This window comes from Coptis chinensis, chromosome 3 (genome assembly GCF_015680905.1).
Source record: "Coptis chinensis isolate HL-2020 chromosome 3, ASM1568090v1, whole genome shotgun sequence".
Lineage (NCBI taxonomy): Eukaryota > Viridiplantae > Streptophyta > Magnoliopsida > Ranunculales > Ranunculaceae > Coptis > Coptis chinensis.
Window position 1 is genome coordinate 57,164,985 of NC_141458.1, and position 105,951 is coordinate 57,270,935.

General features: G+C 36.4%; 9 protein-coding genes, 1 long non-coding RNA gene and 1 pseudogene across 22 annotated transcripts in view; 5 read left to right on the forward strand and 6 right to left on the reverse strand.

The window, feature by feature from the left end:
* Positions 1-27,926: 27,926 nt before the first annotated feature.
* On the forward strand, positions 27,927-36,953 carry LOC147510126 (Calcineurin-like metallo-phosphoesterase superfamily protein). Of its 4 annotated transcripts, none has more exons than XM_086602167.1 (10): positions 27,927-28,138; positions 28,208-28,258; positions 29,848-29,869; positions 29,973-30,087; positions 30,447-30,479; positions 30,606-30,731; positions 35,793-35,870; positions 36,006-36,112; positions 36,206-36,277; positions 36,360-36,953. In XM_086602167.1, exons 1-10 carry the CDS (start codon positions 27,995-27,997, stop codon positions 36,743-36,745), a joined length of 1,134 nt encoding a protein of 377 aa, XP_086458293.1. In that variant the 5' UTR covers positions 27,927-27,994; the 3' UTR covers positions 36,746-36,953. The 4 variants fall into 4 exon arrangements, with proteins under 4 accessions (XP_086458293.1, XP_086458294.1, XP_086458296.1 ...); XM_086602170.1 differs by lacking the exon at positions 35,793-35,870 and adding an exon at positions 29,310-29,494 and having other exon boundaries at positions 28,048-28,138; XM_086602168.1 differs by lacking the exon at positions 35,793-35,870.
* Positions 36,954-39,751: 2,798 nt separating this feature from the next.
* On the reverse strand, positions 39,752-40,627 carry LOC147510127 (uncharacterized). Its single transcript, XM_086598020.1, has one exon. The coding sequence runs from the start codon at positions 40,625-40,627 to the stop codon at positions 39,752-39,754; it is 876 nt and encodes a 291-aa protein (XP_086454146.1).
* Positions 40,628-43,824: 3,197 nt separating this feature from the next.
* LOC147510128 (protein VAC14 homolog) lies at positions 43,825-50,032 on the reverse strand. 4 transcript variants are annotated; one of them, XM_086602172.1, is made up of 9 exons: positions 49,900-50,032; positions 49,062-49,127; positions 48,121-48,296; positions 47,348-47,462; positions 47,119-47,239; positions 46,981-47,019; positions 46,344-46,472; positions 45,211-45,279; positions 43,825-44,147 (listed from the first exon to the last, which is right to left on the reverse strand). In XM_086602172.1, exons 4-9 carry the CDS (start codon positions 47,431-47,433, stop codon positions 44,055-44,057), a joined length of 537 nt encoding a protein of 178 aa, XP_086458298.1. In that variant the 5' UTR covers positions 47,434-47,462; positions 48,121-48,296; positions 49,062-49,127; positions 49,900-50,032; the 3' UTR covers positions 43,825-44,054. The 4 variants fall into 4 exon arrangements, with proteins under 4 accessions (XP_086458298.1, XP_086458297.1, XP_086458299.1 ...); XM_086602171.1 differs by lacking the exon at positions 48,121-48,296; XM_086602174.1 differs by lacking the exon at positions 48,121-48,296 and having other exon boundaries at positions 43,884-44,137.
* A 755-nt stretch (positions 50,033-50,787) lies between these two features.
* LOC147510129 (uncharacterized) lies at positions 50,788-55,767 on the reverse strand. The gene is made up of 4 exons (XR_015216723.1): positions 55,656-55,767; positions 53,715-53,868; positions 52,975-53,037; positions 50,788-51,128 (listed from the first exon to the last, which is right to left on the reverse strand). It is a non-coding gene; the product is annotated as an uncharacterized LOC147510129 (long non-coding RNA).
* A 5,279-nt stretch (positions 55,768-61,046) lies between these two features.
* LOC147510130 (exportin-2-like) lies at positions 61,047-63,778 on the forward strand (annotated as a pseudogene).
* A 4,242-nt stretch (positions 63,779-68,020) lies between these two features.
* LOC147510131 (homogentisate phytyltransferase 1, chloroplastic-like) lies at positions 68,021-74,789 on the forward strand. Of its 3 annotated transcripts, XM_086602178.1 has the most exons (12): positions 68,021-68,181; positions 69,375-69,670; positions 69,745-69,828; positions 69,916-69,990; positions 70,113-70,196; positions 70,389-70,478; positions 70,847-70,948; positions 71,071-71,166; positions 71,717-71,788; positions 71,919-72,014; positions 72,134-72,241; positions 72,560-74,789. In XM_086602178.1, the coding sequence occupies exons 1-12, from the start codon at positions 68,127-68,129 to the stop codon at positions 72,599-72,601; spliced, it is 1,200 nt and encodes a 399-aa protein (XP_086458304.1). In that variant the 5' UTR covers positions 68,021-68,126; the 3' UTR covers positions 72,602-74,789. The 3 variants fall into 3 exon arrangements, with proteins under 3 accessions (XP_086458304.1, XP_086458301.1, XP_086458303.1); XM_086602175.1 differs by lacking the exon at positions 68,021-68,181 and having other exon boundaries at positions 69,250-69,670; XM_086602177.1 differs by lacking the exon at positions 68,021-68,181 and having other exon boundaries at positions 69,251-69,670; positions 72,137-72,241.
* Positions 74,790-76,911: 2,122 nt separating this feature from the next.
* On the reverse strand, positions 76,912-80,937 carry LOC147510132 (putative receptor-like protein kinase At1g80640). Its single transcript, XM_086602179.1, has 10 exons — positions 80,550-80,937; positions 80,204-80,368; positions 79,842-80,104; positions 79,623-79,755; positions 79,473-79,536; positions 79,271-79,367; positions 79,055-79,157; positions 77,783-77,901; positions 77,606-77,695; positions 76,912-77,513 (listed from the first exon to the last, which is right to left on the reverse strand). Exons 1-10 carry the CDS (start codon positions 80,734-80,736, stop codon positions 77,355-77,357), a joined length of 1,380 nt encoding a protein of 459 aa, XP_086458305.1. The 5' UTR covers positions 80,737-80,937; the 3' UTR covers positions 76,912-77,354.
* A 1,319-nt stretch (positions 80,938-82,256) lies between these two features.
* On the forward strand, positions 82,257-82,688 carry LOC147510133 (PKS-NRPS hybrid synthetase cheA-like). The gene has a single exon (XM_086598022.1). The coding sequence runs from the start codon at positions 82,257-82,259 to the stop codon at positions 82,686-82,688; it is 432 nt and encodes a 143-aa protein (XP_086454148.1).
* Positions 82,689-82,898: 210 nt separating this feature from the next.
* LOC147510134 (uncharacterized) lies at positions 82,899-84,119 on the forward strand. Its single transcript, XM_086598023.1, has one exon. The coding sequence runs from the start codon at positions 82,899-82,901 to the stop codon at positions 84,117-84,119; it is 1,221 nt and encodes a 406-aa protein (XP_086454149.1).
* Positions 84,120-86,702: 2,583 nt separating this feature from the next.
* LOC147510135 (uncharacterized) lies at positions 86,703-88,712 on the reverse strand. Of its 5 annotated transcripts, none has more exons than XR_015216726.1 (4): positions 88,538-88,712; positions 88,346-88,413; positions 87,195-87,290; positions 86,703-87,071 (listed from the first exon to the last, which is right to left on the reverse strand). XR_015216726.1 is itself a non-coding variant. In XM_086599284.1 (3 exons), the coding sequence occupies exons 1-3, from the start codon at positions 88,597-88,599 to the stop codon at positions 86,782-86,784; spliced, it is 420 nt and encodes a 139-aa protein (XP_086455410.1). In that variant the 5' UTR covers positions 88,600-88,712; the 3' UTR covers positions 86,703-86,781. The 5 variants fall into 5 exon arrangements, 1 of the variants encoding a protein (XP_086455410.1); XR_015216724.1 differs by having other exon boundaries at positions 88,490-88,712; XR_015216725.1 differs by having other exon boundaries at positions 87,195-87,305; positions 88,490-88,712.
* Positions 88,713-105,461: 16,749 nt separating this feature from the next.
* The window catches only part of LOC147510136 (uncharacterized), a 498-nt gene continuing 8 nt past the window's right edge, over positions 105,462-105,951 (reverse strand). Inside the window, exon 1 of the mRNA XM_086598024.1 lies at positions 105,462-105,951. This exon is cut by the window's right edge and continues 8 nt beyond it. Coding sequence (XP_086454150.1) covers positions 105,462-105,951 — 490 coding nt within the window.

Genomic DNA, 105,951 nt, shown 5'->3' on the forward strand with positions numbered 1-105,951 from the left:
TACAATGGATAATCACATTAGCATCCAATATCCACATTCTAAATTTATAGGCAAAAACTAACTAAAGCAATCGAATGACCCCCGAAAAGATATGCAGCTTTCAAAGAACAAACACAAAAATGGATCACCACTTTAGTTCCCACATTCCAAATCATTTTTGGCTAGATGATATAGCAACCATTCCCTACGCCTCTCCAAAATTTTTAACACCATGAACACCCTTTGCTTTTTGTCATCATCAAGGAGCTCTAAAGCTTTAATGAAAGTAATGCTATCTAGGTCGCACATTTTCTAATTCAAAGAATGATCTTTGCTTCTTCAGATGTTCAACACTAGAACCAAGTAATTTGTTTCTTCATATTACGACCCTTTTTCAAAACCAACAATTTCCATGCCATGAATTGCCTCTTCCATACCCTCTCCAAAGTGATTTTTCGCAGTTTCCTAGCATTGGATTGATTGCTTGATCGCTTGATCGATTCCTCTTAGCATTAGTTGATGGACTTGAACATTGTTCATCACCTTTTGCCTTCGCTCTAAATAAAAGACATATTTACTTTTAATCGATCGCTTGATAACCTTAATACCCGACAACAAGAGTACGACATAGAAAATGACGCCAACAATACATGTGTTTACCAAGTTACCAACTAAGTCCGTGTATAGTTCATTTATCCTATTCATAATCCATAAACCAAAATGACAACCGAAAAGGACTCCACCATTTTGATCCTTACCATGGCCCAAAGCAGCCTAATTCTTCATCTACTAAGTTGATCATCGCTGCATTTGGGGAGGAGTCACAAGGGCTTCTCGCTTCAGCTCGGGCCGCCTTTGTCATCTATCCGATATATTGATTCAAGAAGAATCATACCTGCATCTAGACTGCCTAGAACGACGATGATAATGATGATACGCTGATTTCTTTCTTGAAAGTTCGCACCATTTCCACTTTGATTTGTCCGAGCCATATTAAACCCGAAATAAAAGTTTTTATAACTCCCCGAGGTACCAATCAACCAATTCTACCTCTACTAAAGATCTAGGTAAGAAATCGCTACTCGCTTGAAGAGCTTAGTAGTGAGTAGGTGTAATCGGTCGGGATTAATTGATGATTTTTCATAACACTACATTTCTTTACAAATAATTATTAAATATATTTAACTTTGAAATACCAACATAATGAAGCCAATTAAGAACCCAATCAATCAATAAACAATTAAAACACTCAATCAACTAAAATAAATATGATTAAAGTGTAGAACTTTACGAATCGAGGGTTGGTCGAATCAGCAAAATGTTGAGTTCAATGTTTAACATTGAAATAGTGAACACAATTACTTGTTAATCGGGCCTAATCGGCCGAAAGTACTTGAGGAGTTTTGAGCCCGACAGATCGGGATTAAATTGTTAGTCGGTCGGCTAAGCAGCGAAGTAGCGAGTACTCACCGATTACTCGGGAGTACTCAACGATTTAATAGCCCGCACTAAAGCTCTATAAAGATGTACAAATGCTCCAAAATAAAATGATTTCCAAAATGATATATTACTTAAGTTTGGTGACGGGTGGAGACCGAGAGAGAGAGAGGAGGAAATTTCAGTGATTTCGTGGGGAAGGAAATTTTTGGCGAAATTATCACGGTCGAGGGGTCAGGGGGGGGAAATCTGCGCTGGTTAATGGAAGAAAATTTACCCGAATTTTTGATTCTTGATTTAATCCCGTGAGTTCGAAGATCTAAAATTATTGTGAATATACCGGCCGTTCCTCCTCGTAGGATGAGGACTTGCCCGATTAGTACCAATGGCAAAGACGATGAAGCCTCACCTCCACTACTTAACCCTAACATCTTCATCACTCAAAGTTCTCTCAATCCATCGATCAACATAAACTTCCCCACTCAAACTATCACGGGTCATTGACATTGCAAAATAAAAAGAAGAAGAAAGATCAAATTTTTATTAAAAGCACGCACTGATAGCAAAGGATGGAAAAATTTCTTTCTTTCTAGCCTCGCCTTTCCTTTGATTGAAGAATGAAGGGACGAAAACCTTTCACAAACCGAAAAGGCAAAACCCTTACCCGCACAAACCCTCAAAACTCGACAAAACCTTTCGTGATTCCCATGACAAAGAATGATAACTCGCCCACAAACCTCGTCCAACACGGTTCCAAAACTTTATTTTGGCTTTATTTTAGGCTAAATCTATCAGGCGCGATGATGTATCGCGGCTCCTCACATCTGGGCCACTCACACACAAGGGTGAGCGTGTATTGCATCAATGGCAAGTACGATCTATGGTCTCTAAGATGTATCGTATGCCAGATGTGAGGGCCTTTGATCAAGATTTCGGATGCAATACACACACAACCCCTCGTGGATGAGTGGCCCGTGATGTGAGGGCATACCATACATCTCTCAAGCATTAGATTTAGCCCTAAAATAAAGGGAGCTTGTGTAAGTACTCTCCGCTCTACACCCAAAGATTAACGGTCCACACATCAGTCGGTTCCACCAAGACATCAAGTCATCGTGTCGTTGTCCCCCAAACACCAAACCTGCATAAATTGATTAGGCTATTTCATTATGATCGCTATTTGATTAGGACTGCTACAAAACAAACAAATTGATTATGTTCTCGCTTAATTGCAAGATAACCGCATTACATTGGCGATAACGGGCTACATTGTTTATTTAAAGAACAAGCATAAGAAACCGTAATCGATAATAAACTAGAAAGATTGATGTCCGACATGAATGGGAGAATGGAGTGATTGCCGATGGTTGGGATTCTTTTGACAAATAACAACTTCTCTTCACCGAAATCGCACCCAAGGATACCGTCCGCTGCATTCAAAAACTGCAATATTTTTGTGGGAAGGTCAACGAAAAATGGGTGACGGTAATGTAGTGAATAGTGAATACAATTTGTCCAACTAATACGCCCCCTCGGTTCACTCCACAACCTGTTGTCGAATCATGTAAAACCCTAAATTCTAATTTCTCAGTAGCATTGTTCTCCTCACCCCAGAACCTGAACATAATAGCAATAGTACCATTAAACTGAAACAGTTTGTATAACTTTGGTGGGGATTTAGTCTATGGTAGCCCAATCCTCGTCCAAGATTCGAGGGCAATGTTAAATACCAATATGCCTTCCTCATAAAGAGACCAGTGAAGATATCCTTTGCAGCCACCGGTCGCTGCTTCCCGATGCTGCTCATCATAAAATGCCAAGTCCAAGTCGCTCAACCTTCCCATTCCAAACTTCGAATCAAACAATTCAACATACTTGATGCAGATAGCTTTCGCTTTTATCTGCTCGGGTAGGCCTTACAGAGTTGAATTTGGGATCCGACAAATAAAACATAATGGTTCCATTGAATTCACCAACATTCCATGGGATTTTGTAAAGAATCTAACCCTAGGAGTATGATTTGATACTCATGACATACTTTCTTGATATGACTATTCATATGACATACTATCATGTATGTCAAACATATTGATATAGACAATTATTTGTATATACTAATTTTTAGTGAAGCGCTTTTAATGGCATACTTTTACTACGATAATGCTTTGTGAGTTTTGAGTGTTAATGAAGTGAGCTAGGATTTTGCAGCTTCCATGGAGCCTTGAGGAATGAATGTTGCACACAAAGACACATAATGAATGGTACGAAGTTAGAAAATTTTCTAGTAGGGTGGAGTCCAATAGCTACACAATAGCATTTTGATAGTGATGGACAAATATGATGATCTATTTTAGATGATACTTAGGCACCAAGCTTTTGATAAGTGTGTAACTTCGAACATAAATAATTCCAAAATATAGTATTTGGTTGAATATGGATTTTGTTAGTTGGTTCAAATTTTCGCTTCATATGATTCTTAGGAAATTCAAGAAAATAGTGGAATCCAAAAAGAGAAGCAATGAAATCCCAAGTAATGGCATCTAATCTCGAGTCCAAGTAAACAATTAGTAGTTAATCTTACTTATCGATTTTGTTTACAATCATTATCTCACTGTTTTATTGCTCTACCTATCACTAGTCTGCAACGCTTTGCAACATATTAATTCTTGAACATGAACTAAGTAAAATACTTTTACTCCGTAACTAATTGAAGTCATAACCATGGAAATTCTCCTCAAGAGTCTTGAGCTAGACCTAATGCCCTAGTAGGTCTACGGTTTAGCTTAATCAACATTTAGAAGAACATATGAAATGTGCATGTTTAGAATCAATAGTAAGAGCTCACCAACACCGATGCAAAGACAATAGTGTTAAGGTATTACAAATCTAAAGGCTACATTCTATTGACTTGTTCAATAACCCTAGAAACCTAATACAAATATATACATACCCCAAATATATGCCCCGCAGCTTGATTACAATACCCCTTACAGAATGACCTAAATATCCTTATTATCGTAATAAAGGTAATGCAAGGAAAGATGCAAGCAATAAGCATTTCAAGTTTTTCCTGATTCCATAGAGATGGAGGTAATCAAGACAATGCTATGATGCAAAGAACACTCGCAAGCAATTAAATTACGCTTGAGAGCGTAAATGGGAAAGGCTTAGTCAAATGCAAAGTGTTAAGAGATCCGACCTCTTATTTTCTTATAGTTAACTAAACTGCAAGAAATCTGAAAGCACCACAGAAGCTCCAACAGCTTGTTTAAGAAGTGTGAATGCAGTAAATGTAATGTTTTTGTTCTTTTTGTTATGAAAAGGTTAGGGGTTCAGTGCACCCAAACCTCGCATTCAATGAGTTGTATCCCAAGACAGTTTTTTCCACAATACAATCAGAAGGCTTTCATTCAAGGGAGAGTAGAGTACAAAATTGCATCCCCAGTGCATACTACAAAAATACATTAAGAAATTGAAAAAGAGATGAAAAACCAACTATGGAAGATAATATTTATAAGCAATATTGAGTATTTGATAGTTTAGTACGATGACAATAGAGCATTAAAGCTTATTGTTTTAATACCCATTTTCTACCAATGTAGAATCACTTGCCTTTAGTTAGAGCTATACCAAGCAAAAGCCCCGACCTAGCATTGTTCCCAAAACACTATCCTCCAATATCATCAATTTACCTTTTAAGTCCTGCTTTGAAACCCTAACTACTCTAGTAAGTTAGCCACATATCCCAAATGATGGGTATGAGATACTAGGAACTGCCCAAGGATTAAAAAGAAAAGAAAAAGGTAACTTAAGTTAAAGAGAATGTACATCAAAATCAAGAAATTTAGATACAATTCAAACAAATGGGGATATTATATCCAACCATAATTGGGTCAACCATCCCAGTCCGCCTCAATTGTCTGCCTCCCACATTCTTTCTTTCTCAAAAGAGACAACTCACTAACAAGACAAGTAAACAAACCTAATCTCACCTTCACAAACTTGAGACGCGGCTATATGCAATGCAACACATCCCGCGCACCTAGTATAAAATGTTTGGTGCGAGAGTGGTATTGTATCCCCGACATGGATATAACACCATGACATAACCGATGTGTACCAGTCCGTCAACATATGGGGATTGGGTCACCAGTAGCAATGAAATCACATAACATGGAACAATCTATTTATTTTCCATGACTCTTAAGCCTAAGCAATTTATGCATCATTTATATAGAAAAGTTATCGTGGTCCCTTTGGGGCATACCGGGTTGTGGAACGCACTGCGGTGACTCGATGACGCCGAGTCCTCCTCAACAAGCCAAGTTGCCCCACCCACAACACAAAAAGATAACACAAGTGCGAAAAGCTTTGTAACAAAACTAAACACCACCGCTTCATCGTGGTGGTGCCATTTACACAAGTTAATATATATAACAAACTTAAAGAAACTACAAATTGTCCAAAATACATGATGAACAACAACAAAAAATTATACACCCATTGAATATTTAATGTAGTCCTACTCTAATTACGATAAGTATGGTCGGACACAGAATGAACACCTAAGTGTAAACACACTAAGCAAACATAGATGACCAAGTGAAGTAGTCCTAGTCTGATCGGACTCGTCCCCGCATATATATAGCATTTTTTAATTATTGGCTAAATATTGTAGATATTTTTGGTAGTACTTCATGGGGTTGCATATTTATTTTGCTATGTATACTTTGGACAAATTTATCTAGTTTTCTTGGAATTTAAACCTTTGTACCATATATGTAGAATGTATATGACATGATTTGGTCGATGGTGAATTTTAACTAACTTAAATACCCCGACACATTTTAATATAGCTATACATTTTCTTTACCATGGGTTGCAAGTGAATAAGTATTTGGTTCTACTATCTTGAGGCCTCGCTCTTGTGAGTGAATAGGTCCGCTCCAAAGCATTCAATGCTCCAAAGTGGGACGCTTTGAGGACGCATTTAAACCAACCAAACTCCCTTTGTCCCATGATAACCCCCCAAATTTAGATCGCTTTGTCCGCTCACTTGAAAATACGCCCAATTTACTCAAGAAACAAGACTTTTTTTTTTCGCTTCTATTATTTTTAGAGTTTATGAAAATTGAAACACCCCCATAATTTCAAACGAAATAAAATCATTATGAAGTAAACACCCTTGAACCAACCAAAATTATAACAATATGAAAGATACTAATTTCAAACAAATAAGATAAAAATAAAGTATCTTCAAACCAAGCAAAACCGAACAAGATCGATATATTAAATTCACATCAATAACTAACAAAATATAAAACATCCTCGTAAAACATACCTTTGAAGCAAGAAAATCAAAGCGTAATCAATGCAAGCAAAATCTAAGCAAATGTAAAACGAAAACCATAAATTAAGAGAGAGATGAAAACAATTTGTTAACAATTAATGGAGAGATGAGTGGAGTATTCTACTTACCCTAGCTAGTTTAGAATATCGCACGCCAGCAGCTAGAAAGAGTGTGTACTAGCCGCTGAGGCAATGAGGGAGAGAGGAGAGAAAGGGAGGTTTTGTTTCCTCATATACGAGCAATTGAGCCGGGATATTGAGGTTTCCAAAAGGATTCAAAATAATGATAGAGCGGATTTTTGGTTTCCAAATTTCACCAAATTTTCGGGTTGCTTTGGTTTCCTTTTCACAAAATTTTGAAATTTGTATTAACCAAGATGACCCTATGAAATTTGAGTATCGAAGTCGAAACCGATGGAAATTTGACTAAATTTCATCAACCTTACCCGATTTTTGGTCAAAGTCGAACCGGGTTTTTGACCGATCAGGTTAGACCACTAGTTCAAATAAAACCAGAGCGGTTCTTTGTTAGAGAAAAAAAAGCCATTAGTTTTGGTACAGTGTTCCGCACACATTAAAGACATCGTAGATTTAGCTTATATATGATTATATAACCTGTAATTATAATGGCTCAATTATAATTGAGGCAACTAAAGGAAGTATTTGGTTGAATCAACACGCCGTGTTAATTGAAAACTCCAAAGTTAAACACGCTTTTTAACATTTGAACAACCGAGTTGACCGTTCACCGGGCCATAACTTGAATCGGGCGCCTCAAACTTCAAACCATAGTACAAAATATCGATATGAGTGTTTATCGATACTCAATTTCTTGATATGTATCGTGGATATATCCCCATCTTTGGGGACATTTTACATTGTTTGATGGAGGGGTTCAAGGTACATATCTTATCTTAACACTTAAACAAACTCAAAATTGTTAGGGCATTTATAAGTTTTGATTAGGCTAATTTTTGTGGATATGATTTTCTAACTATTTTAAACATTGTCACAAATATTTAAAAAATATATATATATTATAAACTTGCTAAATACAGTATCAACAATGGTGAAAATGAACGGTCTACAATTAGCCAAATTTTGTAAATTGGTAACTACATTAAACAAGTTTTGATCAAATAGTTATTATTTGTGAGAATGTTTAGAATAGTTAGGAGATCATATCAACAAAAAATTAGCCTAATTCAAAACTTATAAATGCCCTAACGATTTTGAGTTTGTTTTACGCAGTTAAGCTAAAATATGTCCCTAGAACCCTCCCTTGTTTGATATGCAAATATCGTAGATATATCTAAAGCAATCTACTATCTATATACTAAAGCAGAGACCTATTGTATTTTCTATCCTACAATCCCATGACATGGGATCTCTTTGAAGGTTTGAGTATATTTCCAATTCTTATATTTGAGAGTTTGAGTGTATTTCCAATTCTTATCTATTTGATTAAATAAAAAAAAATACTAGAAAATATGTGATTTGTAGAAGGTAATTTCCTATTTAATCAAACACTTTTAGTGTTCCAATTCTTATATATTTGATCAAATAAAAAATACTATAAATTAGGTGATTTGTAGAAACTAATTCCCTATTACAAATCATACAATTTTAATGTCTATGATAAAGCACCTACATATTTTGAATATATCCTTAACATGGCCTCAAAACATAGTTATTATACAAAAAATAACATCACAAAATAACAAAGAAAACAATAATGACAAATATTTTAAAATATGTATTCTAAATGAAACTAACGCCAAAAACAATTAATGGGGAATCAAAAACTGATGCAAATGTATCGAACTAACCTCAAATAATATTTAACAAGAATTGAAACTAGATGCAAAATGCAAGCATTAAACTAATCTTAAAAATAATTAATATAAAATCGAATATGGATACAACTACATTAAACTAACCTCAAAGAATAATTAACAGAAATCAAAACTTGGATGGAAATACATCAAACTAACATGAAAAAATAATTGTTGAAAATCGAAAATTGGATGCAAATGCATTGAGCTAACTACGCTAACCCTCAAGATTAAATTAACGGAAATCGAAACCGGTTGCAACTGCATTGAACTAACCTCAAAGAAAAATTAATTATAAATTGGAAACATATAATGCAAATGTGTGGAACTAATCTTATAAAATAAGAGTTAGTCTTCGCATGCGCATGCCGTATGGTATGCATGCAAGATGGGCCTTTGATCAAGATTTCTTTGATGAAATACACCCACCCTCTCCGGTGGTCGAGGATCGATCGAAGATGTATCTCGCATATATACATCTCACACTATAGATTTAGCCATAAAATAATTAACGGAAATCAGAAACCGGATGCAACGTGCACCTAACTAATCTAAAAATACATTAGATGCAAAACCTCAAGAAGTAATTAATGGGAAATCGAAACCGGTTGCAAATTAATTGAACTAACCTCAAACAATAACTAACCTCAAATAATAATTTACATTTATTGAATTTGATTAATACAATAATTATCCGATGCAAATGCATGGAACTCCGAATTCCTCAAGAACAATTAACATGAAATTGAAAATTGGATGCAAATGTATTAAACTAACCAAAAAAGAATAATTAACGAGAAATCATAAATTTGATGCAACTGCATTGAACTGCTTCAAAAATAAATAACGGAATTTGAAATTGATGCAACTGCATTGAACTAACATCAAAATATAAATAATGGAAAATCAGAAACTGGATGCAAATACATTGAACTAACCTCAAAACATAGTTTTAAGTTATATGTTGTGGGAATATCTCGATAAGTATAGTTTTGCATTTAAAATGGTGTTTATCTTATCTCTTTCCGTATGATTGATATCCTTGCTATTCAAGTAGCTTCAATATATATGAACTTCACTTTATTAGGTAATCTCACAAAACTTCAATCAAACTTCTATTATTAAACAACAAAATGAAGTTGAGGGGTTTTATCAAAGGTGAGTTATTTTTTTAATGGAGAGTGAGATTTTCACGCTATAAGAAATTTGGTTGAGTAATCAATATAATATTAATATATAATAGTTATGCATATTTACAAATATTTTTAGAATAATTAATATAACAACAATCCGCTTTGTAGATAATATTTGAAGATTCCACATAGCTTGTTTCATGCATAATTTAAAGAATAATTAACGGAAAATCGAACCGGATAATCTTCGATGATCCCACATAGTAAATTAAGCATAATTTAATTTTTATGTCATGTTTTGTAAGGGCATGCACTACAAATGGATTAGTAGAAGTTGGTATTACACACCACATTGATAATTATAAGAAAATCGAAACTCGATTCAAATACATAACTAAGCTCAAAGAGTAATTAACGGAAATCGAAACTTTATGCAAATGCAATAAACTAAACTCAAAAAATAATTAACTAGAAATCGAAACCTGATGCAATTGCATTAAACTAACGCCGAGAATAACTAACGGAAATCATAAATTGATGCAAATCCTTGAAAAAATATTTAACGGGAAATCGAAACGTATGCAAATACATCAAACAAACTTCAAATAATAATTAATGGAAAACGAAATTGATACAAATGTATTAAACTTAACTCAAAAAATAATTAATAGAAAATTAAAACCAAATGGTAACCGGCATTGAACTAACCTCATAGAATAATTAGTGGGGAATCGAAACTAAATGCAAATGCATTTAAATAACCTCAAAGAATAGTTAACGGGAAATAAAACCGGATATAATTGTATCGAACTAACCTCAAATCATAAATAATCGTAAACTAGATGCATCTATTGAACTAACCTTAAAAAGTTGAGCATGTCTTTAGTGCAGGTCGTATGGGCCTTTGATCAAGATTTCTTTTGCATTGCAATACACACTCCATCCCAGCCTGTATGAGAAGGGGCCTGGATGTGATGGCACACCATACATCACGTAATTTAGCCTAAAAAGTTATTAACGGAAATCGAAACCGGATCTAAATGCAAATGAACTAATCTCAAAGACTAATTAATAAACATTGAAAAATGGATGAAACTGCATTGAACTAACCTAAATGAATAATTAACGGAAATTATAAATTTGATGTAACTACATTGAACTAACCTCAAAAATAATTAACGGAATCGAAACTTGATGCAAATGCATTAAACTAACATCAAAGAACAATTAACATTAAATCGAAATTGGATGCAACCGCATTGAACTAGCCTCAAAGAATAATTAACGTAAAATAAAAAACTGATGCAACTTGTATTAAACTAAAACGAGATTAACTAATGGGAAATCAGAAATTGGATGCAAATGCATTGAAATAACCTCAAAAAATAGTTAAGTAGAAATCGAAGTCGGTGTAATCTGCATCGCACCGACCTCAAACATAAATGTCCACCTTTTTAGCTCTCACATGAGTAATGGAACCCAAAATGTGAGTGTTTTAATTGTTTATGGATTGATTGGGTTCTTAATTGGCTTCATTATGTTGGTATTTCAAAGTTAAATATATTTAATAATTATTTGTAAAGAAATGTAGTGTTATGAAAAATCATCTAATTAATCCTCGATCGATTACATCACTACTCGCTTCTTCGCTTTAGAAAGCAGCGATTTAACCTACCTTTTTAGTAGAGGTAGGGTGGTTGATTGGTACCTCGTAGAGTTATAAAAACTTTTATTTCAGTTTAATATGGCTCGCACAAATCGAGCGGGAAATGGTCCGAACTTTCAAGAAAGAAATCAACGTGATTACGCGATTCACGCCGCTCTAGGCAAATTTAGGTAATGAGGCGCTAGATTCTTCTTTGAATCAATATATCGATAGAGAAAAGAAAGAGCTGCCCGAAGCGGGCAGGAGCCATCGTGACTTCTCCCCAAATGCAAAGCAGTTGATCAACTTAGTAGATGAAGAATTAGCCGCTTTGGGCCATGGTAAGGATCAAAATAGTCGGGTCCTTTTCAGCTTGTCATTTTGGTTTATGGATTATGAATAGGATAAATGAACTATACACGACTTAGTTGGTAACTTGGTAAACATTATGTATTGTTAGCGCCATTTTCTATGTCGTACTACCGCCGTGTATTAAGGTTATCAACCCATCGATTAAGTAAATATGTCTTTTATTTAGAATGAAGGCAAAAGGTGATGAACAATGTTCAAGTCCCATCAACTAATGCTAAGAGGAATCGATCAACGCGATCAAGCAATCAATCCAATGCTAGGAAACCGCGTAAAAATCAATCGGGAGAGGTATGGAAGAGGTAATTCATGGCATGGAAATCGTCATTCTTTAAAAGGTCGAATATGAAGAAACAAATTACCGGGTTCTAGTGTTGAACATACAAAAGAATAAAAGATCATTCTTTAATTAGAAAATGTGCCCTCGACCTAGATAGCATTACTTCATTAAAGCTTTAGAGAGCCCTTGATGATGACAAAAAGCAAAGGGTGTTCATGGTGTTAAGGCCGAGAGGCGTAGGAATGGTTGCTATATCATCTAGCCAAAAATGATTCGAATGTGGGAACTAAAGTGGTGATCCATTTTGTGTTTGTTCTTAAACCGCATATCTTTTCGTGGGTCATTCGGTGCTTTAGTTAGTTTTTGCCTATAAATTTAGAATGTGGATACCGGATGCTAATGTGATTATCCATTGTATATGGTGCTGAAAATGTATATTTTGTTCGATCATTAGTTGCTTTGGTTGTTTATGAGTCCCATTTAGATGATCACTTGATTCCAATTTGTGTTATAGATTCCCACAAAAACAATTATTACAAGTGTGCCATTGGTTTCAAAAATCTAAAAAAAAAACAATTATTACAAGTATGCCATTGGTCCCCAAAAATTGAATTCAAACCCCAAACTTAAAACGACCCGGCCACACCGGTTGTAAGAGCCCAAAAAAGGAACTTTATATTTTTTCAAAGTTCAAATCCCAAATGACATGGCCACATCGTTTTTGGACTAAGTCCAAATGGTGTGGCCATATCGTTGAGACTTAGTCCAAACGGTGTGGCCATATCGTTGGGGATTTTTCTAAGTCCCAATGGTGGGCTATTTTTTTCTAAGTCCAAATCTGAAACAACATGGCCACATCATTTTGGACTCAAATTCGCACGGTATGGCCATGTCGTTTTGGGATTTGAACTTTGAAAAAATTTAAAGTTCTCGTTTTGGGTTCTTGACGACCGGTGGTCGCTTTGACTAAGTACCAAACGGTGTGACCAAGTCGTTTGGGACTTAGTCCAAACGACCTAGGGTCGCTTGTACTAAGTCCCAAACGACTTGGCCAAGTTGTTTGTATTTTAAGTCCCAAACCACTCTAGCCGGTGTCGCTTAAGTTTAGGGATTTCGAATTCAACTTTTTTGTGACCAATGGCATACTTGTAATAATTGTTTTTTTTTTTAGATTTTTTGAGACCAATGGCACACTTGTAATAATAGTTTTTTTTTGTGGGAGTTTGCCCAACACAAATTGGGGTCCGTAAGTAACAAATACTTTAGATTTTAGAATGTGGGGACAAGAGTGATGATCCATTTTGTCCATGTTGCTGAAAATGTCAATTTTGTTAAGGATAATTTCATGAGGATTTCATTACTCGATTAGGTGCTTTGGTTTTATGACTATGTAATTATTGGGAGATACTCATGACTTAATGAAGTTAGAATTTATTTTGGATTTGGTACTTCTTGTTGTTATGTTCTCTCTCAAAAACCTCAAAAAACCATCTAAAAGTTTTTCTAACTCTTTCACAAAGGAAAGAAAATGTCATATCTAACTCTCTCACAAATAAAAGTCATTTTTTCTCTCTCTCTCTCTCTCTCTCTCTTTTCTCTCTCTCTCTTAAATTAGATGCCATTACATGAGATTTCATCTCTCTCTCTTTTCGATTCCATTACATGAGATTTCATTTTCCTAAGAATCATATGAAAACTAAAATTTGAACCAACTAACAAAATCCATATTCAACCAAATACTATATTTTGGAATTATTTATAGTTATTTATAAGTTCTGAAGTTACACACTTATCTGAAAAAGCTAGGTGCCTAAGTATCATCCAAAATAGATCATCATATTTATCCATCACTATCCAAAATGCTATTGTGTTAGCTATTGTATTGACTCCACCCTACTAGAAAATTTTCCTAACTCGCACTACCATTCATTGATCGTGCAACATTCATTCCTCCAAGGCTCCAAGGGAGCTGCAAAATCTCAAAACTCACAAAGCATTATAATGTAGTAAAGTATGTGATTAAAATTCACTAAAAATTAGTATAGACAAATGTATATATATCATTCTCGCTTTGACATACATGATAGTATGTCATCCTAATAGTCATCCAAGAAAGTATGTCATAAGTAACACCTTTCAAAGGTACTATGTTTCATAACGCTATATGTGATTATAAAGAACATACATAGTATAGTATGTCATGAAAAATATCATAGCGAGGGCCATACATAACAAACTACATACCCAACGCTGTACCTAATATATTATGTAAAAATAATTAATGGAGCGATAATTAAGAGGATAATTAATTGTTAGATCTTAATTGTTTGTAGTTTATATGGGCTTATAAATAAGAGTAATACTTTCACACTCTAACTATGATCAATCATCGCTCATAGTCCAATTGGATGATATGAACAAAGAATGTTCATAGCTCATAATATGATTAACTCAAAATGATTAACTCTTAATATCATCGCTCATAGTCCAATTGTGGTAACTCTTAATATGATTAACTCAAAATCAAAACTAAAAACTCTAATACAAACTACCAGCCTTTTATATAGGCTTAAATACCCCCGATTACCACAAAACTTGAAAATTTTCAAAATGGAAAGTTTTGGGATAACCACATATTAAGAAACTACTAATCAAAATATAACTAACACAAATTGGCCAAATAAAAACGGACTCTCCTATCAAAAGATATAGCAAAACAAAACTTTCCTAAAACGCAAAAACGTGATTTTGAATGCCTAAACGATGGATTTAAGGCCCGGAGGGTGGTGCCCAATGCAAAGCAATGGGTTATGCTTATTTTGACGCGTTTTCGATCAAATATGGTCGCCCATGTCTTTCCGACTTTGTTGCCCGCTTTTTCAGTTCATTGACATATGACATATGTATTGACATATGTATTGGCAACCCTCAGATCGTGATCACATATGCCAAGTTCAATGACATATGCATTGGCTAATGCATCATCAATGGTTGTTCACATGAACAATGAGTGTTCATAGTCATGTTAAGATATGAACAATGAGTGTTCATAGCTCATATAGGGTTTGAATAGTTGATTGTTCATACCCCAAATAGGTATGAACAACCACAAAGATAATCACTTTCATATATCAAGTAGAGGGTCGAAAAATACCAAAATGCACAAGGCATGTGCACCCTTCTAACATATCATAGATTATGTATTAACCTACAAACCAAGCAACCTAGCAACCAAAAATACTTACATTTCACAAATTACGCCTTTATTTTTCTCTTGGACAATTTCTCGAGTCTTATTTTCCACAGTTTCTACACATTCTTCCCCGGATTGTTTAGGGCTATTCCTCCGAGGGATTTCCATCTCTGCTTCTTCTTCCTCCCTTTTGTTTGAGAAATGTTGGGATTCAAAATCAATATCTGAAATAAAGATTTGGAAGTCAAAATATATATTATATATATATTTTATCAAATTAAACATTATAATAAATCAAATAACATTAAACACTAAACCTATATCAAATTAAACATTAATATCACAATCATAACCTCGCGGAGGTATCAAAGAAAGACTCTTCAACTTCATTATCTTCGCGTCTCCTTCGCTCAAGCTATATTCAACGTTGAGACATGCTTAGCCATTTCATCCATCTTTTCTATAAAATATGAATAAGCCTCAACACTACTCCCCGCATCGTAAGCCACTTGAGAAGCAACCTTGATACAATGAGCCACTCTCAAAAGTTCATGGTTTTCATGGCCGGCCACTAATCCAGTATGAAACTCCGCTCTATACATGTTTGCCTTTTGCATCCACCGCTTCAAAAGAAAATGCCTTGGAATCTCTTCGATTTCGTAACGCTGAAAAATCTTTAACATGTGACCACAAAGTAACCCCATAAACTGAAAATACTTACATTCACAGTCTCCCTCTAAGGTTCCTCTATTGAAACTCACTTTCCAAACGGACTTCTTCTCAAGGGTCTCAATTTCACCATGTAGCTTCCGGTTCCATTGTTGACAATCTCGCCCCCATCAATTTTGTACTCCATCTTTGCCTTCTAATTGCTCCTTAAATATATTGAATGCATTAATCGTGATAGACCTTCGCAAAGATGCATAAGGAGGAAAGCATCTTTAGCCACAATTCGTGAACTATGCATGCAGTCAAGGTAATCAAAGATCTCTTTCATTCCTAGCAATCAAAGCCAAAGATCTCTTATTACCATGTACAAACTCCATCAAAGATAGTGCTCGAATTTACTTAATTGGTGGTAACGAGAATTCATCGATTCACTCCTCCCAACCATGATGCATACCAAAGAAAAAATGTGTCACCGAGATAACAAGGAACCCATTTCTCCCCAAGATATTATACATTTCACAACCAAGGATTTGCAGACAACTTATTCTTTCTATTATTGTACACCATCTTCTTTCAAAACCAGCAATCTTATAATGAGGAGAGACCCTAGCAAAAGGCCAAAAGCAATGGTGGGAGAATAGACCCAATTTTGTTTATAGGTTAGAGAATCAACACTCTACTTATTTCAGATTTATTTCTTAAAAATTTAGGAAATGTATGTTGGAGTGGTCTACCTGTGGCCCTCACAAAATGTATACTATTTTTCTTTGCTATCTAATACAATTACCCTTTAGCAAAAAAAATACGTGGAGAGAAATAGTGTTATTCAGTCGGGTTACTGTCTCAATTTTAGTAAAGGATAGCTTCTCTTGAAATTTCTCGATAATATGTCAAAGACAAGAACGATGACGAAAGTATCAGGGAACACTTTTGCAATGGCTGCTGTCATCGCCTATCCCCGGTAAGGGATTATTGCAGTTGGCGACGACCACCCATGGCTGCAAGCCAGGCCTTAAACAACCATATGAATGTATCTTCTCGTCGCGATCAAGTAACAGTACAAGAACCAAATAACTGAATCGACCGTGATGCCGATTGACTCGGTAAAAGGGCAAAAGGCATAGAGTATGCATTCATGACGCTATGTGGTATCAAAAGAGACAACATCCCCGAAATACTCATATACTGCACTCGAGACCTCCCATCAACCAGTAAAAGTTTACTACAATCCCATTTTGATCTAGATCAATAGCGTAGTAAAACGGGGATTCTCGCACTCTTCTCAAGATAAAATATTTAAGCACGGCAGTTGCATCACCTTCTTTAGGCATCTTTCTAGTCAAACCATAATGATGGTTCCAAAGAATCCTTATTTGTAATGCTAACCCAACTTCTTCCCCACTAAAAACAGCGCGAACTTTACCGACAGTAAACCGTGGTTCACCAAAAATCCTAGCTCATAATGTAGTAAAGTATGTCATTAAAATGCTTCACTAAAAATTAGTATAAACAAATAATTGTCTATATCATCATGTTGATGATAGTATGTCATCCTAATAGTCCATAGCCAAGAAAGTATGTCATAAGTAACACCTACTTAAGGTACTATAAAAAAATAACGATGTATGTGATTATAAATAAGATACATAGTATAGTATGTCATGGAAAATATCATAGCATACCGTCATACATAACAAAGTACATACCCAACGCGGTACGAATGTATTATGTAAAAATAATTGTAAATCTGCTTTTAATTAACATACATAGTAGTATGTTATGCAAAATTTCATAGAGTACAGAGTACGTGGTCTACCACCCGGTACATAAAAATTAAGGATAGTTTTATAAACAGAAAGTATATCATACTTTTATGCCAAATAAATGCAACTAGAAATGGCATTGTGGAAGCATACATATGCAAATGAGATGTCAACGATTGAGTTTTACTTTATAAAGTATGTCACTTAAAGTAAGTGACATACCCGGCCGGGCTTTTGTAAGAAGTGACATAACATATAAGTATGACAGTTATAGTGTCATATCTACTCAAGCAGAGCTTATATACCGACATTATATGGACGACACTAAATAAGTTATGCACAACACTATATAACAAAGAAAGTTTATATAATGACAATGTATAAGTCGTCCAACAAGAGTATGAACATTCGTTGTTCATAGTCCGACAAGAGTATGAACATTCATTGTTCATAGTCCAACAAGAGTATGAACATTCATCGCTCATAATTCAATGGTATGAACACTGAATGTTCATAGTCCAACAAGAGTATGAACATTCAGTGTTCATAGTCCACTAGAGTATGAACACCGAATGTTCATGGGTCAATTTGAGATATCGCCACGTTTGAGCCACTAGGAGTATGAACACTTAAAGTCCACTATGTAGTATGGAGGACAATAGAGTAGCATTGAAGATAAGATAAGGGTATAAAATATATTTTGACCAGTTATAAAATTTTGGCAGAGAACAACAAATTCTAAGAACATTCAACTAGTATACCGCATGGCAAGTGGGGAGTGAGCTTTTGAGTCGCGGGGAGAGAGAGTTGGGTGAAGGAGAAAGGGTATCGGGGGCTTAAGAAAAATGAGAGAGAGAAGTTGAGGATGAGAGACGTAAACCAACCAACTTGGTTTTGTCCGCGATACCCCCTCGCTAAGATCAGACGGCCCGCCACTCGACAAGCATGAAAAATGTCATAACTAAATCAAAATGAAAGAGAGATGAACTTACTCTAAGCCTACGATGGTTGGCAATGAAATTTCTAGTGGAGGAGTTGTCAACAATGGAATTGGTGGCACTTCGCTACATTTTCTTTTTCGGTTTGGGTGCTTGATCCTTCTTGTGTCGTGGAGGCATGTTTAAAATGACGGTTTAGAACATTGATAGTTAGGGTTTAATGATAATTGTAATCTCCATGAAGTCATTGCTACATATGATATCCCAAACTTTATAAAAATGTTATAAGAGTATGTTTGAAAAACAAAAGTTTGTGCAAAACGTGATTAAGAAACATTTGTCGAGATTAAGATGTGTATTGACTCGGGTTGCTTTCGCTCCATTGCCAATTCACTAAATTAATGCAAGTTCAAACAAGTGCCAAAATTAGCTATAAAACAGATTCAGAGTAGTAACCGCAGAGCATCATAAACATACTCGACTTATGTTTACAAGAGAAAAAAAATCTCTTTGCATTTCATCAGATGACAGAATATCCTTGCTAGTTCGCCAAATCCCTGAATTCTTACTTAATTAAGATAGCTTGTTCTAGAACCCATCACCCCTCGCTCACTTTGTGTTGTAGAAAGGCAACCGGTGTTCTTTTGTCACAACACAAGTGATAAAGCTCACCCAAGCTCGACGCCTTTGGTTCCTACTTTAAACCAACAAAGCACTTACCATATTCTTGCATTTTAATGCTATTTACAGAGCACTTAACAAAAACTAGTTAATACCATTTCTAACATATTCTAATACATTCTGCAATTTATGATAGTATATACACATACACAAAATAGATATTAAAGCCAAAAACCCCTCACAAGACAAGGATAGTTACTTAAAGGTCTAAATCCATAACATTTTTGGAACCCTTTTATTCCACTTCACGCATCCTTGGTTCCATTATAGTTGCCCAATCCCAAGCTTTCGTCCATGCAAATGACTCCACCCCGGAGCAAGTGGCGGAATAGGACTATCATCTTCAAGCACGAAGTTTCACAAAATGTGTGCCTCCTCCAATGTGGCCTATTGCCGCTTATCCGACACGAAGTTGGATCAGAGCAGATCCACAAAGGAAAGTATGACATACATTCTTTCTCTCCAATGACGACAAGGACACACCGAAAAGTATTAGCGGCTAAAAATCCCATTGAAGGAAGTTCAAACCATTCTTTAGGGTTCATCGATATGGAACTGCAGACATCGTAGATTTGTCTTGATCGCTTTTTCGTTCTTTTCCACCCATCATTGAAGTATAATCTGCCTCATGGGAAATCAACTCACAACATAAGAGCCCCTCACAAGAATCCATGAATCACCTCCATTACACCCTAAGCATCGTGCAATCGCTTAAATCCACAATGTCCATTCGGTTCAACATCTTACCAATCCACAATGAAGTCTCAGATCAATGGTTTTAAGTCACGAGCCCATCATCCCAATTAGACCCAATTTCGTAAATCTACAAACACTTGAATACGAGTTCTTCTTGGTTTTCTTTTGCATGGTACCAACTTCTTGGCTTTTACTATTCTTGCTTTCTTTGAGTTACAATTTGTTCCTCAACCTGCTTGTGCATACTTCGGAAGCTAAAGGCTCTCTTTGTGTCCCTTTTATCTTTACAAGTCTTCACACCAATTTTTATTCCGTGGCCTACCCTCACATTGGTGTTGACTCGAGGCTCTCACCGAAAGTTACCTTTGGATCACCTAGTTCTACACACTTTTTTCAAGATCAAAACCTTTTGTTCATCCGGAGATTTAATCAAACTTCTTCCTCGAATCAGGCAAGCTCGGGTGAATATCAAAGGACCCATTAGGAAGATCAATCGGAGTGCTACTAAGTCGTCTCCACCTAGGGTGTATCAAAGATAAGGGGATGCTTCTCCTACCAATTAGAACAATTTCACATAACTCATGCGACAAGGAAGCCCATACATACTTTGTAAACACAATGACAACTAATTTCATCCGTCCCAACTCTAATGGACCTTATTAGCTCTTTTGCTATCAAATCCAATGCATCTCTAGAAATGTACCCTCTAAGTTGCACATATGTGTTTTGTTTGTAACGATGATCCCGTAGATTCAAGCTCCTATTAAAAGAACTTTCAATTTCTGTCACTTGGTTTGTCGAGATTATTAATCAAATTAAAGTTTCGCGAAAGTTACCATTATTGCTAGAACGCAAATGCCTCTTCAAAGAGGAATGCATACTTTCAATTCGGTTACTGCTTGAAGTACCAAAATGCATATGGAGATCTATCCAAGCCGAGACAAACCTTTCTTTGTACTTCGAAAGCCATTGGTCTTCTATGTATTCCACAACACCATAATGATCTCCGTGACTCAAGTTTAAAACAACGAGGTGTTCCAAGTACTCAACTTCAAGACGAAGCCGTTATCACTGTTTCAACATAAACATAAATTGTTCATACTCAACAAATTTCTCAAATGTTTTTGGCCTTTGTCTCGATGTTCCACCCTGATGTGAACTCGACACAAGAAGTGTGCGCTTCAGAAACACTATAGCTATATCGATTCATAAGTGCCAACTCACAATCGGTCGTAATTATCTTTACGTAATAGCTTTGTAGTCCGTAATATCACGCAACCTCTTCAAAACCCATAGGTAAGAACCTTCTTTCTCAATCTCCAAATACCCAAAAGCAATACAAAATGTCTTCATCGTGGATGTGAACCCAACAACTTCAAACAATGGCATCTTGAAGACATTCGCCTTTGTAATGCAATCCATGACAATGACCTCGGGGAAAACACTTTGCCAAATGAATTGATTGGGGATGTGCAAACAACAAATCTCTACATTAACCTCATTCATCGATTATCCCTATGAAACTCGTGGTACCCAAATTCTTCTAAATTTCTTAGAAATTCTTGCATTTGGTTTCTTCCACTCAACCGAACCAACTGATTCTTGTGACGATAATTGTATAAAGTGCTTTTGTTTGACAAATTATTGTCATCTCTCTGTTTCAAGAGGGGTAAAATTTCACGCGGTTTAACACCACTCAAAGACAAATCCTGAACAATCAATTTTTCTTCAACTTTTAACCTTCCGACGAATGCACGACCTATAAGATGCTCCCCAATAGTATGATTATGAGTTCCACACATAACACTCAGTATCCATCCACCTTCGTTTCGTAATTCCCCTTTCAACACAAATGGACAGCCACATTTCTTCGAACTGGATTGCCTATATTCTTTGGTTTTTTTGTTCAATATTTTCGGCTTTACGGATGGTCTAAATTTTCCACTCCTTTCGCAACTCAAGAAAACTCTAGGTCTTCGCCCAAGTCCCGAATTATCAGACCTTGATATCACAACCACAACTCTAACAGTCATACCAACTGTCGAACACCATCGGATCAACGAAAGTGACGATCTTCAAGACTGCAAAACCCTTGATCTTAGATACTATTGACAAAAATTGTTTTTTGCTAAGTTATTGATAAAATAAATAAAAAATACAAGCTTTCAAATTACATTATTACCTCAATTGTTGTAAATGATTCGGTCATATCGGGATAGCTAATTTCAACATTGTTGTAAAGTTCATCATCGGAATAATAATTTGATTGCAAGTAGTGTTAAAGCTGACTCCATGTCACTTTTAACACTAATCAAAGTTATCATTTTGATTTTGGCGGAGAATTTATCTTGAATGTTGCTTCCAAAGACATTAGTCCATTCTTAAAGTGAAAATTTGGTGGGAATAACAACAATTTTGTGGGTAACTCAAGACTAACCTAAGAGAACAACAGGAGGGAGGGGAGAAATTTTCAGAGAGCATGAGTGGTAGGAATGTTCGTGGAGTAGTAAGTAAATACGATGAAGAGCTCGCTTTGAATTACAATGGGGTGTGGAGAGAGTTATTTAAGGTTATAATGGTCATATTAACAAAAAAATGGGGTGTGGAGAGAGTTGAGAGTTATTTAAGGTTATAATGGTCATATTAACAAAAAAATGGGTGGGAGAGAGCAAAGACCAGTTTTTTTTTTGGAATAAATTTGCCGTGTGTAGAGAGACAACAATCGGGTGTGACGAAAGTATTACTCATAAGTTAATATTTCATAGAGTATAGAGTAACGGACCTACTACCGGTATTGCATTGTAAAAAGCATGGATATATGTTATAAAAAATGTCATATAGGATGTAGTATATCATACTTTTTATGGTATATCGTACTCATGTTCTATAAACAGAAAGTATATCATACTTTATGGATGGTACAATAAAATAATTGTTTAAGAGGATAGTATATCAATAAGAGTTTTATACGTTTGGTAGTAGTATGTCATAAGCGTTACAATCACTGATATATATGACTATATGTCATACTCAAATGTTATGTCACTTTTTATAAGCTATGTCAATAAGAGTTTTATACGTTGGGTCTCATAAGTGTAGCAATCACAATTAGATATATGTCATACTCGAATATTATGTTACTTTTTATAATATATGCTAGTATGAGTTTTATACAGTTGGTAGTATGTCATAAGCGCTACAATCATTGATATATATGATACTATATGTCATACTCAAATGTTATGTGAATCGCTGATAGATATGACACTATATATGTCATACTCGAATTGTATGTCACCTTTTATAATATATTCGTTTGGTAGTATATCATAAGAATCACAGATAAATATAACACTATATTTGTCATACTAGAATGTTATGTTAACATATGACATATTCCTCGCAAGCTCCAACCTTCTATTATGTTCATAGTCCATTGTGGTATGAACAAAGAATGTTCATAGTTTCATGACTATGAACAATCATTGTTCATAGTCAATTGTGGTATGAACACTCATTGTTCATAGCTCAACACTCATTGTTCATAGCATTGAGTGTTCATAGTTACCTAACTATGAACAATCATCGTTCATATTACCTAACTATGAACAATCATTGTTCATAGTCGAATTGTGGTATGAACAAAGAATATTCATAGCTCATGACTATGAACATTGATTGTTCGTAGTACGTATAGTATACAGAAACATACCGGAAAGTAGAATTATTCATAGTTCGGTAGCTATGAATAATGAGATGTTCATAGTCCCTTTCTCCCCACACATTACAATCAAGAATTGGTTTCTTAATCTCATTACTGTAATTAGTACTAATCAGGCAAGTCCTCATCATACGAGGAGGAACCAGCAGGTATATTCACAATAATTTTAGATCTTCCGACCTCCTAGGAGTTATGTCATATAATTTTAGATACTCACTGATAGATATGACACTATATATGTCATACTCGAATGTTATGTAACCTTTTATAATATATATATGTTTGGTAGTATACTATAATCACAGATAGATATGACACTATATTTGTCATACCAGAATGTTATGTTACTTTTTATGGCATATTCCTCCTGCTCTTTACCAGAAGAACAAAATGATCCATTTATGAATCGACATATGTCTGCTGATGGTCTTGTCTCATGGTGAGGGACAACCCCAACATCCCAACAATAAGAAACAACAGAATATACAAACAATGCTTGTCAATATAGCGTATAGAATATTGCTCTATTTCATTGATTAAACCAAAGAAAATAAGAAAATAACACCATAGATACCGCTACAAAATAATTTAGAAGCCAATCTTGAAATCTTCACCATTGTGTGATATTACAAAAATGCTTACAAAAATCTTGTTAGAAGATTAGCAACAACTGCTCTAAAGCTTAGCAGATTGTACTCCTCTTTCCTAACGCCAACCATCCGTAATAATGGAAAAAGACTCTCCCCGCCGCCACTATAAAACTTTCCAACATTGAATTTCTGTCAAACCTTCCTCCCAACCTCATCCACGGAAACGCTATAAGTTCAACAGAGAAAAATAGTCACTCTAATGGTACAATCTAAGTTTAGTTTACTCCCTACTAGAAAAATTACGCCGGTAAAATTTGTGTCATACCTTCCAAATCAGACACCTACACTTTGTGTGCTCCGTAGATCGACACTTGCTACATTGCTTGGTCTTTCGAGATCCTCCCGCTTCATTACCAACTTCCACTACGCCACCAAACAAGCAACATTACTTTGAACCCCATGAAAATAACAAACAAGAAACATTTTTTTGCGTTTATAAAAAAAGATAACGCCAAAAAATTATCACTTACATCCAAGATTCTATTTAACCCGCCATCATCCTCACTCACATCGGCAACTCCTGCAGCAGACGCCGACATAGTTGCGCTTTAGCACTTGGACCTCAGAAACAAAGGCACCACAAGAAAGATATTGATTTAATACAAATCGAATCAACAAACTTTTGTAACTATTTAATGTTAACCGACAAGTGAAATATGGCAACGGTATAAGAAACTTACCCCCATCGCTTGATGCAAAAGTGGACATGTGGGCCTTGTGTGCCCGACGATACCATACCAAAGAGCCACACTTCTTTTTTCTTGTCTCATTTCGACCTTTCAATCTACTACGTTTACGCGGCATACCCTTCGATTTTACGTGGTGGTGGATCATTAACAAATGGACGATGGGCGGTTTTAGGTGGGGTGAAAGGGCATCTCTACCGGCGGTGCCTTTAGAAGACAGAATGCCATCCATTGTACCACTTTTCTCGGTGGAATATAAGGCATTTCAAAGGGAACTTGTGGACCGCCCTTAAGCTCTAGAAAAAGATGATAACATGGATTTAAAAACTTCATCGCTTTTTTGTCTGTTTGAGAGGCCCACAAACATATCTTCTTGCATTTTCCTATAAGCTCACCGCGGATTTAATAATAGAAGCAACCGCGAAGAAAAAACTTGGATCGTTATTTGGAATGACAGATTTAGCAACTCGTGGTCCATCTCCTTAAAAAACAGCTCGGGGTATTTCACGAAGGTCCTCGTGTTTGTAAACTGAAATGATATGTCTACATGGAAATCCAAACGATGAAATAGCCCACATGAACATCTAGCATCCCGCTTCTAAAAGGTTGTATTCCACACTCGCCTTTTTTTGCCTGTTCAGATGACGGCTAATGGTGTATACACGAATATTGTCACCCACATCACGTTTATCTTCTGCAGTGTACATCGATTCCTCCTATAACTGCTTCATAAAAGCAAGAAAAGCAACTCGAGTATAGATGTATTCTGCCTGCTTTGCATATTCAATCAAGTGGCTACCAATGAAAGGCTTCGTCGTTGCAGTCCTTACCTCTTCTTCGTGCTCTCGGTGACAGATATTTGCAACTGCCAATTCCATTTTCCCAAATAGCTCAAAACACCGCGATCCGGGCTTAACATGATGTCTTATAACAGAGTTAATAAACTCGCAACGTTGGTTGCTTCTGCAACCGCCAAAGAACTCACCATGAAGATACGATTCTGCCCACCTTGCCCGTTTCTTCTGTACCTTCATCACTCATGTGTTATGACTAACTTTGTATTTTTCCACTAGCCGTCTCCACCTTTCTTGAACTCCCCGAGAACATTTCATAAACATAATAGAGTGAACTCATTTGCAAATCCAGGGATTTTGACATTGGTGATACAATTTTTCAATACGTGCAAGAGCAACGGTGTTTCGAACCGGAAGAATAGATTTCAAAGCTTTACTTAATCGCCGCGTACCACCATCAAGAATGATCGATTTAGGGTGTTCACCACACATCGTCAATAAATGATTTCAATACCCACTTATAAGTGTCGCCGCGACTCACTTATGATCAAAGAAAACCAAAACTATAGTCCCGTAGGTGGTTGTTGATTCCAAAGAAACACAACGACGGCATCCGGTAATCGATTGCTCCCTCAGACGTTGAATCAAACAACAACACATCACCAAAGCTACAAGAATCCAGCGAGAGGTGGAATCCGCCCAAAATAGCCCAAATTAACCTGCCTACCGTGATTTAACTCATAGTTGTAATGAAATAAAGGATCTAACTTCACCTTGTCCTCTAAATTGGCAAGTAAGGTGTGTCAAGGCCGCCATCAATACAAATGCGACTTCTCCTCTCTTTTCCCATTTTGTTATACAAGTCTTTTTTCGTAAAACCAACATTAAAAAACCTCCATTATATGTGCATAGTGACCCATCACTTGGCATTTACTTAACACCGACATCATTTAGGCACGAGCAAATTCCAACGCTTCTCGACTCACATTTCTATGTGACCAAGAAATATTGAACTCGGATACCGCATAAGTGGATGTGTGTGTTCCCCAATAAACTCTTTTCACAGTCCAAAACTTTGCTTTATAATAAAAAAAACAACAACAATGGGCTTTTACAATTGAACCTAGTGGCCCGTCGGGTGTTCTTTGGGTGTCATCGATTGAGTTTATCCGCATGTCGTTGACCTTGGGATGAACACACAAATCTTCGCTTAATAGCAACTCCATTTGGATGAATTCTATAAACATCCTTATGAACACCGGCCAACCGATTTGGCATACTCATTATAAATAGTGTAGGCCTCGTCCGAGGTCTTGAAACCGTGATAGATAAAAATGTTGCTTTGTCTTCTATATAAGCCCTATATGTATCGGACTCTTCAAAGATCGCTATCACTCATCGGCCAATATTTTCATTCTCCATCGTGGAAACAGCTTTGATTCCACATCCAGAGAATCACTTTCATCATACCCAAAACTTTCAAACATAGACTTCTAAGAAACTCTTCGTCATCATCGAGCCTTATTCGATTCGGCCATAGAGATTTCTACCTAAATAAAGAAAACTTTTTTTAGTACAAACGACCTAAATATGAAAAATTCTAATGTACCTTAAAGAGAAGAGGAAAGATTAAATCGACTTCAATGATTGGATGATAAACTAACGCCAATGTTCGAACGTATTCAAGCCCGTAGTGTTGTTGTTGGTTGTCCGCCACTTTTTTGCTCTACTTCCTTGCTGTAAACTTTAGAGAGTGAAAAAAGTAAATGATTGACCATGAATTTAAGAAGAGGTGAAAGGGGTGAGAAGATTTGGGCGCGCAATCTAATTGAGAAGAATAGAAAATACGATAAATTTGGGATAAATGAAAATATGTGAAATGCGAACGCTACCCTTAGGTGGGCACTTCGGCTACCGGTTACGGATTGGAAAATATGTGGTCAGGAATTGTGCGTAGCCATACATCACGCGCACTGAAGACATGCTCAACAATGAAAGGGGTTCACAATTAATTGCAGCATCAATTACAGTGAAATTGTTCTAATTCAAATGTGTCATGTGTACGAGAGGAAGTTAAAAACAGATTGGGCTTGGGACAATAAAGGGGGAGAGTGGTTGAATAGTGGGCTTCTTTATTAGGCAATTACTTGGGACAACAAGTCCACCGAGCACGAGAATGCAGGCGTTGACGAGCTGTTGTGGTCTCGCGGCTAGCACTATTTCACCCTCCCACTCTTCCTCATTAACCAATAATAATAATAATAATCAGAATCGTTTATGCATGGCTTCCTCCGTTAGAACTGCGATTGTTGGTGACGTTGTAAGTTTACTACACTCAAATGGTTAGAATCTTTTCTTTTCATTCTGTTAAACTTGCTTTGGTTTGAAGCATGACGAGTGGGATTTTCAAGAAGATTCAAAGGCCCTTCACTTCTTGCAGGTACTCCTACTCTCTCTGTTTCTATTCATATATGTTGTAAGTTCGTAATTCTATGTGCACATCTATGATATCCAAATTGAGGATTTTAGCCCATATTTGATACTTGTAACTCGTTTTTTATTATCCATTTTTTTCAACCATAATCTGTGTATCAACCAAGGAATAGTTGTACATTCTATGCTCATCATGTAGGTACCATATAAGGAAAAGAAAGTTTGAAAGAGATAATTACTTTTTATTGCTTAAAGCAGGGGCGGATCCAGGATTGTCACTCAAGGGGACGCCCCCCCCTGGATCCGCCCCTGGCTTAAAGCGAGTGGGATACAAGTATACAAGGCGTGCCTGTAAGGACATATGGACATGAAACATGCGAACATGTGTCAAATTTTTTTACACTAGTGAATGTGGGTAACAACTTTGTTTCCATGCACAAATACTAGTTTATGGGTATATGTATCAAATAAAATAAAAAAAAAAATTGCAGGTGCCGACTAACAAAGTCGGTAAAACCTTTGGGTGATGATACTAGAGGTCTGGGGCTCGAACCCAGCCAGCATCAAAGAGTTACTAATCTCATTTAAAACAGGCTTGCCAATAAAAAAAAAATTATATATGTATCAAAACATTTCTAGGGGATATATATATTTTTTTTTTCTTGGAATTACCCACAGTTTATAGTCTGGTCTGCTTTGGATGAAACACTTGTTTAGTCTGAGGTTGGGAGTTGCTCTTCCACCCAAAATGGAGATCATGAAAGATAATCCAAATGAAAGAAAACGAAATCCTTCAATACGCTCTCAGTTTTATGCGTACATGAAAAATATAGGACTCTTCAGTGCTAACTTAAATTTATCCTGGCTGCATAGAACATAACTCTTCATCAAAGTCAATTTTAATAAATCTGATCATTCTTTTGAGAAGTTATTGTTGAGTGCTTTCAAGTAAAGTCAACGACAATAATGAAATTTTACGAAGAAAAACGCATTTGTGAATGTTAAATTAGTTTGAAGACCGTAGAGGGCACAGGTAATCTCTGAAGTTTCACGTGCAGCGTGGGACATGTGGGATGCATGCGAAACTATGAAGTGGGAGACTGGGAGGCATACTGGAATCTTTAAGAGCCATGCCGACTGTGTCTCGCTAGGATACTGACAACTGCGTATTATTTTGGTGATATGAGGAATGATGTACAACGTTACACAAGGTCCTAGTGACCTAATATTATATATTATGAAGGTAATGTCTAAAATATTCTTATGGATATGCATACCAGGATAACCATCAACTACTTTTAACTGCGTCAAACCTACTTCATTTTGAACTTTTGATTGTCGATCCTACTCTTCATTTGAACATTCGAATTACGAAATACTTGCTGCAATTAATATGGGTTTGGCTTGATCCTCACTGCAAATCATAATAGCTCAAGTCTTCTTGTTTGACTACGTTTGGAGATAATACTCTTCAAAGTAATTTTGACTGATCCATAATTTTATTCAGTTGCATTCTTTTTCTAGAGTATCTTAGTTTTGTTCTGTTGCACTTAAACATTCTACTTAAATCTGACACAACTTTATATTGGAATGCAGCCGGATTTAGTACTATTTACAGGCATGTTTTTCTTCTCTACTTGCCATGTATCTGGATGTAATTGGAAGAGCAAATTGGGTTTATTTTCTCAATCTTCTTCTCTTGTATTTATTTTCTCAATTAGGTGATTTTGGTAATGAGAATGTAGAACTTGTGAGCAGCATTGCGAAACTTGAAATTACAAAAGCAGTTATTCTAGGGAACCATGACTGCTGGAGCACTTCACAGTTTTCGGGAAAGTAAGTTTTCTTTGTATACAAGTTACACTTTTGTACCTTAGTTCATGGCTAGATGTTATGCATTACGATAACTATGAAAACCCTTACCTTCTATGCAGCAGTTTGACTAGTAACCAACTAACCATGTATTGATGTATAGGCATGCATTCTATCATTATGCTTTCCTTAATGAAATTCTGTTTTATCAACGGAATAAATTATTAGATATTAAAAAATTTCAGATGTTTATAAATCATTTGCCCTTATATTGTAAGAAAATAATTATGTAGTTTAAGAGTCTCTTTTACCAAATATTCACCAGACTCACTGTTTAAAAGTCAAGAATGTGGCCTGATTAATATACTTGGTCTGAACATCAGGAAGAAAGATCGTGTCCAACTTCAGCTTGAAAGGTAAGTTTCTCTCTTACGTACTTATTATGAATACACCTTTCCTCTCTACCAGAAATAAATCATCTGATGTTTAGCTTGGAGCTGTTTGTAAGATGAACTGTTGTGCAATTCCTTTTTCGATGTTAGTCTTGGTGAGGAGCATGTTGGATATCGTAGGATGGACTTTCCTAAATTGAATCTGAGCATTGTGGGTGGCCGTCCATTTTCTCATGGGGGTGACAAATTGTTCCGGGAAAGGCTTTTATCTGCAAGGTCAGTATCATGTACCAAAGAAATGCTTTCAGTACCAAAGAAGTTCCTCTAATGTCGCTCTTATTCTACTTTTTTGGCTTGAGCTTTTTATTCCTTGTCATTATACTTGTATGAGGTATATACATGCTTTTTTATTCTAACTTGACTCTTGGAGTAATTTTTATCATGTCTAGCAGGCTGACTCAGCATATTTGTTACAAGCTTCTAAACTTCCACTAATTGCAACTTTCTGCACTTTAAAGCTGTGAACTCCATATGAGTTCCACCAGCTCTTTAATTACAAAACATACACTCTCATCCCCTTGATGGCCTGTTCTCCATGTAAGGTGTGTGGAATGAATGGCTTAGCCCCACATAGAGTAGCTATAGAGGAATGCTTAAATTTGGAGAGTGGGCTGTCACCCTTTTATAAATTTTAGTCATTTGAAGTTAAAGACCTGCACCATGTAGTTAAGGCCAGGGATTGTATTAGGCTAAGCTGAGATCTGTCGACACAATCCGTATGCCCAATGTTTGGCAAGTCTGAGAAACGGTATCAAATTCAACAATTTGGCTGGACTGTGTTCAGACTAAGGGAGAGTTGTTAGCTGTGTGGACCGAACTGTTTAGGGAGAGTAGCTGCAAAGGGATGCTTGTAGGTAAATAGAAAGCTCTCATTCCTTTGTAATGCTTAGGCCTTTTCAGTTAAAACCCTCCACCGTGGAGGCCAACTGCGCTTGGGGCCTTTTGGTGGATAGTGTCAGGGTCTGAATCAGGTTAAGAAGAGATCTGTGGGCACCATGCATGGTTGGCCAAGGTTTGGCTGCGTGTTCAGCCTGAGACGCCAAAGTTATTTACTTCCTTTCTCAGTTAACATGATTTTTCTCTGAGACCTTCCGGGTTTAGTCCAAAGTCCCAAGAGAAATATGTTGTTTCAAATGGTTTTACTTTTTTTTATAGTTTTGAGGTCATATTTTCAAACTCAGCTAAATATTACACTTTTCTTTTCTTTAATTTGAAAACAGATATACTAGAGCCCATGAATATGTTTCAATAGGTTTATAGTATAAAATAATAGAGTCCTTATTAGAGTTACCATTATTAGCAAATTCACTTTACCGATTTCCTGAATATATTTCTTATTTTTATTTTCATTAAAAAAAAAGAATAAAACCATATTTGTGTTATTTGTAAACATATTTTGTGGATTTCTTTATTTTTTTTTTTTTTTTTCAAGGAATTCCTATCATTTATGCTAATGTGATCTATAAATCATCATATTTGGTAAATTTATCACCTATTTTTTGTTGGAAAGTGTAATATTGATGGTCACGCACACAGAGTGCGAGGGTAGTTTAGTATTTTTATTATTATTTGTTTTAGGCCATGTTGGCCCAGGTCCAGCCCATGTAAGTTTTAAGAGCTTTTGGTTTCGGTATAAATAGATAGTGTGCCTCCATTAGTTGGGAGTTCAGTTGTTGTTCAGATTATTTTGAAAGATTATTGATTCACGAGTGATTTTTATAGAGTAAGAATGTTTTATAATCTGTAGATTTTGTTAGGTAAGAATGTTTTATAACATTTAGATTAGTTAGAAGAGATAATCTTAACCCTTCATTCTACCCTCCTTCAACTATAAAAGAGAGTGTAGAGATCATTAGTAAAGGCATTAGTTGTAGGCATAAATTAGTTGTAGTAGTAGAATCCATTTTTAGTTGTTTGTAGAATTAGAAATCTTTTTCCTCGATTAAATTTTAAGTCTTTCTTCTTCTCAATTTTCTTATTTTATTTCATGTTTTTCATCCTTATTAATTAATTGTAGTTATCTCAGCATGAGCTAACCCGTCTTTTGTGGAGGGTTGGTAAATCCATGTGAGGATGTGAGGATGACTCTAATAGTGAAGATGTAGATCAATTGCTTCAATTTTAACAAGTTTAATCTCTTCTTCCAACTACAAAATAATTTGAAGTGGAGAACAAAATAGAGACAGAAGAAGTGCTCTTAGAGATAGGGTGTTAATTTAGTCTCTCATGCTAGTAGAATCTCTTTAGAGATTTATAAATTCTAGTAGGGATCAAAGTTTGAATCTTTACCCTGTCTATGAATCAAGTAAAGATGAGAACTTGCAATTGAACTATGTTTCATTAATAGTAGTTTGATTCATATGGTAAATCATTTCGCCACACTTTTCTCTCCACCATAATCTTCATATTAATTGAAGTACTTTTATAATTCGTTATCTTTAAATCAAATGAATAATCAAAAAGCCACAAACAAGATAAACATCTTTTTTCTCCTCATCCTCAATGATCTAATTCCAAGATCTTTAAACATGAGTTCCCTTGCTTTTGAGGTGAGAATAATACCTTGACTCCAATTATATTCCAATGTTGAGAGTAAGGACTTGATGGACATATGGACCATTGGACTTGTACCTAAAAATACAATCCATAAAATAAACCAAACTTTAATTGCCTAAAAATGTAAAGATCAAATAGCGCCACTACCGGAGATCGCAAATCTTGGGACACTAAAGAAACACTTGGATAATGTGATGCACTATAATGATGCAGTATGTAATGTGATCAGCTCTATCACATTACCTTAGTAATCAAGTAACCATCCACGGATAAAATGTAAAAGAAAAAGAAGAAATGAAAAAGGTCCTGGCGAAATATGTTTTGAGACTTGTGTTAACAATCCTTGAGATATTACTTATCAGGGTTGAAGCTATACGATTAGTGGTTTTTTTAGAGGTTTGATTTTATCCGAGGCATGAGCTTTGATTAATTAATTAATTAATAAAAAGTTTATTAGTAGTTTCTATTTTCTTTGATTCTTAGTTCTTTAGGAAATGGTTTCCTATTTGGATTCCAACTAGATTTAGTAGTTGAATATTATTTAGGATGGTTTCGTTAGGTGGTTGTTATTCAGTATTATTTATTTCTTCATGCTAAAGATATAATCCCTAGTTTTAGGTGTTTCTTTCATTAAATATAGTTGATGTGTAACCGTTGTTGAAGTTTTTTCCAACAAGTTACATCAAATTTGGTATCATAGCTAATAAAAAAATACTGTTACTCAGTATTTTTCATCGTGGTACTATTCATTGCAAAAAAATTTTGCCCAATTTGCGTGGTAAATTTTTGTGGAATACCGTAAGAGAAATATGAGAGTCATCTCCACAGCCCAATTATTTGAACTTCTATGGGTCGTAGCATCATATTGTTCACAACTATGGGAGAACTTACAAAGAGTTTTATTCCATCAAGAAGGTATGAACTTGTGCAGAAATTTGGAGCATGTGGAATCAAATTTAAGGACGAATTCTTTTAAGTTAATGAGTGTGATGCTAGAGCATAGATATGGAATTAGCATATTACTTATTATTATTAATCCGTAATATGTTATTATTGTTTGTTTCCTATTTCGTTAAAACTTATGTAACACACTATATTTCAAAAAAAAATCGTGTCGGATACGTTTCTACGTGTCCGTGTCATACACATATTGGATGCCACGTGTCCGTGTGTCATACACATATCAGACGCATATTGAATGTACTATACCCCAATTTTTGATATTTCACTCAAAAACTTTGTATCCATGTCCATGTCGGATATGGACACACCTAACACCTATCCGTGTCAATGTAACTTAGGTTAGTACTACGTTAAATAGTAAGGTTTCTAATTTTGAGCCCAACTTAGGAATGTGGTTTATTATATAAAGGCGTCTAGGCCATTTTTTTTTATTGGCAAGCCTGTTTTAAATGAGATCAGTAACTCTTTCAACCCCAGACCTCTGGTATCACCACCCAAAGGTTTTACCGACTTTGCTAGTCGGCACCTGCAATCTATCTAGGCCATTATTGTTGGTTTTCATTGAATATTATATTAAAATGATTTTTGGAAACGTTGTAAACAATCATACTGTCTTTGACAACGACCTGGTTACGACATTGGAGTAAAATCAAAAGCATCTCTTTGATCTCGATAACGGTTTTGACAACAACCTGGTTACGACGTTGGAGTAAAATCAAAAGCTTCTCTTTGATCTCGATAACCGTTTTGTCAAGTGATTCTTCCAATTGTAAAAGTATAGTGTTCAATGACGGGGCCGATCTCTTCTTCGAATCTCCATGAAAAAAAATTCACCAAGATTTTGTTGGCTCCAATACAAAATTTGATGTAACTTGTTGGAGAAAGCTTTAGCAATGGTTAAACATCAATTGAGTTTAGTAAAACAAACACCTAAAACTTGGGTTTAAAGCTTCAAACAAGCGAACAATTGTCCGAAAATAATATTCAATAAAAACCAACTAACAATGAAGACCTAGATGCCTTTATATGAACCACATTCCTAATTCTAGTTGAACTCAAAACAAGAAACCTTCCTAATTAACTTAGTTCTAACTAAATAGTAAACTACTAATAATAACATATTACTAATTAATAAAAATAAGCAATATGCTAATTCCATATTTGCTCCTGCATCCTTATCGGTTCCAAGTAGTTGCTATAACGTTGACCGATTATGGCCAATCAATCACTTATAGCTGATATGGGAAATGCCCAATTAATCGGTGAAAGCAACAACAATGGCTTGAGGAAGAAGACTGGAGAGTTATCGAACGGTCGAGGTATATATTTGTTACTGAAAAAAACAAGATGCCTCAAGATGGTTTGCCTCTGCGAGGCTTGTGGAAAGCGGCTTAGACCTCAATCACGCCTCAATAGCAAATTTGATTCAATTTTATGAAATTGAGCAATTTTTCACGGGAATAAGGTTATTATGTCCTTTGAATGAACATTGAGGGTGGTTGTGATGGGAAAAAGTAGCCTCGGTGTGTTTTTGTTAACACTGCAGCCTTAATTGATTTTGAGTCCTCTCTCACACGTATATATATAAGATAATGGCATTTTCATCCAGAAAAATCATGTCAGGGCATTGTGCAGGTCTTTGGACACCATTGGGAATGTCCCATAAGTAAAAAGAACTCTAAGAAGTTATTTTCCTCTTCGACATTCTTAAATGTGCGAGCTTGTTGATATTGGGGTCTGGTTGGAACTCATCTCCAGGTACAGCTGCAGTGAAGATGATGAATTGCAAAGGGTAAGAGATGACGGGCATACGAGAGAGAAATTTTCGGTGATTAAGTTCAGTTCTAAAGATGAGAGATCAAGTTTCCTGCTTAGCATATTCAGTATTTGTTTTTCGTATATATATGTACGTAATTCTAGAACTGATTTTAAGCACAATTGCAACTAAATCAATTGAAACTGTTTTTTCAGATATGGAGTCCGTGACATGGAAGGAAGTGCAAAAAGAATATACAGTGCTGCTGTAAGGACACCTGAGGGTCATTCTGTTGTACTTCTTGCACACAATGGACCTACAGGTGATTAAGCTGTCAAGTGTACTTTCTTGTTTTTGTTCACTCTTACAAAAAGGTTGTAATTTTTATTTAGACTCAATTACCAAAATTACACAGGCTTAGGTTCTAAGAGGAATGACATTTGTGGAAGAGATTGGGGAGATGGAGGGGGCGACCATGGTGATCCAGGTTAGACTATTTTGCCGTGGAATAAGTTTCTGGCTCCCTTGATGCATGTATATCCTGCTTAGAATGTCTTTCACTTGTACAGATCTGGCACAAGCCATACTTGACTTGAAAAAAAACAGTCAGTTATGTGTTCCTTTGGTTGTGTTTGGTCATATGCATAAAGAGCTTGCATATGGAAAAGGTGTTAGGAAGATGATCGTGGTTGGAGAGGACAACACTATCTACCTAAATGGAGCAATTGTTCCGAGAGTAGAACGATTGAGCTGTGAGAAAAAGACCAGTAGCAAAAGATTCAATGACGAAATACCATCTGCTTCTTTTGCTGACTCTAATGGCACAGTGCGAGCATTCACTGTAGTTGACATGTTGGATGGAAAAGTTGACAAGATAGCAGAGTCCTGGGTTTTGGTTATTGGAGATGAAATCAGACTTAAAGAGGAGCACATATTATTCAAAAATGGTATCTAGACGTTTTAAATCGATACAAATTTCTTTTTGCTGTCTTTGCGGTTGTTGCAATCTTGACAGTTCCTTCATAGTGTTCCCTCATGGTGTTCCTGTATTTACACGTTTGTCTTTTTTTTACTGACAAGATTTATACGTTCATCCATTGTGTTCGACTCTGAAACATTTTTGTCTTCATATCAAGTAAAATATCAAGTATTGGATTTTCCTATTTTTTTTTTTTTTTTGGTGCAAATCATACTATTTTATATATATCAATCTTAAGCAACCCACCCTCACACCCATAAAGGAACACAATTTGTATCAACCATACAATTCGGAAGATCAGAGTTACCTAGCTGCTGATAGGCCCAAGCAGCTAGGGAGTCTGCATCCCCATTGAAAGCCCTACTAATCCATTTAAACTCTACAGAGCTACTAACAGGTACTAGAGAGGTAATATAGTTTGTCATGGCTTCCCATTCCCATCGACATAGGTGACCTTGTAGTGATCTGATCACCTCCTTGTTATCGCCTATACACACAAAATGTGGCTTCCCAAGCCTCCTTGCCAGCAAAACCGCAACTTTTTGCTTTTCCATTTCAAAGATCACCGCCCTCAGTAGTTCTAAAATCTTCCGACTGCCCTAATGACGATCCTTCATCGTCCGATATCTCGCTTGACTCTCATCCCAATTCCCTGTGAAAAGATGCATCAAAGCTTATTATAATACTATCATTTGGAATAAGGGGAAAAAGTTCCTCAAAACTATGTTTAAGTATAGCTGAGCTAAGATTAGGGGTGAGATGTTCTTCTCTGAAGGCCTTGTAGCACTTGTCTGCCTGTCTGCTGCTTTCCCTGAGAATTCTTTCTCTGTTGGCTTTTCTGTTCTCAAATTTGAGCTCATTTCTGGAAGTCCATATGTGATATAGAATAAAAGCCATGTGTATCCCAAAACCGCTTGATCTTTTGGCCTTCTTGCGACTCCACAAGATCGGATATCCAATCTGTCTTAGAGGAAGATCTTTGTGGTATCCTCGACCCTAGTATAGAGCTATACCACCACAGTTCTTGTCCATTCACAAGTGAATAGCGGATGTTAATTTGTTTCCAACTCCCCTTAAGCAAATGGATGGACATGATAAATCCCCTTTTATCTTTCTTTCTGCCAGAATGTCTCCCATTGGAAGCATATGCATGTATAGCTTCCATAGGAACATCTGAATAAAAGCTGGTAGTGGGGATTTCCACACCTGGGTGAGGGAGTGGGAGTTGCAGCTTGAACTTTGTCCCAACTCATCCTCTGGTTTAAGGAACCTATATGCTGATTTAGCAGTTAGGTGCCCATACTTGTCCCCATTCCACTTCATCTTGTCAGCCAAGGCTTGCTCAGGTCTAACTTTGATAGTCAGGATGTGGTTGCTCAGGTAAGGATCAAAATGATTCCTTATCTTAGTTTCATCCCACCCACTTTTATCACTCAAGAACAAACTCGAGACTACCTTGTTTACGCAAACTAGGGTTTTCCCTGATTCTTCCGTGGTTTCTTGGTTTATTCTTACATTTTAGCCATGGGTCTTTGAGCAGAGAAGTTGTTTCCCCATTCCCAATCCCCATATTAAGCCCCCACTAATGGCATTGAAGGCTTTTGTGTATGCTTTTTCAAAAGTAGGAGGCTTTGTCGGGGGTTTGTCTACATCTCCGATCCAGTTCTTCCCATATATGCTGAACAAGGTTCTTGTCCATAAGGAAGAAACATCAGTGGCAGCCTTCCATGGTAGCTTTGCAAGGATAGCCATATTCATGTCCCTAGCCTTCCTTAACCCCAAACCTCCAACTTGTTTTGGTTGACAGATAGAGTCCCACCCTTTGGTATGGACACTTTTTGTTTGTTCCTTCCCAGACCACCAGAAATCTCTACATGCTCTGTCAATCTTATTGCAAGTAGCCACAGGGAGCAGATAAGTTGACATAGCATATAGGGGTATGGTCTGAGCCACTGCTTGGATAAGAGTTGTTCTCCCAGCTTGGGATAACACCTTTGCTTTCCAACCTTTTATCTTAGTATGAATCTTGTCTACCAGGTAGTCAAAGTCCTCAGACTTTTTTCTTGATAGCATAATAGGCACTCCCAGATATTTCTCTTTTGGAGAGAAATTTCTGATTTTCCAATACCTCTTGAGTTTCATCTTTTGTCTATAGTTGACATTCCTACTGAAGAAGACACTAGACTTTTCATAATTTATTTTTGCCCCGAAAAAGAGGTAATCATCCAGAATTTTCTTCAGATTTCCACTCTCTACCACATTTGCTTTAGTGAAGAGGATCAAGTCATCTGCATATAGCAGATGAGTGAGAGCAGGAGAATGTCTTTTGATTTTAATCCCATGAACCCTTTCCTCTTGTTTGCCTTGGCCACCATAACGAGACCAAAATGAACAAATATGGGGATATGGGATCCCCTTGCCTAACTCCCCTTTCGGGGGTGAACTTCTCCAGAGGGGACCCATTGAGCATGACTTTGAATGAGACAGTAGATACACACTGGTATATCATATGTCTCCATTTCTCATTGAATCCAAGTTTTTCAAAGATTTTGTCTACAAAGCCCCATTCCACCCTGTCATAGGCCTTGGCCATGTCAAGCTTAAGAGCAATCCAACCCTCTCTTAGATTTCATGTTTTTCATGTTGTGAAAAACCTCACAAGAGCCAACATTATCCCCAATCTCGCGCCCTTGATAAAAGCCCTTTGGAATGGGGATATGATGTTGTTAATCGGACTTTTTCGGTCTGTTGGCCAGAATTTTGGAGATAATCTTGTACCCAAAGTTCTGAGAGGCTAATAAGCCCTGAATTTAGAAGCATGGTGCGGGTTAGCAACCTTTGGGATCAAAGCTATAAAGGTCTCATTTACCTCGGGTTCGGGGATCCCGGGTTAAAGAAATCTGAACAAAATCAACCACGGTTGGCCCTATGGTATCCCAAAGACCGATAAAAATGCCTTGGAACCCATCAGGTCCAGGGGACTTAAGGCTCCCCATCTTTTTGACCACAGTACCCAAATCTCCTCAGAAGTAGGAATAGCAGTGAGCCTTTCATTTTCAGTAGGGGTAACACAAGGTTGAAACAAATTAAGGATATCCTCATTTGTCTCAGGTTGATCAGAGGTGAAAATCTCCTTAAAGTATTGATTAAGAGAGGTTCCCACCTCTGCTCTTCCTTTCTGCCATTCCCCTCATTATTCCTTATCTTTTCGATATTATTTTTCCTTCTTCTGTATATGGTGGATAAGTGAAAAAACTTTGTGTTTCTCCCACCATCTTTAAGCCAGGTATTAGATGACTTTTGTTTCCAAAAGTCTTCTTCTTTAATATACCAGTCCTGGAGCTCCTCTTTAAGCTTCTTAGCCTTGGTATAGTTTCCTATACTGAAAGGCTTGGACAGAACAGAATTGAGCTTAGCTTGGGTAGCCTTTATATTAGTGAAGATATTCCCAAACACATGCTTATTCCAAAGGCTGAGGTCCTTCCTAGTCTTACTCATCTTATTTATAAAAGTTCTATCAGGAAGATCAGCCTTTATCGAATTCCAAGCTTTCTCAATAACAGCCAAGCATCCCTCATTTTTGAGCCACATATCAAAAAACTTAAAAGGTCTAGGCAGCTTTTCAGCTTTATTAGCCAGATTTATAAACAGAGAAATATGGTCAGAGGTAGCATTAGCCCAGGTCCTGATCTGGGCATTAGGGAAAGCAGCTAGCCACTCAGGTGTAGCCAAGGCTCGATCAAGCCTTTCCAAGATATGATCTTGAATCCTCCTATTGTTGCTCCAAGTGTATTTAGGGCCCTTGAACCCTAAATCCACCAGCCCCAGATCAGTAATAAGGCCATTGAACTCCTCCATACTTTTTGTGATTTTACTTCTTCCCCCTATTTTCTCATCTAGACTAGCAATGGCATTAAAATCCCCAAACAGAATCCAAGGTCCTGGGATCAAAGGGGCTAATCCCCTTAGCTCATTCCAAACTTTATTCCTATTATGAGCAATAGGTTCTCCATACACAAAAGAAAAAAACCAAGGCTCCTTATGGAAATAATTGACAATTTTACCTGTAACTTGGTGTCGTGAAGCTCCAAGAATTTCTAGATCGACTCCCTTCTCTCCACAAGATTTGCCCGGACCTCCACTCCTTCCTAGCGCGAGAACAAAGAAAAGACCCACTCATCTTAGGTTGTTTACTTTCGGTTTCTTTATTCCTTCTTGACTTGCTTTAGTTTCAGACAAACACATAATATCAACTTCGAACTTCCCCAACAGGTCCTTTAGTTGTTGAACCGCCGTGGTGGTACCTATCCCCCGGCAGTTCCAGGCTTGGATCGTCATGGAGATAGAGGCGGCTGTGAGGGGACAGCCACCGCGAGCCCTGAGGGAGAAAGTAACAGACCCTCACTGTTTATGTTATCCTCACTTCCTTTCTTGCTGTAGTCTTGCGTATTGCTGCTCCCCTCCATAACTAGAGCCTTCCCACCTTGTTCTGATGCTGCGCTTTCTTTATCTTGAATCTGTCTGATCACTGTAGAATCATCCATAGCCAGAGGTATGGGTTGGTCATCAAACCCTTCACAGTCGTCCTCTAGGCCAGCCATATCATGGGCCTCATAATTGATAACTTCTTGATCTGGGTGATCTAGTCCAGCCTCAAACCGCAAATCATCCTTCATGTCTTCAGAATCTTCTGTATCCACCTCTTCATCCGAGTCTGACTCCAGGTCTTCTTCATTTGTTGTAGACGGTTCTGAGGAGGTATTCATGCCCTCCTCCTCAGTCCCCCCTTGTTCACTTTGGGATTCACTCGACCCACTGGATATTGGAACAATTGGCGTTCCTATTGGGATAAGTCTATCTCCTTCCCCTCTATTTCTCATTTCATCTGCTTGTATCTTTGCCCTTTTTGATCTCTTCACAGCCTCTAGAATGCTCCTTCTCCGCCATTTATACTCGCCCTCACCAGCCATGGGTTGATAAATTTCTACTGCTAGACTTCCTTTTCTTTTTTTTCCAGTATTCCTTACTCCATTAGACTCCTCTTCCTTTTCTTCCAGCTCTGTTATTGCATTTAAACCGATCCGCGGGCCTCCTCTTTTGCTTTATGCCTCGAGATACCTTTGTCTTGAATCCTCGTCCACGCGTCGCTTTGCTTTGGAATAGGAACTCTGCTTTCTGCTCTCGCACGCTGGATATCTCCTCTTTCTCATACTGGATCTCCTTGGTTTTGGTTTTGAGCTTTTCCTTGGAAATCTGATTGTAGGTGTTGTGGTGGGTTTTGGGGGCGATCCTACTACCTTCATCATGCTTGATTTGACTATATTGTGCTCGGGTTGGACACATTGATACTTGGTCTCGATCTTATCTTGTATTGCATCCTCTCCCACCTTCTTCCCTATTTAAAGCATCGTTATTGCGTCCCGCCCATTACGCTTTTTTGTTCATGTAGCCCATGTTATTTTGTTGCCTTTCAAACACCACCGGTGGCCTTTGCCTTTTTCTTGCCCAGCCCCAACACCCTATCTCGCCTTTCTCGGCCCATGTCCTTTGGGCCTAGCTATCCTTTCTATCGAGGGGGGAGGTGGGGGTCCGAATCTTGAATTCTATCCGTTGTAATTACGCCCAAATTGTGTGCTAGCCGTTGTGATTTCAAAGTGTTCAATGCACTTGAGTATTGGCCGCTTTTTGTCTCTATTAGTTTTGGATTTTTTCCGACGTGGCGTTGTTCCATCTGTCTTGTCTAGCTCGGCCATTACCCAAAGCGGAGACGCCGGCATTTCTTCCACTCTTAGCCTGCGGCTCTCCTACTATGGCGACCCTTTGTTTCCCAGTAAATGCTATGCCATTGAAGAATTGTGGGGCTTTCAGTTGGTATGAGAAAAAAGGTTTGATGACTGCTGGGGTTCCTCCGGTTTTTGATATATCATATCTATATTGTGCCCTAATGCGACAGTTATATTGGTCGTGTCCTATGAAAAATGTAAGATTTCAAGCTTCTCATACTTGAATCGACTACCCGGTGTTTCGGTTTGATGTTACTTCCTTTGTTAGGCGTTCTTTAATGTCCATTTCTATCTTCACTCTAGCAACAGGTTGGTTAAATTCTGGAGGGCATGAGAGATCGACTTCACATACTTCCCCAAGTTCTGCTCCAATCTTCCGTACATTAGCTTGATTTATGCGTACCTTTGGAAGGTCCCATATTTGTACCCAAAACTTAACAAAATCAAAATTATAATCCTCCATCCGGTGACTTCCCCTCCACTCCTTAATTGATAGGATGTACCCATATATGTTCCATGGCCCGTTTTCCAGTACATGTGCTCGTTCTTTTTCCTCTTCAAACGTAATTTGGATATGATCTCTATCCACCATTTCCAAGCAGATTTCATTCTTTGTTTGCCATAGTCTATGCATACAGAGGTCTTCTAATTTTGTAGTTTGTGCCCTCCATATATCTTACCCAAAAAGAGTGAGCGGTCCATTTACTTGGTGCGGACCATTTATACAATCCAGTTCAATCACCCGTTGTGCTTTCTTCCTGAAGAATAGATTAAACAGGTTCTGTTGAAGCTCCTCTATTCTCTTGTTTCCTTCCAGTATCATGTCTGTATCTTGGTGTTGTTCCACGCTAGATTCCATAGATGCTTTCCCAAGCTGATAAAGTTAGATGTAGAAAAAGGATCAGGGGTTCTCCTGCTTCCTATATGAGAAGTGAACTTAGGACGGCTAAGAGGTTACACGCTGTAGGATAGATGAAAGAGAAGAGTTTAAGAGAGAAGCTCTTTTTTTGTTTTGTTTTAAACTTTTCTAAGCTTGATGTATACACCATCTGTTGAAAAAAAACGTGACAGATGCGTGTTTTTCCAATAAAAAAATAAAACACTTTTGGGTGTCGTATGGTGACTTTTTTTTTTTGCAGTCGTTTTTTTTTTTCTACAACACTTGACAAGCGTCGTTTTTTATTTTTAATTTTTTTAAAAAATGCAATCAGGGCAAAAAAAAACTACCTAGCCCAAAATCTACTAAATCATGGCCGAAAGAAGCCCACCCAGTACAAGGTAATTGGATCCATTCTTTCCTGACCCAAAATTCTCTTTAGAAGCACAGCCCATATCCAAATATACCTTCCATAAAAAAAATAAAGAAACTTCTCAAGTGAATAATGGGTCCTTGCTCCCACAGCACTTGACAAGCCCAAAAGCTGACAATAGTTCCAAAAAATAGTGTTACAGAATATTAAGTTCTGAACCTTCAAAAAGTATTTCTGGGCGTGACTTCTTATCTACATATGCACACAACACCAACCCCACTCATTCACAGTTCCATCAAGCTCTTGCACCATGTAATTGTCAATAATAGTCTGTTCTGTTGGATCCTGGATAAAGAAGTATAAGTGGCAGCGTAGGAAAAATATTCATACACCAAATAGGAAATCAACATAATTATTTTATGTCCAAAGGGTAACAAATTAAATATCCAGAAGACAAAATCAAGATAAGTTGACTGCATTATTGATCAGGGGAGACTTTGGTGTCCAATATTTCCTGATAAAGAGCCTGTAGATTATTTTTTTCAAACATGGTTTGGGCGAATGTAAATATTTAAATAAACATGGGGCCTTACTCCTTAGCCAGCATTCCATTTGACCTCTGCTGTTTATTTATTTTTTCGTCAACTATGTCACTTCTAATTAAGATATTCTACAGGTTAAGGACTGTCTTAGTACTTAGGCACTTAAGTACACCTGCCAAACAGAAGATAGAGCATGGTTGAACATTCAACAAACCTATTTCAACAAAAAGAGAGCTGCGCCAAGAAGGGCTGCCCAAGACAAGTCTCTGAGTTTGGAATTACACCTCGAGTGCTAGACACCCACCATACGTGCCTTAGTTCCTAGACCCAAGGTCTCACGTACCAAAGACGAGAAAGAAGAAGAATCAGAGGTTATTTTCATTGATGACTTCACGTTTGACAACAGTGATACTGCAGGGTTCGAAGTGTACATTGCCAGACCAGAAGAATGCTTAGTTTCTTTACTGATCAATAATTATTTTATATTCTTTACTGATTTACTCCTGACTGCAAATCAGAATTCATGGTCTCAAAAGACCATGACCTAGGAAAGACAACGGCTAGCAATCCTAAGGCATTCTATCACTCTCCAGTGAGGCAATCATCAGGAGACCACAACACTAATTCTAACCTGATTCACAGCTATTCAGCACATATTAGAACTCCGATACACTGTTAACGTAAAGAGCTAAAATCAGGTTTCCAGTAGACAGTAGTTCTTCGGAATGTCAAATTTACTGCTCCTCCAGCCCAAAAACTCCATTTATGCCGACAAAAAAACTTACATTTTTTCTTACGTGCATAATACACACACAAGAAGCAGAAACATAAAATAATTATAACTGTGTTTAGCTCTTCAAACTTACCTGAGGCAACAACATCAGAAGACCGTACAGTGCTTTCAACAACCATATATATCTTCCAGGTTCAAGACGCTGCAAGACCCACAAACTTATCAACAAGGAAATCAGAGGTAAAAGAAAAAGCTGATGTACACGAGACGAAAAGTATCTCATAAAAGTTTTAACAATATATACCTCACCTAAAAGTACAACTACCTACTACAACAATATTGTCATTATGATTGTTTTTGCTTGGTAGTATGGAGTACTTACCTCTTTGACCTAAATACACAAACACTGCTTTGGATATTCACAAAGTTCCACCCAGCACAACATAACTGAAATTAGCATATCTTTCCTACGACAATATACTCATCTCCACCATCCCGCTCTCTTTTTTTTTTCTTTTTTTTTGCCCAACACGTGGAGAGATGGCTTTGGACCTCTAATGTTACAAAGCTCCATTAACTTTGTTGCCTTTAATTCTTTGGTTTAGCTTTAATACCCCCCACCCCCACCACAAGCTGCCCACCAACCCACGCCCCGCTCCCCCAAATATATCCTGAATTGACATCCCTACCAAACGTAAAACTACACAATGAGTTAAGGGATGAATTTTGGGGCAGATTATCTTCCTAACATGGATCTTATGTCCACAAACAATCACCTCATTTCAAGATACCTAGGTTACATGGACACGCCATATTTTGAAAAAAATCTGTGTCGGATACGTATCTACATGTCCGTGTCGGACACATATTGTATTTAATTTACCTCGAATTTCTGATTTACCATCTAATTTAATAAATTTATAATTATTAAAAAATTAATTAATTATTCCTATCCGTGTCCCCGTGTCGATCTTCAACTGCTCGCTGTATCCAACACCCCGTATCCGTGTCGGACACCGACACGCGTGCCCGTGTCAATGTAACCTAGCAAGATACATATATAATATCGGTCAAGCTAGGTTGACACCCCTACCAAAAAGTGCACTTTGGCTGATTTTTAGTAGTGATGATCCCCCTACTCTGTTGATCACGTCCAGAAAAATCAGCTCATTTTAGTATCTCTAGCCTTGTCGAATGTGGTTTACAAAACTGAAATAATATAGACCATTACAAAAAATTGCATATGAAATGAACTGAGTTGTGCACCTGCAGTCTAAGGTAAGAAAAGATTGGAGTCTCGAGCAAGCGGATCAACTTGTCCAACTGGACCAAGAACTTAACATTAATATCTTCCTCCACCAGTGACTGAATCACGGAACTTGCATGCTGGTAAACCTGTCAAGAAAAACAAGTATGCCGCTTACGTAAAGCTTCACAAGGGATTTAATTGCCTGCCTGATGCACATGACAAGTTACCCACCTGAGTTAATAAGCAAAGACTTATTGTTGCTGTTGGTGAATGGCACATATGTCAAATCCATGACATATTTTTATTAGAAACAACACAAATTTTTATTACTTTCTTAGAAGCATCAACTTTAAACCATACCTATTCAAGGTTTGATGTCTTAGCTATTTTCAAGACCCGTACTTTTCTTGCAGCATTCTATTATTATTTTTCCATTCATTAGGTCTTTTTATGGTCTTGATATTGCAGTATATCATGGATGAAAGTGCTTCAATTGAAAATTCTAAGATGCAAATAGCATATGAAGGACAGAGTAGCAGCGAGATTGGTGATAAAATTAGCAATTTACCTGATAATATTCTTCATTACATTCTCTCTTGTCTTCCTACAAAATATGTTGTTGGTACTAGTGTGTTATCGACTAGATGGACGTACCTTTGGACTGGAATCCACAATCTTGAATTTTGTGAACAACTGTCATATGCCAAATCAGCAGACAACACATATGTCAAAAATTGTAATAAATTCTCTCCCTGGCATCGCTGTGGATGTTCTCACATAATATTACAGAACCTGAACCATGATGGATGCAAAATCCAAGTCAGCTTCTCCCTCAAAAATTGTGGAGAGTTCCAAGTACACACGCTCAGCATCCAAAAGAACACATAGCTGATGGATTATCAAAGCACCACACCTGAAAAAAAATGAAAGACTTACATTAGAAACATAAACATGTTTAAACTCATAAAGGGAAACAACGTTATCCAAACTGATTGGTAAACATAAAAGGAAATTAACTCACTTCTCGAGAAGTGAGTGGTCAACCGGGAATTTATGCACTAGGAAAACAACAAGTTGGCAGATTGAGGTGCATCCCTCGCTATGCATGCATGCACATCAAGCACCAGGAGAACTACCTGTGAATGATAATCTCATTTTAATTTACTCCTTAATTCAATAGGGAAGTAAGCCTTAAAGGCGCAAATAACACATAAAAATTCAAACACAAAAAGAACCTTATCAATAATAATAAGATGAAAGACATGAAACCTATAAAACAAATAAAAAATTTCAGACATGCGTATATATATACAGTCTGCAGTAGCATTATTTGTCAATTCAATTATCAGTGCTAGATACTGAGTCAAAGACATACACACTCATATATTCCCGACATAAAAGGGTTCCTTCTTCGTTTCCATATTGAATAGAAAGGGCATGGAAAGACAAAAAAAAATAATCATTTCTCAGGAAGATAAGTAATGTCATTTCATATTATAACACTATCTACTGGTTTCAGAATCTAAAGAACTTGCAATTTCAACCAAAGAATACCTGGGCAGGTTTTTTATAAACAAATAATATCCCTACACCATCTTTACAAGCAATCACAATCCCTGAGCTCAAATTGATGGCTACAATCTTACTTTTACAAAGAAGAAAACTGTATAGGACCTCCCCAACTCCTCGCAAGTTATATATCAGGCTAACTTACACAGTCCAGAGAGATTAAACTAAATTTTCGTCTCTAACAAAGAAGGAGGTCATGCTATCCATTTCTTAAAACAGTCATACCAAACTTAAACTAGATATATCAATATCCCTCGGAACAGCGCAATTGGCCATAGGCGAGGTATGCTTCGATGTTGTTCATGCTTGCAGTTCTAACACATGAATGGAACATATTAATTGCACCTAGGCGCAAACCAAAAGAATCAACGGCAGGCACAAAATGTATAAACTCAAGTAACCTGAAGAATTAAAGAAAATAATTAGTACAATAAGTACCTAATCTTCGTGAATCTCCATAATTAGTAAAACTTTAAAGCCTTGGCAAATAGAGTTCAAAGAAAAGGACATATAATGTTTTTAGCTTATAAACATCTTACCATAACTGTCTGTCTTAAATACACAATTTAAGTCGAAGTTATAACAAAATCATAGAAAAAAAAGTCAGTCAATCGTGTATCTTATCTTATGACACACCATATAATACATACAGTATGGTAAAGATATCTATTAATCATCAAAATCTCTTCTCCTTTTCCCCTTTTTAAAGGTCCCATGGACCTCTTGTGAAGTTTTGGTAGAATATAGACCATTCAGAAGGAACTACTACAATTACAGAAGTTTATACTTCTTGACAGTATTTGGAACTCTAAAGAGATTTTTACATCTTTTTCTTTCTCTTAAGAGACACATGATCCAATATTGTTCCTTTAATTGTCTATGGGTTTCCACTTTCCACTTGTTATAAGAATTTGATACGGTTAAGAATCCTTAAAAGTAGTATGTAAAAAAATTAGCCCAATTATAGTATCTTATTTTCAAGATAAACGGACATCTCACAAAACTTTAATTCTACATAGAGTAACTAAATAAATCACATGGTACAAAAATTAAACATTACAAAAAACACAATATTTACAAGTAACTCATTGGCATTTCTATTCACGGTGGGTAAATAGCACTCAAGGACCATCAATAAAATAAAGTATAATAGTAAGGGTGCTTACCTCGTCAGATGGATCTGATAGTGCTTTAAGAAGAGTGTCAAATATGTCATCCAAGACAGATAAGACCTAATCCAAGAGAACATACATATATAAAAAAAAAAAAAAACTACTATGTAAGGCTGTCCAGATGAAAACTAAAAAATCATGCATCCAACCAATGTAGTATGTAAAAATCTAACAAAGATATATGATGCAATAGGCCACAAAATAATGCAGAATTTGCGACATCTCTCGCATTTTCACATATTGATATCAAATATATTGTGATGATTTTTTTGCTCTAGAAATCTCAGTAGCATCCCTTAATCCGTATTTCCCTTTGGAAATTTTATCTGCCAACACAACCATCAATAACTTGGCGATATATGTCAAGATTTTACAAGTCTGTAATTTGACTGATGACAGGATTTTGAACTATAGTTGTTATTCAAGGGTGATAAAGACTTTAGAAAAATAAAAGAGATGAGCAAGAATAGAGGTCTGGCTTGGGAAGGTGAAGCGCCAAGAAGTGTAAACCGGAATTCTGGGAAAAATGAATCTGATCTTCGGTGAGAAAAAGTCATGGGATTAAGGGTCGGGTGAAAACAGTTGGAAAAGTCCCAAACCAACTCTTAGCCAAGCGGATCCCAACATATGTAGAGTCAATTAGGTATTTTTGCTGCTCGTTAAACCACTACTCCTACCCGCTCAAAGAAAGAATGTCATCCTCGATTGGAGGGAAAACATGACTTCCATAAAAAGCACATTGAAATAACGATGGACCATCAATTTTACGAGGGAAATCTACAAATTCATCGCAAACACTATGAATGTGGGATATAAAGAAGAAAACACTTACATAACGGTCAATGAGCTGTGGAAAAGAGAAATACAATTTGGGCATTTGGGGCATACTACATTTTGAAGTAATAAAGTTGGGACTTCTTGAAGGCTATTCTAGAACATTAATTATAAAAGTATTAATTGCAGTTGAAATACCCACATACCTAATGGACCTGCCTTTTTCGAGAAAAATAAACATATATTAAGAGAATATCTTCACAACAAAATTTAAGTGCATACTAGTAAAGGGCACGTGCTCTGCACGTGGATGACAAAAGAAATCTTATTGAATCATGTGAATATATTTGTGGTTTAACCAAGATAGGCTACTTTCCAAAAAAAAAAAATGAGTGAAAAAAAGATAGGCTACTTTCATCTCGTTAACCATCCCAACCAATAATTTTCTAACTCAGCACACAAACTTGATGACAAACATTTTTTTTCATTTTGTATGAATTCAAAAGTAGTTAATGGCAAATTGAGTATATGGAATTCTCAATAACCTTGGAAAAATGGCGATATCATCTTGGAAAAATGGCGATATCTCAGTATTTTTATTTAGGTAACATAATATGTATCACGATCATACGCTTTGATTACAGATGCTATCACAATTTGTTAATTATATATCTTTGTTTGTGTAGACTGGCTCGAAATGTTCTTGATTTTTCTTTCTTTGCACTGACGTTAATTAGAAACTAAAAACAGTAGTTCGTTATAATCATGTTCAATGATATAGTTTTCACTAACACACTGTCAATCTCTTAGTTGGAAATTAATTAATTCAAATCTAAGAAATCTAGAAAAGAACATAAAGAAAGAAAGAAAGTTCATTGACAAATTCATTTAATTAAAATTAGTATATGGTATACATAAATCGACCAAACGTCTATACCATGCCAGCTTGTTTCATACAGACCTGCGGCTTTGGTATTTTGTATCTACCTCCAAACCATATGTCCCAGGGAACAATAATGTGGATAAGTTTATATTTAAGGAAACCAAAAATATATACTAACAAACAATTCAAACAAAACGATTATAAAAACTAAAGATGGTAATTCTCGTGATAAAGGCTCTAATGTCGGCGTCTTGTATCTTGGCGTGTATTTGGCATTACCTCTATACATTCGTGGAATGGTAGATAGCTCCTCAACGCCCATGAACACAGTTCCGCCAAATTTTTTGGCATCACCTTCTTTGTTTTACTGACATTATTCGAACATCTTAGATCAAGCTTTAAACCTATAAGGATAAAATCCAACTCAGTCGAACAAATTCGTACCAATTATGTCAGACAACCAATTTTAACACTTAAATCCAATCCAAAACAGTAATTACATACATAACTCATAAATATTACAACTTAATTACCAACTAATTGGAACAGTCTAGTAAACATATTGAGATTTTTCTCTAAAAACTATCACACACAAATTAATAATAATACTTTAGAGTTCAAAGTGGCACAATAAAAAGCAAACCAGGTAACCAACTAATTTAATTGAATGGGATAACAATGGAACAAACAACGTTAGTGTGGTTATAATCTACTTGGGTCTGCGGCTGAATACTCACTTTAAAATTTTCCGCAATTACCCAATTATTTTGCCTAAAACTGCTCTACAAACTATTAGCTTTCATAGTTCATCTTATATATAACCCAAATTCTGATCCAACACATTCAAGTATCGAACACTCTCATATAGCTAAAGCTATATAATTTTGAAGTAAAACTCTTTGTTTATCAATATGTGACCCCAATGAAAGTACCCACTAACATTGAAACTTAGATTACCAAACTGTTCTTTTACCAGACTTATATATATATATATATATTTCCAAACTGAATCCAACATAGAGAGGAAGGACCATCTTATAGGTTTTTTGGGTATAACACCATTATACAGTAGGTAAAATTGTATCTTGGCTGTGTCTCAATTCCAACCGGCAATTGCTTGTATCAAGTCATATAAGGTGGGTCATATCTAAAACACTTGTCCTCTGGAAGTCACTGGAAATTATATCTGAAGAGTAAAATGAAAGGAACCAATTATTTTGTACATAGAAAGATAAAGGTTTTTTAACCACTAAGAAAAGCTAAGAAATCTAAAATTGACTTTCTGTATGATTAAACAAATCTAAAATATGTAAATAATATATATCTAAGTATCTAACCACTTTATAGTTTTTTCTATTGCATCAGTAGTAAATCCACTCTCAGAAGTCACCACCCATCATCTCTATGACCTTACACTACTATCTTCGAAAGTACTGGTTTAGGCAGGAAACACGTTGAAAGGGAGCGAAAATAACTCATTTGGGGGATCAATTTGCAACTAAACAATTAGAGTTTAAAGGGCAAATTTGATAGCCAACATTTAAAAAATATGTGATAAAGAAAGTAGAAGTGAAAGCATGTAATGAAAGTCTTTTGAGGCATATTTCTAATGTGTCTAGGTAGTGGCTCATAGCATAATGACTCCCCTGCGTATACTTACCTTCAATTAAACTACACTTCTTTCAATTGGTACTGGTAGGGTATCCACAGCCACTCATGACACCCAAATCATGAATTTGTTTATTTTTTGGGGGAAAAAAATACTCATTTGTGCTAGGTGGTTCCAGAGAGTGGAGAAACCAAAGGCTTAAACTATGCTCCCTACAAAAGACTTAAATTGTGGCCCCTTTGACAAATCCCATTGAAATTGAGCTCAACGGTTCTATTCCTAGGGAAAAAATCAAACAATAATTTAAAACAAAAAAAATGGAAAAAAAAAAATGAAACATGGGCTTAACTTTAAAAACGGCATCTAATCTATAGCAGTAACCGCACCTAAATATAATGATGGTACCATTGAAGCACCATGGTACCAAATTAAAACCCTAAAGGAAACAAGATATTTCATAGTAAGATACTAATAATAAAATAAATAACAAAAAACCATTTAACGACCAAGCATTCCCATAAGGTGAAATCTATAATTCTGAAGCTTTAAAAACAACTATCAAATGTCTTGAAGAATTAAAATGATTTTGATAAGAATAAAAAGAGCATATTTATCTACAAAAGAGAATAGAACATGCATACCAAGTATTGGCCATATTTCTTGGAATAAAGATTTCCGAGAACAGACGACTTTAGTAGGCAATCCTAACATCAAAAAATAAATGAAATTAGAGAAACGCAATCAATAAAACATAAAACGGAAAAGCTCTTATCAAATGTTTATTATCAAAAAAAAAAAAAAAAAAAAAACTCCTCTTATCAAATGTCTATCTCTAATGGCAGAGTTTGTTGTGCATATAATGGGGCGACATTTTGTGTACATTTTTTTTTCAATGCTTGTGATTAGGGGTGGCTCAAGATCATTTGGGGTACCACGCAAAAACAAAAAATTAAGGAGTAAGGAATTATAAACTAATTATTATACTATTTTATTAATTTGCTTTCTTGATATCATTATCTATCTAAAGCATATTCTTGTTCTTGATCAGGGTATTTAAGGCTGTAAAGTGATCCTTTTGAATTAAACATTATGCAAATGAATAAAACCGTTTTGTCAAAAGGAAATTTTTTGACTTGTTAAACCTTCTTTATAAGCTGCAACCCTATCACTTTAGGCGCTTCTATTAGAATTTATTTTTCTTATCGGCTAAAAATCTCAGTGTGATGAGCAACTGAGATCCTATGCTAGATTGCTAGCGTGTGTCGCTAGGTTCACACTACTCCTACCACTTGTTGGTTTCTCTTAATGCTAACAATGAAACTAAACAAATAGCATAAAAAGAGTAATATCTAACCATTACACAGTTGGTTCTAAACAATACCTGACATCACTTGGATAGTATGCACTTCGCGACGGTGGAGCACATAAGATCACATACGGAAACTTCTGTATTGCTTCACTTCCATTGAATGATGAATTAATCCTAACTTGAATCAATTCTTCAAGATGATCTGTAGTCACAATCTGCCCACTTCCTACTCAACACCATTACATTAGTATATGGTTATTGTACTTGTAAACATTCGGTCAGTACGACATAGTCAAGAGTTTTTATAATAGTCCAACGTTTCACTAAACATCCTGGCCATTCTGGAAAAAGCATATAAACTAACACTTTACTAAACACTATTGGGGCACTACTTATCACCATCTAGTTAGTACGTTTTAATAATAGTTCAATATTTGACAAAGAATCTTTGATTCCTGAAAAAAGACATGAAGCAAAATATGCCTACAATATATAAGCGTACTAACAATACATAGTCAAAAGCATAACCCACCCTTATTGGCCTTAAGCAGGATTAAACTATATTCACTATAAGCTTGAAGTACTTCTCATATACAATGGTGCCCAGCTCACCTAATTCAGATATGTTTACCAACTGCATATCAAATTTTGAAATTGTACTAACGACCTCGAGGTTCAAGGAAGACACATATCATATGGTCTTGACATAATACATATATCATCATGTAATATTGTTGTTGATTAGTGTATATTTTAACTCACATTTCATAGAAAGTCAATGAAGAGGATGGGTACACATAAAAACAAATAACGGAATATTTGTTAGTACTCGTATTATTTCATTATTAACATACCAAGCAAGTACAAAGGGGTGGTTGAGGATGATAAAGACTTACCATCATCATCAGCAAGTAATACAACAACTCGATTACTTAAAAAATCGTGTCTGCAGTGGTATGTGCCACTTTCTTTTTGACCAAGTATCTTTGGAAAAACCTACAATAAAACAAAACACAGATGATTCTTTTTACAATGATTTACAATAAAGTAAAGGTACACAAATAGAACATGTGCTATAGTCATTACATTGAAGAATCAAAGTAGGGTAGGGTTCCTTAATTTCTCACTCACCTTCTCTCATTGGTATCAATGTCTTTAGAGTATAACTTATGGGTATACGATATTTGTGATAATAGTAGACATACTCGAAATAAATAGTGTAAATAAATAGGCGACCAAAGAAAAACTTACTCTTCTTCCACACCAAGATCTTTTCTATAATGTTAAAAAGAAGTACAACATCACTTAAAAGGTGACAGTGGTGGTTGTAAAATATCACTTATGCACTCATAGCTTCATAAAGCCACCAATACCACATTCTATAGACGTAAAATAATAATAATAATAATAAAACATAAAATAATTATTATTATTATTATTAAAATTTTAAAAATATGTAAGTCTCTTTTGTCAATGAAATTGATATTGAGAGTTCCTTAATATTTAACGACCACTCTTCTACAATATTGGAGCAATGTAATTAACATAATTCAACATTGAAAAACATATAAAATAGATCAAAGAAACACATATATCCATTGGATATCATATCAACCAGGTGTAAATAGGTACACATACGTGCCGTCAGCCCAAAATACCCTTAATGAAGTTCCATTGCTCGTGCAAAATTTCATTAGCCTTCTGGCCGTCCACTCCTCATTTAGACAACAAATTCTACGTTAAGACTTAATATTCTCATACATACTTTATTCAAATTGTGTCACTGCACAATGTATACACTATTGATTTTTCCCTAGCACAAATAAAGTACACAGACTAACGGGGTTTCATTCTTAAATATATAGTTCCTTGATCTTTAGCAACTTCAATTGCCTTCGTTGTTGTTCGGGTAATATAATGCCACAACGCTCACTATCTAATATAATACTATCAAGTGATTATCAATTATGAGTGAAGATTTGTTATAAACTTAACTTTAGAAAAATTTATTACCTCCGTCCAAGGTCGATTTGGATCAACATGTACATACTTGGAAGCTTATTCTACAGTCCAAGTAGAAGAACAAAAAACTTTGAAGCGCCACAGAGACGATCCAAAGGAACCTGCAATATTGTCAAGTGTTATATATTTGCAGTAAATTGCAAATGCTAATTGCTTCGAATACAAAACCAGTTTCCTTCATATTAGGAAAAAATGACTATCCCAGGAAAAAAAAAGATTAATTCCTCATGTCTAAATTCCTTGGCTGCACATCTCCTCATGTCTCTCCCTTTTAAATTTTCTTTTCCACATTGGCATCCAAATCAAACGCTTAATCTGGTATGAGTGGAATTCGATATAAGGAGAAGTACTCATCAACAAGAAATGGGGTATGTTGAAAAACCTTGTACAGATTATTGATATAAAGAGTCGCACCATGTTTTTAGAGCAGACTAATCATGTCAAGTGACCATGTATTAGCAATTAACATTGGTTTAAGATTAGTTAGAAGAATCTCAACTCACAATAGAGGGAAACTAATGTCTGCTTTAAGATAACATACAGTAAATGTCTACATCTTGGAAACTAAATTTCTTGCAGTTTGTTTATTTTTTTTTATATTTTCTTCTCGTAAGCTTTTTATATTTTTAAGTTGCTTTTAGTTTTAAACACCTTTCCCGCCTTGCAAAAGTGTTGCTTGGTAAGTCATGGGCATACTTTGAAGCAGGCAAAATGCATAGGAGTTAATTTGACAAACTACTAACAGTAAATATAAATAACAGAGAATAACATATATCACTAAATGCTGCTAACCAAAAATGGGCATTCTCAAAACTTAATCTTGCAATGCATACTAATAACAACAATCCTATCTCAAGAATTCAAACCTAATCATATTAATACTATGGCACTAATATTTCAATTATGTTAAATTAAAGAAAAGCCGATACCAAACAATAAAATAGAAATAGAGAAAAATGAAAACTACCTCGATTCTTCAGGTCGAAAGCATAGAAGTTTAATGCATGAATAAGTTCAGGGCTAAGGTTGAGTTGAGAAGAAATAATCTTGGTCATAAACTCTTGAGCTTTATTAACCAAAACATCTTCTTCAGTTTCAACTTTCTGTTCTTCTTCTTCTGGGTATGGTATTGCTACTTCTTCTTCCCCTTGATTTTCATCTTCTATTATTATAGCAGCTATAATAATAGTTAAATAATAGTTAGGAGCAATTCCAAATTCCTTTGGTAACATTCCGAAATTGATTGTGATTAGATAACAAAATCAGAACATTAGTTCAAAATAAGAATATTGATTTTCACCACCATTTAATAAAAAAACGTACAAAAACAATTTGGGTTTTTGAAAAACGATATCACAAACATCGACATAATGAAACAAAGAAGAACAAAAGAATAAGAAATTACTTGTAGCTGTTGTTAATTTCTGTTTTGCTTCTTTGGGGTTTGTTTGTTTGGATGTGTTGAGACGAAAAACCAACTAAGGACGAATTTTGTGGATCTGGAAGGTTTTATTTGTTTTTGGATCTGTTGTACAACAACACCGCGATTTATGGCGGCCATTCAACCACCATATAGATCGACTGCTGAGGAGGAAATGAGTTGGATGTCAAGTATGTGGTCTAAAGAATATTATGATTTCTTTGACAAATTCATCAAGTTAGCTAACAAAATCAAAAAATTGGTTTGATCCAATTAAAAAAAATGACGATTGAATGAATTGATTTCATTTGATAAGAACGATTTTGTTTGAGAGAGTCTTGTTTTGATTGGGTGAAGCAGGCGCTGGAATGGCTCGGAGGAGAAGGTAGGTGTTGAATGCTGTTTGGAGGAAAAACCGGGACGGACGCCAGATAGAGTTAGGCAGCTAAAAAGGACAGATAGCGAATGGGCTGAGGAGAAAAAGTGCGGTGCATGGCTAGCTCGCCCACGCCTCTATGTACTGGCAGCTCAAACTACATCGGCTAAGTCGGGCACGCTCTCTTACAGGTGTTTAGATTAGATATAACATGTTAGTGGTTGAGTGGACCAACCCCCACCATCTAATCCTAATGCGGCCGAACATAATCCAGAAGCTACAAGTGTTGCTGGGACTGAGGAGAATCCACCAGTATAACGTTTTAGAGCATGTGGATTTCTCGTTGTTCTATTAGGGCATCTCCAATGGAGAGTGTAAAAATCCACCTCCACATAGAGGCCATTAGGATTATACACTATCTAAATCTCAAATACATAAAGTGTATATTTACTATTTGTGGCTATTCCAATAGTAGGTAGAGGTAAATGTGTAAAAATGGATAACAACAGACTTAAACTGTCACAGCCTATTCAAAATAATGAAAAATGACAGGTTTGGTCCGTCGCAAAAGCTTAAAACAAATAGTGGTCAACTTTTATACGTTATTCAAAGTAACGGCGGTATTTTAGTTGTAAATCACTGAGCGACGGACTTAGACCGTCGCAAACATAAAAATAAAACTTCACAACGTGAGTTGAAGTGATGTCTGAGTTTTTCAGTTAAACAAACGTTACTATAAGTGACGTCCGAGCTTTTTTTATTAACTAATAGCAGGATGGAAAATTCCCCACCACATCTATTGACTAATAACTTATTACCTACGATATACAACCCCCATTGGAAGGAGTTTTTTAGCATTTGAAGTGTAAATTTTACACTTTATACTGTTTACACCCCCCATTGGAGATGCCCTTATACAGTTAGGTTTCATAAATGTTAGCACACCAAAAACAATAACTCTAGCAAAATGAGCATTCAATGCTATAATTGTCCAATCAAACGCGTGTTTCATTATACCCTGATGCCATCACTATCTAACAACACATCAAATCATATATTCAAATTTTCAACAACATTAAACTCAAATTACATAGAATAACAAGATATTAAGCCTGTTTTACCAGGCTACAAGCTTTCTCTCTTGAATATTCGATAATCGATATTCTACTGTGAGCTTCAACTTAGTATGTGTATTAATTCTTCTAGGTCTTATATAAAAACTTGAAAAATTGATTTCATTGAGTTCCCTTCAATCACAAAATTTGATTTGCAATTCTGAAAATAAGACAAATAAATTCAATCCAAACTAAAGGTTATAATTAGGATATATTATGCGATTCTTCATTCTAAATAATATTTTAACTAATATTACTTGAACAAATAGGTGAATTGACGAAATTGATTGAAAGAAAAACAACCGTGGAAAGAAGAACACTTACCAAAAAGTAGCAATCGAAGTTCTTCAATGCAGTTCAGAGAGAAAGAGATTGGGAGTTTGGGGAGAGAAGATGAAGAATTGAGTAGAGGGAAAATAAGTGAATCAAAACCCTAGGGTTTTCGCCATTTAAATCTCAGAGAAACTTGGAAGATGAAAATGAGGAGAAAGAAGTCGTATTTCCTATTTTTTACTACTTTTGAGTAAATTCCAAACATATCTTCTAGATGTACGTATCGACGGTTTTAGACAAGACACGACGCTTATTTGTGTTGGAACCGCTCGATAGATGACAAGTGTCGTTTGGGTTAAAAAGATTTTGTCGTATTTTAACAGTTCTGGTGTAGTGTATAATCTCGATTGTAACATAAATTTTTTGTGAAATGTGCTGTAAATTGATAATGAAATTTCTTTTATTGGATTTAGCATTTGCATGCTGCACTGTGAATTTGAACACTTACCTAGTTACCTGCACTACACCATAACAAGGAATTTCTAACAAATGCAATTTCTGGTTTGTAACACATACTCATCCGTTAGTAAATTAATAACAGTTAGAGTTCCGTTGCAAAGTTACTTAATCGTTAGTAAATTATCCGAATTATTTTGTGACGTTTATCGAGATATTAACTAACGGATGCATAAGTGTGACCAATGTTAAAAAGTAAACTGAAAAATTGAGATCAATTAAGAAAAGCACAAAATAAAAGAGTATGCTACCCTTCTGTGTAAGGAAAGAGTAAACAAATTAAAACGAGAAAAAAGGGTGAAGTGTCAATATTTGGTGGTTCTCACGCCAATCGCCGGATGAGGTCTTTTCTTCTTTTTTTTTTTCTCTTTTCCTCTCTATCAATCTCATCAGTTATGAAATAGAATTTTTTTTTTTGGTCGATCTCTTTGGTTGTTTTGAAGTTAGTTGGTTTTGTACCCGAAAGGACAAACCTTTATCAATTACTGCTCGATCTATGGAAGAAAAACTTGCTTTAACCAAGGTAACAAATAATCCGGGTTTCGATTTTTTGGCTAAGCACAAAAGTGTGTGTTATGTTCATTCAATTGTTGTTTGTTGTGCTTGTTTAACCGGCCTTAATTTCGGTTATTTATTATAATTTTAAGATTATATTAACTTCGAATTAGTGTGCTAACAGATAAGGTCTTCACTTTTACTTCAAATATCAACTTTTTTTTATTGTTTCATGATCTTGGGCTTGTGTGAATCAATGAAACAAGATAAAAAATATACTCTTTTTATCAAAATATACTGTTTTGGATTGATTTGTGATCTGGGTTTTGTTCATTATTGCTTAAGTTGTTCTTTAGATGCATTTTGACGACTTTGGGTACGTATTGGTTAACTGTTGTTAGCTAGTTTTCTGTTATCTGTTGTTGTAACCTTGTCGGTTGTGGTAGGTGAGTTTTCTGGATTTGGGTGGATCTCTGTTTCCATATTTAGTGTAAATAAATTGAGATTCATTCAATAATATTGAAGATTTTGTACTCTCTTTTGAGATATTTTCTGATTCTCTCAAGAGATTTGTGCTTGTGTTAAACATACAAACAATTGTTCACAAACAAAAAATAATAAAAAATATTGGAGTAGATTTCTTCTAGGTGAAACTTTACGTTATCCTGAATTTGATTTGATGATGATAAGGTGATTGTATGAAGTGATTAATATTGATATAGAACTTGTAAGGAATGTTAGCCTTTCTTTTCAAGCTAAACAAATTAATTTCTTAACGTGATGTTATGTATAATATCGAAGTCTGACGACACTCCCTAGGCAATAGGCATTATATTTACCTATTATGTCTGCCTCATAGATGGGAAGGACTACGGACTACCTATATTAGAAATCATGTGTTGACACCTTGAAATAACTCATTAAGGCCACCACAGAGATGTCTAAGTTTAACAGTTTAACTCATGCTCTATGTCTGAGAGATGAGCCTAGCTAAGTCGATGTTCCATGTAGCATCAATACTGTGTAAGGTAATGGGCAAACATGTAGCCTAATTCATGAGTAGCGTCTGTAAATTCGAAATAATTTCATATTAGAATGGTCGTTGTTTTAACCAAATGGATGCTGGTTTTGGATATGATATTTGACTTGCGTGCAAGCTTCCAAGTGATAAGTTCATTAAGACGTACATGTCAACTTACAAGGCAAGCCCTTCGAAATGGATTGCTTTGAAGTCTGATTCTATGGGTCAGTTCAACATAACCAACTGATACTTAATGTGTTTCTTACAGAGGTTAACTTATAAAGACGTTTATTGATTATTTTGGGAGCTATTATTAAGTATTGGCATATGGTTGCACTACCAAATATAGTGTCAAAAGATGATGCCACCAGCCCCACTTACTGATTGTGTTTCGCACAGAGGCTAACTTATAAAGATTTGTCAAACCATTTATATTGTAAACTGGAGAAGGTTCTTTACTGCTAGCATATTTTTATCATTGGTAAGTGAATCGGTGCATTTGAAGTTGAAGATTAGACATGGATTAAGAGAAAGATGAATCACTTAGATTGTTCCTATTTATGATATAAGATGGTAGGATTTGTTTTCCATGCGTGTACATATTAGATAATGAAGATGCTAGGTGTCCTTGGACTAAAGCTTTATTTCTCAAGTGCCCCATACAGTTGACCTGTTCAAATATTTTGGTAAGTTTGGAATAGTGAACAACAGCTTACACCCCACACGTGGTTAGTTGTTGAGCTTAATACAAGTTGAATTATCTTGCAACTTTTGTTTTCCATGTTCAAGTAAGTATAAGCTTAAACGTGAGTGTTGTAGCCAATGAAATTTTGGAGGAAGGTTTACCCCAATCGAAGCACGATAATCTCCATTTCTTATTCTCAGAGGTATGAGCCGATCAATGCTTGTCGATATTACTGTTTCTATCAAGTGTTATCTTTGCTCGATTCCGTCTTTAAATTCCAATTTTTTAAATTGTTTCCTAATTTCAAGTTATGATGCATGTATGAGCTTAATTTAAGCTTCAACATTTGAAAATCTATTCTTTGATTCTTTTAATGCATGTATTGTTATCAATCTACATTTAAGAAGCTCTTTTATTAAATTAGATTGTCTCTTATCGAAATGTTGGACATTTTAGGAATTTTTCAGATTATTTGGGTAAAACAAGTGCTTGAGATAGATCACCAATGGTTTATCATGTTTTGTACATCTCAGGTATAGTAGTGTTGAAGTCTTATTGATGCAACAATTGTTGCACGCATTACATTCTCGTGTCCTACATCGAGCTCTTAGAGTCTAAATGCTCATTAAGGAAATCAAAAGGATAACTTGGTTATGTTTGGACATCAACGTTTTTCTCTCTCTCTCTCTTTTTTTTTTTTTTTTTTTTTTTTTTGTGGAGATGAAATCTGAAATATATAAAGCTCATAATATTGTTCATTACCTTTTCAAACTATGGAAACAATTATGGATACATATTATTTTTGAGGTTCGTATAACTTTTAGTTATATATTGGGATTTATGGAAATTTTCAGGTCACAAAACTCGAGGAAGATATGGACACAGGTATCAATCAAGCTGAAGAATTGGAATCAATAACAACGACAGTTGAGCCTCTTACCTCTTCTGCTGAACATAACTATTATTTAGATATATGGGAAAGAAACTGTTAGTATGGCATCTTTAGTTGTTCTCTTTTGGGTTTGCTTGATTGACAAAGAGATATTGCAAAGTCAAGATGTGAATGGTTTCCCCATGCTCAAGGCTGGGGCTCTTAAATTCTTCACAATGTTTTGGAACTAGATCCCTAAACATTTTGCCATTACTTTGATCCCGTCTTCAACCATTATCTGTTTGAAGCGTGGCAGGCCTCGTCAGGCGGGCATGTGAGAAGGACGTCTCTCTGATATCGGCTTTTGAGGCAAGCCTTTTCCCCATCATCCAGGATATCTTGGCAAAGGAGGTAACCGAGTTTTGGCCATATGCATTCCAGCTCCTAGCCCAGCTTGTTGAGCTCAGTAGACCACCCATTCATCTGAACTACATGCACTCTTTACATGACTACATGCACTCTTTACATCCAAACTACATGCACTCTTTATACGACTACAAAATCACCGCACAATGAAGTTTCATAACTCTTTTGTGATATTTATTTCACTTTTTCTCATCAAGCACGGGCCAACTAGGCTTGTGGATTCCATTAATTCAGTTCATCCAAATTGTAATTTGTTTGTTACCATTCTTGAGACTTTCTGGATACCTACTCTTAGGGTGATCCACGGGATCCATCGAGTTGAAGTTGACTTCGGTTGCTTCAACCAAACTTATTTGTGAGTCCCACTTCTCTTGGATGCTTCAGCTGCAACTATTTGTGGTCGAATCTTTGGATAGTATTGTCACTCTTCTTTCAGGGCGAGAACAAGAAGTTGCTTGTTGAGGAGCCGAGAAATGCCGGATATAGGGGAGGCTATGGGGTATCTTATCGCCACTTTTGTCCCGCTTCACAATCTTTGGAAAAAAAAAAGATGAGGATCCTGTTAAGGAAATTAAAGATCCAAAAGAGTTCTTGGTGAAATCATCGGCAAGACTTGCATGCACATCTCACGGGAGGTATCCAAAGCAATCATCCAAGAGTATCTTGACCCGACTAATCAAGCGGCGTTGATCCAGCTTTTTGCCAAGTACAATTGCTCCATTGTTTAAGTAAGAGACTCTATCCCCGACATTTATTATTTATTATGAGTATGTGTAGTATTTCACTGGGCTTACGGTTCACTCATTGAATATTTCGTACTTTTGTTTTGCTACTTTTTACTACACTCAAATTATTACAATGGATTAGGGCCTGTTTTAGGTTCATTCAGTATAGAACGTCCTCTGTTTCTTTACTAGATGGGTCTGTCCTCTTTCTAGGCTTGGAAGTTATCTACATATGAATCTGTAGAAGAAATATGCAACTTTCTTTGACAAGTCATCTTTAGTTGCATAGTAGTAAGGCTGTTGGGGTGAGCCTAGAGCTTGAGAAAAGGCTAAGGCGCATTTTTTGACTGCTTAGTTTACTTTAGGTGTGTCAATCACGCCATCTACTATCCGAAAGCGGACTTCGAGAGCAGATTAGATGCAAGGAGGGAGCAGCCTAAGGTATGTGACATAACGCTTAGTCTAGAATAGATACACTTAGTCTAGAATGGTGTAATGCCAAATTTGTGAATCTGAAAAATATTTTAATTTCTTTATGTTGGGTAATATTAGATGCCCCTATGGTGCACCAACCAAAGATCACATGAAATATAACGTTGTTTTGGTAATAGGTATGGGAATTGGTGCTACCCCAAAGATCACCATTGTGAAGGACACATGAAGAGGGGGGGAGCTAATACAACTACAGCTTGTTTACGGTTTTTTCAGAAGTCTTCAATATTTCAACTCCTATCAAGCGCTCTTATGCTTATTGGATATTTTAGAAGTGTGATTTGATAATACTAATCTAGAGAAGCAATCAAGTTCTACAACAACTGGTGATTCGTGAAATCTTGATGGAAGTCCCTTGTATTGCTAAGCAGTGTTCAATGTGAACTTAAAACAAAAGCTGCCTAGTTGATTGCCATGGGGATGATGGCCATTTTGGGTTACATTGCAGGTGTTGCCTCGGATGCCTTGATCAAGAAAGGTCATCAACCGATCACTTTTGTGCGGACAATCATGCAGGTAACTTCCTATGCAAGTATTTAATTACTTTAGCAAACAAACATGTCTAGATCAGTTCCTTCCAACTGTAGGTTACTAGGTGTATTGAAGTCTGGGTCTATGAAGGAAGTTAAACTTGAAGTCTCAACAATCGATATCTGATAAAAAGCGAGTCTATTGGAACTAAATACTTATAAGCAATGAGTTTAAAGTCAGGTACAACACAACAATGTTTTTTGCTTCACCTTGTGTTTCATGACTTTCACCCCTATATTTAACATAATTAAACTTAACAAACTTTCTATATTTGGCAGTCAATTGGTTTCATTGGACCTAGACTCGACCTTCGCTTTGCTTAAATTATGTGAAGACACCTGCCTGGGCAGCTGTGCTTTATACTGCAGCCCTGAGTTTTAGCTCATTCAACCAGGCTGGTTTTCTCCTCAGCATGCAAGTAAGTTATCATCTTCATCTACTTAGTTTTGTACAACACGGTATTCGACCGTGTGTAATGTGTTCTTGACCACGTCCACTTTCTGACTTCCTTGATACACCTTGCATTTTACTTAATTATCATAAAGTTGGTGTGTGTTTTTTTGAGACAAATGGCTTGAAGTCTGTACTAGCTACTATTATATGTTGGCTTTCTTATTATCAGGATATAGCTCCTCAGTGTGTTGGATTTCTTCATTGTCTGTTTATTTAAACATTCCACCAAACTTTATACTTTAGAACATACATGCTTACAATTGTAGGATAATATACTAAAACAAATTTTGCAATTCTTGGCTGTTCTCATGGCAACAGGAATCACAAATATAGTTGGTACATTTGTTGCAATATGGTTAGATTCAATTAATGCCTTCTTTGCTATGTTGCTTGTTAGCCTTTTGTTTTGTCTATTATGTCTTTGATCTTGGATTCATTGTTTCTGGCTTTAATTTGGCTTGGCATTTTGACCCTTGCAATATATATATATATATATATAAATATCTTTGGAAGCATTGATGTTAAAAGAGTATCTTGATTTAAGGAAGAACAAAAGAAAGGAGTTGACGTTAAAGAGTGGTGAGTATGAAGGAAATAAAGTTGTCGGTTTTTATTTGTTACTTTGATTGAATTAGTACTTTTTTTTTTTTTTTGGTTTTCCCATTCTTGACACTCCTCGGTTCATTAAAAGAGGTTGTCTGAGTGGATTTATGATCACTTGCTTTGTTTACCACCTACCAACTCAGCTTTCAAGGGGAATTACTGTCATCAATCAATACCTCTTACTTTGTTTTATAGATCTTATGGGAAAAACTCCTCCATCTCGAACTGAATTGAAAAGAGAAAAAAGTAAGTAACAAGAGAGCTTAAAAGCCTATCATAAGAGAGAGGATGAGAGACTAAGAGAGAGGGGTGGGAGCTTAAAATAAGTAACAAGAGAGCTTAAGTTGTTTTGTAAGAATTTATTATTTCTTTATTGTCTATTTGTTAGAAATGATGATGTTTTAATAATAAATCCACATTAGAATGCATCTATTTGTTTTTAGAATCTAACTTACACAAAAATGATGATGTTGATTAAGCGTTAGGGGTGAAATACCGATCTTGGGTAAGAGATCGGTTTTGGGGAGCTACAACCTATTATGCATATTTTATAGTTTCTTAACGTCTTGTTTTTATGAATCTAACTTACACAAATTTTACTTACTATTGATTCTCTCTATTTTCTTAATTTCGTTTTGGTGCCATTGGTCTGGTTGCAGGTGTCGATGACTTTTATGATTGCTAGAGGAAGGACAATATGAGAGATCAAAAGGTTTCGTTTTAGAGCTATTATGACTTATTCTATCTATGTATTTTGTTTACAAAAGACTTAATGAGTTTATTGATTGTTATTGTATTTTTGGTTATTATCTCATTGTTGAATACAATGTAATCAAAGTTACGACTTGCGACTTATGAATGAATTATGGAGTATGTTTGGTTTAAGTGTTTTCTTTCTCGCTATTGTACCCAAGTGTATGTTTAAGTTTTTAGTGGGATGGATAGGTTGTGTATAATATGTGGGATATATGTATTCTAGAAGCAGGTGGCAGGAACGATTGGGGCTAGAATATTTAATTTTTTTTTCCAGATGTTTCCAAATTTAGCTTAACGGTTATTATCCGTTCTTAATGGAATCATAAGTAACGGTTACGTATCCGTTAGAAATGAAAATTGCTAACACTTTTATTTGTTGGAAATGAATTAAGAACAAAATTAATAATTGTTACTAATAATTTACTAACGGTTGATAAGTGTTGCTGAAATTAATTTTAGTAACATTTGTTAACCGTTGGTAAATTTGCTTACACTTTATAACCGTTACTAATATTTGTCACGCTTTTGTGTCGATGGAAAATAACCGTTACTAATATTTTTAGTAACGGATGTACATCCGTTACAAATAAGCTATTATGGTGTAGTGCTGAATAATGTAAATCAAGATCCAAAATATCAATGTGATTTTTGAAATATCACCGATATATTTTGTTTTTTGGGTACACGAGATGGAAATATTCGATATATCTCCACCAAATATTCAATCTATTTTTTCCGATATATATCGCAATTTCTAATATACCGACTGATATATACGATATAAATTATTGATTTTGACCAATTTTGACCGATTTTTATTAATATATCAACGATATTTCCAATATATCAATATACAAAACAAAATTTTCACCGGTCAACAAAAGAATATATATCCACCGATATATCCGATATATTTCAATTTTTGGAGTACACGATATATTGTTGGAATGCTTGATCATTGGTGTAAATAACCAATTCCAACATTATTAATTCTCTTTATTAAACATTATTAATAGCCCTATTTGGAGTTTCCCTTCTTTATTTAGCAGGCGATCAAAATCATGAAATACATTTATTTATTTGCCTATTTTTATTCCATAAAAAAATCAAGACAAAAAACAGGCGTTGGAGAATAGTGGTTTAGTGTGGAGAATGGTATTATCGAAAAAAAAGAGTGGGGAATGTTTAATTTGTTTTTTCCAGATTTCCACATTATTTCATCAGGTTACCAGTAAAGTTTGCAAAATGGCTGCGTGTATTGGATCTGTTTGCTAATTTCTGATATGGTAAACCGTCAAAGTCACGGAGAAAGTGAGAGCATACATTGAAAGGCCGTCTTGTAAAATGTAAACGTAATGCAAGTGTCATAGGGTCTCACTGCATATATGCCCATTAGGAGTTTCTGCATGGAGAGAGATGCTAGCTGTAAACTAAAACGTACATCTTTACTGCCATTGCTTTTGCTGCACATTCCTATAATTGAAGGGCGAGGCATTGCTATTTGACGTGTATCTCGAGAAACAATATCAAAAGTTTGATATGTAGACAGTTGTCCTTTTAAGGAATGATAGCTAATTAAGGTAGGCAAGACTGTACATTAACATTGTGCTTTTTTCGTTTCTGTTTCCAAAGAGAGAAAAACATGCAAAGCTAAAACCTCTACTCATTCTTTGAAAAGACAAACCAAGAAGAAGAAGAAGAAGAATGCTAGCGAGTCATGCAGGTTCAACTCTTTGGGCCCCAAGATATGCTTATCAAGGTCAAGGCATGTCTTGTGTTCTTTATACATACACTTCTCCTTTTCAACTTTCAATCTACATTTCTCTTATTTATTTTGATTGATGATTCTATTAGTTTTTCATATGTGATTCTTTGTTGATCTAAGGGTACATCATTTCCTATTTCCTTTTCTTTTTTTTTGAAGATGGCTCGATTAGGGGAAAAAAATATTTGTATAGCCAATCAAGAGCAGGTAAAAAAAAAGGATAGTAAAAGAATTTAAAAAGGCTGATCACTTCTCTTTTGATCTTTTTCTCTGTAGAAAATGTTTCTAAATTTATTTTTCTGTTAATCTCTCCGATTATTTCTGCATGGTATGTTATGATGGAGACCTTAAGGAGTTCACCACTGGTACTTCTCTTCTGTGTTTGTTAAGCCGAATAGAGTGTTCCAGCACTGTGATGCATCGAACTAAATCACACCTATTAGAGTGAAAATCTGCTCATGGGTATTATTACCAGTATAGGTATCACATGGTCATCCGCACCAGCCACCACTCAATATAACTTGTCTGAGTATCTCGAGGATCGTAGGAAGACCAATCTTTGGATTAATAGGAACAATCCTTATTTATGTATTTTTAATTAAAAAGGAGAAACAGCATTAGCCCTCTGTACTAGGCAACTTTTTCAACTTTTCCCCCCAAAACTTTTTTTTAAGCAATTTTATCCCTGAACTTGGCAATGGAACTGAGCTGGTTGCGAATTGCCGATTGCTAAGTTCAGGCTAAACACACAAAATAAATAAATTGAGGGGCATAGTGGAGAGGTGTTTGTTTCTTCTTCACTAAAACGTGTTTGCTTATAAAAAATAAATAACAAAAATAAGGTTGTTGCTTATTAATAATAGAAGTTGGAATATAAATAGTTTATTGGCGCAAACCCTGTTCAATGCCTGGATTGCGGTTAGAGAGAAGAAAATTTAAATAACTTGAGCTATCTAGAGTATATTAAAATATCAGTCAATGCATTTTAAACTAGATAACTAACGACTTTTGGGAAATATGTACTGTATTGATACCATTTTTATGAATTTTTGATAATTGCTTTTTCTCTACATGTTAAACAGAAATGCTTATATATGCTTGATCTTGGATGATGTAGAAGATGTTGCTTCTATTTTTTATCTTTATTTTATTTTTAATTGTTTTTCTTTATTGTTTTTGTATTATAGGTTTTCACAGACAATCTGAAGTTCCAGTAAATCTTGTGTGTCATACTGTTTACCAATGCAACCTTGAGAGGCTCTTCCAATGTCATTTGCAACGATTCTCAGCTATAACTAGTTATCATGGTAGCATTGAGAAACCTCTGTCCAACCATTTTAGATCATTTAGTAGACGTCTCCGTTCGGCACTAGAACATGAGTATATATCACATTCTGAGGCCATTGATACATCAAAGACTAGCATTATACAACAACTGAATGCATTCTATAGGTTTTCTCGTCCTCATACTATAATTGGCACTGTAAGTTTCACCTGTGCAATCACCTGTGCACTTCTTCTTTTATTTGTGTTTCTAATTGGTTCTTTATTTTTTAGGTTGTAGGAATAATATCGGTATCTCTTCTTCCAGTAGAAACGGTGAGAGATCTTAGTCTCACATTTTTCGTGGGACTACTAAAGGTAATGGGGTAAAGGAATGTAACGTGAATTTCCAGTGAATTTTAAATATTTAAAGTTGGTTATGTGGGCACACCGATGTTATTGCAGGCATTAGTACCGGCATTATTGATGAACGTTTATGTGGTGGGACTAAATCAGTTGTACGATGTTAATATTGACAAGGTATATACATTTTGCCATATAACTTTCAAGATAGGGTGCACTTTTAGTCCACTGTCACTGCAACAACAACAATTTCGATCTGTCTACTAATGTTTCTTCCTTTTGGTTTTCTATGTACTAAGGTAAACAAGCCTGATCTTCCACTCGCTTCTGGTGAATTTTCAATGGAAGTTGGGGCAACAATTGTAGCCACTTTTTCCTTCTTGGTAAGTGTTTTTATAAGGTACAATACTGCTATCTGTAAATATAATGTTGAACTTTAACCATAAGTAGGCTCCTTCAGGCCTGATTAGCTTCATAAGAAGTGTTAGAATGAGGAGCTCAAATCTCATTTTGAAGCTAATGTGATAAGTATACTGACAGTTTGGATTCTTTTTATCCATCTTTATGTTCTACAGAGCTTTGCTATGGGATTGTCCTTTCAGTCCCCACCGCTGTTATATGCCCTACTCATTAGTTTTCTGCTTGGTAGTGCATATTCAGTCGATGTAAGTACTTCAAGTTCTTGACATTTGAATTCAGATGGTTTTGTACGTGTTTTTTTAGATCAGTAGCAGATCCAGCAATTTTCCTAGGGTCGGCAATGTGTCAAAAAGAAAAGCTTTCGAAACATCTAAACGTTCAGAATATATTTAATCATGCAGAATTGTAGATAACATGTATTGTTAAATTCATGACCGGTACATCATACATCTATTACTTTCCTGCTCCATTCGTAAACTTTCCACAAATACCTTGATATTACATTTAGGATTTGATGTATTAAGTTTCAATTGAAGAAGCTAAATTTTTGGAATGGTGTTTATCGAAAAAAAGAAGAAGAAGCTAAATTTTTGCCTAATGCAATTCATGGTAGCTTCCCTTTCTCCGGTGGAAAAAAAATGCATTTCTTGCTGCAACATGCATCATGTCTGTCAGGGCTTTGGTTGTTCAACTCGCTTTTTTCATTCACATTCAGGTATCAGAAATTGACCACTCCGTTGATTTCTTCAAGTACGATTCCATGTTTCTAAATTTCTGATTCTTATCTTCTTCTTTTTTCCCTTGATGGTAAAACTTATGCTACTAAAACTACTGCAGAAATATGTACTTGGGAAGCCCATAGTGTTTACAAGGTCTCTGGTATTTGCAACAGTTTTCATGTGCTTCTTTTCAGCTGTAATTGCATTGTTCAAGGTAAGTGTCCAATCATATAGCAAACAAAGTTGATACACATGTATATGATTTATCTGAAGTTGTCAACAACTTATCTGCAATATTGTGATAAATAACAATAAGATTTTCCCCAGTTTACTCTGTTAGGCTGTTAGCCTGTTACAAATATTATTTTGAGTGAGGTCTGGTCTTGTTACCAGAATTTGAAACTATTGGCCCTTCACCACCTTAAGGCTGCATCAGTATACAAGAAAAGTCACCTAGCAATTGATGGCCAAAAGCTCAAAACAGAACACAGACTCGAGTGTTTATGGGGTATGATGGACTTGATAGATGCTCCCGTTACTTGAATCTCCAACAAAGAGGATACAGATTCAATCAAATCTTTGTTGTCACTTGGAAAGTACAAAATTTTATTGGATATGTTATCCATGGAATAACGTTTATTACAATAAATTTCTATCGACATATGTAATAAAATTATGGCGAATCTATAATACTTATACAGATAAGTGCTTTGATTTATTTATAACATTACTGATATGATTTATACCACCATACCATTGCACAGGATATACCTGATGTGGACGGGGATCAACATTTTGGTATTCAGTCCTTCAGTGTGCAGCTAGGCCAGGAAACTGTGAGTTGAATTTCTATGCTGTTATAACGTATCATGCAACGCCTTCCATCTGCTCAACTCCTCTGAGCTAGTGGTTGCTAGAATCTTCTAAATAGAATATTAAGGTATCTTCATCAATTCTTTGGAACAGGTATTCAGGCTATGCATAAATTTGTTATTGATGGCGTATGGTATTGCAGTAGTCATTGGAGCTTCTTCACCATACACATTCAACAAGTTTGTCACTGTAAGTGATACACTGTAGTACATACATATGTATCTCAACTATGGATGTGATATTTGATTATATAGTCTTTGTCTCGTGTAGTATATGATTTGGACATCAAGGTATAACTTTGTTGGTAGCAGGTGTTAGGTCACTGTACGCTTGCTTCAATGCTTTGGCTCCGTGCTCGATCGACCGATCTTACAAATAAAGCATCTATAACAGCTTTTTACATGTTTATCTGGAAAGTAAGTCTCAAGGCTTTCTTCGTTTACTAGCTAAATAAACAAATAGTGGGTTCTGATCGAAATATTTTAAGTGGACCTTTTAAATTGGATACTCTGACTTTGTAGACTTGTAGTTGCTTATCGTAATGATATAACAAGGAAGAAGGCTAGAAGCACTTCGTGGATGTTTTTGCAACCGTTACTGTTTAATTACCATTTCGTTTTCCACTAGCAATAAGTTCAACCACACATGTATCAATTTCAGCGTGGATGAAAACCAAATTTCTATATTTTATATTTTTTTCCGGATTGATACTGATTACAAACTGTCATTTGTAGCTTTTCTATGCGGAGTACCTTCTAATCCCGTTTGTGCGTTGAGGGTAGTCAAACTCCTATAGAGAGACCGGAGCTTGGAACTTGAATACCAACAAATCAACAATGAAAATTTTGAGTTGTTAGGTTTGTGGATTGCAATTTCCATGTTCTTGCAGAGTTGCAGCATGCTGACAAACGCTGAAGCCTTAAGGTTAGAAACAGCGTGCATATCTAGATACCTTCACTTCTACATTTCCCAAAGTTGTAACTGTTGAGTGGGTTGATTTTATCACCTTTCAGACCTTTGATTGTAGAATATTACTTGTTTGTTGTTATTAAATTAAAACGCAATTAGTGTCATTAGCATTGATACAAGTGCATGCGATTGCAAGTTGTAAGCATGCATATAGCAATGTTCGTCAGGTATAAGAACATGTTTCAAAGTAGCAAAGTCGGTGTAGTGCAGCAGCATTAAAGATAGAAATGTATTCCATTATAGCTCAAATCATTTATATGAACCACATCAGCAGTGTCATTAAGTATCACTGTATAATTACCTTAGGAATGTATTTTTTGCTTTGTTCTTGGAGTGTTCTTTGAACTCCGAATTTTGAACAACCCTGAGAACTGGTCTTTAGTTTTCATCAATCTCTTCGTGATCCTAGTGCTATAATCCAATTTGCAAGAACTAAGTTCATTTCCAAGAACTTTGCTTCCTCCAAAGAATACAATGTTCGCTGCACCATCAAATAAATCTAATAAAAGTTTTGTTGGTAGTAAGATTGTTTATCTGATAGTAACAAACAGTTTGCAATAATCTTGGATTCAATTCTCGGTGATTTTACTACTAGAAAAATAAACAATGAAAATGAAAATGAGATTCTGAACATTTTCTTAAAGTCATCAAATCAGTAAAGTTTTACAGTTCATCGATCTTGTAATGAAAGGTTCATATTTGAGTCACGGGAGTTAGGGAAGTTTACTGAGCCAAAGGTTGATATAGCTACAGTTGGCTCTGTGTCCATACATTGCGTATCCAGTTTTACTTGAGCCTCCGCACCATAATTGGTCTCCACACCAATGCCCTCCGCTAACTAAAACTGTAGATAAACAACACTGGTTCGGTTTTACCTGCTATCCTGCTATTCTGAAGTTTCACAACGTGTATTGCAAAACCCAACCAAAAAGATTTGGGAGCTATAACAGTTAGAAGTATCAGTTATGGATCTTTCAATTATATAGTAACTAGCTACCGGGACAACATGATTGACTATCCTTGTGACAAGCAACATGCAGAATATATATCCATGATCACATTTCTGGTTACAAATTGATCTGAAGTACCATCCTAGTTTACTGTTAGAGGATGCACATACCAGAAATGCGATATTGGATATGTTCTAGCCAAGAGTAAATACATAATTAAGGTACTTCAGATCAATCTTGTTGAGCTTTTTTACATGCTTGAATTTCTTGTGGATCTATTACATACAGAAGAAGATCACTAACAACAGACCAAAGTGTAAAAGGGTAATACATTTATTCTTCATCAATACTAGCAAGGCTAGGTTGCCAGTTATCAAAGGATGAATGCCTCTTTGGTGATCCTCTTGGCCCCTTCCTTAGGTGAGAATCCCTTGATCTTTTCCTATTAAGTTCTCTTGTTTCAGATGATGATCGAGATGTATTGTTAGATGGAGTATCATCGCTTGAAGCCTCCCTATCCTCCTTCAACTTAATTCCTGTAAGCAAGCATGTGAAGCAGTTATCACCCGAGAACCACCCTTCTTCATCCTCCTTGGTTGTCGTCCTTCCATCTGTTGAACTTGTATTTTGTTTGTATCCAGTGTGTGGAGAATTTTGGTTCACAAACATCCAACAAGTAGACCTCATCCCTGCCTCTTCATCCTCTTGATCTTGGTGTCTTTGGCAGGAGCTAATTACCTGATCTTGAGAGGGAGAACTATTACTTTTTAGGGAGAGTTTTTGGAGTTTTCTTATGGTACTGATGGGTACTACATAAAATTTTTGGCCTAACCTGAGCATAGTCTCTGGAGAAACTATAGCCCAGGGTTGTTTGAACACATGAGGATATGCAACACAACATCTTGGATTACGAAGCATGATCTCACCTGCAAGCAAAGGACGATCGTGTAGCTCAACGTGACCACCAGGATGAACTATCTTGACAAGCATGCTCTTACTGCTATTGGTGCAAAGCCAGGATGAGATGGCCATGCTCCTTTCCTCTAGAGCACATGGAATGTGGGAGATGTAATATTAATTAAGCAAAACCTAGCTGTTTACGTAGTTGTCTATTATGGACGATAAGATCCATGAGTAACGTTGTCTCATTCAATTCTGGATTTCACACAAGACGTGCCTTCTACTTTGTTTTTTTTTGCTCTTTCTCTATCGACATTTTCCTTGTAACACTATGTACAGTACAACTCTTGCATGAAACAGATGTAGTCTTTTACAAATTAATTAATAAGCAAATGAGTGTGGACTCATGGGACCAATGATCAACTCACGAACTCATCTAAACACAAGAAATTGTACATATAGCATTCAAGAAATTGGGCCTAACACTCAATTTTTGAGAAAATGAAGTCTAGAGGACATACTTTTTGGTGAATAACTCACAAGGACAAATTTTAGAAATTAGTAACTCACGAACCCACGATTTCAAATTTTGTAACCCTCAAGGACAAAATAAGTTGGCCCGACCATTTTACTTTTTTTAAATACCAGTTATACCTTTTCGTGAAAATAACTCTAATTACCTGGATTTAAAATAAATATTTTCCAATTTTACCCTTTCTGTCATTTTACTATGAACAATGAGTGTTCATACATTCTGCTGGTGTATGAACAGTGATTGTTCATATCCAAATAGGTGAATGTACCTTATACAATATATTAATGTATGAACATTGAATGTTCATAGTAAACATTGAATGTTCATACCAAAAGGACTATAAACATTCAATGTTCATACCCAAAGGACCAAGGACTATGAATATCGAATGTTCATACCCAAAGGACTATGAACATTGAATGTTCATACTCAATCAATGTTCATACCCAAGGACTATGAACATTGAATGTTTCATTATGAACATCGAATGTTCATACCCAAAAGGCTATGAACATTGAATGTTCATACACAATCAATATTCATACCCAAGGACTGTGAACATTGAATATTCATACCCAAAAGACTATGAACATTGAATGTTCATACCCAATCAATATTCATACCCAAGAATTGTGAACGTGAATATTGAATGTTCATACCCAATCAATATTCATACCTAAGAACTATGAATATTGAATGTTCACTATGAATATTGAATGTTCATATCCAAGGACTATGAACATCGAATGTTCATACCCAATCAATATTCATACCCAATGACTATAAACATTCCATGTTCATGTATGAACATTTAATGTTCATACTAAATACATGCACCAGGTCGTTTCATCTGGGCTGGGACGTTAATTATTTCGCGTCAGGAGTTACTTAATATTTCATTTACCCAATCTGTTTTTTATTTCGCGTCAAGGGTATACTTGACCTTTCATCTACCCGGTATTTGAGAGTTACAAAAATAAAAAGGTGTCCTTGAGAGTTACTCCCATTATAGCATTATTGCATTACGCCCATAGTCGCATACAGACTACAGACCAATAATTTCCACGGTCAACAATGATCTAGCAAGTACCTACGATGGATTTCATTCACTTGGGCCAAGTGGCTAACAACAACGGCCAACTACTCTTTATGGAAATCCGTAAGTACAACTAACCTAGTAGGTTCACTTTGTTCTACAACAAGAAGTCCCTAGATATCTTTCTTGATCAGATCGGTTGTTGAACTATCTCTCTCTTCAAAGGTCCAGACAGCGCTATTGATGTATACCCCCCATACTTGCAATATCATAATTACACGCCATTGCTCACAAAATAAAAGAAAATAATAATAATAATAATTACACGCCATTCCTCCCATACTTGCAAAATCATAAGTAGACACCATTAATTTCTCCAGTTGAAGTTGCAAAATCATAAGTAGACACCATTAATTTCTCCAGTTGAAGTATACACGAGTCGCAACGAACTTTAATTTCAGTCAACATATTAACTCTAAGGAAACTTCATCCTTTGGGTTGTCATCACAGATTTTAGAATGGTCGGTGCTGTGTTTTCTTACCATTCGAAAGGCTTTGTAGAAATGGCAGCCAGAATCATTGAATCAGTCAACTTCTAGTACTAGATTATCCTTGTGAAAAAAACATGGGAAATGTACGTCTTACATCTCTCGCAAGTTGCAAGAAAACAAGTAGGGTGCAAAAAACACATGGATGTCTTGTGAACTTTTAAACATCCACCTAGTATTTTACTTCTGGGTAAATAAATTCAATCATTAAAGCTGATATATTCAGCTTAAAATGTAAAACTAGTTAAGGTATTCATATAATCTTGGACATGATCATCTTCCAAATGTACATTCAATGCTATTTGACCCGAACACGTTTTCAGAATGCTAGGCACGAGTGATATTCAATATGTTCCTATATACAACTGTAATGATCAATACAAGACTTCTATGTGCCATGATCAACCCCTCTTCTCCAGAACTTCTGAATGATAATCATCCAATCAATAAGTGGAAACAAGGGGAAGGGTGCTCTATGCCAACTTTAAATGCTGACCTGTACTTTGAAAAATGGAAGATTGAAACACATTGTACTCAGTTCAGTTTTATAATTCTTCAAACAGTTGCAGGAGCAGACAGTGTGATCCATCACTAAGCTGGTTTTGGACCTGTAACAGGTGTTGCGTCTGTAACTCTTAGGGTCCCTCCAAGCTCAACAGGAACAAGGGGAACTAGAGAGTGAAGGACATCTGTAATTAACGGTCGGTAACTTGGCTCTGGTTGTACACATAGTACCGCTACAGCAGCAACCTAGAAAACCATGTAGTCAGATAAGTCAAAAACTGCAAAACAGGAAGAGTACTTGAAACAAGAGATCTTCTGAAGCTTCAAAGCTGACATACTTGGTACAAGTGTTTCAAATCCATTGTGTTTCTGATGACAGGATCAACAATGTTTGGGAGCTTTGATCTATCAGTGAGTTGAGGCATGGCCTGTGAATGTACACGAGGGAGATAGTACCATTACAAAACTCGAATAGACTTGATAGGATATTTGACAAGGATTAGAAGCAAGCGTACCCAGGTAACAATTGATTGACACTGAGATGGTGTCATTTTCTCCACAGGCTTTCTTCCCATTAAGAGCTCCAAAAGGATTACGCCAAATGCATAGACATCACTTTTGTCAGTCAGTCTACCTGAATACATCATGCATAAGTTTCTCCACTTACTGTCTTTAAGTCTTTAACACTAAATTTAACTTCCAATTACATTTTGGCAAGGGGCTACATATCAAATTAAAGCAACACCATTATTATTCGTAGACATATTAAACTAATAAGGGTTAGTTAGACTTACCCCCCCATTAATAGTTGCAATTAGTGTTACCCCCCATTTTCAAAAATATTAGTGATACCCCCCAATTACAAGATCCAACGGCTACGAGATGATTTTTTTTTTCAGATGAAGAAATCTGATCGTTGGATCTTACAAATGGGGGGGTATCACTAATATTTTTGAAAATGGGGGGGTAACACTAATTGGTAACTAGTAATGAAGGTGGGCACCAACATCATAATCATTTGACAGGCTACACCAAAATGATAACCGATGTGTCATCTAACATCAAGATATTCCATCAAAGGAACGAAAGTTAGTAATAATACTCAGAGCCAGCTAGCTTAGTCCTTAAAACCTTTGGGTGATGATACTAGAGGTCTGGGGTTCAAACCTGCCAGCATCCAAGTAGCCTGAGTTACTGATCTCATGTACAACAGGCATGCCAATAAAACAAATATGAAAATACAAAATAAGTATCAATAGGGGTCATGCAAATCATTCTGCTTGAAACGTCATCTTGCCCTTAACATCATTATAATCATTTGTAACAACGACACTGTGTTTTCAAACAAATTCATGTCAGACACACTAACACTCGTGTTTGATGCATGGAGACATGCTGATGCAGTAGGTTTGGTTTTTTCACCCTAATAGGAGAAGAAAAAGAAGATGGAGAAAGAAGAAGTGAGATCAAGGAGAGAGGAGAGAAAAATCCGATTCCTTCATCTAGTGGCATTCAGAAGTGAGAATAAGAAAGAATCATGAGTTGCCAATGGACTTGAGCAGTTAGGGTTAGAATAAAGATAGTTTAGGATTATCTGGCCTTGAAAACAAAATATAGCACATGCTAAAATAGAAGAATATGGAGTTAGGGTCAACTTGTCTGAACACAGTGATCAATCAAGTCTTGTCCTCATATCCAAGTGCTTTTAAGATGCCGTATCAGACACTTTGAACTGTGATAATGTCACTAAGACTTGTAAGATGTAATGGAATGGAAAAAAGCCATACCATCTAAAAGATATTCCGGAGCAACATAACCAAGAGTGCCTGAAAGCTTGATGTTGTTCTTGTTCTGGGTGCCATTGATTACAGCGAGACCAAAATCTGAAAGCTGCACCGAAGTCCCAAAATGTAGATAACAATAGGATTTAATAAGATTAGATAAAGGTTTTCAAACAAAAGAGTGCATAAAGAAACAAAATAGCTAAAATCAGGTTCTCTTACCTTGGCATTGAAATTAGAATCTAGAAGAATATTGGAAGATTTAAGGTCCCTATGTATGACAGGAGGGTTGCAGTTCTCGTGAAGGTATTCTAATCCTCTGGTCAACATCATTTTACAGAATTCATAAACACGAAAAGCAATGTGGTTTACAAAGTAATATCAAAGAGGAACACATGAGTTATATTCAGATTGGTAAACACACCTTGCTGCATCCAAGGCAATTTTCATACGGATATCCCAAGTTAAAGCTGATCCATGAGAAGGTCCTACACAAAACAATAATAAGAATAACGGATGAGATTTCCATTTTTTCTAATTTCAACTTAAATGGCAATAAGAGAAAAATCAATACCATGCAATTGAGTTTCCAGAGATCCATTCTGCATCAATTCAGTAACGATAAACCTTGTCTCACCATGAATGCAGTAGCCTAAAAGGGAAAGTATATTTGGATGGCGAATTTTACTCAATAAGTCCACCTCATTCTGCAATTTCAGCTCAGAAGTCAAATAAAATTACAAAAAATAAGTAAGGGGCAAGGTATATGCAAATGTAAAAAAATTAAGCTTACCTCGAATTCTCTTTCTACATCCTGTCCACCACAATTCATTTTCTTAACAGCAGCAAGAAAGTTGTTATTGAAGCAGCCTTTGTAAACACACCCAAATCCACCTTGTCCCAAAATATTGTTGTCCCAGAAATTGTTGGTTGCCGCTTCCAATAATGGATATTCAATCATCGAAACAGATCCCTTCCTACTAATACTACTGCCAATCATCCTCATCGAATTGAACTTACCCAGAATTGGAGCTAAGGAAATCCCTCTTCCACCATCTTCATTCAGATCAAAATTTCAGCACACAAAAAACAATCATATCATTAATATAAAGACAATGGTATGTATATATTGATAATAACAGATTACCAGGTTACCTGATCTTATTGAATCCGATTTTTGCGAGTTCTTGGACCAACAAATCCAAAAGCAGACTAAAAAAGACAGTATAACAAAAAGGGCAGATGACACAAGAACTAGTGCTATAAGCATCCTCTTGTTCAAATGGTGGCTGTTACTGTTCTTCACTTGTTCCTTGACCCCTAGTCATAGTTTCAAAACAAGACATTATAACCAACATTACATTAGACTCAATGTCCACATCAGTACATAGAGACTGGAATTTCAACCTTGGGAACAAAAAGCAACCAAGCCCATTGTGGATCCAAGAAAGTAAAACATTATACTAGTTGTACTGCTAGCTAATAATGAAGAAGAAAATACCTGGAGAAACAGCATACATTGTTGCTGAGAGAGGTGGTTGCTGTGTCTGAGGGGACAAAATAGGTGCAGCAGAAATGGAGGAGAGCTGCAATGATAGTGGGTCTGGTCTAGCACCAATATGAGTAACTGATGAAAACATTGTGAAGCAGCAAAACACCAAAATGAGTAAAAGAACAAGACCATCCATATCTATCTCACTCAAGTATCTAAGACAAAGTGAATGAGAGAGAGTTTTGTGTAGGATAAAACAATTTGCAATCTAGAGCTTTGAACTAGTTTTGGATCTTTCTAATATCTAGAAAAGAGTTGAGGACTTTTCTTTTTAAAAAAGAGACAAAGACAGCTGAGAACGGCAAATAGGAGGGGGGCGCATAATCATGTGGCAGTTAGCTAAAGTGGAGTCCAAAAGCTGAAGTAGTTGTAGAAGCTGGAAAGTTGTGAGTGAGAAAACTAGGGGGGTAGTGGGTCTGTTTCTCAGGTACTACTACTCACTTGGTCATAGGGATATTTTTAATAAAATGGCTAAAGTACCCTTTTGTTTGTCACGTGTTCACACTTTCATTAATCATTATATCATTGTGTTACGTGGTTAGTTTAGCAAATTTAGTTTGGATAATCTTGGACATAACCAACAAAACACTCCGGTAATCCAACTTTAAAATAAATAAAAATAATAATTTTAGACACATTTAGCTTCCTAAATTATCATTTTTTTTATTAGATGTACCTAAGATATTTATTGACTAAAATAAGTCATTTACTCTACGCGATTCAGAAGAAAAATACCGTTTTTTTTCCCTTCTCTAATAACCTCTTATTCTTTTATCTCATTAATAAACATACAAACACCCACTTTTGATTTGAATCAATCATACCAAAGTAATGAGGATGAATACCAATCGAATGAGGATGAAAAAAAAAAATTCAAAATCAAATTTTGACGAATGGGAGAACGCAGAAGACTATTATACTTTGGATTACTATAATGAACAGATACAAACACCAAACAAAAATGTGAGTTTGTTTGCAATATTAAACAAAGTGTTATTTTTTTTGGGTGCATACTGACTACTGAGTATAAGAAACCTAAACCATTTTTTTTTGTTGATAAAATTTTACTTTGAACAGCCTCAACCTATTGGTAGTGCATCTCCAAATTTTGAATTATGAGTCAGAAAATGATGAGCAAGAAAGTTCGACAGAAAACTCTAATTTTGTTTGTCCGGATACGACCGACGCATTTACAACTGCAATAGTAAGAACTTGAAGACACTTTTATAAATTTAGTATATCGTTTTTCTGAATGGTGATGTAATACAATCTATAACAAAATGATTATAGGCATTTGAGAATTGAAAAGACCTTGTTGATTGGTGCAGAGAGGTAGGGAGATAAATTGGTTTTGTGGTTATCATTGCAAAGTCGGATAGCGTTGAAAGTGGCTGAAGACCTAGGGTGCTTTTAACTTGTGAGAGAGGTGGTGTTGTTAAACCTCAAAAACCAAAGAAGACAGATCGATACAAGCTATCCATGAAACTCCCTCGATAGACAGGAACGAAAAAGTGCAAGTGTTCATTTAAGTTGAAGGGTTATCAACGTAATCAATGGGGATGAGAAGTGGTAATAGTTTGCGGAACTCATAATCACCATCTTGCTGAAAATCTTACATGCCATTCTTTTATGGGAAGGCTAACACGAGATGAAGAAATGATTGTGATCGAGATGTCTGAGGTTGGCGTTAAACCAAGAGAAATTTTGAATGGTTTGAAAAAGAAAGACGGCCTAGAGAATTTGTCAACCCTAAGTACCATCTACAATTTTCGAGCGAAACATCGTCTTACAAAATTGCAAGGGAGATCACAGATGCAACAATTATTGAAGATGTTGGACGATCACGATTACTATGAGTCTCATAGAGAGAACCTGATTACAGGAGAATGCAAGGATCGTTTTTTGGCTTATTCGAGATCAATTAAGTTGGCCAAGTGTTTTTCGGAAGTGTTGATTATTGATTGTACCTATAGGACTAATCTTCACAATCTGCCATTGTTAGAAATTGTTGGGTTTACGTCTACAATGAAGACGTTTGCTATTGCTTTTGCATATTTAGATTCAGAGAAGGAAGATAACTTTGTTTAGGCTTTAGAAATATTATACAGTGTTTTGGAAGGCAAGGCATCTAGTGTGAAAGTCATTATGACTAACATAGACTTGGCATTGATGAATGCTGTGGCGCGTGTATTTCCCATGGCTAAACAACTCCTTTGTCATTAGCACATTCAGACTAATGTGATTACTAACTGTAAAAAATCTTTTGAAGAAAACAATGAGTTTCGGAAGTTCTACGAAATGGTTTGTGATTTATTTAGTTCACCTACTGAAAATGTCTATAATGAAAATTTGGTTGTGTTTAGAAATGAATATGCACATATGACACGTGTGGTACAATACGTCGAAGAGTTGTTGAACAAGTATAAGGAACAGTTTGTGGCGGCTTGGGTTGATTTAGTGATGCACTTCGGCACTCACACCAGCAATAGAGTAGAATCCCAACATTCATCTTTGAAGAGAAATTTGAGGAGTTCACGCGGCAATTTGTACCAAATTTGGGATGTGATTGATAACCTCCTTGAAAATCAGCTCAATGGTATACAAGCTTCATTTAATATTAGTCGCAACATTATGCGTCATTATAGTCGAGACAAGGCATATAGTGAGATTAGAGGATTTATCTCTAGGGAGGCAATTGATATGTTGTCGAAAGAACTTGTACGTTCAAACAAAGTGGGCATTTATGAAAAAGAATGTGGGTGTGTTTTGAGGCGTACTTGTGGTCTTCCATGTGCTCATGAGTTGGTACATATGGTAAAACTTGGTGATGGTTACATACCCTTGAGGTCCATAGATCGTCGTTGGTGGCAACTTGATTTTGAGCCAATAGAACTTTCAAGAGGGTCGTTGGTCATTTCACCTGAGGTGGAAGGAATTAAGAAGAAGTTCAACTACTTACCAGAACACCAAAAACTAATGTTGATGAAGAAATGTTTAGAGCTTGCTGATCCAAAGACTACACACATGCAAGAGCCTCAAGAAAAACTCAATGTCAAAGGTAGACCATCAATTTCAAAGAAACATGTGAAAGTATCAACTCAAGATCAGAATCACACAAGAAGAGAACCATCTACTTTTAAGTATGCCCAAACGCAAGAGGAGAAAAAAGCAAGTGAACAAGTTCCGAAGAAGAGAGGCAGACCACGTAAGAACCAAGGAGAAATGCAAGCAATTGAAAAAGTACCTAAAAAAATAGGCAGACCACCTAAGAAGCCAGCTCAAACATCTTTGCTAGAAGATTTGAATCCATTGCTTAACAACTTTATTGTTTCATGTGAGGTTGTCCTTGGGGATGGACACTGTGGATACAGGTCCATAACAAGATTATTAAACTATGGTGATGAGACTGGATGGTTTACCGTGAGGAAGAGGTTGTTGGTCGAGTTGATGGAATATACAGAAGAGCACATTGAATGGTCTGGATTCACAATTTTCGAACACTTAATTCAAAATTTATAATGTACAAAGTCGATGACGATGAACTCGACTGAGTGGTTTGAACTTCCTGACATGGGTTGGTTAACTCCTTGTGCTTATAATTGTGTGTTTGTCACCCTAGCACCAAAGCAGTCGTTAACTTACCTTCCTTTGAGAACTCCACCAGACTTGGAGCATACTCTCATTATCTCAGTTGCTCATATAAATAACGGCATACATTATGTGCCACTTAGACTTAGTGATGATGCTCCCTTGCTACCAGTTATATCAGGTTACCACAATCTAGCCTACCCAGGCATCGCTGACTTGTGGATAGCAAAGGTTTAAGAAAAACTTGCCGACTGGGATAGGAAGGTAAATCCAAAAAAAAAAAAAAAAAAAAATTATAGGCTGGACTTGGGTGGAAGCATTTTTGGTTCTTGATTTGAGTTTGTTAAATTATGTTGAGCTTGTTGAATTAATTTTAGTAAGATGTTGAGCAGGTTGTACAGGAGCAAACTAAAAAGAAGCGCACAAGCACAACACAGGAGACTTCAAAAAAGAGAAACAGAAACAAGAAAGGTTTGTCATATATGTATATATACTTGTGCGATTGCATATTAAACTGTTTTTAGGTAAGTTGATTATTTGTTGGTAATAGGCATCGATTATTTGTTGTTTTTGAGTATGTAGTTTAGTTTAAGAGTTCTGTAGTAATATTGTATATCTCGGTTTGTTTGTTTTTTCGGTTGGCTTGGTCTTATTTCACTTTTGCGTAACATTTTAACTTGTCTCATACTCATTTCTTTTTTGAGGAACAAGGTGATACAAATATTGCTCAAGGCACAAGCAACAACCAAAATGTTCATTCTAACATTGGTGAAGCAGATGCATGTCCCAATTCTTTAACCAACATATGTGGACTACCTGATTTAAATGAAGATGTTAATCTTGAAGTGAGTGGATCGTCTGACCTTGACTCATTTAGCTTTCAAGAACTCATTAATAAGGCCAAAGAGAACATGAAGAGAAGAAAAAAAAAAAAAAATACTAGGTCAGAGATAATTCTAAAAGATGAAGAAATCAAGCATCAGTGGGAAAATATTTTACGTGACTTTAATCCTTTGATCTGCGATATGATTAAAGATTTGGTTGAGGTAACCCCGGATGGGCATTGTGGTTATAGATCCATAACTATACTGCTAGGATATACAGATGATTTAGCATGGCGGACAGTAAGGGGTCTTATGCTGGAAGAGTTGATGCAGTATGCAGATTACTATATAGAGTTGTACGGTAATGACGGGTTTGAAAATCACAAAAGAAACTTAGAGTGTACCAACTCTTCTACAATGAATGAGAAAGAATGGCTTGATCTCTCGGACATGGGTTTCTTAGTTGTAAGTGCTTTTAATTTTGTTTTTGTCACCATAACACCGCAACAATTAGGTGTCACGTACTTTTCGTTGAGGACAGGTCTAGAAGAAATGTTCCTGATAATCGCCATTTTCCACATAAACAAAGGACAATTTGTGCCAGTTGTGCTAAAGGATATTGCTCCTCTACCTCCGATTTGGCGAGATTGGCAGTCTGTTAGATGGCCAGAAGCAGTAGTGTGGGAAACTGTTCTGAAAGGAAAATTGGACAGGTGGGCCGGATCGGTTCCGACCAATATACAGAACCTACAATATGTTTATCCAGATTAATTTTAGTTGTTGGATAGAAAAATAAAATAGTTAGTTGTAATTTCTCAAGAATTATTCTGTGCTTATTTCACTATAGAACATGGCTTATGGCAATATTGAGGTTTAGTTGTTGGCAATATGTATGACTTATGGCAATATTTCATTTAGTTGTTGGCAATATGAGGTTTTGCTGTTTCACCATTTTGTTGTTTCTGTTGATGCCCCTTTAATTTTTTTTCCATCGTCTATGATGGGAAGTGAAGTGAAGTGTTGATTCTTTGAAATATAAGGAAGACTGGATGGTGATTCTGAGGTGAAGGCAGTCGCTTATGAGAGAACAAATAGTCGACAAAAAGAGAAGTGGAGGTTGGAGATCATTTGCCACTGACATAACTTGGGTTTCATAATTGAGCTAATTTAGTGGTTGCATGGATTTCTTTTTCTGTTGCCCTCTTTTATCTGTTCTGTAATAGTCTACTGATACCTGAAAATACAAGGAAAAACTGAAGGAAAAGAATTTTGAGACCCTTGATGATATAAGCGCTTTATTTATCATTAATTCTGCTCAATTGTTTTCAGAAGCACATCATCTTTGCTGTGAGGTTTGTATTTGATTTCCTCTAGTTTTGAAATTTAGATAGAAAACAGGCAAAAAAGTGCACTAAAGAGAAAACAGAACCACTTACAACTCTTATCAAGCAAGGAAATGCATTAAAGAGAAAACAAAACCACTTACAATTCAACGTGAGCTATCAAGAACCACAGTCTCTAGCTCCACGCCTTGGCTAGTTAGATGATATTTTTACAAATCATTGAAGGATCTTGGTGGACTTGAACCACCATCTCTTGAGATACATTGGAGACATGGTCCAATTCTCAAGCGCTTTTTCCATTTAAGCTAAAGATCCATTACACATAGTAAAAGTGAAGTCATATGACAAAATGTAAATGAATCACATTCATATTTATCATAGAGAAATGAATTCATGCAACAGTTGAAAGAGTGCACAATAGACTGGTTAAAGAGTACATTCAATCAAGTCCTCCAATGCTGAAAGCATGATTAAATTCTTATGAACTGGAAGGAGGAAACAATAGACTACCTCAGAAATCAATGAATTAATGCTTCCAATCATTCTCAATTGATCAGGTGGGATGGCAGCAGATACAACAGGAAAATGCAACTGATTATTTCCAGGACTAGTAATAGAGGACAAAAATGCATCATTTTGCATTTCATGACTAGAAGTGTTTTCCACTGTATCAACATCACTACTCATGGCGTGCACCAACTCAGAATCTTCAAAACCTGGAGACAAGAAATACAGATAAACTTTTGGACCAAAATCCTCTCCAAACCAGTGATATAAACCAAAGACCTACAAAGGGAAAAAGCTATAATAACTACAAAGGGTAAAGCTACAATAAATACCCAAGTCCTCTGTAGATGTTGACACATTTTTCACAACCGATGTGGTCTTCACAACTCAATAGATTTCGAACTTCCAACTGCTTTCCGTAGTTTGGACTGCAAAAGTTTTTTCTTTGAAAAAAGATAACTAATATAAACAAAACAAGTATAAAGGTGTAAAAGAAAAAAATCTGACACAGGGACTAGTCACATCTACATAAAATGTATTCCTATCGTTGCTTGCGAATAAGTAACTAAATATTAATACATACATTCCAACCCTTTTGCAGTTAAAGGTGCAAGGTAATACCAAGATGAGAAGGCCCTATGTGGTCTTCTTGCCCAGACGCAATTTTGTTCATCATATTTAGAAGCTAAAATGGCAGAGTTAACTTGTAGGCGAATGGCTAGCAACTCCCCCTTTTTTTAAACCTAGAGACTTGAGGGAGGAGTTGAAAATGTATAATAAAATTTCAATGCAATGCACGCCTTAAAGTCAACTTGCTATTTGCAACTTGTAATGGAAACCATGGCAATGTAGCTCATATTTCTAATTAAAGGCAAAGAAAAATAAAATGATGCTAATCTGCTATATGTGATGCACAATATCACAACCACCCCAAAAAGATTAAAATAGCAGGAAAGTAAGTATGGAGAAGATGAGATCTTATAGCCCAAAGATCAAATTAAGAAGCTAGAAATGAAAAGAAACATGGATGAACAACAATCTTGACATCTGGGTCAATTCCCCTAATACACAAACACAAAGATCATTTAAAACCACAAATTTATCGCTCAACCTAAGCAAATACTACCTTTGAAACCAAATTCTACTGAAAATTAGAATGGATTAGGTTGAAAAGGGCCCTCTACCTCAAGGATTTGACGTCAAACGGAATTTCCAAATATAAATGCCTTGATCCTAAACATTTTGAAATATAAAGAGAAAAAAAATTCGCATGTAATTAAGGAGAAATGAAAATTATAAGTGATGAATAATGAAAACTGTTTGAGTTCAATAAGCTCCAACTGAGGAAACAACAATGTTATTCGGTATAATATCAAATGACTTGCATCAATGGAACTTACATACAGACATGGATATTTCAAAATGAAATTAAGAATTTGAATACCAAGGGGCAGCAAGAGATAATATGATATGAAATTATTACCTTCTTGTAGAGCATCAATCGTTAATTGCAAATCCTGACGCTCCTTCTGCAGGCTAGATACTTTCTTCCTGTATCATTATAAATTAAATTTTGCTTATAACCTGTGGGTATGACGGAGATCAAATTTCAAAAAAAAAAAATTACCGGTTGGAGAAAATGGATATCTTATTGAAGACAAAACAACTAAATTACATTGACACAAATACTGCTCTCTGTTCGAGACTTCGAGTTTTATTGTTCTTCACGATCAGCATAACACACTAAAGAAATTAAAGAAGAGGAGTTACTAATTCATTTGCTTTGAATTAACTATGTACTATAGAAATTAAAAATAGTATAACACACTAACCACTCATTCTTGGCTCTGCAGAGTCATTTCCTTTGGTTTGTGAATAAGCATATATGATTCAGTCCTAGTAATTTCTGATTCAGGAATACTGTTTCGACCCCCACCTACGTGGCAAACATCCATTAGTAGGGGTCTCTATTTTATTCATTTAATCAACAATTTAAAAGCCCACCAGCGAATATCGTGGATCAACGTATAAAGCGAATTTAACTCGTGTGCAAAGGTCAACCTTAGCCACATGACTTGCCACTAATGTACATTGATTTACGCCCCGATTCATTCATTATCTTATCAAAGAGATAATTATCACCGACAATTATATTCTATCACAATTACTCAAGCAACAAGATTACTTGAGCTACAAGGACTCTCTACTCTACCTATATAAATACCACATTATTTTTCATAAGGAACTACGTGGAAACTTGATCCCTGAGAATAGATCTTGGACGTGCGTAGGCGACCATTATTTGGTTGGGCCATCTCCCCAACATCAAAATCCTCTCGTTTCTTAGATGCGTTCGTCACCATTGCCACCATTGTGTTTGAAGTAGTTTTTCTTGCAGAAACATAATTGGCTGGCCGTCGTGGGGAATAGAGAATTCATTATCACGTGAAACAATCAAGATGGTAAGCACAAGAAGGCACCAAATAGTCAACATATTCCTCCTACTAACAAGAATCGCAACCCTCGAAATTCAAATCACCGATGCATGAACCATTGAACAATCAAGTTGCTCCTAGTAGTAGGATCAATTCTCAACATCCGACTTTAGTAATAAGAACCGCCCACCGCCTCCGCCTCAAGAAAAGGCGATACAAGTGCCGCCACCCTTAATGTACTTTTGCAACAAGAAAATCGACAAGTCGGTAGTCCTCCATGCGGTCCCCGTCCCATCCATGTCGATCCTTCCGGTTGACATGGATATGGACATGGACATTACTCTCACACCAACTAGCGGAAAAGGTGATAGTAGCGTGACCAATTCACCCCTAAATACGGTTGAGAGGGAGTTACGACGAGTCAAAAATTTAAACAGAATTTGAGAAGGAAGCGGCAAAGAGGCAAAGGCGGTGGGCGATGTTGCAAATTCAACAACATCAAGGCGACCACGAAGGATGCAAGCCATTCCGTGTATGGGACCGTCTTTGACGATCCACTTCGCCGCCACCAAGAACGTGCTATTTCTCAACAATCAATCAACCGCACGCCTCAGGAGTAATGACCCCATTACCCGTACTTATGGGGAGAATCGGATTGGCGGGGATAACTACTACCCTAGACATGTCCGATCTCAAAGGGAAGATTTACCTCGAGAAGCAATTTCGAGGGAAGACCGCCATCCGAAATATGTCCGACACGACGGGAAGGCGGGCATCCCGCATAAAGAGCAACAAAACATGGAGAAGTGGTATAATTATTCCGACCACCCGGCCAAGGGTGACTACCGCCTAGACAGCCGGTTCTGAGGATAGACAAAGACAATCACCGGTCGGAGTCGATCGTGCATACCGCCAAAGATCTCTAACTCCAATAAGAGATAATGGAAGGTATCCTTCTCCACATGGGCACGACCGGGGGTGTCCCAAATTGTTCGAGCCAATACTTTAACTCTACGTAAGAACAACAACTAAAAGAGTTGATTGCAAAAGAACTTAACGATAGAGAGTCAAGGGATGTAAGAATGAAAACTTTGATACCAATGATGGCGTATTTGATAAGTTTTGGTCGACATTCAAGAAGCTTACCACCATCCCGGACTTCAAACAACCCGATTTTGAACTTTATGATGAGTCGGAAGGAGATCCCGGCTTGCATGTTCTATCGTTAAAAATAAGTTGGTGTTATGGGGTGGAGATGATCCGCCATATGTAAGCTCTTTCCATCGACTCTAAAAGGGAGAAGCATTACCGGTTTAGTGAGTTGCCTTCAAGATCAATTCACCAATTCAATGAACTAGAAAATCGGTTTGTTAATCGTTTCCGCCACAATTGCAAGACGCCAAAGGATGTCGACTCACTACGAACATCAAGCAACAACAACGTGACGAAGTTACGTACTTTTGTTACTAGGTTCAAAGGCAGCAGCAGATGTTCGAAGTTTTCGATGGGATGCTTCTTTCGCCTTTAAAGAAGCATTATATTATGAAAGAGACGAAGTTCGAACTTCATTGTAAAGGGATCTTTACCACTCTCTAATTAAAGATGTCCTTAAAACTCGATCACGATCCGTATGTTAGGTTTGAACAACACATCCAGATCGAGGAAAACCTATCAAAAAAGCAAAGAAGGGACAAAAATATTCGGAGCAAAGATTTTTCTGACAGCAAGAATTTTAAGCCAAAGCAAGGATAGTCAGATCAACAACATAACGATGGAAAGAATGACAATCAGAAGCAAGTCAATTTCAATCGTGATGGAAAAATTCTACCTGAGCTAAAACTGACCCCGCTCAATGCTAAGTACTCTGTTATATATGAGAAGTTGAAAAGTGGAAATCTTCTTTCCCCGCCTTATCCACTTTCAGAAGATACCAAAGCGACAAGGGACAAAGCTTTGTGGTGTAAATTCCATAATGACTATGGCCATGAGACAGAACTTTGTCGCTCTCTCCGGGGTCGGATTCAGAAATTAGTGGAGAAAGGACTTTTAAATGAATATCTTATTAAAAACTCTCAATAGGTAGTTGCTGCAACTTATGAGCATGTCATTAATGTTTCCCATTCTCATGTTGAGTCTCTTTCCAAAAGTCAGAGTAAGAATCAAAAGCGTTTGAAAGTTAGTTATGTTGGTGAATTTAACCGTATCAACAAAGTCGATTTTGTCAAAGGAATCCAGACCGAGACTTCTGAAGAAGAGCCCCTCCGGTTCACTGATGATGATCTCCTTGGTGTATATCACCCTCACTATGACGCAGCTTATAATTTTCGTGTCTATAGGTGCTTCGTGTTCAACGGGTAATGATCGACACGAGGGGCCACTTTCCGTCATTTTCGGTGGATGTTATTCTCGATGCAACTTCGCGAGGGTATGATCATCGCCAAGAAAAATTCTATCATCGGTTTTGATGGGACAACATCTTCGGCCGGTTGGAAGAATTACCTTACCAATCAAATTAATGAACAAAGAAGTTGAGCTCGATTTCTTATTGATGGATCATCAATCCCACTATAACGCAATTTTGGGCGAGATTGGATACATTCCATGGGGTCTGTAGTCTCCACATTTCATCGATGTGTCAAGTTCCCATTCTCGGGCATATTTGCAAGGTTCAGTAGTGACCGGTATATACGCCCATTCCTGTCATGACAAAGCAATGGATGACTATAAAAATATGAAGTTCGAGGTAATACGATCCTTGCAAGTGCCCCCCTTAAGTTACGATTACGGCGGCGTGCCCCATCTATAATATTGAGGCTCATGTGCAAGGGGGCCTTACAATTGGATCGACTTTTGGAAGTACAAGTAGGAGATTCAGCCAGAAGAAACCACTTTTATTTCATTTGAACTTTCGAAAGTATAGAACAACAAGAGTTGGTTTCCCTTTACAAAATGAAATAAGCGATATCTTCGCTTGGAAAATTGAGGAAATGCCGAATAGACCATACATTTACTGTCATAAACTTGACATTGATCCAAGTTTCAGGCGGTTTCACCAAAACCAAGAAGAATGGCACCGATCGGAAGCTCAAAGTTAAAGAGGAGATTGATAAGCTACTTTGCGGTTAACTTTATCCGACGAAGTTACTTACCGAAATGGCTTGCTAATGTCGTCGTCAGCGATTGCCAAAAAGAACGGACAAATCAGAATTTGTATCGACTTTACAAATCTTAACGCAGCTTTGTCCGATTCATCCGTATCCATTGCCATTTAATTTCCGAACTAGTGGATGCCACTTCGATTCCAACGCCTATCTTTCATGGATGCTTCTTCGTGGTACTACCGGATCTCTTTGAATGTTGATGACCAAGAGTTCACCGCTTTCATTACCGACCAAGGCATTTTTCGCTACACTATTATGCCTTTTTGGTCTGAAAAATGCCGGTGCAACCTACCAAAAGCTTGTCAATAATTTTTTTTTCCGATCCACTTTGGGGATAATAATGGAGGCTTATATTGATGATATAGTCGTTAAATCGAAGCTTATTGGTGATCATCTTTCCGATCTTCAACTTGTTTTGATAGGCTTAACAAGTATAACATGAGACTCAATCCCGCCAAATGTTCTTTTGGCCTTCTTCTTGGAAAATTTCGGGATACCTCATGACTCGTAGAGGTATTGAGGCTAATAATCGATCGATCGTGCCATTATTGATATGCCATCACCAAAAATAAGAAGGAAATTCAACGACTTACGGGTCGGCTTGCCTTCTTCATAGATTTATTTCTAAATATTCGATCGTTGTCATCCCTTCTTCCGGACTTTAAAGGGGGGCAACTTGGAACATTGATTGTGAGATGGCATTGCAACGACTAAAGAAATACTTGGTCGATCCTCCTATATTGACAAGTCCTTCAACGGGTCAACCGATTGGCATGTACCTAGCAACTACAACTCGCCGTTAGTAGTCTTCGTTCTTTTTCGTCGATGATGGTAGACCCGCTTTTTATCAAGAAGACGCTAACCGAGTTGAGTCTCGTTATTCAAAGATGGAAAAATGGCACTTGCATTGGTTTCATGCTGCTCGTCGGTTAAAACCATACTTCCGGGGAGGTTGGTCGAGTTTATACTGTGAGTATCCCTTACGCAAGATCTTTTGTAATGCACAAGAATCAAGCAGATTAGCCGAATGGGAAAGTTATCTTAGTGCATATAGCATTGTCTTTGAAAGTCGTACTGCTGAAAAAGGACATGCTCTAGCTTCTTTGATAGCTGATTTTCCGATTGATGATTCTCCTATTGACGATTTCTTGCGCCAAGAAGAATCTATGGAAGACATTCTGCCACCAATAACTGGGGGCAACGAAGACCAACTTGCAAACGCAATTCCTAATCCAATTGACTTATGGATTGTTTATTCAGATGGCTCCCATAATAAATCTGGGTCTGGAATTGGATGCGTTTTTGTTAAACCCGGCGGAGAGAAGATTGAGAAATTGCATGCGACTTGGCTTCGCCGCTTCAAATAACGGCCGAGTATGAGGGCTGCCGTTTGTGCCTTGAGAACAACTTTGAAACTGGGGGCGCGAAAGCTCCAATTATACACGGATTCTCGCCTTGTAGCCAATCAGTTTGGCGGGTCTTTTGAAGCAAGAGATGACCGTATGGCGGCTTATCTTGGTTTGATACATAGCCTTGCTCGACAATTTGATAGCATCTCTATCACTCAAAGACCGAAATGACATACGCCATGCTGATTCATTGGCTTATCTATCCGCCGTTAGAAGCGAAGAGTCAAGACATCATCACTGTGGAGTTCGAAAAGAGCCAAACATTGACTTTACCGAAAAAAAATTGCATGACTTGTATGTACACGAAAGCAATTACTTGTTTTGCTTGTACACAACAGCGAAATACGACCCACGTATAATCGCACCAATCATGACTTCGAAGCGGAAAAGGGAGATGGAAAATTCACAACATGACCATACTTTGGATCTTCCATTAGAATCTGTAGATCCATTTGTTCCTCTGAATTAATTCGCCCGAAAACGGATAGTGAGTTGGCACATGAAGCGGATGATAGTCCCGAAGTTCCGATATGATACTATTAGAGCCGATGATGATCTCCGATCGCCAAGATTGGCGTCTTCCTTATATCCACTACTTGCAAGTTTCTTCACTTCCCCGGAACCAAAAACTTCGAAAGAATCAAACGCGCGATGCATGGAAGTTTTTGGTGATATCATTCGACGGAAGTTTGCACTTATATCGCAAAGGCTCGAACTTTAACCCTATGTTGCGATGCCTCTCAAAACAGGAAGGACTTCAAGTTTTGGAAGAGATTCACTCCGCTTATCGCGGAAGCCACTCCAAGGGGCGAAGTTTAGCTCATAAGGCTATGACCGCGGGGGCTATTGGTGGCGAGAGATGCAAAAGGATGCAAAACACCTATCCGAGAGGTGTGAGCCATGCCAAAAGCACGATAATATGAGTAAACTACATTCTCGAAGTTTCATCCCATGCTAAGCCCGTGGCCATTTGCCAAATGGGGCTTAGACATTATTGGTCCTTTACCTAAAGCTCGGGTAGTAGTATACGATTCCTTCTTGTGGCAACCGATTATTTTTACTAAATGGGTAGAAGCAAAGCCTTTGGTACAAATCCATGCTTCCAATGTCAAAATGTTTTTATGGAGAAATATTGTTTGTCATTTTGGCATCCCTCGCTGCACTTGTCGGATAATGGTAAACAATTCGATCTTTGAAGAAATTAAATCGAGTTCACGTCAGGCTAATTTGAAAATACGGCATAACTTCTCCGCGACCTTATCATCCATGAAGTTATGGGCGGCAGAAGCCACCAATAAGGTGATTTTGGCCAACCTAAAAGAGGCGTTTGACCGGCGCCAAAGGAAATTGGGTCAAGGAGTTACCAGCTGTCTTGTGGGCTTATAGGACAACGCCAAAATATTCAACTGCATTATCACATTTTAACCTTGCATATGGTGCAGAAGCAGTCTTACCTACAGAAACGATTTCCAAAGTACATCTCGGTCGATTCGCGGTTGAAACAGTTCCAATGACACTACTTTGGCTCACCAAAAGCTCTTATTGATGAGGTTCGTTCTGAGGGACTACAACAGCTTATTAAGTATCAAGCTGACATGAAATGGAACTACGACAAGAAGATCCGTCCTAAGTCTTTTGCTCCTGAAGACTGGGTTCTTTGTAGAAACCCAAAGCTTATAGAATCAGGAAAGTTTGGGGAAAATTGGCAAGGACCCTACATCATAGATCGCCCAAAGATCTAAGGGGTCATATTTCCTCCATACTATTTCTGGAAGAATAATAGAGAAGCCATGGAATGCTTACCACCTTCGCAAGTTTTACCGTTAGGAAATTTTTTACAATTTTACATTACTCCATCAATAACAAATCTATCCATCTATGTAGTTCATTCTATTTTTATCCATCAATAAAGCATTCAACATCCATTCTCTTAGTTTGGTTGTCATTTTACATTTCTCTATTCGTCTGTACTTTTACTTTCAACAATGTCATTCATTAACGTTCATTCTAGGGAGGTCATTCATATTATGCCTTTTTCGGTCCAAGTAAGTCGCATTCATGCCTACTTGACGGAAATCCGAGTCAATAAGATGGTTATTCTTGCTCGGAACAATTATTGCAATACTCCCACAATACAATATCCGTGCTAATTCCACTACTAAGGCAATGGCGTTGTGTTTTAGTTTTGGTCGATTAAGCGCGGGTGATGACTTTGAACTGCGCGGACAACTCCAACGGTTGTTGGGGCCTTGCTTCCACGTTCGGTACAAATATTTTAACACCTGAATAGCTAGGTTCATTGGGGACGATCATGTCCCCTTTTTGCCTTTCAATAACTTTCTCCAATGGTTCTATATTGGGGGAGGTTTTTCTCTACATGGGGGCGCCTCGTTCTTTTACATTCATAAATCAACAACACTAAGTTTTGTACGGGTATGTTATCGACATCACAATGATATTCAATAGCCAACACATACTTTATTTTTATTTTCATAAAAGAATTTTTAGCTCTACGATATTACATACTTTCGCAATCACATGATCATTGGTTTGAAAAATCCAATGGTTTCTTCCCCAACTTTTCGCGATATACAACTTCGCACAAATCTTTGTAATTTATCTTCTCTCGCTCGTTCATCTCCGTTTCTTTTAAAGTCTGTCGGTTGTCTTACGGACGATTCACGATGTGCCATTTGCGCGTGATCTCGGCCGAGCCGCTCGTTAAATCTGTCATTCGCTTGTTATTTTCTCTACCTCTTTTGCGCGACGTTTAAGTTCTCGATCTTTGGTCACCACGAGTGACTTCAATTCTATCACATCTGCTTTTAAGTGTTTGTGTTCCTCCATTATCTCACGGCTTTCCCAAATTCTTCAGACGATCTCTCCTCTCCGCTTCTTCCGTCCCTTTCGGTTAAGTTTTTGTTTTCGTCTTCTAACTCTCTGATGGTTCCGCTTAACGCTTTGTTTGCCTTTTCCAATTTTTGGTTGAGTATCTTCACTTTCTCTATTTCTTCTAAGGCATTGACTTCATTCGGAATGATATTTTTCTTCGCGACTTTTTCATGAATTTCTTTGGCCCGTACTACCGCCGTTTTAACCTGCGGCGAAAAATATCTGATTTCATCAATATTTCAAACTTAAACACAAGTTTGCAATAACTAATAAAAAAAATACTATCATACCTGGTTTATACTATCGAAAATCATTGACACTGCTCTGTCATATTCTCCGATGTTCTCCGTATTCTGGTCACATTTTTGATATTTTTTGAGCCCTTCCATTGGCGTAGCCCCGGGCGATCCCTTCACTTCGTCTTCCAAACTTGAACATCTCTGCTTCATCTGCCATTTTGATCGGTTTAGTGTTGGACACAAATTTCTTTACCGTTCTAACGCAATAGTAAAAATCAACGGTCAACTTACTGTTAACAGATTTTGTGGTTTTCCTCCATTAGTAGTATTACACCTGACAATACTTGCCAGTGGTTGTTGGATTCTTTGCTCCTGCATTTTGCTTTGCCGTTTATTTTCTTTCACCGACTTTGTGTTCTTCGCTGCACTATCTTTTGTAAGTATCACTGTTTCGTTCTTTTCCCAGCCATTCTTTTCCTGTATATACCAAAACAGAGCGAGATATTACATCTCTCTACACTTTTACATATCTATGTTTTCTACGGTACATACCTTTTCCTCTTTGTGTTGAGAATGTATTATTTTCCGTCTGGGCTGTTTTGTGCATTGTAGTCTCGTCCCTCGAGGCATCATACATTGTAACGTTGGTTGTCTCTCTTGGTCTCCATTCGCCCATTTTCTTGTCGAACATTTTCTTTTGTACAATTCGCTATTTGTATTTGGCAAGCTCAGCACTAATTCTCGCTGTGTTAATTCCGTTCCATCTTCTTTTTCACTATCGCTATCGCTGCCAAATATTGCATTTCTGAGACTCTTATTCTTCTTCGCCATTTCACTATGTGTTTCCATGCATGGACCTATTGGGCCGTTGTTCGATACCCCCATAGTGTCGGAAATCAACAATATCATCAAAGTAGCTCAAATCTACCAATCTTTCGTCAGAGCATTCATGAAAGAAGAAACGAAGGTTGTTCTCCACTTCCTTGTCTAATTCAATATCTGGTAGTGTACTCGCGTTTTCTGTTAGACACAAAAATAACTCGTGTTAGTCAACAGTTTACTCGTAGTACAATTTTCTATACTTATGTTTTGGCTTACCTCGAAATTTGTTCGGCACTTTAAACTCTGTCGGATTCCACTTCCTCGCGCAAGCGATGAAATCTATCCCATCCGGTGTATACTTTTTTGGGAACCCTTTAAAACTTTCGTTTGAATCCTTGAATTCAATTTCAAATTTTATGTACCCTTTTCGTCAATTATGGCTTTTCGGTCATATCAGCGCCAAAGATTTCTTGAGCCCCAAACCTTCATTAAATTCATTTTGTAAGCGGTGCGCTCTCGTAAAGATTAACCGAGCGATATTGGCGGTTGTCGGTGCAATTTGCCACCACTCTAGTAATCATATTTATTTCTTTGTTTCAACGGAATTGCATTCCCCGCAATTTAATTGTGTGTAAGTCATTACTACTTCATCTTCTTTCGACTTTTCGTTTCAAACTTCATTACACTTCATCCATCTCAAATTTTTCGAGTCCTAGTATTTTTTCGTATTTCCTTAAAGCGACCATCGACGCGGTTCCGTGTAGTCATTTGTACTCGTCACCTTCTTTCCACCTCACCAAGTCTGCAATCGTCATCGAGTTTTCTTCTCGGTTATTTTTCGCGCGTATAGTACGGTAGTTCTACCTGTAAAAAAAACAAAAAACGGGTCAGAAAGCAGAAAAACCGGGTTCACTAGGCCATATTAAAGGAGGGCAGGTATGGTGCCCCTCCTTTACTGGCGATGCACTAGATCGTGTTTCAAGTTTCACTTTCCGATTTTAAAACCGCCAACATCTTTTCTTCTTCTACAGCGGAGACAAAGACATTAACGTTTTCATGCTTGCTGCTGCTGGATACGACCCACGAAATCAGCACCACCGCGTCAGCGCGCGATATCAGGCTTATACCACCCAGTGGCTTAACTCGTCAGTCAAAGTTCATTCTACACTAGATGCGCGAGGGTCCACTCGTCTTGTAAGGAGAAGAAGGGGGGCATCTGAAAGACCACCACCAGCGGGGTACCGAGCAAAAGAAGTTTTAGATTGAGAAAAGGCTGGATTCGTTGCCCGGATGGATTGCATAAAGGTAGTAGCATACGGACAAGCACACATCTTGAATTAAGGTTTTTCCAATACAGGCGCCATCACTATCGTTTGCACCACTTTTTCTTTCTCATCAGCTCATGTCCAACATCAATCCATACACCAACACCACCAGTGTTATGTCATCTCCACATGATCAATACAATGATTCCTGAGAAAGGAGTTCAAGCCCATCCAGCGCCCATGCAAAAAAAAAAAAAAAAAGAAAAAAAAAACACAATACAGCATAATGCGCATGGGTTACTTACCACGGTATCGTCAGCCTCCAAGATGCGCTGAAGGGTGAGTATTCCGCTCTCAAATCTTGCTGTAGCGAAAGATACAACAAAATCTTTTGAAGGTGCCAGTAGCCGGATGACCTTGTGAATAAGCCGTTTTTCGTGATCTTTCCGATCGCGATAGTAAGAGTAGATGAAGACGATGAGGAGAGGAGTTGCCTGGAACAATAGGAACGTATAGGTGGATGAGAACGATACTAACCTTTTCTTCAAAACCCGCAACTTTTCTTCATCGAAACTTCTCTTGCCTACGTCTGTGTAAAGTGTTTTTTTTTATGGAGTAGGATATGCGGCCCCAGCACTTATATAGGATTATGCGCGGGTTTTCCAGTGCTAGTGGAATTCTTCTCCAACTCCGACTTCATCTCTACTCTCAATTCTTATCTCATCCGAACACTTTGAGTCCAATTACTGTTTAACTTTCTTTTATTATTATTATTACTATATTGCCCCTACATTTAATTTTCAACGGTATAGTCCAAATATCGCTATTCCGTTGGCACGCTTCGTCGAATTCAGATTTTGGCGTTATCGCGTGGACGTTCGTACGATTTTAAGCCAATCAATTTCTTTTGCAATTTTATTTATGTGCATCTTTTATTCTATCTATGTGTTTTCGGCCGTTTTTTATTTAACTACGTCATTGCGTCCCGTATACGTTAATTTGACATTTTTTCATTTCCGCTAATTCACAAATTTTTCCCGATTGTCCATTTATCTTATCGTTTACGTTCACACGACACTTTGTTCTACACTCCGCTTACTCTTTTATTAATTCACGTTTTCCGTGATTTATCTTCTCTTCTTTGCCATGTGAACTTTGTTCGCCTGACAAAGAGGGGGCGGTGTTTCGACCCCAACCTACGTGGCAAACGTCCATTAGTAATCTCTATTTTATTCATTTAATCAACAGGGCTAAAGCCCAATTCGCAATATCATGGATCAATGTATAAGCCCATTAACTCATGTGTCTAAGGCTGAACCTTAGCCACATGACTTGCCACTAATGTACATTGATTTATGTCCAGATTCATTTCTTATCAAAGAGATAATTATCAGTTGACAGTTGTATTCTATCACAATTACTCAAGCAACAAGATTACTTGAGCTACAAGGACTCTCTACTCTACCTATATAAATACCACATTATTTTTCATAAGGAACTATGTGGAAACTTGATCCCTAGAGAATAGATCTTGGGTACGTAGGCAGCCATTATTTGGTCCAGTTTCATCTCCCCCAACATCAAAATCCTCTGTTTCTTAGTGCGTTCGTCACCATTGCTCTCGTTGTGTTGAAGCAGTTTACTGCCGAAACAAATACCTTTCTCCAAAGCCAATTCGTTCCGAGCTATAGCCACTGAAGTTCTTCCGATATAAAGGCATAGTTTGTTGTTATAGCTACTGTGTTTGCAAGGCTCAAAAGAGGTTTTTTTTCATTTTTTTTGTTTTTCCCTTTGGTAGAAGATAGAGCGGGGGAAGAAGAATGGGTGTAAAGAAACTTTCACTAACAAAAACGGAAAAACGGGTACCAAAACAGACGTGTGTTATTTTTTTTTTCATTTTTTTAATCTTCTGCCCCTATTGGAAATACCCTAAATTATTTGGGAGATATTATTGAATTTAGGGTAGTTATTGGGGTATGACAAAAATTTATATTAGTTATGGGGTACGGGAGTGTTTTGTTGGGTATGTTCAAGATCACCCTTTAGTTTAGGGCTCTTAATTCAGTCTCAAATTATTAAAAATTAGAGTTTCTTTATTTATTTCCAAAATTGTCATATATTGTCATGCTCTCTTCTCATTTGCTCACTTGCTAGGAATATATCGTTTTGTTGAACTTCTAATTCTTTGATTTTTTTCTCTATAATTTTGAATTCATGGGTTGTTTTAAATAGCCAAAATTCAGGCTAAAGGAAAAACGTTGGAGCTTAATTTAGATTTAACAAACCCCCTATGGAAAATGTCACTGCAAAGTCCATTCGCAACCAACCATCTAACAAAAGTCCAGTTACAATCAAATTATTTTTCTTTCCGCATAATCTCTTGTATTTTTTTACGAAAAGTTTAGATTTACAAGAGCCTCCACCACACTACCCAAGCCATCATATCGACCCCAAAAAATAAGGGGACAAAACTGAAAAAGACAAAATTCCGAAATAATAAACCCAAAAGGCCACCATAATTTCAAAAACACTATTTAGGACAATTGTTGACTTTGGAATTGAATGACTTAAATAGCCCCACAATTCCCCAAAAATACGATTCTATCCCTATTCATATACCACAAAATATCCCAAAACAAATCCCCAAACCCAAATTCGAGAGTGCGACTGAAAATACCGAAAAAACTTTTCCCAAATTTAAAAACCCACAATTGAACTCGAAGATGTAAATTTATCCATCTAAAAGTGATCAAATTGAATGTGCTAATGATGACGGAATTGAAGAACTTTCTCACAATGTGGAATCAAAAGTAATATTGCTATTTTGCTCAGTTGAAAAATTCACGGTATGCACAGTTATCAGTGTATATTGCTATTTTGCTTAGTTGAAAAAATCATGGTATGCACAGTTATCAGTGCATACATCATATTGATAATGTTGTTTCGCTAAGTTGATATCAGTCTTCCCAACATATATTTAGTATCCTTAGAACCTACTCCCCAGATGATGATGCATTTGATATTGGAGGAAAGAAGATTAGTTTGACTTTAAAAGATACAATTTTGATTCTTGGGCTACCTCAAGGACATAGATTCCTAGAGCCGAGTTGTAATTATCGACACTTGAAGACAAACATGCAGTCGAGGTTCGTGTTAAAGTATTTTCGTGGAGTAAAAGAAGTAAAATCCAAACACATTCTAGCAGGCATTAAACAAACATTGGTGAGCACAGATGCACATAGGCATGATGACTTTGCTAAGCTTGTTTCCTTATATGTTATTACTACCATCCTCTTCGCCAATTCAAGCTATAGGGTCTCCAAATACTTAGTTGAGTGTGTGGAAGATTTCAAAATTATGAACAAGTTTTGTTGGGCACGAGCAGTTTTGGAGGAATTGAAGCATAAAGTGGTAAATGAGTATAACGTGCAGAGAGCATTTAGTGGATATACTTTACTATTTTTGGTAAAAAGAAATTTAGTTTCTTTTGTTTATATACTCCTTGCAACATATTTTGTGTTTACTTCATTTGCTAATTTAGTTTTTGTTATGGACATTACAGTTTTTGCTGTGCGAGCACACCAAACTAGTAGGGAAAGTTAAAGGCCAAGAAGAGGTAACGCCGAGGTGTGCAAGGTGGGATCTACACAGACTAGATAAGGCTTTGAAAAAGTTCCCTCTAAACTCATTGGAAGGAGACAAGGTACGTACTGCAATTATTTTATCACAACTAACCCTTTTGCTTATAAGCTACTTAAACACTTGCTTGTTTAGTTTTCAAAGACTTTCGGGCATGCACAGACATCTGTGCATACACACCACAACTTACTATTTATTTTAGGGTAATCCAGTGGTCTGTACCAACTTTTGTGCATAACGCAAGAGTATGCACTGACATTTGTGCACACTACTAAGTTACTACTTGTCATCTATGCATACCATAAGGATTATTAGTTTTCACTAATTAATGTAAATCATGTTATAGGTTATTGTTCAATTGGTGGGAAAATAAAAAATTGAGTAGTTATTGTTGAAAGTAAAATAGTATGAAAAGGATGGAGGAGAACAAAGTGAAGTGTTTGAAGATGTTGATAACACTCGAGCAGTTATGAGAGAATTTGAGCTCTTAGAGAGAGAAAACAATGAGATGAAAAGAAAACTTAGTAAAGGGGAGTCAAATAGGATCCATGCATTGGAGGTGGTTAATAACACTCAGGCAGTTATGAGAGAGGTTGAGCTCTTAGAAAGAGAAAACAATGAGCTGAAAAGAAAACTCATTGAGGGGGAGTCCAATAGAATCCATGCATTGGAGGTGGTTGATAACACTTAGGCAGTTATGAGAGAGGTTGAACTCTTAGAGAGAGAAAACAATGAGTTGAAAAGAAAAATCAGTGAGGGGGAGTTGAATAGAATTCATGCATTGGAGGTGGTTGATAACACTCAGGCAGTTATGAGAGAGGTTGAGCTCTTAGAGAGAGAAAACAACAAGCTGAAAAGAAAAATCAGTGAGGGGGAGTCAAATAGAATCCATGCATTAATTGGAGGTTGAAAATGAGGTTTTGAAGGAAGAAATCCAGAGGTACAAGTCATTGGTAAAGACTTTAGAGATTGAAAGGGATGAAATGAAAGAAAAAATAAAATCCTATGAGCAAGAATTTGAGGAAGAGGGTGGAGGATTGTGATTTGCAATAGACGACAGTCCTATGGTGCTTCTAGAGTTAGAACAAGCTGAAAATGAAAAAGAAAAACAAGGAAATGATGGCAAAAATGTGAAAATAGTTTCACAAATGGTGAAGCAGTTGATCCGACAAACTGATGAAAGAAATGAAGAGGAAGCTGATGAAGCTGCGAAGGAAGAACAAGCTCAAAAAGGAGGAAATGAGAGTAAAAAAATTGAGCCCAACTCATTTGTAATGAGAATAAAAAGTAAAAAACAAAATGCAGCACTGAAGAACCTATACTACATCATGTATTATCGCAAAAAGAGAACAAAAAATTCAAAATGGAAAACAGCAGATGACGATAATCGGGACAGAGCCACTACCAAAGCTGGATGGAAACCAAATTTTACCTAAATTCGAAGAGAGACAACAAAAGGCGGTGAAGGATTTCTTCCAATATGGAGAAAAAGGGTAAGTCTTAAAATACTCTAACTTCTACAACTTTCTTATTCTTAAAATGAACAAAAACTTATTATTGTTTTAGCTTGTATTTATTTCCATAATTTTAATTCTTTTGCAGAACTATAACATGGCAAAATGACCTCGGAATTGGGCCTATTATATGTCAAAACGATCGGCTCGAAAAATGCTTTCTAATGGTCTAGGTTTTGATCCAATCATAGGAGTAAATGTGGACGAAAATGCTGTTGCAGTAATTTCTAGTAGAGAAATTCTTTTTGGACTTAAGTAATTAGGTTTTGGGCTTGATTTAGTGGCCCAAAACATAGCTCCAAAGCCTATGCACGAAATTGTAAACCTAGCCCTCTCCTATATAAAGAGGACTAAGGCAAAACTCTAAAGAGCTCTCCCATTAATTAGAATAATTTATATCTCCTATCTCTTAGCTTTTATTTAATTTTTTCTCTTTAGTCTAAACCTAGTTTATATTTTATTAGGCTAGCCACCATTAATACAATTCAAGTTATTTTTAATCAAGTAGTATTTTAATTATGTCTTCTTTTTCTTATTATTTATTTAATGATAGTCTAATGATCCATATCTAAACCTCCATTAGAGGGGTTTGATTGAAATTTTGATGAAGACTTGATGTGTTAGTATAATATAGTTGTATTTAAGAGTTTCAATTCTAGAGGGTAGTTCATTCACCATGAGAATGGGTTTCAACTTCCTCTCATGCTAACTATTAGTTGGTTAGAGATACCATAAATAATTAGGGATAAAAAGACATAACCTTTATGTTGAACCTTGTATGAAAAAATAAAGATTAAGGTTGCAACAAACTCTATACTAGCATGTTAGGGATTAATCAAAGTGGATTTCAAATCACCCTAATTCCTTCTTCATAATAACATCTTATTATTTAATTGTCATAGTTCAATTTAGAATACATTAAATCGTAGTTTTCACCATATTAAGTATATTTAAAATCATTACTCTCGTATTGTTTAATTGTTAATCATTAAGTGAATTAGTTATTTTCTAAGCAACTAGGAGTGGAATGAATTCTTACTCTAGTTTTATTGCATGATAATTGAGAGTAGAAAGTTGATATAAAAGAGTGAATTATCGTTTACTTCTTCCTAGAATAATTAGTTAAGTAGGAGTAAAACATAGTTTTCAATTATCAAAGTTCCAAAGACAGACATCTGTGCATACCTTAACCCAGACAGTAAACAAGAAGGAAAACAATTGAACTAAAATAGCAAATGCTTACCTTGATCATCGTTCTTCATAGTTGCCACCATCAAGCAACCTTTGTACTTTGTATTCAGGAATGTTCCGTCTAAATACACCACAGGACGACAATACTTGAATCCATAAATGCAAGCCTCAAAGGCTATGAATACCCTCTCAAACTTACATGTCTCCTTATTTATTTGGTAAACACAATTCCCAGGGTGTCTTCTCATCAACTCCTCTGTATACCAGACCAACTGGTGGTAAGAAATATCTTCCTCACCATACAACTCCTTTGAAGCCAATTGTTTCTCCATATAGGCAACATGTTTCTTCACAGTCAACCCATACTCCTTTTTAAAGTAACGAATTATCGTCCTCACCGGTATTGAAGGTGTATCACTTACAGAATCCATAATCAAACTTTTCACAAGATTACTAGTCATTGGAGGATTATTATAGTCTTTACACGCAAACCCGCAAAATTGCAAATGCACCAACATTATC

Coding starts and splice junctions, on each gene's coding strand:
- LOC147510127 (XM_086598020.1), bottom strand. CDS start 40,627: ATGGAGGAGTTCAATGGCCTTATTACTGATCTGGGGCTGGTGGATTTA.
- LOC147510128 (XM_086602171.1), bottom strand. CDS start 47,433: ATGCATAGCGAGGGATGCACCTCAATCTGCCAACTTGTTGTTTTCCTA. Junction 46,473..46,980: donor TTGTGGATTCCAGTCCAAAG/GTACGTCCATCT, acceptor TTTTCTTGACAG/GTTTACCAGCATGCAAGTTC. Junction 45,280..46,343: donor TTTCTTACCTTAGACTGCAG/GTGCACAACTCA, acceptor TGGGTCTTGCAG/CGTCTTGAACCTGGAAGATA.
- LOC147510134 (XM_086598023.1), top strand. CDS start 82,899: ATGGTTTGTGATTTATTTAGTTCACCTACTGAAAATGTCTATAATGAA.
- LOC147510133 (XM_086598022.1), top strand. CDS start 82,257: ATGATTGTGATCGAGATGTCTGAGGTTGGCGTTAAACCAAGAGAAATT.
- LOC147510131 (XM_086602175.1), top strand. CDS start 69,308: ATGTTGCTTCTATTTTTTATCTTTATTTTATTTTTAATTGTTTTTCTT. Junction 72,015..72,133: donor CATTCAACAAGTTTGTCACT/GTAAGTGATACA, acceptor CTTTGTTGGTAG/CAGGTGTTAGGTCACTGTAC. Junction 72,242..72,559: donor TTTACATGTTTATCTGGAAA/GTAAGTCTCAAG, acceptor TGTCATTTGTAG/CTTTTCTATGCGGAGTACCT.
- LOC147510135 (XM_086599284.1), bottom strand. CDS start 88,599: ATGCTGATCGTGAAGAACAATAAAACTCGAAGTCTCGAACAGAGAGCA. Junction 88,414..88,537: donor AGAGCAGTATTTGTGTCAAT/GTAATTTAGTTG, acceptor ATAATGATACAG/GAAGAAAGTATCTAGCCTGC. Junction 87,072..88,345: donor GATTGATGCTCTACAAGAAG/GTAATAATTTCA, acceptor TCTTGTCTCCAG/GTTTTGAAGATTCTGAGTTG.
- LOC147510132 (XM_086602179.1), bottom strand. CDS start 80,736: ATGGATGGTCTTGTTCTTTTACTCATTTTGGTGTTTTGCTGCTTCACA. Junction 80,105..80,203: donor ATCGGATTCAATAAGATCAG/GTAACCTGGTAA, acceptor ATCTGAATGAAG/ATGGTGGAAGAGGGATTTCC. Junction 77,902..79,054: donor TCCGGAATATCTTTTAGATG/GTATGGCTTTTT, acceptor TGATGTATTCAG/GTAGACTGACTGACAAAAGT.
- LOC147510126 (XM_086602167.1), top strand. CDS start 27,995: ATGCAGGCGTTGACGAGCTGTTGTGGTCTCGCGGCTAGCACTATTTCA. Junction 28,139..28,207: donor CTGCGATTGTTGGTGACGTT/GTAAGTTTACTA, acceptor TTTGGTTTGAAG/CATGACGAGTGGGATTTTCA. Junction 29,870..29,972: donor GGATTTAGTACTATTTACAG/GCATGTTTTTCT, acceptor TTTCTCAATTAG/GTGATTTTGGTAATGAGAAT.